The 118815-nt window shown below is 41.6% G+C and overlaps 2 protein-coding genes and 1 pseudogene across 3 annotated transcripts; 2 read left to right on the top strand and 1 right to left on the bottom strand.

Annotated features, from left to right (window-relative positions):
- The first annotated feature begins 15658 nt into the window (after positions 1-15658).
- On the top strand, positions 15659-118524 carry APBB1IP (amyloid beta precursor protein binding family B member 1 interacting protein). Its single transcript, XM_082648815.1, has 14 exons — positions 15659-15789; positions 58267-58338; positions 60572-60659; positions 64194-64486; positions 67119-67196; positions 74424-74583; positions 75751-75872; positions 88461-88547; positions 93521-93664; positions 97452-97562; positions 104865-104963; positions 105546-105660; positions 116143-116246; positions 117765-118524. Exons 2-14 carry the CDS (start codon positions 58267-58269, stop codon positions 118272-118274), a joined length of 1983 nt encoding a protein of 660 aa, XP_082504941.1. The 5' UTR covers positions 15659-15789; the 3' UTR covers positions 118275-118524.
- Positions 79349-79903, bottom strand: LOC309818889 (large ribosomal subunit protein uL22-like; the record flags this gene model as incomplete). The annotated part of the gene is made up of 1 exon (XM_082648855.1): positions 79349-79903. One exon carries the CDS (start codon positions 79901-79903, stop codon positions 79349-79351), a length of 555 nt encoding a protein of 184 aa, XP_082504981.1.
- On the top strand, positions 89490-91944 carry LOC309818511 (CBY1-interacting BAR domain-containing protein 1-like; annotated as a pseudogene). The gene is made up of 3 exons: positions 89490-89575; positions 90069-90314; positions 91515-91944. The product of its transcript is annotated as a CBY1-interacting BAR domain-containing protein 1-like (transcript).
- Positions 118525-118815: the final 291 nt, after the last annotated feature.

Here is a 118815-nt window from a genome sequence, read left to right as displayed (position 1 = left end):
CAATAGATGCCTCCCAGCAGTAAAAGCCTAGGAATACTGAAATGCATTCAGTCAAGAAATCTCTTTATAGCAAACTAGCTTTGACAGGATTAAATATATGAATAAGAAACACTGCATTCAAAGCACTAAGAAATATTTGAATGTAGGATTTACTTAAATTTATATAAAGATAATGATCATGTTTCTTGAATGAAAATTCCCTGAGGGTGGACTACCTCAGACACATCCTCTGTTCTTATCTTTGATATTTTAAAAAATGTATAGTTTTGGTGACTTTAATATTCCTGGCTTGAGGGACTTGGTGGTGGTCCAGTGGGTAAGACTCTGCGCTCCCAGTGCTGGGGGCCCGGGTTTGATTCCTGGTCTGGGAACTAGATCCCGCATGCATGCCGCAACTAAGAAGCCCGCATGCTGCAACTGGAAAAAAAAAAAAAGGGAGACCTGGTGCAGCCAAAATAAATAAATAATTTAAAAAAATATTCATGACTTGCGTCTGCTCCTACACTGCTGCTGATGTCAATGTGACTGGCGGGCACACTGCCACTTAATGTGGCTGAAAATAAGCCACGCACAGAGCCACGTGCATCACCTGTGGCAGGCTTAAGAATCACAGCCTCATAGATTGGAGACTTTTATTCATCAGCCCTTCAACTCCATCTCAAAGACTTGATTTCATAGCCCCATCAACAGCACAAGGTTCCCTCTTATATGTCCTGGTTATTCAGCCCGGGGTCACTGAATAGTCTTAAGATTTTTGTTATTCATGGCTGAAACAATAAAGAATTTTTAACTTGGCTTTGGAACTGAACGTTTCAGTCTGTCATATAAAGCTCCTTTGATTATCCTCTGGACATGAAGTCTGCCTTTCTGTGCTCATTAGCTGAGTTAGAGGCTAGAAAAGACACTTTGCTGATCTAAGTACTGATGCAACAGTAAACAAGTCAGATTCTGTAGGTGCCAACAGGAATGCTCCCTAACAACAGCAAAAGACATCAGTAATAAAGTCACGATGATCGATTGTTCAAATAATCTAAACCTAGACAGACACACACACACACACACACACACACACACACACCACCCCACACCACATTTTCTTTATCCATTCATCTATCAATGGACACTTAGGTTGTTTCCATATCTAGGCTATTGTAAATAATGCTGCAATGAACATGGGGGTGCATATTTCTTTTTAAGTTGGTGTTTTTGTTTTCTTTGGAAAAATACCCAGAAGTAGAATTGCTGGATCATACAGTAGTTCTATTTGTAAGTTTTTGAGGAACCTCCATACTGTTTTCTGTAGTGGCTGCATCAATTTACATTCCCACCAACAGTGCACGAAGGTACACTTGTTGTCCTCACATACTCTCCAATACTTGTTATCTCTCACCTTTTTGATAATAGCCATTCTAACAGCTGTGAAGTGATATCTCATTGTGGTTTGATTTGTATTTCCCCGATTATTAGTGAAGTTGAACACCTTTTCATGTACCTGTTGGGTATCTGTATGTCTTCTTTGGAAATGTCTATTTAGTTTCTCTACCCATTTTTAAATCAGACTGTTTGGTTTTCTGCTATTGAGTTATATGAGTTCTCTTTATATTTTGGATATTAACCCCTTTTCAAATATATGATTAGCAAATATTTTCTCTCATTTGGTAAGTGGCCTTTTAATTTTGTTAATGGTTTATTTTTCTGTGCAGAAATTTTTAGTTTGACGTAGTCTCACTTGTTTACTTTTGCTCTTGTTGCCTTTGCTTTTGGTGTCAAATCCAAAAAGTCATCGTAAGACTGATGTCAAGAAGCTTAGCCCCTATGTTTTCTTCTAGGAGTTTTATGGTTTCAGGTATTACATTCAAGTCTTTAATCCATTTTGAGTTGTGTATCATGTAAGACAGGGATCCAGTTTCATTCTTTTGCATGTTCAGTTTTCCCAAAACCATGTATTGAAAAGACAATCCATTCCTCATTGTATGTTCTCAGCTTCTTTGTCATAAATTAACTGACCGTGTATTTGTGGGTTTATTTCTAGGTTCCCTATTCTGATCCACTGATCTAAGTGTCTATTTTTATGCCAATATCATACTCTTCTGATTACTATACCTTTGTAATATAGTTTTAAATCAGGAAGTATGATGACTCCAGATTTGTTCTTCTTTCAAGATTGCTTGGCTATTGGGGGTCTTTTGTGGTTCCACACAAATTTTTGAATTATTTATTCTATTTCTGTGAAAAATGCCATTGGAATTTTGATAGGGACTGCAGTGAATCTGTAGATTACTTTGGGTAGTATTATCTTTTTAATAATATTCATTCTTCCTATTCATGAGCATAAAATATCTTTCCATTTATTTGTGTCTGTCAGTTTCTGTCCCTAATGTCTTATCATTTGCAGTGTATAGGTCTTTCACCTCCTTGGTTAAAATTTATTTCTAGGGATTTTATTCTTTTTGATGAAACTGTAAATGGGATGGTTTTCTTAATTGCTCTTTCTGATAGCTTGTTATTACTATATAAAAACACAACTGATTTTTGTGTATTGATTTTGTATCCTAAAACTTTACTGAATTTATTTACTAGTTTTAACAGTTCCTGGTGGCATCTTTAGGGGGTTTTAAATATATAATATCATGTCTTCTGCAAATAGGGATAGCTCTACTCCTTCTCTAATTCGGATGCCTTTTATGTCTTTTTCTTGCCTAATTGCCCTGATAAAGATTTCCAGTGGTCTTTTAACTTTTATACTAGAGCTGGAAGTGATTTACCCACTACCATTATGATATTAGGTTATTGTGAATTTAACTATATATTTACCTTTACCAGTGAGTTTTATACTTTTATGTGTTTTCATGTTACTAATTAGCGTCCTTTCATTTCAACTTGAAGAAATCCCTTTAAGATTTCTTGTTAGACTGGTCTAGTGGTGATGAACTCCTCCATCTTTTGTTTATTTGGAAACTGTCTCTCCTTCAATTCTGAAAGACAACTTTGCCAGATATTCTTAATTGCCAGTTTTATCCTTTCAGTACTTAGAATATATCTCCCCATGCCCTTCTGGCTTTCAAGGTTTCTGCTGAAAAGTCTGGTGATAGACTTATGGGGATATATTGTACATAACAGGTGGTTTTCTCTTACTGCTATTAAGATTCTCTTCTTGTCTTTAACTTTTGATAACTTAATTATAATATGTCTCAGTCTGGGTCTCTTTAGATTCATCTTCTTTGGTCCTCTTTGGGTTTCCTGGATCTAATATCTGTTTCTTTCCCCCGGTTAGGGAAGGTTTTAGTCATTATTTCTTCAAAAAAACTTTCTGCCTCTTTCTCTTGCATCCTTCTGAGATCAGTGTCCCTTCAGCTATCTTCACTCTTTTTCATTCTTTTGTTGTTGTTGCTATTTTTTAACCCAAAATTCTAAAGCTATTATCCAGTCTAAAAAAATTTACTAGCCCAAGGAGAGGAGAAAAAAAAAAAGCAAAATCAAAAACAAGAAACTTCTGAACCACAAATGCCAATTTTTTAATGCAATAGTTTGTTTGTAAACTAACCATACTGTAAATTCCAATCAGCTCTCCTAAATGTATTAAATTCAAACTAAATACAATTCCAAGTTCAGGAAGGACTCCAAAAATTGCAGACATGTCCCAAAGGACAATCTAACCTAATTGGGCAACAGACTTAAATGATAACAGCTGTCCTCTCCAAAAAGGACTTGCACGGTCAGGTAACTCCCAGGTTGTTTGTTGATAAATAGAAAAGTACCACAGGAAACTCAAGGCATCAATCAGTCTAGACTCACCTGTTCAGGCTTTTATCTTCAATCAACAACTTTTCCAATACATATCTCATTAAAAATTCTCAAAAACTTAAAGAGAGTAATCAAGTCTTCTATCAGCCTTCTCATCTCTAATCAAAATACACTCCTCCCTCCACATTTGCAGTTTTTCACCCTGAATCATCTCCTTTCTTCCTAGTAACTAATGATGGGGAGGAATGATGAAAAAGCAGAAGCCCTTGCTCTAGGCTCTGAAGTAAGAGGGGGAAGCAGAAGCTCCCTGTCTCTCTGCCCAGTGAGCTCATACCCACAAAGGGAGGTGCTGTGTACCACACTCTTTCATTCCTCTTTTCTACCACTGAGAAATGAACTCTGCCTCAGGGAGAAAATAAAATAGAATTTAACCGTGATAATGAATTCCTGCCATCAACCCTGAGGGAGTTTCTGCTTAATCAGAGAACTAGCTTTAACATTTTTTGAGCTGGGTCAGTTACCTGTATTAATTAAAGGAAGCATCCAGAAAATCCAATGAACCTAACAAGTCATTTTGGCTTTTAAATGCATTGTTTAATTCCTTTGCATCCAATTGACCTTCTAAATTACATTCTGCCTTGTAACTATTAAAATATCTTTGTGTTTCCTAAGAACTCACAGGCAGATGTTGAGGAATTCCCAAAAGAATACTGATGGGTAAAAGGAAGGCAAGGTTAGAGCTAGAATTTCCCCCCAAAAGTCCAGAAACTTACTAATCCATTTGCAGTTCAGCAAAGATTAAAGTCTGTGTGTTTTACAAAAATTAATTAAAGTAATACATGCTCATTGCAACAGAAGAAACTATCTGAGATTTGTAAAGTGAAAGACATACTATGTGCTAAAAAACTTGATTTTAATAAGCTGATGTTATTTCCTCAACAAATTTCCCCAAATTAATGTGAATAAATGCTAATATACAGGGAATGTATCTGATCTCACAACAATGAGAGCATATCATGGATATTTCTCAGCACGTTGCCTTTCTCATTTGATAACAATCATGGACATTCCCCAGCTCTGTCAATGCATATCACATCCATATCATATCTATATCTAATACCATATATATTGATATACCAAGATATAAAAATTATATATCTATACACATAAATATGTTGTAGAGATAAACCACACTCTGTTTAGCATGTACAAGGCCCCAGGATTATTTAGTTGTACATCTAGGCAATCCTCCCTCTATCGGAAAGAATTTCCAAACTCCACACCTAAGCAAAGCAGAACAGATAATGATGAACACAAATACCTAAACTTCACGTAGAGAAGCCTCCAAGATAAAAAGTCATTCTTGTAAAATATTGAAATCAAGGTCAAGGCACTTCCTCCCCTGGCACAGTTTTTGCTACAGGAACAAGGTCACAAGACATGGCTCCATGTCAGAATCTTCTCGTGAATGAATCTTTGGTTTTTTAACATCCTCCTAAATTAGTCATTTAGTAACTGCCAACATAATCATTTTCAGTTTTCCTGCCACTATAAACAAAGCTGTAACAAATATCCAGGAACATATGGCTTTACATACCACTATCTCCATAAGACAGATTTCCAAACTGGAATCCCTCTGCCAAAGAGAATGAGTTTTTTTATTTTGGTAGATGTGGTCAGATTACATTCAGAAAAGGCACAGCAATTCACTACTTCCAGAAGCAAAGTAAGAGAATATCTGCTTTCCTGCAACCCTGACAGCACACAGTGTGATCCCTCCCCTTTGTTTCTTTTTTTTCCCCTGCCAATTACATGATTTAAAAATATAAACTCCTGGGCTTCCCTGGTGGCGCAGTGGTTGAGAGTCCGCCCGCCAATGCAGGGGACACGGGTTCGTGCCCCGGTCCGGGAAGATCCCACGTGCCGCGGAGCGGCTGGGCCCGTGAGCCATGGCCGCTGAGCCTGCGCGTCCGGAGCCTGCGCTCTGCAGCGGGACAGGCCACAACAGTGAGAGGCCTGCGTACCGCAAAAATAAAATAAAATAAAATAAACTCCTTGTTTAACTTTCCCCAACCTGACTTCTAGCCAGTTTGAGTATCTCTTCATATATTTATTAGTTATTTAAATTTTATCTTCAATGAATCACCTTTGCCATTTCTTTCCTTATGTGTTTTCTATTTCTTACTAATTCAGAGAAATGAGCCGCCAATCTCTTTGCATAGCCCTGCAATAAACCTTTCTCTGCTCCAAACTCCAACGTTTCAGTTTGTTTGGCCTCACTAGGCATCAGGCACACGAACTTGTGCTAACATTTTCTAATATTAATTTCTTTACTCTTTCTGTATATAGTATGAAAGAGGGGGCTAGCTTTGTTTTCATGTATCTAATACGTGTGTATATGTTACATATATTTTAATGTCTATCAGGGAGAATGAAGTAACCAAGATGGCAGAGTATGGGGACTCTAGTCTCCATAGCCCAACAAAGATCAATAATTAGACAGCTATCGACAAACAAAAACAGCACTGGGAGAGCTCTGGAGTTCACTGACGAAATTTAACACAGTGGAACAAAAAAACTTGAGAATAACCACACAAAACGGGAAGGAAGACAGCCTCATTTTGCCTGCACCATCCCATCCCCCAGGACAGCATTGCTAAGCATCAAGAGAGAACTCCGTTAGAAACAGTTCCCCTCACAGGAAGAGGAAGAGCAGGGAGAGAAACCAGCTTCCCAGTCTTTCTGGGCCCCCAAAAAAGGTCCCACTTCAGTTTCACCCCAACCAGAGACCAGCAAAGCTGAGATATATACAAATGACTAGGAATGATAAAGAAAATCAGAGGCTACTGAGAGTAGCCATACAGCAGGAAGGATCATGGTTTCTCAGGGACCTGCTCTAGACACAGACCCAGCAGCCTTCACTACCGAAGAAACCAACATCCACCAGAGCCGCCAGAGACCCCTCGCAGATTTCACCGGCTTCCACTCCACAGGCACCTGCAGCTGGCCACCACAGCTAGGCATGTGCACACCACCAGTGCCAGTCCCTGCCGCTGCTTGCCCTAGTCCCTATCCACTGAACCTGGAGACACTGCTGAGGACCCCAATAGCTCTTGCAGCCTTTGCAGACCTTTCCCTGCTCCCCATGCAGTGCTCACCAAGGACCACACATGATGCTGTGGAACCCAACAGCCCGAGTCAGTGAGCCATCACGTTCCCCCAGACTGGGTGCCACCACGTGCCCCTGCACTTGGCAACCTGCACCACTAGACCTGGGGTCACAGCATGCACCAGTGTCTGCACCTCCACGGTGAAACTCTTCCCTTACCAGAGAGATTGTAATTATACCAAGTATCTTTTTTGACCACAATGGTATGAAACTAGAAATCAATAACAAGAGGAAAACTAGAAAATTCACAAATATGTGGAAATGAAACAACATGCTCCTGAAGAACTACTGGGTAAAAGAAGAAATCAAAAGGGAAACCAAAGTATATCCTGAGAAAAGGAAAATGGAAACACAACATACCAAAACTTATGGTATGCAGCAAAAACAGTTCTAAAAGGGAATTTTATAGCAGTAAATGTCTATCTTAAGAAAAAAGACCTCAAATAAAAACCTAACTTTACACCTCTAGTAACTTGAAAAACAAGACAAACTAAGTCCAAAGTTAGCATCAGCAGAAAGGAGATAACAAACATTGGAGCAGAAATACATTAAACAGACAAGAGAAAAATAATAAAAAGATCAATGAAACTAAAGAGTTGGTTGGTTTTTTTGAAAACATAAACAAAATTGACAAATTTTAGCTAGACTTACCAAAAAAAGAGAGAGGACTCAAATAATTAAAATTATAAATGAAAAAGGATACATGTAAATGATACTACATAAATACACAGGATCATAAGAGACTACAATGAACAATTATATGCCAAATAATCGGACGACTTAGAAGAAATGGGTAAATTCCTGGAAATATACAATCTATCAAGACTAAATCATGAAGACATAGAAAATCTGAACAGACCAATAACAAATAAGGTGAATCAATCAGTAATCAAAAATCTCCCAAAAAAGGAAAGCCCAGGACCAAATGGATTCATGGATGAATTCTACCAAACATTTAAAGAGAGATTGATGCTAATTCTACTCAAACTCTTCAAAAAAATTGAAAATGAGGCAACACTCCCAAACTCATTTTATGAGGCCAGCATTACCCTCATACCAAAACCAAATAAGGACACTACAAGAAAAGAAATTTACAGGTTTATATTCCTGATGAACATAGATGTAAAAATCCTCAACAAAATATTAGCAAACTGAATCCAACAGCACATTAAAAGAATCATACACCATGATCAACTGGGTTTTATTCCTGGGATGCAAGTATGGTTTAACATATGCAAATCAATCAGTGTGATACACCACACTAGTAGAATGAAGACAAAAATCATATGATCATCTCAATAGACGCAGAAAAAGCATTTAACAAAATTCAACATCCTTTCATGATAAACTCAACAAATTGGGTAAAGAAGGTACAAACCTCAACATAATAAAGTCCGTATAAAACAAGCCTGCAACTAACATTATACTCAATAGTGAAAGGTTGAAAGCTTTTCCTTTAATATCAAGAACAAGACAAAGGTGCCCACTTTCACCACGTCTATTCAACATAGTACTGGAATTCCTAGCTAGAAAAATTAGACAAGCAAAGAAATAAAAGGCATCCAACTCAGAAAGGAACAGGTAAAATTGTCTCTCTTTGCTGATGACATGATGTATATAGAAAACCCTAACGATGCCACTAAGAACTGTTAGATATAAACAAAGAATTCAGTAAAGTTTCAGAACAAAAAATCAACATGCAAAAATCAGCTGCATTTCTACACACTAACAATGAACTACCTGAAAAAGAAATAAAGAAAACATCCCCATTTACAATAGTATCAAAACTACTCAGGAAAAATTTTAACCAAAAAAGTTAAAGATCTATACACCAAAATCTATAAGACGTTGAGGAAAGAAGTTGAAGAAGACACAAATAAATGGAAAGATATTCCATGCTCATGGATTGGAAGAATTAATGTTGTAAAAATGTCCCTACTATCCAAAACAATCTATGGATTCAATGAAATCCCTTTCAAAAATCCCACAGCAAACATCATCCTCAGTGGTGAAAGTCTCAAAGCTTTTCTTCTAAGATCAAGGACAAGACAAGGATGTGTACTCTCACCACTTTTACTCAACATCGTACTAGAAGTTCTAGCCGGAACAATTAGGCAAGAAAAAGAAATAAAAGACATTCAAATTGGAAAAGAAGAAGTGAAATTATCTGTTTGCAGATGACATGATCTTATATGTAGAAATCCTAAATGATCTTTAGGATGTACATGATCTACATTATACTATTAGAAAATCCTAAAGATTTTCTAATAGTATGTAGAAAATCCTAAAGATTACACACACACACACACATACACTCACACTGTTAGAACTAATAAATGAATTCAGCAAAGTAGCAGGATACAAAGTCAACATGAAAAAACCAGCTGCATTTCTATACACTAAAAATGAACAATCTGAAAAGGAAATTATGAAAACAATTTAATTTACAATAACATCAAAAAGAATAAAGTACTTAGGAATTAATTTAACCAGGGAGGTGAAAGACTTGTACAAGGAAAACTACAAGGAAAACATTGTTGAAAGAAATTAAAGAAATAAATAAAGGGAAATGCAACTCATGTTCATGAATTGGAAGACTTAGTATTGTTAAGATGTCAACACTACCCAATATAATCTACAGATTCAATGTAAACTCTATCAAAATCCTAATGACATTTTCCCATAAATATAAAACCCCATCCTAAAGCCCATATGGAATCCCAAGGGGCTCTGGATAGCCAAAACAATCTTGAAAAAAGAAGAAAAAATCTGGAGGACCCACACTTCCTGGTTTCAAAACTTTCTACAAAGCTATAGTAATTAAAACAGTGTGGTACTGGCATAAAGATAAACATATAGACAAATGGAATAGAAGAGAAAGCCCAGAAACAAACCCTCACATATATGGCCAAATGATTCTGGACAAGGGTGTCAAGACCATACAATGGGGAAAAAGACAGTCTTTTAAAAAAAATAGTGTTGGGAAAACTGGATATCCACATACAAAAGAATGAAGCTGGACCCTTACCTAACAACATACACAAAAGCCAACTCCAAATGGATCAAAGACTTAAATATAAGATGTAAAACTATGAAACTTTAGAAGAAAACATAGGGCAAAAATCATGACATTGGATTTGGTAGTGATTTCTTAGCTATGACACCAAAGGCACAGGCAACCAAAGGAAAAATAGACATATTTAACTTCATGAAAATTGAAAACTTTTGTTCATCAAAAAACAAGTCACAGAGTAAAAGACAACCCATAGAATGGGAGAAAATATTTGCAATTCACATATATAATAAGAGATTAATATCCAGAATATATAGAGAACTCCTAAAATTCAACAACAAAAACAAACCAATTCAAAAATGGGCAAAGGACTTGAATAGACATTTCTTCAAAGAAGATATACAAATGGTCAACAAGCACATGAAATAATATTCAATGTCACTAATCATTAGAGAAATGCAAATTAAAACTACTATGAGATACCACCTCACACCTATTAACATAGCTACTAGAAACAAACAGGATGTGGAGAAATCAGAACACTTGTGCACTGTTGGTGGGAACATAAAATTGTACAGTCACTGTGGATAACGGCATGACAGCTCCTCAAAAATTAAAAATAGAATTACCATATGATCCAGCAATTCCACTTCTGGATATATACTCAAAATGATTAAAAGCAAGGATTCAAAGAGATATTTGCATACCCATGTTCATGGCAGCTTTATTCACAAAAGCTAAAACGTGTAAGTAAAACAAGTGTCCACGGATGAAAGAATGGATAAGCAAAATGTGTATACACAAGAAGTGGAATATTATTCGGCCTTAAAAAGGAAGGACATTCTGATTTATGCTACAACATGGATGAAGTTTAAGGACAACATGTAAGTGAAACAAGCTAGTTTCAAAAAGACAAACACTGTATGATTCTATTTATATGAGACACTTAGTCAAACTCATAGAGACAGAAAGCAGAAAGGTGGTTACCAGGGGCTGGAGGAGGGGAGACTGGGGAATTAGGGTTCAGTAAGTACAGAGTTTTGGTTTTGCAAGATGAAAAGAGCTATGGAGAGGGATGGTGGTGATGGTCGCACAACAGTATGAATGTATTTAATACCACTGAACTGTACACTTAAAATGGTTAAGATGATAAATTTTACGTATATATTTTTACCACAATTTTTTAAATTGAAAAAAAAAAAAACAAGAAAAGAAAACAAGAGATGGAGAGAATTCCTAGTGATCCTCTGGTTTTTAGCATAGTCTCTCAAGAGACCCAGATATACTTCCTGAGTTCAATGAGCTGTCAGAGTTTTTCTCCAAGAACTTCTCCTTTGTGCCTGAGCCACTTTGAATGGATTTGGTTCCTTATAAATCAATCCCTATCTGTTTCATACTTTCAGCCAATGATACTAGGTAGCAATGATAACTGCTTTAGAGACACAAGTTCTGGGGAGACAGTGTATGCATATGTATCTCAATATGTCACAGATGTTAATGCTTATTAAGTAACCTAACACTGGGCTTCCACGGGCATAGCCTCTGTGCAGTGTCAGTGCAAAAAAACTAACAGCCACATTTAATTTTAAACCAAGCCCACCATTCTTAAAACCCCCTTCTACCCCTTCTTCTCACTCTCTGCCTCTCTCATACCCTGAAGTGTCTCCAAACATCTTTCTCCTTGCTTTGCTCTCAGCTCCCCACCAAAAATTCTCTCCCAAGCCTTCTCGGGCTCTCTCTTCTTCCCCAGCCTTCTCCTCCTGGGGCTATTCTTCCATCCTTTCCTTTCTGTTCTCCTCCCACTGACTGTCACTGGGGTGGAGCAGGAAGGGGTTGGCTGAGGGAGATGAACAAAGGCCAGAGGACTGAGTGGGTCAGGCAGAGGGAGAGTCTGGTTAACAGGCAAGAGGAAAAACATATACTATATGGAAAACATATAATTAGTAATATACTAATTACATATGCATGTTATGGTTAAAATAGAAATCATGAGCAGAGTTGTTTTTTATTACCAATTTATATTTTATAAAGTAAAGCACAGGAGCTTTACCAGGACAGAAAAATGAGAAGCAGAGGTACCGAAGATGGCATCTTGAGTATCTCCAGCTGTGAACAAGCCAAAACCTAGAGGTTCACACAGCTATTTATCATAATCTCTCAGGGATCTGTGGGTTGATTGGACTCAGCTGGGTGGTTCTTCCCCCTGGTCTCTCATGCAGCTGCATTTAGATAAGAGTTGGGGCGGGAGTCCCGGACAGGGGCTGGGTGCCCAAGACGGCGCCTTCACCTCACATCTGATGCTTCAATGTTGCCCCATGTGGCCTCTCTCACCTCAGGGCGGAAAGAGCCAGTTAAGTGCAAAGTCCACCACCATTTCTGCTGCCTTCTTTTGGTCAAAGCAGTCACAGAGCCTGCTTGGATTCAAGGGGGATGGAAAGAAACAGATTCCAGCTCTTGATGGGGAAGGGAGAGATGGTCCTGGCCATCTTTGGAAAATACAGTCTGCTGCAGACAGCATAAAAGTTAGATATTTATATCAGAAACAAACATTCCTTACTATTAAGAGCAAGCCGAATAAAATAAATGGGCAAAACTTTACAAAGTGCTCAACCAAAGGAAAAAAAAATCCCTCTCCACTCCAAAAAAAAAAGTAGCAGGATTCTTACTTCACGTCAACCCAGGTCCCTGCAAAAAGGTGAAAGCGCTCTTTAGCCTGGAGGAAATGGGCAAAAATACATGTTGGACTTGGTAGACATGCCAAAAGAGTGAGGCTGTAAGAAACACAGTAAAAATCCAGTTCAATTAAGTAAACTGAGTTCCCCTGCATTCTCTAGCCACTAGCCACCCTCTGCAGAGATATTCCAGAGAGTCCCTACCCAAAGAGGGTGCCACCTGGAGAATTTTCTCCCACATCATCATTCCAGGATATTCGGTTCTTCCTTGCCTGTGATTCAATCAGCCATCTCCCAAACTCGTTCACTGCCACTCCTGTGTCTTGAAGCTCTTTCTGGAGCGTTCCTCTACCTGGGGCTTTAACTTTGCCCTTGCAGACTTTCCACTACAACTTTCTTAAGGGAAAGTAGTTTATTCTCTCACACTCCGTGCACCTTAAGTTCAGAAGGTGGGTTTGCTGTTCCCTGTGCTCCCCATTGCTACCTGCAGACATTTTAGTGGCTCGGCTTTTTTTTCAAAACAAAACAAAGACCAAACACATTTTTCTCGAGGCTCACGCCATTTGAGTAAACTATTCTGTTCACCTCTTCAGACTGTCATCTTCCCAAATCCCAGCCACTCCTGCTCTCTCACTTCAAATCCCTGACACCTGACTCCCAATCTTCCTTTAAGATGGGCTTAAATCTTATCATTCTGTTTGCCTGGAAGAGTCATGCATTACACCTGTTTCCTGATTTCTCATCCAGTTAGCACTTTGGTACCCTCAAAAGTGTCCCAGCCTCAACAATTTTATGTGGCCACCCTAATCCTGGGTGACTTAACAGTTAGCTACCCTTTGGCCTCATTTCCTTGATCAACTCAGACACCCGGGCCCTTGGTCACACCCTGGACATTGTCAACTAATCTCACTGCCTCCAGGAGCAAAATTCAATCTGCTTACCTTCTGACCACAATGACCCATCCTTCCAGCTGGCTTGTTTTTGGCCACTCCCATTACAACTAAACTTTCTCCAAACCCAGGTAACCTAGCCCTGCAGGAGAGCCACACGACTAAGCAGACTGCTTCCACCACCATCACCAATTTCAGGCTTTCAGGTTGCCTGGAAATCCCATTATATTTTTCTGAGCAACACACTCTCGGATTCTCTGCAATGACCTCGTTAAACTTTCTTGGGACTTCCCTGGTGGTCCAGTGGTTAAGCCTCCGCATTCCCAATGCAGGGGGCCCGGGTTCCATCCCTGGTCAGGGAATTAGATCTCACATGCCGCAACTAAGAGTCCACATGCCACAACTAAAGATCCTGTATGCCACTAAGAACCAGCGCTGCCAAATAAGGAAATAAACATTAACAAAAAAACAACTTTCTCCAGCTCCCTAAATCTGTGACCCGCTAACCTCCTATCTCACCCCCAGCTGATGACCCTGCTTCTTTTCTTACTTTACAAAGAAAATAGAGGCTTGAGATATTATTTTACACAATCTCATTGCTTTTAGGATGAAAAAACAATCCTGGACGTGGTCCACGTGGTCCTATACAGTTTGTCCCTACTGACCTTTCTCCATCTAGCCGTGCCTCACACCAGAGCTCCCAGGACACCAGTCCCACTGGTTTGCATTCGATTTCTAATCCCTTCTGCCACTCTCCCACTCCCACCCCAGCCCATCAGCAAATGTTGTTGGTTCTGGTTTCATAATGTGTCTTGGATCCAAACTCTTCTCACCATCCCCGCAGTAGAATCCTCACCAAAGCTACCATCACCTTTCATCTGGACTGTTACCACAGCCTCCTGAGTGCTCTCTTACTGCTTTTCCTCTTGCCCCGTACGACTGATTTTCCAATCACAAGCCAGTAGGATGGCACACAGAAGAAATCAAATCACTTGCTAAACGCCTTCCCATAGCTCCCCGTTGCAATTAGAATAAAACCCAAAGTCCTCAAGGCTGAGCCCCAGGCCCTGCTTGGTCTGGCGCCTGCCTACCTCTTGGTCCCCATCCTCTACCACTGTCCTACTCTTTCATCACCCCCTTCCCCACATATAAGTCCTTGACAACCCAGCTGTAGAGAGGAAGGACAGGTGAATTCAACCACATTTCCAAATCTAACTGACTTTAACTGCTATGTTTTCAGATCTCACCCACTTTCTCTCTGGACACGCCACTTTCAAAAGTCACGGCGTTATTTCCACTTAGTCCTTTGCGATGACAAATTGTGCGGCCAAGAGTGGCCTGGTGCGTACGCATTATTTCATTTGCATCACTGTATCTCTGAAATACATTCTTAGAAGTGTGATCGCTGGGTCAAAGGGTCACTGCAGATGTAGATTAAGTCGCTGTTGCCCAATCCCTGTCTACAGGATTCAGACCATTTTGGACTTCCACCAGCGTTATGGGAGAAGCCACAGCCTCGCCGGCCAACTGAGTGCCGCTAAGCTTTGGGGGGCGGTTGCCAACCGGAGAGCTGAGAAACCGCCGCTGCGAAGCGCGCCCTTCCCCGCCCCGGCTCCAGCGGAGACCGCCTAACCCCGGTCCCGCGCCTCCCCTGCGGCCAGGCGCGGGGGGTGGGGGTGGGGGGAACCGCTTCTCTCCGGCTCCCGCGTGCGCTGCGGGCGGGCTGCGCGCGGCAGGGAAGCCGGGCCTTGCACATCTGGCCCGAAAGAGGAAGCTCAGAAAGGGCTGAAGTCAACACTTCGGAAGACCGTTGCAAAAGAAATCGGCTTCTTGGGCCTTTGTGGAACCGCCATCCGGCCCCCAATCCCTTAGCCACTGATATATCGAGGCGACAACCCAGGGGGTCGCTCCCGAGAGAGGAGGGCCCGCGGCGCAGGTAGGGGAGGGCTGAGAGGAAGGCGCAACTTTCCCCAGAATTAAAACCAAGTTGTTTTCTTCGGGGGTGGGGCAGGGGGAGGGGTAAGACGAAAGGAGGCACAAACCCGTGGAGTCGAAAAAAGCAGCCCCCGAGCTTTAGGCGTCTTTATCCACATCTGTGGGTGTGTCTCCAGACAGGCGCCCTCCTCGCACCTCGATGCGGAGCCGCGCGCCGAGCGCTCCACGTCTGCGCGCTGCGTGGGAAGGGGCGGGCTGACACCACTTCCTCCAGAGGCTGCCGACGTGAACCGGAGCGCAGCCCAGAGCGCCGCGTCGCCCTCCCGGCCCAGCCCCGCGCGCTCGAGGCCCCGCGCAGCCGTCGAGGTAAGCGGCGCCGCCGGCCCGCCCAGGGGCCCTGGGAGCTGCACCGGGACCCGCCGGGCGGTCACCCGACCAGGAGTCTGGCCTGTAGGGTCCGAGGCCCGACCCAGCTCGCGGCGCCGGCCGGGTGAACGCGCGGCCCCCGCTGGGCCCTCCAGGGCAGCGGGTCCCCGGAGTCCCCTCCGCCGACCCCTGCACTTGACCCAGCTCCGCGGGGGGTTGGGGCTGGGGCTTGTCTTCCCCGCGTTCGGATTTGTCATATTTGACTGATTTCCTGCCCAGAAAATTTCTCCAAGGTCAGACGGGGAACCGGTACACCCTCGCCTGTCCAGCGGGTCCGGGAGCCCCGGGCTGACCGACGCTGAAGGAATCCCGGGGGGTATCTCACGGGGGGGCGCATTTCAGGGGGTATTTCAGGGCGCTATGCATTGAGTGCAAGTAGTGTGAGAATTTGAATGACGATCGCAGTCTGATGCGTCTTAGAGTGTCTCCTCTTTGAAAACTTTCAGACGGCTGTTTCTTCTTTTTAAAAATAACTTTTCCTCCGAATTATTGTCCTTTTCGTTTTAAAATAAGGTAGAGGAAGGATGTGGACACCAGGCAGAAGCTTTGTAATTTGGCTCGGAATGAGTATCCAGAGCATCCTTTTAGAGCACGAAGCAAACTAACCAGGAGATCGTTATACCCAGGAGGACCTCGGGGCAGGGGTCCCCCTGAAGACCTTGCCCAGTGCACCTCTTATTTTCCTTCTGAGAAGGCATTTCTTATCGTTCAGACCATTGTGGAACGCTAAACGTGTTTTTTCCTAGTGCCACTCATGGCAAAGCGGTTCAAAAATAACTTTTAATGTGATCGTTATAGAAAGAAATGGAGTATCGGAGGAAGTAACATAAAGAAAAAGCTCATGAGTTTATTACTCCTCAGGTATAATGTGATTTAAATAAAGGCCAAGGTACCAGCTACTACTAATTTTAAAGTCTAGGGCCTCTGAATGGGTGTTTGGGAGCCTTTGTCCCTTTGAATAAACCTCCAGTGGCAGTTTTCCCTCTGGCCTCACTGAAATACTGGGACGGCACATGGGCGGTCTTACAGGAACGCGGGCTAGCAAAATTAACAGAGGATCTGCTACGAAACTTCTGTAATGTCTTCCGGGTGGTATTTCCTGTCTGCTCAATGTGTTGTGAAAGGTCTAAGAAATTTAATATCATCTTCAGACTTTTAGCATTTAGTAATGTTCACATTATTACTAATATCTGTGTCTTTTCTGGGTATTTGGAAGACTTGGGTTCTGTTCCATATCTGCCTTTAACTAGAAAAGAGTGACGTTGATTAAGTTGCTTTGATCTCTCTAGACCTGAGATAACTTACCCATAATGATTATTGGCCTACCAAATGTCTGTCATGAAAATAGCAATTGAGGAATTGCCATAATTCTTTGAATTTGTCCTATCTGGAATGCTGACAGAGTTAAAATTGCTGATCACTAACAAGAAAGAATGGAGAAAATAATGATAACAGGTGTTGTTAGATTCTGAAATATTTCGAGGCCTTTGTTCCTTAGAAGTTCCTCTAAAAACAGTCAATTTTTGGCCTATAGGTAAGACGGCAAATTTCCATTCTTTTGAAAAACTTCAGTAGGGAGTTGATATGCCCAACCTTGGGCAGGTCCATATTAGATTTCAAAATTCTTCACGTGTTACTTCTCAAGAAATATAACTTTGTAGTATGGATTACTTTATGACTTAGTTACTTTAAATCGTAAGCGCAATACTTACTGGGTTATGTAGTGTCCATTAAATCTTTTGCATTTTCATGTCCTGAGAATGTATACCAATCACCCACTATTTTTTTGCCTTTTTTCAATAACAAATTAAAAGTTCTAGATATTTTCATATTACTGTTAGAATGAACTACCTATAGAATGCATTACCATGAGTGTCTGCATTTGATATGCCACTTTGAATTTCTTCAAACCATCCCACTTTCAAAAAGCGTGACTATTTTCACTTACTTCGAATCCTCTTCAATTCTATTTTAGTTATTTTTATACCCCATACCTTTCCGTGAGTGCAGAATCTTATAATAAATTAAGTTTGTGTTTCATAGTCTGTCACACCAAGATATTTACAATTGCACCGCATCGCCATCCCCTAGCCAAGTTCCTGGCACCATAGTTGGGACTCAAATAACATTTACTAAACGTGCAGTTATATGAGTTCCACTTCTGGATTGTACCGTCAATATGTCATAAGACCCTGAGACCCAGCAGGCCCAACGCTTAGGCACGGGCCACACCCTTAGGCTTACCAACCCTTAGGCTTGTGCAGGCAGAAATGTAGCACCACTCCAAGGCACCACGCCTTCTCAGCACATACTCTAGAGCCTGAATTCATGACTCCATTTCCAGACATTTCCTGAACATCATCTATGCTCTTGAATCACTAAGAATCATATTATAAGAGCTATTGTCTTTCTTCTCTGTCAATTCAGTTTCCCCTTTATCACCAAATGGTAGTAGTAAATAATAATTATATTTATTCAGCTTATATTTTGTACCACACCCTGTGTAACTAATTTAGACGTGTTGTTTCGTTAAGCCTCACATCCTGGGCTTATACTATTATCAGCTTTTATGGTTGAGGAAATGATAGCACAGAGAGGTTAAGAAGCTTACCTAAGGAGTGAGAAGCAGAGCTGACCTTTGAACTGAGCCAGTATGACACCAGCACTTGAAGTGCTGTACCAAGGACAAGGGCCTAAACGGTGAAAAAACAATGAGGCCTTTTCTCAGTGAAGTTCTGGTTTAATAGGGGAGATATAAATGGGCAGTTACAGTTCCACACGTGACCAAGATCGTGTGCTGTGGGAGCACCCATCAGATTCCTACACCACCCTGGGGTCAGGGAAGATGAAATGAAGGTAGGCAAGCAAAGAACGTGCCTTGTTAATAGTGGGAAGACAAGCTATAATCACTTGTGAAGTTATTATCTTTATATATGTCTTTTGAAAAAATAATCTGTTTTAGCAGCAATCGTGATTTCATTTTTATCTTCATTATATTCCAGTCCCTCTTGATAGCTGGCTACGTTGATTAAATCAATGAAGTAGTGAGTAGCTTTTTTTCTGTTTCTGCTGGGGATCCTTCTGGTTTGATCTCATATCACAGACTCATCAGTGAGATGACTGTGGGCTGGGGGAGGGGATAAATGCTAAATCACACAGCAGCTGTGATTTACCTCACAGACTGGCTGGAAGATTTACATCCATAGATAACTATCATATCAAACTGGAGGGAAAATAAAGAGTGGTAGGAGAACAAGCAAACACTAGATTTTATTAATTATTTCATACATACAAGAGAAGGTGTAAGATATATATGTAAATTACAGCAAATAATCATAAAGCCAACATCTGGATACCTATCACCCAGCTTAAGAAGTAAGATATTATCAATACGTCTTCTGACTTCCTCCCAATAGAATTACCCTTTTTTCTTGATAGAGGTAATCATTATGCTGAATGTGCTGATTTTTTAAAAAGCATTTAGAAAGCACGTACATGCATTTGCAGAAGTGTCAAACTGAGAATTAGAGTATATCGGCACTTGGGAAACAAATTAGAATCTCCACTGACTGGAAGCATGGTCATAAATAGGGTGTCCTATTAAGTAAAGACAACTTAACTTAAATAGCATTAAAACATAGTGGATTACAAATGGTTAAGAGTAAGTACCGTGGAAGGAGTGGTATCTTAGTCATTAATGAAGTGACCAAGATTCATCAGGGGATAACTATAACTTTTAAGTGCAATAAAGCATATGTAACTTGCGAACTGCTAATTTCCATATTATTTAGATTTCTGCTTTAAATACAATCCAGTCATTCAAAAAAAAATACTTACCAAGCACTCTTCTAGGTGAACAGAAGAGGCAAAGGTCTCTGCATTTGTGGAGTTTCTATTCCAATGGGGAGATGTAGACAATCATCAGTAAGCATAATAAATAAGTAAATAATGTAGGTATTCGTGAGTGAAAAGTCCTATTAAAAAGGGCAAAGTTGAACGTAGTAAAATTGCAGTATTAAATAAGGTGGTCAGGCTTGGCCTCGTTGAGAAGGTAAGATCTGAGCAGAGGTTTGCAGGAGTTAACTATCTGAGGGAGCAGTGTTCCAGGCAGAGGGAACGGCCAGTGCCAAGGCTGTAAGGAAGGGGTCAGCCTGGTGTGTTTGAGGAACAAGACGCCCATGTGGCCTAGAGGTAAGTGAGCAGGGAGAGAGTAATAGGAGATGTAGTTGGAGATGGAAGAGTGGGGGTGAAGGGTCTTGTAAGCCATCGTGAAAACGTGGGCTCTTACACTGAGTTAAATTGAGGGGCCATTACAGGATTCTGAGAAGAGGAGTAATGTGATCTGACTTACATGTGAAAGGCCCACTCTGATTGCTTGAGAAAAGGCTGGACAGAGTAAGGAGCCTATTAGGAAGCTCTGGGAATCGGCATATATTTTAAGGGTAGAGCCAATAGGGTTTCCTTGCAAAGTGGATATGGGCTGTGAGAGAAAGAGGAACCAAAGATGACTCCAACGTTTTTGACGCAAACAATAGGAAGGATGGAATATCATCAACCAACACGGAGAGGTTAGAGGGGAGACCATCGGAAGTTGAGTTTTGGACGTGGATATGAAGTGTCAACTGGTAATGACTATGTGCTTATTATGTAAAAGACTACAGTCATTCAGCCTAAGTAACTACCTGGAAAGATACAGTTATTAATTCTCATTGTACAAATTAGAAATGACAATTTAGAGAGTTTTAAGAATTTTACCTGAGATTACAGTTTAAGAAATAGGACATAAAACCAGATCTTTGGGATCCCAATGCTTTAACTCTTCTTTCAAAACTTGCTGAAAGTGGGACTTCCCCGGCAGTCCAGTAGTTAAGACTGTGCCTTCCAGTGCAGAGGGTGTGGGTTTGATCCCTGGTCGGGGGGAATCCCTGGTCAGGAACTAAGATCCCACATGCCGTGGGGTGTGGCCAAAAGCTAAAACAAACAAACAAACTTGCTGAAAGGATTGACCAGCAATCTTTTTTTTTTTAATTTATTTATTTTATTCTTGGCTGCGTTGGGTCTTCGCTGCTGCGCACAGGCTTTCTCTAGTTGTGGCAAGCGGGGGCTACTCTTCATTGTGGTGCGTGGGCTTCTCATTGCAGTGGCTTCTCTTGTTCCAGAGCATGGGCTCTAGACTCACAGCCTTTAGTAGTTGTGGCGCACGGGCTCAGTAGTTGTGGCTCACGGGCTCTAGAGCGCAGGCTCCGTAGTTGTGGTGCACGGGCTTAGTTGCTCCACAGCATGTGGGATCTTCCCGGACCAGGGCTTGAACCCATGTCCCCTGCATTGGCAGGCGGATTCTTAACCACTGCGCCACCAGGGAAGCCCTGAGCAGCAATCTTTATCAAATAAATAAAATAAGAGTAGAGTCAGCTAATCAGTAATATTTCATGCCCATGAGACTCAAGACAGTGAATATTCTTTCTAATAAATGGGAGAGGGAGAGATGAATACTAAAAAGCCCCATATTTATACATAAATTCATAACCAGTTACGTGCATTATGCAATACCAGGTTTCTATGATTGTGAGTTTAACAGCAGGATTCTGAGGGAGGGAAGACAATGGCCTTTTCCACAAAGGAGCTTTTCGTGCCCTGAGGCTAAGATATTTATATTTTCAAAATCTAAGACCAGATTCGGAAGAGAAGGAAGCTTCCTGTTGCACAGCTGGATTCAAATGGACGCGAGCGTTAGAGCAGGTCTAAAGGGTCACTAGTAGCTCTTGAAGAATGATAGATGATGCTGTTATGACATTTGGAAAGCTGAAAGTGAATTTTAGGAAGTAGCTACTGAGATGGAGGTAACTGACATTTTATTTGTTTTGGTTATAATAGGTGTCAGGGCAGTGTCATTATGAAATAGTAGCGCTTAGTAGAATGTTACTTATATCATTATCTACACCATAGTCCATGAAATAGACTGTTAAAAAGAAAAGAACGAACAAATTAGTTACGTGGCAGAAAAAATACCACAAAATCTTTTTCAGGTGATTTACAGAATGATCTCAATTCAGTGACATTAAATGAATTTGTCTAAGGCTGCTGTGTTTATAGTATTAATGAACTTTTTCATCTCTGCTGCTGACATAAAACTCACAGCTGGGTCAGTGAACTGATGAGGTTTGGGATGTAGCATTTGTTTATTTGTTTTGTTTTGTTTTGTTTTGTTTTTGCGGTACGCGGGCCTCTCACTGTTGTGGCCCCTCCCGTTGTGTAGCACAGGCTCCGGACGCACAGGCTCCGTGGCCATGGCTCGCGGGCCCAGCCGCTCCGCGGCATGTGGGATCTTCCCGGACCGGGGCACGAACCCATGTCCCCTGCATCAGCAGGCGGACTCTCAACCACCAGGGAAGCCCTGTTTTGTTTTTTTAAGGGGAATGACTTCCTTCTAGTTAAATTCCGTAAATGATATAACTTAGCAAATCAAGACTATTTCTTAGCAATTCAAGACTGTTGACTAACGCGGTGCATTAAATTTCCCCCATTGTACGCGGCAAACAGAGATGAAGTGGCTTGGGCCAGGAACGTGGGTCAATGCAGCGTGATGCTGTGAGCAGATCTCTTAAGACCAGTGTAGAAGAGAAAAGCTGAAACGCCCAGGGAGCTCACTGCACTGACCCTCAGAGCGGAGGAGCATCCTCGAGACTCACAGAGGGGGCTTCTGTGCTTACACAAACACTTGAGTTGAAGGAAACTCTGCTCAACGTGCTGTCATTGGAACTTTTTTTCAGTTTCATCACATACCTGTTGAGGGCCAACCACATGCCAGAGTAGAAGGTGTAAAACAGAATAAGATATGGTGCTGAACCTCAAGAAGCTTCTGGTCCAGTGGGAGACACAGGCCTGCAAATAAACACATTCCAGGGTGTGATGTGCATAAGATGGTGACGGGAGTGATTCTAGAGAAAACATTGTAGAGGGGTGACCAAGAGGCACTTTCAAGCCTAAAGTTATTTCCAGGAGGCCCAGTGGAGTTTCCTCCAGGCACCACGTGTATGAAATTGTTCAGCAGGGCTGGAGCATACAGTACAGTGGGAAAGGAAATGGGGAGATTCTGATTTAACTCTTAGTGAGTAATATTCAGATTACATTCATATGGTGCAGTCACCACAACCTACCATCTTCGAGTCAAACGTTTAGGCACTTGTAATAACGGAACTGTTCTACTTTAGACCTACCCTGTCCGGTCCAAACAGAATGCAAGCCATGTTGGTAACTTTATTTTTTTAAATTTTACTTATTTTTTGGCCGTGCTGCACGGCATGCAGAATCTTAGTTCCCCAACCAGGGATCAAATGCACGCCCCCTGCAGTGGAAGCATGGAGTCTTAACCATTGGACCACCTGGGAAGTCCCCACATAGATAACTTTACATTTTCAGGAAACCACACTAGGAACAGTAAAAGAGAAACGAGGGATGTTAATTTTAGTAATCTGTTTTATTTAATATATTTATCCAAAATGACTATTTAATTAATATTAATTATACTAAATGGCATTAAAGTCGTATTAAAATGGTGGATGAACTCTTTTACTCTTTCTTTTTTCATCCTAAGTTTTCCAAAGCCAGCATATTTTACACTTACGGTACATCTCATTTCGGACTAGCCACAATTCAAGGGCTCAACGGCCACCTGTGGCTAGTGGCTACTGAATTGGACAGTGCAGCTCTAGGTAATTGCATAAACACTGTATCCTAACTCCGTGTTAACCCTTCAGCTGCATGGAGGATATTAGGTGTACTATGAAGTAAGCTAAAGGAAAAAAGACAGGAAAAGCATTTTCTCTTACTCTGGGGTCTCTCCCTGGAACCAGGTTCTAATGCATAATTAAACCTATACCCAGAATGCTTTGTGAGCCCTCTAGCAACAAAAACAAACAGCATCAAATTGCCATTGCCTACTTTTCTTTTTATTCTTTCTCTTCCCTCTGCTGCCCCCCCACCCACACTGCCCTTATTTTTTGGATTCTTCCTAAAAGTAACAGGAGCTGAAAAAGAGTGGAAGTAAAAGGTAGAGCAGGATGCCCTAAACCCACATCCGGCAAAATGTGATCGGTTGCCCTAGGCAACGGTGGTTGTCAACTCTTTTTTTTTTCTCTTTAGCTTCCACCTGCTAGCTCACGGGCGTAACGTACCCTCATCAACAGCAGCTCTCTTTGTGGGGGCCCTCAACTCCAGAAGTACACCTCCCTTTCAGGGCAGGAGGTAATGATAAGATTTGGATTGTGGAGTTGGAGGTGTCATGGGTACAGTTTGAAAAAGTCTCAGGGAGATTCTGATACAGTTCCTGTCTTGTTCAGAATGGTTAAGAAGCTCTGTCCTAGGGACTTCCCTGGCTGTCCAGTGGTTAAGACTCTGCGCTTCCACTGCAGGGGGCACGGGTTCGATCACTGGTTGGGGAACTAAGATCCCAAATGTCACATGGCACGGCCAAAAAAACGAAAACCTCTGTCCTAGAAACACTACTTACAGATGTCCTTCCCAGTAGCTTAGTCTTTTAAAAATGTCCCTGGCCTATGGAAAAATGGCAGTCCAGGTACACAGAAATGCAACAGGCAGAAGTAACCATCAGTTAGTACTTGGGACTTGGGAACATGTATGTGGTGTGTGAATAAGTGACTGACATTTATTTCCACTGGTGGTTTTAGAGGGAGATATAGTAACAAAAATGATTATGATAATGGTGATAATAATAATAGCTATATTAGTATCACTAATATCACTTTATATGCATCAGATGCTATGCTATGCCCTTTATAGGCGTCATCTCATCCCTACGACGTAGGGACTGTTTTCATTGCTATTTTACAAATGAGGGAACTAAACCAACAGAGAGGTTAAATTGCTTGTTCAAGATCACCCAGCAGCTGAGTGTATTTAGTGAGTGGTGTGTGTCACATGCTTGGATGAAAATACAAGATTCCCTGCCTAACCTCAGTGTGGTGTGAAAGACAGACACGAAGTCAGTTGTATTCGAACTGGACGTATAGATACTGTAACAGCAGCGTTAGCAGAGTGGCTGCCACATTCTACCTCTTAATCAGCCTGTGTCTTCAGAAGGCCACGTGGCTTGACTGTGAACGTGAGTTTTGAGTTAGACTTAGACACGGTCCAGTCCTCCACTCACATGAGCTTGCACAAATTATTATTTCTCCAGGCAGGAAATTATTATTTCTCTGAGTTTTATAATCTATAAAATTAGAATAATGTCACTACCTCATAAGATTGCTTTGAGAATTAAGTCAGGCACTGTAGGTGCCTGATCTGTAGTAATTTTTCCATATTTATAATTCCTACTATTCTTATTTTAAAGTAGGTGCTAATACATATTAATGTGAGCTTACATTGAGGTCTGAGTATTGGGTTGGCCAAAAAGTTCGTCTGGGTTTTTCTGTAAGACGTTTTTGGCCACCCTAATGCCAACCGTGGCGCTGTGCCGGCTACTAGGAGAGTTGAGGTGTAAATTCTGCCCCTTCAGCATAGTTGAGAAAATTTTTTAAATGCACATAAAGAGACAGATAAGCCATAAGGCACCTTGTGAACTGTCAAATTAGTGATCCTAACTCTGCTGCCACAGGATTTAGAGGAGGGTAGATCACCAGGATGCAGGAGGGAGCCTTGAGCTGGCCTTGGGTGGTGGGTAGGACTAATGTGAGTGGAGAAAATGGGATGCAGAGGTATTACAGACGGCCTGCACAGGGGAAGAGAAATCACCTACTTTCACTGTAAGCAAAGGTTTAGTAAGAGAAAGATGCTGATGGATTTGGAGAGGTATGTGGCATGCATCATGGATAAACTCATCCCAGGAGATGTGTGCCCTGAAAACTCTTCCAGCAAGCTGGGGAGATGCCAGGATGACCTGTGCCCACTGGGACAGTGAGGGCCCTGGTTTGGTCATCAAGCCTCTGCTCCTTGACTAGACGCACTGGCCTCCCTGCCACCCACTCCTTCACCTTCTGCCTGCCTTTGATTGACATGGACTTTCCACATTTGGTGTTTGTGCCCTTTGGAAAGCCTGCTGACCTGGCCCTGGAGACTGCCAACCTTCCTCTGGGCTGCAGGACAGACCCTGATCACTCCTGAAAAAGGCCTCGGGGGGCCGTTGCCCCTGGTGAATATTGACAGGAGGGACCTTGAATGACCGCCCCCCCCCAATTTGACACTACATTATGAAGCAATGAGAGAATAATTGCATTTTTAAAAAATATTTATTTATTTATTTTTGGCTGCGTTGGGTCTTCATTGCTGCGCGCGGGCTTTCTCTAGTTGCTGCGAGCGGGGACTACTCTTCGTTGTGGTGAGCGGGCTTCTCATTGCGGTGGCTTCTCTTGTTGCAGAGCACAGGCTCTAAGTGCGCAGGCTCAGTAGTTGTGGCGCACAGGCTTAGTTGCTCCGCGTCATGTGGGACCTTCCCGGACCAGGGCTGGAACCAGTGTCCCCTGCATTGGCAGGCAGATTCTAAACCACTGCGCCACCAGGGAAGCCCAATAATTGCATTTTTGACTGGTTGTCTCTGCTGCAGAACTGCTGGGAGGATAAGGCAAATGGTGGAGGGGTTCAGATTCTTCACCAAGAGGCAAATAAATGAAAGATGCTGAGAAAAACAATATATTGCTTAGCTGATTGAAATATAAATGCAAGCCATGAATTAAGTACTGTGAATATGTTATCATTTTTAAAAAGCGTTTGGGGATTTTCAGCTTAACTTTGTCAAGTTACGTGGAAACTGTTATGTGAAATACATATAAAATACGTGCAGTTCTAGAAGTTGAATTCCCTCTATGTCTGCCGATTCAGCTGTTTGGGGTTCTTGAGATTGGGGGGGGATTTGTTTGTTTTGTTGGTGTCTGTGTGTTTTAAGTCAAGAATTAATTTTCATGCCCGGTTAATCAGTGATCTTTCTATGGATGGACTTGATTTAAATTAGTTTTGCTGGAATCCAGTTCTTTGCAGGAGCAATCATAAATTTACCCTAAATCCATTTGGGTTGGTCCTGGATTATAGTAGTATAGTACTTACTGCTGCTGGTTTTTTTCTTTTTATTCTTTTAGCATATAGTGTTTGGTTCATTGCTACATACATTTGCAAAAATGACTCCATGAGTATGTTTTGATTGAATGTGCAGAGAATTGTAAAAGTTATCACATCACAGAAAGAGAAAGAGCTTTTTTTGTTTGTCTGTTTGGTCCTTTAGGTATAAAAAAACCCTCTGCTCTCAATAACATCTATTAAAAAATAAAGACTCACACACTATACACAAAAACTAACTCAAAGTGGATCACAAAACTAAATGTTAGAGCTAAAATTATAAAATTCCATATAAGAAAATATAAGGGCAAATTGTTGCCACCTTTGCTTCAGAAAGTAAAGCTGCATCTTTATTCATATTTATGAAATCTGGATATTTTGAGTGTCTGACTAATACCTTTGTCAAGATAGCCCCCTGGGACAATAGGAAAGTGAATGGGGTGGAAGTGCAGGAAGCTAACGGATGGATTCTTGGAAGTTTTACTGAGACCTTGTCTGGAAAGGTCCACAAACACCTACCAAAGAAGTTAACCAAGCACGGTATCCCATTTTCTCTCAGTGTCCATATCAAAACGAACCTAAGTTGTATCTTAATTTATCATCTGTCTTTTATACCAGGGCATCATCAGGCAGTTGCATTGATCTGAAATAAGTTATTAGGGGTAAAGTAGGTACAAAACAAAGAGTCTGTCATATGCCCGCCAAAAATTTATTCATATATATTTCATTTGATAGTTTAGATTCTGGTAAGATTATGAAGCGCCAAATTCTCTGATGTTCTTAAATATATTTCTGTGTTGTTATATGACAGTAATATCTATTTTATTCCTACACCATTACTGTTCTGCTTTAATTATTGTCATTGTGGAAGTCTTTTATTATTTTTTTTTTCTCCAAAATTTCCTTTGAACTTGACTCTGGTTAAATTGTGTATGTGTGTGTAGATTTTACTATGGTTGTTTTCTAGATAGTTTGAGATTGTCCTTCTCAGATTTTCTTCTCTGATCCCTAAGTTGTTAGGAAAATACATTTTTCTTCAGGGTTTTTAAGTGTATTTAAATCTTGTGTTATTAACTTCTATTTTTATTACATTTTGGTCAGAAAATATAGCCTGTACAATTTCTTGTTTGGGGAATTTAGATTTTCTAGCATGTGACTAGTTTTCAGTAAATGTCTTATAAGCTAACCATACTTTTTACTCAAGTCTCTGTATCTTTTTTTCCCCATTAATCAATCAAATATAGAGAAGAAATTTGTTACAATTTCTAAGGTCATAATTTTGTAAGTCAACTCTTGAGTATTATTTTCTGTGAAACGTTGATTTAGTCCTCGAAATCATTTGTATCAATAAAAGAATATATTCTTGGCTGGGAAGTTTAATGATGACTCAGTTCTGAATCAAGACAAATAATGCTAAATTCTTAAGTCTAGTTGTTGCCTTTAGAGAAATAAAGAAAATAATTAATTAATGACAAGAAAAACACTCCCTGGAAAGTTACTAAGCTTAGTTACAAAAAATAAACAAATAAAATACCCTTTAAAAAAAAGGTCATCATAAAATTTGTCTATCAGAAACAACACATGAAGGATACATTTTAGTTTTAATTTAAGCTAAATTAAAGAATTTAAACTAAATTCTTTTCACTAAGAATTTTTAGAATCTAGGCAAGAAAGACAAGGAACTGTTGCAGTGTACTTTCCACCTGAGATCATCCTCCTTGAATTGATCCCAGCAATGTTTAGGAGAAGAAAGTCACAATTGGGTGGGGTGGAGAAGAGTCCCTTTTCTCCTTTTTGTGAGCAACCTTCAAAATGGAATGTAATAAAAAGGCAACCTATGGAATGGGAGAAAATATTTGCAAACCATATATTGGATAAAGGGTTAATATCCAAAATATATGAAGAACCCATGCAACTCAATAACAAAAAACCAGCAATCCTGTTAAAAAATGGGCAGAGGGTCTGAATAGGCATTTTTCCAAAGAAGACATACTGAAGGCTATCTGATACGTGAAAAGATGCTCAACATCCCTAAGCATCAGGAAAATACAAATCAAAACCACAGTGAGATATCACCTCACACCTATTGGAACAGCTATCAAGAAGACAAGAGATAAAAAATCTTGGCAAAGATGTGGAGAAAAGGGAACCCTAGTTCACTGTTGGCGGGAATGTAAATTGATGCAGCCACTGTGGAAAACAGTTTGGAAGTTCCTCAAAAAATTAAAGGTAGAACTACCATATAATCCAGGAATTCTACTTCTGGGTATATATCCAAAGGAAGTGGAAATAGGATACCAAAGAGTTATCTGCACTCCCATGTTCATTGCAGCAGTATTAACAATAGTCAAGATATGGAAACAACCTAAGGGCCCATTAATGGATGAATGGATAAATATGATGGATATATATATATAATTATATACATAATTTATATAATATATATTATTAACTGATATATAATATATATATTATGTATATAATTATATATATTTAGAGAGAGAGAGAGAGAGGGGAGAGAGAGAATGGAATATTATTCAGCCATGAGAAAGAAGGAAATTCTGCTGTTTGTGACAACAAGGATAAACTTTAAGAGCATTATGCTAAGTGAGATAAGTCAGACAGCTAAAGACAAATACTTTATGGTCTCACTCATATGTGGAATCTAAAAAAGCCAAACTCATAAAAAACAGTGTAGAATGGTGGTTACCTGGGGGTGGGGGAATTGGGGAGATGTTGTTTAAGGGTACAAACTGCAACTCATAGATAAATAAGTCCTTCAGATCTAATTATAGCATAGAGATATAGTCAACAATATAATGCATTATAAACTTCAAAGTTGCTAACAGACGAGATCTTATTTGTTCTCACTACAAAAGGGAAATGATGATTACAGGACATGATAGAAGTATTATCTAATATGATTATAGTGGAACTCATTTGCAATATATAAGTATATCAAACCAACACATTGTACACCTTAAACTCACACAATGTTATATGCCAATTATATATCAATTAAAAAATTACATATTAACCTCTGGTTTTGCTGATATGCCCTTTAAGTCCACTTCTGTGGACTTAAAACCAATTGTGATTCTTAACTCTATTTTAAGTTATGAAATTAATACATTATAGAAAATGTGCAAAATAGAGAAAAATAGACCAGCATCCTGATAGAAGTGCTTTTTCACATGTTGATTTATTATCTTGTAGTATTTTTTTCCCTGTGTTCTTGGTTTTCTTACATTATTGTAATTTTAGAATATAAATTATTTTGTATCCTATTTATTTTACTTAAATATGTTGTTATAGTCTTCATAGCCGTTTTTCATGGTAACAACAACAAAAACCCACTGAGTGCAGTACAGTAATTAACTCTTCTCATATTTGTCGGATAAATATCCAACAAATATTGTTTGTTGTTTTTAATTTCCAGTGATGCTGCCATTTCATCTCCAGGCATGTAGAGTTCTTTCAAAGTTTATAAGATTTCCTTGAATTAAATTCCCAGAGGCTGAATTAACAAACCAAAGACAACGAACATTTCCATGATATCTAGATATTTAATAGACATCTGTTGATGAATGAATGAATATAAAGAAAGAGCTTCTTTAAAGCTCCTGGACTTTAGGTCATGCTTGGAAAATACTTCACTACTTGTAATGATCAGGAAATAGAATTCATTCTAGATTAGACAGAAAAGAGTTTATTACAAGGTATACGGCTGCGTACAAAACTGGGAGTGTCAGGAAGGTAGTTTGATGTTAACAAACAGGAGATGTTAACAAACAGGAGAAATGCCCAACTCTACCTTCAGGACTGTTCTGGCAAAACCTCACTGCAGCCAAGACCCACTGCTCCACCTAAGGTGATAGGGACAGAACAACTACCCCCAGGAGATTCTGTTTTACCATCTGTCACTTTCACTTCACGTTGCTCAGTGCCATCTAGCAGGCCTCGCATCACTGTGTCTGCTTGACTGGATTATAAGTAGAACCCTAGCTGCAAGGGAGCATGGAAATGTTATTTTCAGATTTCCAGCTTCAGTATAATGGAAACACATGCTGCAAGGCACCTGGAGAGGATGTTCAAAGGGCCAGTCAGTAGTATCTGTCACAAAATTATAAAGAAGCAAGGAAAGGAGGAAAGAAGGAAAGAAAAACTTTTCTCTTCTATGACTTATAGTTTTACCGTTACACTTAGATTCTTAATCCAACTTGAATTTATTTTGTTTATGGTGATGGGTAGGGATCTGACTTTATTTTTTGCAAATGGGTAGCCAATTGTTTCTATACCATTTATTAAATAATATATTATTTTCTGCTGATTATTAACTGCCAACTTTTTCATATATTAAATTTGAATTCTGCAGTCTTTGTTCTTTTACACTGGTTTATTTGTGTAAATCCTGAAGTACCAAGAATTCTTTTCTTTAAAATACATTTTTTGTTACAATTTAAGAATAACCTTTTTTCTCAGATGGAATTTAGAATCAGCTTGTCAGCTTTTATTTTGTTTCGATTTTAAATCCATTTGGAGGTTTAATTGGAATTCCCAAAATTTTGTATTCTTTAGGAAGAAATGACATCTTTACCACATTGAACGTTCCCTTCTGGTAACCTGGTATTTCTCTCCATTTGTTCGTCTTCTCTTATGCTGTATGGCTTTCTCTATGTAGGATTGACAAATTCCTTTTATTTATTTCTATATTTTTCATAGCTTTTGTTGCTATTGTAAATTTGATCCTTTTGCCACATCACTTTCTAATATTTATTGCTGGATATATAGAAATCTCATTGTTTTGTATATATTTACCTCGCATCAGCCATCTTATTAAGGCTGCTTGCACCTAATTCTCTTGAATTTTCTATGTAAGCAATCCTATCACCTACTTATGCTAATGTTGTCTTTTCCCTGTTGCCTGTGTCCTATATCCACTGCAGTGCTTTTGTAAATAAAGTTGTATTGATACTAGTCATGCTTGTTTACTGTCATCTACAACAACTTTTTCCCTACAACAGCAGACTTGAGTAGTTGTGACAGAGGCCATATGACTTGCAAAACCTGAAATATTTACTAGCTGGCTCTTTATAACAAAAGTTTGCTGAATCCTACCACAGAGTATCTATAAATTTTAGATATTTTTTCTGAACTTTTATTGTCTAAGATCACCCAAACAAACTGAAATAGTAGCAATAATGATGAGACTCTTTGACTTGTGTCTGACTTTAATAAGAAGACTTTCTGTGTTTTACCATTAGAATGATGGTTGCCATTGGTTTCTGGTAGATACCCTTTATCGAGTTAAGGAAAGCACTGACCATTTCAGCCTTACTAAGAGGTTTTTATCAGGAATGGGTATTGAATTTTACCAACTGTCTTTTCACCATGCATTGAGATGATCATGTGGCCTATCATTTAATATTTTAATTTAGTGAATTACTCTAATATATTTCCTACTGTTGGGCTGTTCTTGCATTCCTGGTTATTACATATTTTAATATACTTCTGGAATCAATTTTCTAAAATTTTTTTTACAATTTTTGTATCCATATTTGTAAGTAATATTGATTTGTTATTTTCTTATTAGTTTTTAAACAAATTTATTTATTTATTTTTGGCTGCGTTGGGTCTTCGTTGCTGTGCACGGGCTTTCTCTATTTGCGGCGAGTGGGGACTACTCTTCGTTGTGGTGTGTGGTCTTCTCGTTGCGGTGGCTTCTCTTGTTGCGGTGGCTTCTCTTGTTGTGGAGCATGGGCTCTAGATGTACGGGCTTCAGTAGTTGTGGCTCATGGGCTCTAGAGTGCAGGCTCGGTAGTTGTGGCTCATGGGCTTAGTTGCTCCATGGCATGTGGGATCTTCCCGGACCAGGGATTGAACCCATGCCCCCTGCATTGGCAGGCAGATTCTTAACCACTGCACCACCAGGGAAGTCCTCTGACTGCTTTTTAAATATCAATTATTCTTATTACTGTGTCATCATAAATCTCTCTGAAGACATCAACTGGAATTTTTTTTTATTCTCTCTTCTATTTCTTTCATCAATTCTTTTTCCTCAGGGGTCAGTATTTTGGTTTTTAGTCTTGATGCTCCCATGTTTGTGTTTTTCCTCAAATATTTCATGGGCCTTGATTGTTGATTCATAATTTTAATTGAAGGGCTAGAATAACATAAGAAGGTGGTATGATTTACCTGTAGCCGAACAAGCCTCTTTCTTGACTGGGAGGCTGACTGTAGGGTTCTATAGATGGAAGTGGGGATTGACAGGTAGCTTTCCTGTTTGGTTTGGGTAACAGTCAGGCATGTAAGTTTCAGCTCTCCTTGAATGCTGTTTGCTGAGGCTAGCAAAGCCTTGTGCTAGAGGTGGAGCTCCTAGAGAGTTCTTAGTGCCTTTCACTGAACGTGGATGTTTCTCCTCCCACCCCCTTTGGATGCATGGATGGATGGATGGATGGATGGATGGATGGACGGATGGATGGAGGAAAGGATGGAACGATGGATGGAGAGTTGGCGATTGGACTGGGATCTGCGTATCTGTTACAGGAACCCAAACTTTCTGAGTCCCAAATTGCTCTACTTGGGTTTTTTTTGGCTCAAGTCCCACCTTAAGAACCAGTAAGACAGTTCTCCCACATTATATAAGACAACGGTTCTTGCTGATTTTAGACCCAGGGCAATTGCGGTTTCCCTTGTGACAGAGAAATCGAATGGCCCATAGCGTCAGTCCTTTAATTACTCCAGGTTGTCCCTGGATTTCCATCTTTGCTGACCCTGAGTGTAGATGTTTTCCTTGGCTCTATGTTTGACAGCCCTCCTCCAGACCCATATTGAACTGCTGTCTCCCTAGCTCTAGAGGTTCTCTGTACAATCCCTTCTCCTTAACATCTTCCAGAAATTCCTCAAAGGTTTTGGTCTAGCAATGCCATCTTTCCTGGCTTTCCGGACTGTTACGGAGTCCTTTCATTGGAATTTTAGGAGAGGTTGTGTATTCACTGCCCACTAACCAGAAGTTATCAATGCATTTTAAATATTCCTACCTATATGCAAACATCACTGTGTGCCAGTTACTGTGCAAGGGTCTGACTGTGTTAATTTAGTCCTCCCAACAATTTTATGAATTATATTTCTTATCCCCGTTTTACAGATGAAAATACTGAAGCTCAACAAGGTTAAGTAAGTTGCTCAGGGTCATGCATTTAGCATTGAACCCAGGTGTGAAGCATCCAGTTATCACATTCACATGTAGTGATACAGCCCGGGTGATACAGCAGGGCTCCAACATGGACCATTTGAATGATGATCAAGGGTAATTCCAAGTTCCTTATTCACTGTTTTTATTTCCTTGATATGTGAATTAAATAGAGAATTGACTTAGTGGTCTAAATAAAACTGACAGGAAACTCTGGAGCACTCTGTTTTCAAATACATTATTTCCATACTATCCTTGTTCCTTCTCACAGCTGTAAGAGAGAAATTTAAAATGCAGTAGCTCTAGAATGGGTCTGATCCCATGTAGACTGTGTGGAGGAAAAATGTAATTAAATTAAAAGGCTCTCATTTGTCACATATAAAAATAATACCCATAGGAACTCGTATGTAAATATCCTTCCCCAAAAAAGTGAAGAAACTCATCAAGAGTCAGCTGTCCACTGAACCAATAGGCGCCCTTCTTTGCTTCGTAAATGTGCTCAGATCTCAACTAGTTTGCTGTTAGTGATGCTCTGTAGACACGTTAATTTCTATCTAGTTGGTTTATTCAGGGACATAAATTTCTGTATCTTTCATGACAAACATCTCATAATTGTGGCAAAATTAATTAAATCAAATGATTAATGCTGATATTAGATGTTATATATTGTAATGATATAATAATTACTAATTGTAATTAATAATAATGATTTTGGACCTCCTGATGAGTAGATAAAATGCTTAAATTCTCCACAGAAAAAAAATTAACCTTTAAAAAAAATTTTTTAAACACTGTAACTGTGTCATCGCTAACTTTTACTGTTTCCCATTTTCTTTTCATAGCCACAAAGTTCATTTAGTACTTAGTGTGTGCTGGGAACTATGCTAAGTGATTTCCATGGACATTTTTCCCTTTAATCTTATGAAATACATAACATCTCTCCTATTTTGCAAATGAGGAAACTGAAGCGTATGTTTCTTTTTTTAATATTTATTTATTTATTATTTATTTATTTTGCCTGTGCCGGGTCTTAGTTGCGGCATGCGGACTTCTTAGTTGCGGCATGAGGACTCTTAGTTGTGGCATGCATGTGGGATCTAGTTCCCTGACCAGGGATCGAACCCCGGTCCCCTGCATTGGGAATGCGGAGTCTTACCCACTGGACCACCAGGGAAGTCCCTATATTTCTTTTTTCCAGTTAATATGGGCCAGTTTCAGAATAGCTAGTGTCATTTATCTCTTATCCTTAAAAACCCTTTTTTTCCCCATTATAAACCGTGAACATATAATTTGTTAATGTATTTGTTTAATTGTCCTAATATTATTTATTAATTAACTCAACTTTTTGTTGTATTTGAAAGGTTGTTTCCTTAATCTTTATTTCTTATCTCTTTACTTTGGACCATTCTAGACTTCTATTTCATTGGTCAGTGAATCCTGGACCAGTAACATATTATTTTAATTATTGTATTTACTTCACTGGTGTTACTGTATTACTAATATATATATATGGGTGTGTATATATATATATATATTTACCATATGAAATTATATATTTTTTTCTTTCAGTTTTATTGAAATATAATTGATGTACAGCACTGTATAAGTTTAAAGTGTATAACACAATCATTTGAACTACATATATCATGAAATGACCACAATAAATTTAGTGAATATCTATCAGCTCATACAGACATAAAATTAAAATAATAGAAAAAACTTTTCCTTGTGATGAGAACTGGTAGGATTTACTTTCTTAACAGCTTTCATAGATACCACACAGTGTTCATTATATTCATCATGTTGTACATTACATTCCTAGTACTTATTTATCTTATAACTGGAAGGTTGTACCTTTTGATCATCTTTATCCAGTCCCCACCCTACCCCATGCCACAGTAACCACAAATCTTATCTCTTTTTCTATGAGTGTTTTTGTTTGTTTTTGAAGTATAGTTGACCTACAACCACTGTTAGTTCCTGGTGCACAACATAGTGATTGGATATTTCTGTTCTGTTACGAAATGACCATCACAATGTTTGCCATTTTCTCATTATCGTTTCTAGATAGCTAACGACTGACATTCTGGTATTTTTTTACGCACTGAAGTTTGACGTAAATAGTCGTTTACCACATGTGCCTTTGCACGATACTTATTTTCTCAGAGCCTCCATTTCTTCACTTGCAAATGGGACTAATATATTTTGCAGAGCGGGCGCAAAGAGGAGGGGTATAGCAGAAGAGCATAGTATCATGCTGGACACGTAGAAGGTACCATGGAATGGTAGCTACTATGATCATTTGTTCCACTCTCAACAGCTGCATAACAAGTCACCCCAAACTTACTGCTGTCGAACAGACAATTTTATTATGGTTACAGATTCTGTGCATCAGGAGTTTGGACAGGCCACGGCAGGGCTAGCTGGCCTCAGCTCCATAATGTCCGTGACCTCAGCTGAGGAGACTTGAACAGCTGGGGGTGATGCAAACAGCTGGAGACTGAGCTTACCTGGACGGTTTTTTACTCACCGGCCTGGCCCCTGGACTGGGTGGGACTGGTGACCACAGTGTCTCCTGTGGCCCCTCCAGGTGGCTTGAGCTTCTCACAGGGTGACAGCTGGGCTTCTACAAGGAGTGTCTGGAGGGAGTTCTCAGAGGCCAGGGGATGGCCTGCCCTGCACACAGAGCGTCACTTCCTTAACACTGCACCCATCATAGCAGTCACAAGCGTGCTCAGAGTCACGGGCGGGGACAGAGACCCCACATCTTGAGGGGAGAAGCATCAAAGAACGGGAAGCCACTTTAAAACCATCATCATCATTATACTGTGAATATGCTTCTTTCATATGAATAAGGAAAGGAAGTGCTTCCAAATTCCACAGGAATTGAGTGACTGTTTTCTTCAAGAGGTTATATGTTACCCAGGACAGGAACATCAGTGGTAAAAACTGAGCTGTATTCTCCGACACCTAAGATTAAACGCCTGGTTCTTTTTCATTCCGTACCTTTAAACAATAAATAGATGCGACAATTTCTTACGCATTTTCAACACTGAGATAATAATACAGGGCATGGGAGTGTCTTCTTCCCTTGTGTTTGACATAAAACACAAGCCGCTTTTGACTTGGCTAAAACTTTTGGTTCTCATAATCTTTGTACATCCTGTACTTGCCTGTGACTTTTTTTTTTAACTTTACCATCTATATGTAGAGCAGTGGTTCTCAAACTTTAGTGTACAGTCAAATCACATGGAAATCTTGTTAAAACACAGATTATTGGGACTTCCCTGGTGGCTTAGTGGTTGAGAATTCACCTGCCAATGCAGGGGACACAGGTTTGATCCCTGGTCCGGGAAGATCGCACATGCCGTGGAGTTACTAAGCCTGTGCACTACAACTACGGAAGCCCACGTTCCCTAGAGCCCGAGCGCCACAGTTACTGAGCTCACACGCTGCAACTACTGAAGCCCAAGCACCTAGAGCCTGTGCTCTGCAATAAGAGAAGCTACTGCAATGAGAAGCCCATACTCCTCAACGAAGAGTAGCCCCTGCTCGCCGCAACTAGAGAAAGCCCACATGCCGCAACTAGAGAAAGCCTGCACGCAGCAACGAAGACCCAACGCAGACCAAGAAACCAAAAAACAAAAAAAAAACACAGATTATTGGTCCTCGCCCCAGAGTTTCTGATTCAGTAATTTTGGAGTGGGGCCGAAGAATTTTCATTCCCACGTGTCTGGGAGATGCTGTGGGGCAGGTCTGAGGACCCACACTTTGAGAACCACCGTTGCAGAGAAGGCGCAGAACCACATCGGCCTCACTGGATTACTCAGCTCTATCAACCCGCCACGTGCTTTCAGAGTTTGGCAATCTTCTCATAGGATATACCTACTAACTGAACAAGGGCAATGGTGATACGACCAGTCTTACCAGTTTCTGAGCATCCCATGTGTATGAGACATTTGTAAACACTTTGTATACGTTATCTTATCTTATTTAATTCTTTACAAAAACCCAGTGAAATATCCCCGTTTTATAGATTGAGAAACCGACACTATTAAGGCTAAGTTTCCCAGCATCACACCACAGTGAGGGCAGAGCTGAATCCAGGTCTTAACCCTCTCCCTTTTCTTTCAATTCATGACCTCCCCACCCTCACCGGTTACAACCAAGAATGCCCTTGGGGCCAGTTGGTGGGAAAGGGATGGGCTGAGCGGGAAGATCCTGGTCAGGAGACCATTGGCTCGAACAGCGTGATGTGTGCTGGTCACCATCACCCTCCTCTCCACAGCCGTGATCGGAATATGCAGTCAGCCTGTATCCTTGATCACTGGAGCATCCAGTGTGATGTGGCGGAGATCTTGAAGGGGCCTGCTTTTCTTTGAGAAGGTGACATTTAAGCTGAGATCTCAAGCACCATTTTTAAGCTGCTGCATTCACCTAAAATCTCTCTCCTCAAAGCCTAAGATGCTAAGACCCTAAGGCAGTGATTCAAAGTGGCACTTACTTTAAGTAAAATAATTGGTGGTTCCATACTATTGCAACTAATTGATTTTGTGATCTAGGATAAGTTACTTAAACTTTGTAAAATAGGAAAAGTAATGCTAACTTTAAAGGATTATTATGAGGATGCCATCAGCCTTCCAGGCCTTCTGGAAGCTAAAAGAAGGCTTCAGTTCCAACTGCTTAGTGGTATATTAAGGCTTACATTTACTGAGCACTTAGAGCTGAGCCCGGCCTGTTCTATGGACTTTACATGCATTCATTTATGGGAGTCACTTTGACCCCACAAGGTAGCTGATTATCACACCTTTCAAAGATGAGAAAACTAAAACCCTGAGCGGTTAAGTAACTTGCCCAAGTACCCAGCCAGTAAGCAGCAGTGCTGGGTTTTGAACCCCGGCCTCCTGGTTCTAGGTTCTGTCCTTGTCCCTGGGGAGGGACTCAGTGGTCCCCCAGTCTCAGGCCTAGGTGAGCCCACATGTCACAAGGGAAATGTAAGCAAAATAGAAGCCTCCCCCCAACACCGCACCCCAGCTACTTATGGAAGGTTGGGAGAAAAATATTAGATGTTTTTGTTTTAAGGGATGAATCATCTTGAATGTGGGGGAGTAAAAATTCAGTTCCTTTCTTGCTTCAAAACAGGAGAGTAGAAAGTATTGTCAGTGCATCTTTGAGGAAGAAGAGAGAACATTTACTAAGAGACTCAGGAAAAGAATTAGAACTGGGTTGCCGCTGGAAACTCTTAAACGTACCTCAGATTTTTCTGATATAAACTTTTTCCATGGCACATATATTTTGGACACAAGCGGTCACAGGAATGGCCATAAATCCTTGCAAATAGAGAGAAAGCAGGGGCATCATGGGACACACACTGCTTGAGCTCATTAGTGCAGAGTTTACCACCCTTGACTGTTATTTTTACCAACAGCCCCAATCCTTTGGGGGTTTTGGAGCCAGGTGCAGAATATTGACCAAGACGAAAAAACAGAAATTTCCTCACCCCACAGAAAGGCAACAAGAATTGGTTGATATTTCCAGTTTTATCCTTAGGCCATGCTGCATATAATTTTTCAGCAAATGAAAATATCAGGCTCATGACATTATTTCTTGAAAGAAAGGCAAACGGTCAGTTTCCAGCAATAGAGAACTGGTTAAATGATGGTACAGCACGTCCACATCAAAGATGCTTGGAGCCATGAAATTGGAAGAACTGTGAGTGCCAGAGAGGAACGCATGTTACAATTGCTACATACCGAATGGACTCACCTTCTCAGATAAGTTGGCTGTGTCATTATCTCTCTTCCCCACTCACTTCTGAAGGGGCTCCGTTTGGTTTCCACCCTCAACGCTTCTCCAGAGATAACCAGTGACTTCTGTGTGGTTAAAGCCAGAGGGCATTTTTCAGTTCTTATCTTGAGAACATTCAACATTGTTATACCATTGCATTGATCAGTTCATTACCATTTTCTTTCTGGAGGTGGGAGGTGCTGCACTGAATGTTCAGGGACATTTTAGGACATAAAAGTATACAGTTGTCATAGAGTTACATATCATTTCTTCTTCGTATTACAAGTATTATAAAATGTGAGTCTTCACTTCTTCACATTGAGAGTCTAAAGATTCTAAGACAGGCTGAGCGTGCCAGGACAATTAGCCAAGCGTGCTGTTTATAACCCAAGTCTGTTCCTTTCGACCTTTAGAGTTCGCAATATAATTTTTAGGCTTATCAGAGAAAGTCATGAATATTTTTTAATGTTTCTTGTTGGGTTCAATACAAAGATTTATTTTTCTTTATTGTCTTAAATATTGTTGGAATTGAAACAACTTTTCTGGAATTCCAATTACAAGTGTTTGATAGGTAGGCGTTTGGTACCTAAAGGATAATCCTTCATGATACATCAATCTGCCGCATCCATCAGTCTCTTTTGAGTTTGAAAATTATAATCTGAGCGCTCTGGCAATTTCTGCTGCCATGAATTGTGTGTCCTGGTCTGTGAATGTCAGTCTTCGCCAGACATTAACTTTACATGTCAGTGCTGCATTGTGAAATCTTTTGAAAGCTTTTTAAATGAAGATTTGGGATCCAAATGTAACAGTTGAACTGTGTGTTCTACTACCAATGCAGATAACTTAACTAAACTGACAATTAAATAAAAAGACACCTTTTCTGTTCCACTCGGAACATATATAGTTAAGGAAAACGACGTCATAGCTGATTCCTGTTGGTGGTAGTCAGATTTCATATCTGACTGTATAAATCATAACTTTAGAAGTATTAGAATGTCAAAATATGCTTTTGAATCGAGGAGATATGCTGCCTTTAGTTTTCCTTTTGGTTTCAGTGTTTTTGAAGTTCTGCAGCAACCTGTGGATTTATTTTGCAATATGAAACAACTCACAAAGCTGGCCATCAGTCTTAGAGTGCTGTTGTGGTAGATTCAGCCCCAGGGTGGCTGTTTCCTGCTTTCTAAGCAAAGCCTGGAATGTGTGCTCTGCCTCGGGCTGTTTCCCACACCTCAGTGGACATGTCTGGTTCTCTTTACTCCAGTGATGGCCAAGATCATGACTCTTCATTCTTAGGAAGCTTTAGCAGATATCGCCTCTGCAGTCCTGGAAATTAAAAAGCCATCTGACACTAATATTTTCATGCTTGAGTATTTGAGAATTTTAGCAATCGCTCAGGGAAATCTTCCTTGGGCTAGTCAACATTGGTCTTCACTCCAAAGCAAAATGAAAAATTGAAGCCAAAGTGTTTTGACCTCTTCCCCTTCATCCTTTTCCACTTTCAGCTTGCAGTTGGAAGAAGAGATTAATGTTTTAAAATCATCCATCAGAATCTTGTGATTACCAGCTCGTTTCTGCTTCAGACTGTTCGTTAAGCATGGCTTCTAGACCCAGGTGGCCCCTCCTTTTCTGCCTATCCTAGGGGTAGATGTCAAGGTCATGGCCAGATATGAACCCTAGCTTAGTGTTAGCTGTTCTAGAGCTGGGAGGAGTATGACGTAGTACCCACCATCACGTCTTTGAAGACACAACCCAGTTCTGGAGTCTAGAAGCAGTGATGTGAAAGATCCTCCCTCACGTGGGATGTGACCACGTGAAAGCCTGTTTCTGTTTGACTTTCTTTGTTGTGTGTGCCTTTTTCTCCTTTACTTTTCCTCTGTGTTGAACGTGTGTCATCTCTAGGCAGATGTGCTATGAGTGTCTAAGTGTATTTTCCACCTGTGTTTTTCTTTCACACACCTCTCCTGCTATGACTTCCATCTACGTGGCTTATTTTCTGTGTAAGGCAAGAGGAAGCAGTACAGTGAAAGAGACTGGACTTCAGTTTGAGTCTTGTCTTTTGTGATCTTGGGCCCATCACTCAAACTCCGGACCACAAGATCCTCATCTACGAAGATGGGAGTAGTATGATCTACCCCCAAATGGTTTTTATGAGAATTAGATGAAATAATGTATCAACCCTGCCCAGGATAGATTTCTTTTTTCTTTTTTTTTTTTTTCTGTACGCGGGCCTCTCACTGTTGTGGCCTCTCCCGTTGCGGAGCACAGGCTCCGGACACGCAGGCTCAGCGACCATAGCTCACAGGCGCAACCGCTCCGTGGCACGTGGGATCTTCCCGGACCGGGGCACGAACCCGTGTCCCCTGCATCGGCAGGCGGACTCTCAACCACTGCGCCACCAGGGAAGCCCTCTTTTTTCTTTTACATTGTCTTTGCCTTCATCTAACATTTCATTCTCCCCTGTTCCTCTTTCTTTCTTTCTTTTTTTGTGTTTTGTTTCACTTTGCCTTTTTTTCCCCCCTGATTTATTTGGCTGCTCTGGCTCTTAGTTGTGGCACACACGTTTGTTGTCGCATGTGAGATCTTTGTCGCGGCCTGCAGGGTCTTTTTTTAGTTGCGACAAGCAGGATCTTTAGTTGCGGCATGCGGGATCTAGTTCCCTGACTAGGGATCGAACCCGGGCCCCCTGCATTGGGAGCGTGGAGTCTTAACCACTGGACTGCCAGGGAAGTCCCTGCTTTGCTTTTTTAAAACTCGGGTCTCTCTGACTTAAAAGATTGGTTCTTTTTTCCCCCAACTTTTTCTTTTGAAAAGTTTCAACACTTCAACAACAACAAAAAAGTAAGAATAGTGCAAGAGACACCCATGTTCCCTTCACTCCGATTCACTCATTGTCTGCATTTTACTGCATGTGCTTTATTTTCTTCACCATTTATCTCTTAAGAACAAAGACCTTCTCTTACACGACCACAGTAGTGTTATCACACTCAGAAAATTTAATTGATTTAATACATTTTCTGATATGTAGTTCATATTCACATTTTCCAAATTATCCCGATAATGTCTTTTTTTTATTCGAAGAATCCAGACCAGTCATTTTGTTTATTTTGCCGAATGTCCCTCGGTTGAGATTTGTCAGATCCCTCCTGACTAGACTCAAGCGAAGCACTTTGGTGGCAGTATTGCAAAGGTGACGCCACATCCCGGGGGCATCACATCAGGGGCAGCAGTGTCAGATTGTCCCATCAATGACGAGCCTAAGTTTGATTATTTGGTTAAAAGTGTGTCCACCAGATTTTTCCATTGAAAGGTATTCCCTTTGAAAGCGTTAAGGAATACCCTGTGTCACTTACTGTTTTATTTCTGAGTTCTGTTGAACGTTTTCATCTCACCTCTCACCTACCTGGAGCTTGACTTAGCAGAGAATCATCTTTCACCCACCAGTGTCAACATCCACTCTTCATTCTTTATCTCAAGTTTTGGTTTTTTTTCTTTTCTCTTTTTTATTTTGGCTGTGCCACAAGGCTTGCGAGATCTTAGTTCCCCGAACCCGGGCCCTTGGCAGTGAAATCGCAGAGTCCTAATCACTGGACTGCCGGGAAATTCCCTGCTGTTCATTCTTGCCACCCACTATGGTGGCTGTAGAATCATTTCCCTTTTCTTTTTTTTTGTTTTTAATTTTTTGGCTGCGCCGCGCGGCATGCAGGATCTTAGTTCCTGGGCCAGGGATCGAATCTGTGCCCTCCGCAGTGCAAGCAAGGAGTCTTAATCACTGGACCACCAGCGAAGTCCCCATTTCCCCTTCCTTATCTGTCTCCCCCCTCTACATTGCTCTTCCACTGCTCTCCCTTGAAGTCATTCATCCATTTAGCAAATACTTTTGTGGGTCTTCATGACCAGGGCAGGCACCATGCTTGGCACTAGGAAGGCATAAGTAACCCCTGTCCTCGTGAAACTTAAATGAATATATTGCATTTTAATTTTTTTTATTCATTCATTCATTTAACAAATATTCACTCAGTGTCTATTGTGTATCTACATTGCTCTGCTTCCTGAGCACCCAGCAAGAAACAAAAACAGTCAAATCCCTGCCCTCATGGGGCTTACTTCTAGTTGGTAAGTGGGGAGAGAATATAAACAGGGAGAGGTGGGCTTGTTGGGAAAGAGTTGGTTTTGAAATAGGTCAGGGAACACCTCAGGAATGAGGGAACAATTAAGCAAAGACCTAAAGGCAGTGGGGAGCAAGCCATTTAGGTCAGCGGGGAAACAGGTGTTCCAAAGAGAAAAGCATGTGCAAGTGCACGCTGGCAGGGTCCACGGAACAGCTGGGAGGCTGCCGGGAGCAGAGTTAAAGGAGATAAAATCAGACAGGCAAAAGATGGGGCGGGGCTAAGTATGCTTGAATATGTGAAATAAGAGAGAAGTTTGGGCTAGAGATACACACTGGGGGCTGGCAGCTTGGGTGTGGTATTTCAAGCCATGAGACAGCATGAGATCAGATAGGGAGTGAGTGTAGATAGAGGCCAGAAGGAAAACCAGGAGATCTAGGAGATGAGGAAGAACCAATCAAAGAGGCTAAGAGGAGAGACCAGTTGAGGTACCTGAACTTTGTACATTTGGGGGAGACTCCCTTTAAAAAAAAGAGTACAAAATGATGAATAAAAGTTAAAAAAGTAAATATTAGAGTGAGAAAGGAATCACAACAAATTACTAATTTTTTAAAACACATACCACAAATCTTAAAAAAATACAAATGAACTTATTTACAAAACAGAAATAGACTCACAGACATAGAAACCAGACTTACAGTTACCAGAGGGGAAATGGGTGAGGGGATGAATTAGGAATTTGGGATTAGCAGATACACATTACTACATATAAAACAGATAAACAACAGAGACCTACTTTCTAACATGGGGAACTATATTCAATATCTTGTAATAACCTTTAATGGAAAAGAACTGAAAAAGACTATATAATATATAAACGGAATCATTTGCTGTATACCTGAAATACTGTAAATCAACTATATTTCAATTAAAAAAAATATCACAAAATCCAAAAGGTACATTTTTATTATTACTAACTGCCTGATATATGTTTTCCTACATTTTTGGCTGCATATTCTTTGATCACCTCTCCATATGAGGATAAATTTGAAATACAATTTTCTGTAGTGGAAATAGCTAATTTAGTCTTTTTTCCCACATGGTTACTCAAGATTAATTGTGTTATTGATAGTCTAGAAAAAGTTTTACTTCAGTCTTACAGCTCTCTATGGTAAGACTTTATCTGTAATTTCCTCTGTGGTTTCTACTGCTGGAGGTGCCTCTTGCCCAGGAGCAAGACCTCAGAGAACTAACTGAGTCATTTGCTCTCACTAGATATGACATGGCACCCATGGCTCCCAATGGCTCAAGAAGCAGCTGGTCCAGCTCAGCTAGGACCATGCATTTCCTGCCCCCTCCCAACTGCTAGGCTGGCCCTGGGGGTGGTGTAAGGTGGCTGTGGAAGCCTGGGTCAAGGTGATTCCGTGCAAGGAGCAGAGCAGAACAGCATTTCCTTTAGATATTCTTCTTGGAATAGAAGATGCAGTCCACAGTCCATGAGATTTACCTTGGGTCCAGCTCTTGCTGGAGTCCAGGTGAAGTGAAGGTAGTGCTGGCAGCCTATCAACCCCACTTTAAGCCCTTGGACCACTACCAAGGTGACCGCCCAGCAAGAAAACAGTGTTCCATGTTGTTGTGGGGTGCCAGAAGAGAACTGCAGGTCTTAGAAGGAGCCTGCAAGTGAGGATCCCTGAAACTTAAGCTTTATTGGCTTCAAGGTCAGTTGGTCTCTGTTAGGAGGAAAAGCAGGAAAGAAAGCCTTCATGGAAGCCAAGTGAAGAAAGTATTTCCAAGAAAAGGTGATCAGTGAATGGTGTTAAATGCTGTTTAAGCTGCTGAGAATGACATGAAGGTCATTGGTAATCTTGACACAATTTGGTGACGTGGTGGGAACAAAAGTCCAGTTGGGGTATGTCTTGGTCAGTTCGAGCTGCTCTAACAAAAATGCCATAGACTGGGCAGCTTAAACCACAAACCTTTATTTCTCACAGTTTTGGAAGCTGGGAAGTCCAAGACCAAGGCACCAGCCAATCCGGTGTCTAGTGAGGGCCCTCTTCCTGGTTTGCATTGTTCATCTTCTTGCTGCATCCTCACAGCAGAGAGAGAGAAGAAGCAAGCTCTCTCGTGTCTCTTTTTACAGGGGCACTAATCCCAACATGAGGGCTCCACCCTCATGACCTGATTACCTCCCAAAGGCTCCATCAACAAATACCATCACATTGGAGACTGGGGTTGCAACATATGAATTTGGGGGAAAGGGGGTGTGGGACACAAACATTCAGCCATAGCAGGGTAAATTCAAGAGGAAATGGAGACAAGTAGGAAACAGTGAATACAGATAACTATTCATAGTAATGTGTGTATGAGAATTAATGCCCATTCTTATTTACAAACGAGTGAATAATGTATTTTTCTATTTTTGTCTCTTCAAAAAACCATAAATTACGTTGTCACTTTTGTTTGCTGTCACAGTAGATCCTAAATATAAAAGCAGTTCCCCATGCTTTATGTAGATGCTCAAAATAGAATAAAAAGGGAACCTAAGAAAATCCCAAGATTTAAAAATTCTCTTTTCAGCCCAAGTATATCCAAGTGACACCAGTCTACATCTTGCCTCCTAACGATACAGAAAAGCCATCAGGACAGATGCAGGTGAGAATTGTGTTCATATGAGCTGACCTTCCCCTGTGTCACACATGGTTTACTTTTGAATCCTGTTGAACATTTTTGGGTCTCTTTCTGCCATCTCACTTTTCACCTCTCTGGAGTTTGACTTAGCAGAGTGCATTATTACTCTGCCCCGCTCCACCTTGCATTCACTCAAAAGCAAAGCAATTTGGAAATAAGTCCATTTTAAAATCATACTTTTAAAAAATATGGTAGTCCAGCTCATGTTCTGTATGTGTGTGTCTACACTGACAAATTCTAAGGTTTTTCAAACTGCTCCCTTAGGGTTTTTTAATTATTGAAAAAAATATGTCATTTCATGATTACTCTTTCATTTGCAAATGTTTTTTCCATCAAACTTTTGCCATCACGGTACCGCCTACCAAAGAATCCTATTGTCTTGGCTGTTCCTTTTGCGTGACCGTACATATACACATCTATGCTGTCCATGTGAATTTCCTTTGAGATTGATTGTTGTGTTGGTTTTGTATTGTTCGTATGACCATAGTGATTATCCTGTTAACCTAATAACTGTTAGCCTAGTTCTTAAAATTTTCACTGATCTCAAGTATACTGTGCAAAGCCAGTTAAGTTGGCCCAAGAGATTTCTTCTAGTTCTTTTTTGAGTATTATTTGATACTGTGTGTAATTTTAGAGATGTTTCTGTTTCCTGTTTTATGTTACACAGAAATTTTAGCTCCCCCCTCCCCCAAACATTGCAAGAACCTTTAACCACGTGCTGTGTTGTTCCGTGAACCACTTCCTCTTGAGGAGTGCTTTCATTGCATTTTGAAAAAAACTACATTGAAGGAATCAGGCAAAATGCAATATTGTCCGCTATTTTCCAATCATACTGTACGCTAGCTACTTCATAGTTTCCGCCAGCATTTGTGATCACCTGGATTCTGCACTACATATTCCATACCAAGTGTGGTTCCTATCATCAACAGATCTTTTAAAAATTATCTCCTCTTTTGTATCTGTAGTTGCAATGTGTGGGCTGATTTTTTTTTCCTAGGAAAAAAAAACACAGCCAGCCATTTTTTTAATTTAAAAGTAATAAAAAATACCTAAGCACATTGATACTGACAGAGCCTCAGATTTTTCAACCTTCTTTCTCATGAATTCTAGTTATGTTTTAACTCTGGCAATCTAGCTATAGACTCAAAACACCACTCCACTTGCCCTGATACACGATAGTGCTACAACATGGATGAATCTTGAGGACAAATATTTCATTCCACTTACGTGAGATGACAAGAGTAGCCAGATTCATTAAAAAAAAGAAAGTAGGATGACAGATACCAGGGTCCGAGGCTGGGGGAGGGCGGAGATGGGGAGTTATTATTTAATGGATATGAAGTTACGGTTAAGGAAGATGAAAAAGTTCTGGAAATGAATGGTCCTGGTTGCACAACAATATGAATGTGCTTAATGTGACTGAACTGTGCACTTAAAAATTATTAAAATGGTAAATTTCATGTTATGGATATTTTACTTCAATTTTCTAAAATTTACCCAAAAAATGATGGAATGGAGGGTAAAAAAGAAGTCTCAATGCAAGGATGCAAACATTTTTCTTTGCCTTCAACATGGAAAGACATACAGTATGTAGGTGAAGTCTAGATATTTAATCCATAATACATTGATGAAGAGAAACACAGTTGGAGAAGACCCACTGAGGAAAATCTTTTTTTATTATTATTTTTATTTATTTATTTATTTTTTAGGAAAATCTTTCAGAGATTTGTTTGAGCCTAGAACAGTGTCTGGGAAGAGTAAATTTTTTTGTTTGTTTTTGTCAGAAACACTGGGAATGGGACCGAGCAATCTGGTTTTTTTGTTGTTTTTTGTTGTTTTGTTTTGTTTTATTTTTGGCTGCATTGGGTCTTTGTTGCTGCCCGTGGGCTTTCTCTAGTTGTGGTGAGTGGGGCTACTCTTCCTTGCAGTGCGCCGGCTTCTCATCATGGTGGGTTCTCTCGTTGCGGAGCACGGGCTCTAGGTGCGCGGGCTTCAGTAGTTGTGGCACAAAGGCTCAGTAGTTGTGGCACATGGGCTTAGTTGCTCCACGGCATGTGGGATCTTCCTGGACCGGGGCTCAAACCCGTGTCCCCTGCATTGGCAGGCAGATTCTTAACCACTGTGCCACCAGGGAAGTCCCAGTAAGTATTTGTTGACTGACTTAAATTGTGTAACCTCAGGCAAGTTAATTAACCTCTGGGTGCCGTAGTTTCCTCGTCTGTTAAATGGGGAAAATAAGTGGCCTATCTAGGTTGATTGTGGGGATAGATTTAATCAGTCAGTACCTGTAAAGCTCAAGAACAGTGCCTGGCACAGAGTGAGAACACCTAATAGTTATTAGATATTGTTTTTATTATCATCAGGCAGGTAGAGAGACTGAGTAGATTCCTCTCTCTCAACCGACAGCCACGCACAGGAGCAACAGAGCAGGGGACTTTCTTCTGGGTATATAGATGGCTGTTCTGGTGGAATTTTGAAGACCAGTTCTAACCTGTCTGAACTTAATTGGCCAACTCATTTTAATGATCAAAAAGTCAATTTTACACATCCTTTGTTGTTGCATTAAAATTTTTTTACTAACAACTATTCTATCTTTTCTTTTAATTCTTATTGCTCTAAATTTTCATTCTGTTCTTGGTACCAGGACCTCAATGCAAGTAAAGATGATGCATGACTAAAAGCACGGCTGAAAAGAAGAGCTTTACAACCATCAAATTAGACCATCCACAAATTCATAATCTCTTAATCTGGTGCGATAGGAAAGCAGGCTTTTGACAAATAAGCGCCTTATAAAAATGTAAATAACACAGGGTTCTTCATTGTGTTGTTGCTGGCTGCCACTGAATACATCTTTTAGTAAAGCCAAGCATTGATCATCAAAAAGGAAAAATCTTAACCTTTTTATTTTTATGCAGAAGTTATTAGGACCACTTTTTAATTTATTTATTTATTTATTTGGCCGTGCTGGGTCTTAGTTGCGGCACACGGGATCTTTGTTGTGGCATGCGGGATCTTTTAGTTGAGGTATGTGGGATCTAGTTCCCTGACCAGGAATCGAACCTGGGCCCCCTGCATTGGGAACGCGGAGTCTTAGCCACTGGACCACCAGGGAAGTCCCAGAACCACTTTTTAAAAACCTGTATGAACAGTAGTCGTTTTGTTTTCTAGTTTATGAAAAATTCTTATGTTTATTAACTATTTTATTTAATATACAAAATTGGGTTTTTATGAATATATCTTTTCTTTTTAAATGTGTCAAATAACCCCCCCTTTTTTCTTTCCTAAGAGTCATCTCTTAAGGTATTGCAGTGATGTACCAAATTAAATAGGCAAGAGGTTAAAGGAAACTACTGGAATAGAAGAGAGGTCAGGGAGAGGATAGCAAAGAACATAGCAAAGTCCAGCTATACAGACAAAGCTTGTATGACCCCTTATTTTAATACTATTATGCTCAAAATTCAGTTCCAAACAAGAAAGTATAACATATGTGTCATGAGAAGAATATTTGAATGTGTTCATATGTGTATTCATTTTTGTTCTCACAGATTCGCAGATTTACACATAAACACGTAAAAAACCAAAATGTGACATTGGCAAATGCAAACAGGCACATATAATTTATCTCAGTTTTGAAGCCCAGTGCAAGCCTGAGGCATACAGCTAATTCTGTATAAATAGCAAAACACATATAATATAGATTATGTGTTAAAGTGATATAGGTAACCTGATTTATTACTGTGTAATTAAGCTATTCCATTTCTGTTCTAAAGTGAGGTATGAATCTCTGTTTATGGGGCTAAAATGAATTAGATATATGATGTGAATAAAGGAATACTTAAAATAGAAGATATAATTTGTTTTTTATTTATTAAATAATGGCAAATTAACCTACTCCTTGAAATGTTAAGTGACTTCAGGTTGAATTAGATAAGAAGGAAAGCCATGGATAACGTCACTTGAGTTGCATGGTGACTATTAGATTTTTCTCAAAGCAACAAACACTGATTCAGGCCTAAATAGATGTGAATTCCAGTGAACCTCTGTGTTTGCCAACAAAATTTATCTGTATAAATACCAGTATTTACTCACTTGGAAAGCACTAAAAAAAAGTGAAATATTGCTATAGTGAGTGATGTTCCAGAGACCTGTAGCTGTGATTACAGCTTGGAAACAGACTCTCTGTTTATTTGCCCTGGTAGTTAAAGGAAACGTGGGATTTGGTGACCTCCAAGGACTGTCCAGCCCCGGAATGTCACGTCTTTGCGTGCAGGGCAACAGACTCCACGTCTAGGGCACAGGAGGTGGAATGACAGTGACTAATGACTTCTTCCCACTAGTCTGGGAGGTTACCTACGCTCTCTGTGTTTTCAACAAAGCACTTTTAAACCTAAAGATGAGCAAGAGCTAATCCTTCCTTAATAAGAGCTCCCAGTTGGGAAGGAAGTTCTAACACAGTAACAAAAAGAGCGTGATCCAGTATGATAGATGCCATTATTGAGTGCTTACACTAAGTACTGTATGCTATTTTATTTAAATGTCCCAACAATCCTATGAATTACGTATTAATCTCTTCATTTTGCAGATGAGGAAACAAACCCAGGGAGGTTAAATGCCTTATCAAGGTTGTTGTTTCTGGGGGACTGGATTTACTGATAGGGTTACCAAGTACAATGGACAGCACATCTCTCTACCAGGTATGAAGACATCCATGCAAGCTGGATTCCAAATGATCAGTAGGGTTTTATGAAGGATAAGTGCACTGAGGAGGATGTTACTGAAAGGGAATAGCATATACGAAGACAAAGAGAGTGTTTAAAAGCCTGTTCGGACAATGTCAAGGGCCCTGATGGGTAAGAGTTGAATCCTGAAAAGTAGGTTGGGGCAAATTACGAAGGACTTAGAAAGACATACTGAGACTTGAACTCTCCCCACTTCATCTTGATCTGTCACGGAGGATTTTCAAACAGGAGACTGGCGCATTCAAATTTCTATTTCAAATTCGAAGTGATGGTGATGGGGCTTGATGGGGGATCCAGGAGCCTGCAGGCTGGATGAGCTGATGAGGGTCTCAACAGTAAGGATGGAGGAAAGGAAGCTCTCTGCAGTGGAAACCAGCAGGATTTTTTTTGACTGATTGGGTGGAAGAATGGGAAGAGTCAGGGACTATGCCAGGGTTTGTAAATTAGACTAATAAATGAATAATGACCAAGAGCCAAGTTAGGGCATGTAGAAGGAGAATGCACCAGAGCGGGGAGAATGATGGGAAGGACTGTGGACTATTGAACGGGCTGTTTTAGGCGAGCTACTCAGATAAAATGAGGTCTGCCCTGGCTCAGGTCCAAAGTCATGGCTGGAATTGCTCGTGCAAATGGCAATGAAACCTGCATCCAAACTGAGTTAAATAGTTGAGGTTAACTTGGCCATAGATAGAAACAGGTGTCCTGTTAAGCATATATATATCAGAGTACTTAGAGTAGACCTTTTTCCTGCTCTCTGGGGATATAACTGACATATTAAGTTTAAGGCGTACAACATAATGTTGTGATATATGTATATATTGTGAAACAATCACCACAACAAGTTGAATTGACATATCCATCACCTGGCATAGTCACAGTGTTTTCTCTTATGGACAGATTTTTAAAATATGTGTATTTAAAGTTTATATATGAAATTTACGTATGTGGAGAAGAAAAACTATCTGAAGATAAAAGCTGAGGCTTAGAAGCTTGAGCCTTGTGGAAAGACTGAGAATTCAGGAAAATTGCCCCGTCATTCAAGGAATCTGAGGCAGAATTTCAGCCTGGATGTGCAGCTTCAGCCACCCACCCCTCTTCTATCCACTCTCCACACCCTCCAAAAAAACCCAGTGAAATCTGTCTGATAAAGAACTATTCCAAATTATTTATTTAAAAAAATTTTTTTAATTTTTATTTATTTTCTTTCATTTTTTTTGGCTGCATCAGGTCTTAGTGGCGGCCTGTGGGGTCTTCGTTGAGGCGTGCGGACCTTTCGTTGCAGCGCGAGCTTCTCTCTAGTTGTGGCATGCAGGTTTTCTCTCTCTAATTGTGGCACCCCGGGTCCAGAGTGCGTGGGCTCTGTAGTTTGCAGCATGCAGGCTCAGTAGTTGTGGCGAGCGAGCTTTAGTTGCCCTGTGGCAGGTGGGATCTTCGTTCCCCAACCAGGGATTGAACACACATCCCCTGCACTGGAAGGCAGATTCTTTACCACTGGACCACCAGGGAACTCCCTCCAAATTTTTTAAATCTACGGTTTGTTGTTCTTCCCAAGACACAAAAGGAATTCAGAAATGACATACTTACAAAAAGATGTTAATTCCACCCAGTTGCGATGTGCACATTGCTGTTTTGCAATCCGTTGCTTCACTAAGGCTCCTCCACCCCTGCTCTTGGGGCTGTTAACCCATACAACACTTTGAGCGCTCAGGGCTGGGTGTTTTCTTGCTCGGTTTCTCTCTTTTTAATCCTGATTTTGACCTTCAGGAAATACTGAACATACAAATAGACACAGCCCTATTTTCTTGTGCATGTGTATGTGTACAGGTACTATATATATCCGCGGGACTCTTATTCTGTCCATAAGGTTTTCTTGGGGAATATAAATATGTAAGATGATTTGAATGTACACATTTATGTTAATAGCCCTTAACTAAATGTTTTATTATTTTCACCAAGGATACAACTCTTTTAAACTGTGATCCATTCAGTAACATATTTACTTATGACAGGATTTACAGAATAATTTTGATATTGACTCCTTTAAATAATTCAATATCAACACACTCTGGGGAAAAGGAATGAAAGGGCGGGGGAAAGATTTTTACCAGATGAACGCAGGGAGGGTCAGCAGAGGTCACAAGAAGATGCTGCTATTTCAAGTTATTTCCGTGTTAGGTGTATGATTCACTCTGGCAAGTCCTCAATCTGTTCTGTTTTTTTTTAATTTAATTTTTGTTTTATACTGGAGTATAGTTGGTTTACAATATTGTGTTAGTTTCAGGTGTACAGCAAAGTGATTCAGTTATACATATCTCCATTTCTTTTCCCATTTAGGTTACTACAGAGTACTGAGTAGAGTTTCCTGTGCTATACAGTAGGTCCTTGTTGATTATCTGTTTTACATATAGTGATGTTTATACACCTCACCCCATTCTGTATCAGTGGTGTATACAGGCTGAGAAGCTAAGGTCATTGGGCTCAGTGGATATTTCTGACCCATCAATGCCACATTTCCTTTCAAGACTTCATTCTTCATCATTTAGCGCTTTTCCAAATGTAATGGTTTCAGAGAAAGCATCAAGGATAAGATTCTTATTTACTAGCATCATCTTTCGTTCCTTTGAGTTTATTTTAACACTGACTGGCAGTTTTGAGGTCAGCAAATAAATCTGTTTTTTTCCACTCTGAAAGGATTACTTTTCTCTCCTGGAAAACTTCGAAATATGTTAACACTAGTACTTACTCTTAACTTGCCCTGTTAGTAATAATTCATCTGAAGGATTCCTTTATTTTGTCACATTATTGTACTGCATGATATTCTAAAGAAAATAACTTCACATGGGCAGTTCTGGAATTTTATAGTTTTTTTCTGCTAATTTCCTCTTATTAAAGTAATGAGTGAATCATCCATTATAAGATTTTGAAACCAGATTAATTGTTTGAAGGGACACTTTTTTTTTTTTGCGGTATGCGAGCCTCTCACTGTTGTGGCCTCTCCCGTTGCGGAGCACAGACTCCGGACGCGCAGGCTCAGCGGCCATGGCTCACGGGCCTAGCTGCTCCACGGCATGTGGGATCTTCCCAGACCGGGGCACGAACCCATGTCCCCCTGCATCGGCAGGCGGACTCTCAACCACTGCGCCACCAGGGAAGCCCGAAGGGACACTTTTTGAAACCATGAGTACTTTGTTGACTTAAATATTTTCTTTCCTCTATTTTGTAGGTAATTTGAAGAAGGGAGAGTATGATTCAGCTACATTATAAGCTACTGGGAGGGAATTAAAACCATATGTGAGTGGATCCTAGCATTGACTTCCCTCCCCAACCAGAGGCAGGGCCCACCTGCATCTCTTTTTCCTTCTCTGATTATGATAAACACTAAACTCAACAATCCATAGAATGGAATGAACTTCTTCCATCCTTTCTTCACTGATGCTGTTTGAATCCTTCCTACCTCTTAGACCTATACACATAGACCCACACCTGCAGTGTCTGCCTTACCTGTCACTTCTGTACCTGAGGGCTCATCTGCCTACCTTGTGTGGTTTGACCCTGAGCACTCACTGAATGGCTTCATCAGACTCAAACACGTGCCTCCCTGTCCCATGTGTATGTTCACCTGATTCTTTCAGGTGTGTCTGCTACTTAGGAGTGGGCTTGTCCCATCGTATCATAGACTTCTTTTGTTTGAATGAAGTCCCCTTCCTGGCCCTTCCTGGTCAACCCAGTTTTGTAGCTTCCCCATGCTCCTGCAAGATACCTCCTCCAGTGGAAGCCAGATAGGAGGTTCTGGAAAATTAACAATCATAGCAATTCAAATATTCTCCCTCCAATATTAAACATGCACAACTGAAAACTTGAAATGACTGTTGAATGTACTCAGGAACTATATAGCACAGAGAGGCTTTTATGTTTCACTGGAGAGAGAGCCTAGAAGGAGAGCAAAGAGTTATTGTGGGGAGCAGGAAATTCAGATGGAAAATACTCTCAATCCTCATCTCATCTTCAGCGAAGGTGGTAAAGTTGTACATGGAAAAAAGAGTTGTTCCTTCTTAAAATGGGGAGAGGGGAAAACATATGATGGGGAAATTAAGCCAGAAGATTTCCTAAGTGATGTAGAGTGAAGATAACTATTGAAGATAATATGGGAAGATTGAACACTAGCTTTGCAGGGTGGATATTTGGAGGATATGCACTAATTCACTCTAGATGGTTTTTACAGCCCTCATTCCTTCTGATTTCCCAGTGTCAGTGCCATTCTGGGTGTTTACTGTTAATGTCAACCCAGCTTGTAGATCAGTCCTTGGAACATGGTTAAGTGCTAGATAAATGTGTTCATCATCGTCATCATTATCATCACCACATCTCTGTACTTTCAAGAATTGGGTTTTTAAAAAATTATTCAGGTCAGTTTTAAGTAAGCAGAGTCAGTATGAGAAAGGTCTTTTATATACACATTTTATAAAGAGAGAACCCCTGATTAGCTAAAGCTATTAAATATGAAAAAGTATTATTGCTCGAGTATTAGTGTGAAGTTATGGTAAAGGGAGAACTGTAAGTTTTCAAGATGATTTATTCAAGGAAAGATAGATCTGACTTTGCCTATTTTAGCCAAATAATTTTTTTATTGAAGTATGTTTGCTGTACAATATTATGTAAGTTACAGGTGTACAATATAGTTATTGACAATTTTTAAAGGTTATACTCCATTTGTAGTTATTATAAAATATTAGCTATATTCCCTGTGTTGTACAATTTATCCTTGTAGCTTATTTTATACCTAATGGTTTGTATTTCTTAATCCCCTACCCCTATATTGCCCCTCCCCGCTTCCCTCTCCCCACTGGTAACCACTAGTTTGTTCTCTATATCTGTGAGTCTGCTTTTTTGTTTTATTCACTAGTTTCTTGTATTTTTCAGATTACACATATAAGTGATATCATATACTATTTGTCTTTCTCCGTTAGACTTATTTCAGTTAACATAATGCCCTCCAAGTCCATCCATGTTGCTGCAAAGGTCAAAATTGCATTCTTTTTTATGACTGAGTAGTATTCCATTGTATATATGTACCACATCTTCTTTATCCATTCATCTGTTGATGGACACATAGGTTGCTTCCAAATCTTGGCAATTCAAATAATTTTATTTATTTGTTTATTTATTTTGGCTGTGTTGGGTCTTCGTTGCTGCACGTGGGCTTTCTCTAGTTGCGGCGAGCAGAGGCTGCTCCTCATTGTGGTGTGCGGGCTTCTCATTGTGGTGTGCGGGCTTCTCATTGTGGTGGCTTCTCTCGTTGTGGAGCATGGGCTCTACGCTCGTGGGCTTCAGTAGTTGTGGCGCACGCGCTTAGTTGCTCTGCAGCATGTGGGATCTTCTCGGACCAGGGATCAAACCCATGTCCCCTGCATTGGCAGGTGGATTCTTAACCACTGTGTCACGAAGGAAGTCCCAAATAATTTATTTTAAATGCAGACACACACGTGTGTGTGCAGAGATGATAGTATTATGGTTATGGTTAAAAAACAACAACAACAATCTTTTAGTGCTACATATGTATCTACATAAAAAAGATTAGTCATGAGTTGATCATTGTTAAAGCTGGACACTGGGTACATAAAAATCATTATATTATTCTCTTTACTTTTGTATATATTTAAAAGTTTCCATATAAAATAATTAAAACACAAACACACACGTACATACATATAAATATTGTTTGGCTTAAATAATACATGCTGCACTCACCAGACTTCTTAACTTGAGCTGTAATTGGTACTAATCTTCTAGTGTTTTAGAGCATTTGGGACCCTAAGAAATTATCTGCGGCAAACTCCTCGTCTTACAGATGAAGCAGTTGAGTCCCTTTGCTAAACAACACATTACTCATTAAGCCTCATAATCATGTCTCCTAATGTCCTAATCCAGCTTTGCCAGTGATGTCAGGAGGAGAGCGACTAGTTACACCTCCCAGGGTGTCCCCACCCGACTTTATGGAAACACTTTTCCTCTCTTGGACAGTTCTTTCACTCAGCTTAAGTAGGGAAAGATTATAATGTAAAACTTGCTTTATTTCCATCTCTCATCACTTGATTGTGTGGCCATTTCAGTTCTAAGTGTTTGTCACCCTAAAATTTCCAAATAAATGTGCCAGAAGCTGCTGTTTCAGAGACAACTTTGTAAAGCAAGGAATCGTTTGGTAAATAATCTTACCGCTGACATATCATTTTTGGGTAGGTTTTTAAATGAAAATGAAGTTCTACATGACTCTGATGCCATCACCTGTGGCCTGAGGCTTTCTCCTTTTCCAATCAGGGTGTCCTATGGTGATGTGAATTCCTGAATGTTGTCCACTTGGCCCCAAAGAGACTAGTTCCATCTGGAAAAAGAGTCCAATTGTTGGTCTGAGACAGTTACTAGGGTTCCGTTCAATCTTGGACCAAGCAAATTGCAGAGAGGTCAGGCATGGAATTTCAGGGTGAAATGCACCTCCCTCTCTACAACCTTCTCTTCTTGACTTACTTGCCTGTCTATGGGGCTTTTGGGGGAAAGAGAGAGATGGGACAGTTATCCGGGGATCAGACTTTTTTTTTTTTTTTTTTGCGGTACAGGCCTCTCACTGTTGTGGCCTCTCCCGTTGCGGAGCACAGCCTCTGGGCGCGCAGGCTCAGTGGCCATGGCTCACGGGCCCAGCCGCTCCGCGGCATGCGGGATCTTCCCGGACCGGGGCACGAACCCGTGTCCCCTGCATCGGCAGGCAGACTCTCAACCACTGCGCCACCAGGGAAGCCCCAGACTTTTATTAGATTGTTTATAACTGGATTTCTTCCTTTTTCAGATGGGTGAGTCAAACGAAGATATAGACCAAATGTTCAGCAATTTGCTGGGAGAGATGGATCTCCTGACCCAGGTAAATTCCCTTCCTTAACTTTCAAATGAGAAAAAAAATGGGGTTAAATGGGTGTAGGCGAAGGGTATATAGTTGTCCATTGTACTATTTTTTCACCTTCTTGTTTGACATTTTTCAAAGTAAAAAACATTAAAAGAAAAAAATGGGGTTACAGAATTTGATTTGTCAGAATATGACAAGAGCTATCTTTTTAAAAAGACTGGAAATTGACAATATTATATATTCCTGATGTAACAGTGGTGGGGGAGAAAATAAACCTTTTTTCCTGTTTATACCCTTCTGAGTTCAGTTAATTGAATGCCTGGGTCACACATACATTCTATTATGGCAATTTTCATGCTCATCGTGTTCAAATATTTAGCCAGTGGAGGAATTTTCCCCAAGCAAACCTTCCACAACCACTACCACTAAACAATTTCCCCTGCAGTTACCTTTATATAAAGACTAGTCAGCTCATCGCTTTCTGCATAAAGCACTAAAATAAGAATCATCCAGTATTCCTCAATATGATAGGGATCTTAAAGTTTTCTACAAAGTAAATGAAGAATAATCTACGTTTTTTTTAAGTATTTATTTTAGGAAAAATAAATCAATGTTAGTTAGCATCTACTTTATATTCCGTATAAAATTCAAGAAGGTTTAGATTCTATGAAAGAAGAGACAAAATGTGAGACGACAGGCTTAGAGAAAAGGGTGCTGACTAATAACCAGGGAGTGTTAGGATGGAAGCCACATTTCTATAAATCAGAGGACCGTTTTCCTCCCATGAATGGGGAGGGTTTAATGAACATCTGTGGTCTCTTTGTCCATTCACTCACTTCTGCTCCATAGAGGAATGATTATTCTGATTGGTCAGAGTCTGGGATTTTCATAGTTGAGTGTTGTTACTCTAATTCAAGAGTAAGAAGAGGGCCCCTTAGAGTGTCTTGGACCTGCTTTCACTGAAGGCCTTTCTGGGTTTTGATCTTTCTTTATTGCACTCAGGTGAGTGGGGTCACAGGGTTTGCTTGGCTAAAGCTGTGATTGAAGGAGTTCCTTCCTAAAACCGGTTTCCTCTCTCTCCTTTCCCTCTCTCTGTATTTTACTCAAAGCCTGTTATGTTACACATTCATGCATTCATGTTTTGTTAGAGAACTACTTCTAATTCCTGTAAGTAGCCCAGTAAATTATATTCCTGAGAAAAAAATGAGTTGGCAACCCTAATTGTGATGTTATACTTCCCAGTTATAGCATTTAAAAACCAACTAGTTAATGAATTTTTTTGTACTTTCTTTCACTAAATTTTTTTTTCTGGTATTTGCCCTGTAGTTTTTCCATCAACCTCCCTCTTTCTTGGCAATTTTTGCAAGTTCATTCCGGTTTTTAGAATGAATTCTGGAGTTGCAGTCACTTTTCCCTACATTTTATCCTTGATTCTAACTTGATTGGGTTCATTTTTTTTTTAACAACTTCTTGATTAATGGCCTTTTTTTTCCTACGTATAACTGATGAAATCATTAATTTATTCTCAAACCTATAATGATTGGTTTCCTTCAGAAATTTAAGACATGAACAAGGATATTACTTACCAAGTCAAATTAATATCAAAGAATGTACTCATTGTCATGAAAACATTCACGTTTAAGAACAGGTGAAATCACTTCTCAAACTATGGATGTAAAAATATGTTTAAATATTAGCTTTTAAATCATACAAGCAGTCACTTTATCAATTAGAAAATAATGTTATTTACAAAATTAGTAACTTACTGTGGCTTAATTTCTTTTTAACAAGTTTTATTAAATAAGAGTAACAGCATTAACATTTTACTGTGTAATAACAGATTGCATCCTGAAACAGCTCTTATCTTCAAGTGACTAAACAATTCCTTTCTTTGATGTCATAACTTAAATCCTTATGTAGTGTATGTGTCACCATGCTTCATTCCCGGAAAGTTTTTGTTGTCTCTAAAAATGAACAACCTCATTCTCATCATTTGATCTGTTTTGTTTCAAGATGTACCTTCTAGAATAATTTTTAACTTGTCATTTTTAACTTGTCATAATTTAACTTGTCATTTTCTGTAGGAAAAAAAAATCACCTAAAGCATGTTCAAGTAAGAATACAGTTTTTAGAGAACATATTTAAAGAGAATATGTATAAGCAGCAAATGATTCTTTACTTAATGATTAAAGTGCACTGCAAAAATACTGGTATCATGAATAACTTTGGGGGTTGGGATCCGTTTTCACAGAGTTTAGGAGTCGACACTGTCCCTCCTCCAGAACCTAAACCGTCCAGAGCTGAGTTTAACTACAGTGTGGGGTTTAAGGATTTAAATGGTGAGTATCCTTTCTTTTCTTAAGTAATTTGAAATGATAACAATGACTAAAATCTGTACACAACTGTAATCTGAAAACAAAGTTTAAGGAACTTGGACATCATGACAAGTATAATTTTTAAAGTCCTGGATTTCATTCAGATTGAGTGCTGCCGTTTGGATTGAATTGAGAGGCCAAGAAGATATTTTTGCCTGTAATGAAAAGGAACACTATCCTGTATTTGCTGAAAGTCTCAAAGCTTTCTAATTTTTTTTTTTTAAAAAACAGAGTTTCTTCTTACTCCTAAGCCATTACAGTAATAAGATACAGTAGTATAAGAAAATATTAATAAGGAAATGTCCCTTCAAGGATATTAATGAACTGGCCATTTCATAATGATTGAGAATATATGAATAGATGCTTCAAAATATATTTTAATTAATATATATTTAATATATAATATAGTATATTTGGTCTATTTGACATTTTAGTCCCCTGAAGTTTGTCATATTTTATTAACAAAAATCTCTCTTCCTACTTAGTGCATTGACAATCTTTAGCCCAGGTGCTACTCAAATTACAATGAATCTTGAAGTGATTGCTTCCAAATTAATGAGAATTCACTGCAACTCTTGGAAAAGATTTTCCAAAGACTTGCAGTGCCAACCAAAAGAATAAAGAACAAAATAATAGAGAAGCCTAGTTACAGAAATCCAGAGTTCCAAGTTTTATTTCCATCACTCACTGGGTTCCTTTGTTTCTGTCATTTTCAGTAAGTTTTAGATTAAACCTTAAGGTTCGAATAACTGTATCTTGATAAATTATAGTACATCTCTTCTGATTTCCTCTTTTTCCCACCCTCTTTTCTATCTTCCATATAAACTTATTATTTCTGTCAGTCGTTTCCACTGCAACATGGAATGATGGTAACATTCATGAAGTTTCAGAAAACCAACACACTTTTGTCAAATTATGACGTTAATAGAGAACATATACTTGCATATATGAACAGTGCAGATTTGCCTGACACACTCATAACAGCTGAATAATCAGTTCCATTAAAATTTAATCAGTAATTTAGTTGTAGTAAGCTCAACTAATGCTTTCGAAGCACTTATTACCTTGTATCAAAAAATTACTGAAAATGTCAGAATGCAAGAAACCCAGCAATACATAAACATAGTCATGTTAAAAGACACTAACAAGAAACTCGTGCCATTAAGGAGACAAGACCATTAAAAAAGTACTGATATGTACTGAAAATTAAATTTGTTGGGAATTACAATAGGAATAGATTTTTTTTTTCTACTGTCTTCCCTTAAAACATTGCTTAAAATGAGTCAAAAAATACTTCACCCAAAGTTATTTGGAGAGTTAACGATAAACTTCTGAACAGAATCCCCAATTCTTTATCACTCAATCCCATACCAATATGTTGAGGATTATAATTTGCTTTGGAAATTGTTACTATATGTGTTACTGTGGGAATTTTGTCCCTAAAATTTTTATAAAGGATTAAAATCATTTGCTGTGTGTCTACAGTCACAATGTAATTGATGACACTAGAAAATTAGGAATATGCTTCATTAGGTCTACACATATTTTCTCTGAGATTTTTAAAATTTCACTTAATTTTATGAAAAGCTATATGCAAAACAGCGGTGGCTTAGAAGGAAAATGCTTTTTACCTGGTTAAGAGATCCAAACTCAGTCCCAGTGCTGTACATAGAACTATTGGCATTAACGTAATATGCTATATGGTGTTTATGCTGATGATGTTTGGCAGTAAATGATTTCACCATGCTTTCTGCTCATTTGTTTCTGAGAGGGCTTCATTTCCCCTGCCCGCATTTCCTCAATCCAGTTCACGCTGCACACAGCAGCTAGAATTCTCCCCCTCATGATCACTTCCACCTTGCCCATACTTTGTTCATCACACTCACCATCCGGTGACTGCCTGATGGACAAAGTGCTGTAGCAACGCGACTCACGGCCACGGCTCCCCGTATGCCACGTGGTCTAATCAGCTTTCAGGATCCCGGGTCTTATCTCCACAGTAATCTCTCACGTGGAAGAAATTCCAGTGAAAATCGTCCTCCCTCACCCTCACTCTGAAAATTTGGGTATGCCCTTTCCTTTAAGAGTTAACTCCCAGCTCACTGTCTTATGAAGTCTTTACCACTTAATCCCAATTAAAAAAAATTTTTTTTTCATTCCTTAACCCCCTTGGTGCTTTATTTCCTGCTATTAAATATTTATCATTAACTGCTCTTTCTGTGACGTGAGAGTTCCTATAGTTGGATGGTGTGCCCACAGAAACTCTGCCCTCACCCCAAGTCTCAAGGCGTATTAAATAAATCCCAGTTGGTGGAGACCTACTTTCTTCCAAGTATATTTATCAGTGGTGCTCTGTCTGCCCTCCCAAGACCTGGGGAGAATTTTCCAGCCTCTCCCCTCCCCTACTTTCTTTTTTTCTTTTTTTTTTTTTTTTTTTTGCGGTACGTGGGCCTCTCACTGTTGTGGTCTCTCCCATGGCGGAGCACAGGCTCCGGACGCGCGGGCTCAGCGGCCATGGCTCACGGGCCCAGCCGCTCTGCGGCATGTGGGATCTTCCCGGACCGGGGCACGAACCCGTGTCCCCAGCATCGGCAGGTGGACTCTCAACCACTGCGCCACCAGGGAAGCCCTCCCCTACTTTCTAAAACGCTAAGATCTTGCACGAGAATGTACAAGAATTCTCTACTTAGGCATCTAATCAGGTGCTTGGAGTTGACTTTATAGCTGGCCTGTGAGGTCCCAATGTAGGGAAGACATTCCCCCATTATTTTTCTTTTCTCTTCTTTCTTTCTCTTTTTTTTTTTTTTTGGAGGGAAGTGATTTTTTTTAGCTTTTTTTTTTAAGGTTTTTTTAAGTTAATTAATTATTTTTTTTGGCTGTGTTGGGTCTTCATTGCTGTGCACGGGCTTTCTTTAGTTGTGGTGAGCAGGGGCTTGTTGCGGAGCACGGGCTCTAGGTGCGCGGGCTTCAGTAGTTGTGGCGCATGGGCTTAGTTGCTTTGTGGCACGTGGGATCTTCCCGGACCAGGGATCAAACCCGTGTCCCCTGCATTGGCAGGTGGATTCTTAACCACTGCACCACCAGGGAAGTCCCAACTGAGGTTTAATTGACAAAATTGTAAGATATCTAAAGTGTACAGTGTGATGATTTGGTGTGCATATACATTGTGAAAGGATTTCCCCCATCAAGTTAGTTAACACATCTATCACCTCATCTATTCTTTTTTTTTTTTTAGTGAGAACATTTAAGTTCTACTCTTTCAGCAAATTTCAATTATACCATACAGTGTTATCAACTGTAGTCATCATGTTATACTTAGATCCTCAGACCTTACTCGCCTTATAACTGAAAGTTCATACCCTTTTACCAACCTCTTCCTATTTCCCCCACCCCAGCCCCTTGCAACCAGTACTCAAATGTACTCTTTAAAATGACCTTCGTTAAGTTTTTCTAGGTGCAAATTGTTGTCTTGACCACTAACGTGATTTTCCCTATCAGAGTCCTTAAATGCACTGGAAGACCAAGATTTAGATGCTCTCATGGCGGATCTGGTAGCAGACATAAGAGAAGCTGAGCAGAGGACAATCCAGGCCCAGAAAGAGTCCTCTCAGAGCCGACCTCATTCAGCATCTCTGGATATACCAAGTTTCAGTGGTGCAGCGTCTCTTGGTTACACAGCAAATGTTGCTGCACCGAGTATTAGCCAATATGAGGATGACTTACCTCCTCCACCAGCTGATCCCATGTTAGACCTTCCTTTGCCACCACCCGCTCCTGAACCTCTCTCTCAGGTAAGTCCATGGGGTCAGGACTCTTGATCTCTGCTACCCAAGATCTCTGACCTTCTTCAGAGTGGCGGTTACATTTAAGTTTGTACGCCCAGAGCTCTGAGACTCTAAGAAACAAGAATCCCAGATGTGTTCATTGCAAAGCCAGAGTCTCCGTTAAAGGACACATTGGTGTGTATCAAGGACATATTAGGGCCATATTCAGGAATCGTTATAGTTTGGCTAAAATCTGTATTTGTATGCAACTTTCCCTGGTAATACTCAACCTTTTGGGGTCATGTTTTATTAACTTGGTATGAACTGTGGAAGTGATGTATACATTTCTGTGTCCCTGGTCCTAGTCCAGTACATAAAGAATAGAAGGCATTCCTTACATATTTCAGAATTGAACTAAATGGAATTTTGCTGAATTCGGCAGCCGTATTCAGTAGGGCAAAGATATCTGTGTATCACGTGTAAGGTCATAGTTGGGAGGGGCGTTATGGGGCGGGTAGGTGATGAATGCTTGATATTAATAGATTTCCGGGAAGTTCATATTGTCATTACGTGGGACGTTAACTCATATCTCTCATCCATGCAAGAAGAGCGCTTTAAGGATTTTTCTTAGAGTAAGCCACTTTAAAAATATTTTACAGTAAGAACCTAGCTCTATTTCCTGTGGCTCCTGCATTCGTTGTACTGGGTGATGATCAGTATTCATAAATACGACCCTAGTAACCCTGAAAGTCCCTACAATGCCTTTTGAATGAACAAATATGAAATATAAATCAAATATTAAATCCTATTCATTGCTCTATTGTGTGATTATTGTATAAAAATTATTTGAAAATCGGTGATCCATATAGAGCAGAGGCTCTTTTCCCCCCAATTTTATTGAGATATAATTGACATATAGTATTGTACAGATTTAAGGCATACAACATGATGATCAGATACACATATACTGAGAAATGATTACCATAGCGAGGTTAGTTAACACCTTCATCACCTCATATAATTACCTTTTTGTTGTGCATATGGTGAGAACATATAAGATCTACTCTCTAAACAAGTTTATAATACAGTACTGTTAACTGTAGTCACCACGCTGTACTTTAGATCCCCAGAGCTTATTCATGTTATAACTGGAGGTTTGCACCCTTTGGCCAACATCGCCCTATTTCCTCTGTCCCCAGCCTCTGGCAACCACCATTCAACTCTCTGTTTCTATGAGTTCAGCTTTTTTAGATTCTCACATATAAGTGAGATCATACACTATCTGTCCTTCTCTGTCTGACTTATCTCATTTAGTGTAATGCCCTCAAGTTTCATCCATGTTGTCACAAACAGCATGATTTCCTTTTCTCGTGGATAAATAATATTCCATTGTATATCTGCACCACATCTTCTTTATCCATTCATCATCAACAGTTACTGAGGTTGCTTCCATGTCTTGGCTGCTGTGAATAGTGCTGCCACGGACATGGGAGTGTAGATCTCTTCAAGATATTGATTTCATTTCCTTTGGGTAGATACCCAGGAGTGGAATTGCTGGATCATATGGTAGTTCTATTTGTAAGTTTTTGAGGAACTGCCTTACTGTTTTCCGTAGCAGCTGCACCAATTTTACATTCCCACCAACAGTGCACAAAGGTTTCCATTTCTTCACTTCCTCACCAACACTTTTTTTTTTTTTTGCGGTACAAGGGCCTCTCACTGTCGTGGCCTCTCCCGTTGCAGAGCACAGGCTCAGGACGCGCAGGCTCAGCGGCCATGGCTCACGGGCCCAGCTGCTCCGTGGCATGTGGGATCTTCCCGGACCGGGGCACGAACCCGTGTCCCCTGCATCGGCAGGCGGACTCTCAACCACTGTGCCACAAGGGAAGCCCTCGCCAACACTTTTTATCTCTTGTCTTCGATAACAGCCATTCTAAAGAGCAGAAGCTCTTAATATAGGGTCCATGAAGAGGTCAAGGAGTCTGTGATTCCCAGCTGTCTGCAAAGTCAATGCATATGTGAAGCTTTATGGGCTTCATTGCTTTAAACATATTCCTAAAGGGGTTTGTGGCTCAAAAAATATATAAGAACTACTGGTATAAGAAGATATATGTCTGCTTTGGGCTCATAAAATATTTCACTCTCTTTTCTGCCTGCTCATGTGTTTGTCAGTAGTTTGTTGTGGTTTTTTGGGGTTTTTTTTGTGAATTATAAGTTTAAGTTTGATTGGGGAAGATAAGGACCCTTTAGGAATCTAATAAAAACTAAGAATCCCAGAAAACACATACTAATTCAAAAGAATGTGTATAATTTCAGGAAGTGCTCAAATCCCTTGAGATTCACCTATAGATTCCTCAGGTTAGACCCAATTTTGAACCAAACAGAGATTTTTGCAGACTAAATATGTGAAACTCTGAGTCATCATTTCATCTTTTAAGTTACTATTCCTAAGATATAAAGGGTGACTGTCTTCTGTATCTCCAGGTTGAAGATTTCTGTTACAGTTACTTAAAGTTTGAAAATCAATCATATGAAATTTGGTGCCCTGTATAACACAGCCTTCTGTCAATATAAAGTGACTAAGACACTAACGATGGCAAGGGTACTTACTCCCTGGTGTTATTTAATGGACTGTGTTGAATGTCTTGTCATTTTACAGGAAGAAGAAGAAGCCCAGGCCAAGGCTGATAAAATTAAGCTAGCGTTGGAAAAACTGAAGGAGGCCAAGGTCAAGAAGGTAAATTATGAATCACTTTTGCGTGGGGCAGTCAAATTAATGACTTTTTATTATGCTTAAGCCTAAAAAAGATTTTAACTTCAAGTGGTGCTTTCCAATGAGTTGTAGTTTTTTAAATTTAAGGACAAAGAGAAATGATTCTTTTAATGACCTCGCTTGACTCATTGGTGATTGATAAATAGGGGACCTGCGTTAGTGTAAATATGGAGGTTTCCAAGTCTCTACCCCCAGGGCTCCCTCCCCTAAGGATGCACTCTGGGTTCTGCTCACTCTTGGGTAATGGCAGGTGGCGCCCCCTTCTGGGGGCGAGTTGGCGAGTCAACTGGGTCAGAGTTCAGCTTCTAGTGGCATCACCTCATTTCCACGATGGCTGTTTTGCATTTTATATACCCCCTGAGGCAGCCCCCAGCCTGCCCTGGATGTCCAAGTTCTCTCCTGAAATACTAAATGTTCTTTTGGCTAGAGCTGTGTGTTCAAAGTTGGCGTAGGTTTTGAGTGACCTGCCTCGACCCTATTGTCCCAATAAGCCTGCAATTTATTGTGCTTTTTCTGTAGAGCATAGGTTTTTCTGGAGACACATATATTGTGTTATATCAGAGACACATGTATTTAAGCTCAGGAGAAGCATCTACCTAATAATAAAGTGTTAACAATAGTTAGGTAAATTAAGAGAAAGATAAACAGTCTCACTTCGACTCCTGAAGCATATACCGTGGCTGAGAGTCGTTAAGAACTTTTTGCTTACAGTTGGGTGAATTATTCTTTTCATACAGGGCATTAGATTTTATGTTCCTGCAGCACCTCTCATGGTTCCTTGAATGAAGGATTTCAGTACATGTTGATCGATATTTAATAAATATTCCTTGACTACTCCAGGATCCAGACTTCCAAGGTTCATCTATGAGAATTTTTTCAGGTCATTCTGGTTCCATTCATTTCAGGCATGCATGAACCTTTTTATCATTTTTCTTCCCCATTCTCTATGTATGATTGCATTCTATGGTCGGTATTGAACTGATACATCCTCGGCTGCCTTCTCCCCCCTTGTCCTCACTCTGTGAACCCCTGGTTAAATCCAGCCTGGGCCTTCAGTGCTGCCTGAGCTTCCAAGTCCAGTCTCTCTCCCACGAACCTAGAAAACTACTTCCACCTTGTCCTCTCTCTGAAAATCTCCAATACCTCCTTCCTCTCCCACATTTTCTCAGCCCATTGCACTGAGAAGTAGAAGCAATCCAAAGAAAGGTTCTACAAGCCCCCAACACATTTGCCTCCCTACCCGCCTGCACTTGTGGCAGGTGGCCCATGGTCTTTCCTGCTCCTGTGCATGGACTGCCATGTTTCTAAGACCAGTCCCCCTCGTGTGATTCTCTTCCCACCTCTTTTCTTGTCCCTCCTCTGCTCAAGGATGTCCCCCCCCACACACACAGTAAAGCCCAAATCCTCACAACGACATCAAGTCCCTGCATGATCTGGTTGCCAGCCCTCTCCCTCACCCTCTGTTCTAGCTTACTGGTCTCACTGCTGCTCCACAGATGTTCCAGGCATGCCTCTGCCTCGGGACCTTTGTGCCTTGCGGTCCCCCTGCCTGGAGAGCTCTTCCCCAGATTCCAGTGGGTTCTCTCTGTCCCTCACTAGGTCTGGTCACCTGTTCAGTGCCATGCACACACACACCCCTGACATCCCTTACCTTCCCCCTGCTTTCCTTCCTCCCCGTACAGCGTACTGTCCAGATTACTTGTTTATCCTGTTTAATGCCTACCTCCCCTCCCCACCCCCAGGGAAGCTCCTCCAGGGAGTTTTGTATTTTCTTTACCGATGCATCCTCATCTCATAGAACAGGTGCTAGGGGTACAGAGAGGTGAACCAGTCAGGTGAGGTCCCTGCCTGTGTAGACTTCACTTCTAGCTGGGGAGAGAAGTGCTATGAAGAAAATAAAGCTGGAAGGAGTGATACTGCCCAAGGGAATCTTTTTTTTTTTTAATTGAGGTAGCATTGGTTTATAACGTTATGTAAGTTTCATGTGTACATTCTTATATTTCTGCTTCTGTATACCCTAGAGTGTGCTCACCACCCAAAATTTAGCTTCCATCCGTCACCATACTGTTGATCCCTTTACCTCTTGAGCAGGAGGGAAAATGGGAGGAGCTGAGGGCAGAAAGGCAGGTGGGGTCACAGGGTCTCACAGGTCTGACGAAGAGTTTGGAACATATTGTCAGTGCAGTGGGAAAGCATTTGGCCGCACCATGCAGCATGCGGGATCTTAGCTTCCTGTCCAGGGATTGAGCCTGTGGCCCCTGCAGTGGAAGCGCAGAGTCCTAACCACTGGACCTCCAGGGAAGTCCTCATATGAGGGTTTTTAACAAGGGATAATATATGGTTTTTAAAGATCGTAGTGGCCATTGTGTGGAAAGTGGATTGTAGGGGAAGGGATGAGAGCAGGGTGACCTGTTTCATAGCCGTCTCTCTAGCACAAGACCTCACTGTAGATAAACATGTACTGAACCAAGTTACAAATGGATGGCAGGGGAAGATGGGCTGTCTTCGGTTGCCGACTTTCCCTTTGGAGATAAAAAGACAAGAGAAAATGAGTAAAAATACAATTCATAATTATTTCAACTATGTTAAACCACTGGGTGGTTTATAAAATGGGGGCCACGTTGGAGATACTCTCAGAGGATAAATGAAAAGAGAAGTTGGTTCTTAGATTAAAAGGTAGAACCCGGGACTTTCCTGGTGGCGCAGTGGTTAAGAATCCACCTGCCAAGGCAGGGGACATGGGTTTGATCCCTGGTCTGGGAAGATCCCACATGCCACAGAGCAACTAAGCCCATGTGCCACAGCTACTGAGCCCGCATGCTGCAACTACTGAAGCCCGTGGGCCTAGAGCCCGTGCTCCGCAACAGGAGAAGCCACCACAAGGAGAGCCCGTGCACCGCAACGAAGAGTAGCCCCCGCTCGCTGCAACTAGAGAAAGCCTGAGTGCAGCAACGAAGCCCCAACGCAGACAAAATAAATAAATGCATTTTTTAAAAATATAAAAAATAAGGTAGAACAACTAGCATATTTGGCCAGTTTGCTTAACTGGAGATGAAGAGAACAAGGAGGAGAAAGCAGTGTTTCCACAGAACTTTGCCATAATTTAGTTGAGGTGAATTGTAACAGTAGCAAAAAGCACCACCTGCCTCTAGTCAACAAAGCAGATGTGAAACAGAAGCAGTTCTGATCAGTGGGAGAGGAAAGAAAATTAAGAAGCTAAGGTGTATATTTTTTCTGACTTAGGACCCTCCAGAATTATTTCTAAAAACAAAAGGCTGTGTGGCACAGAACACCAAAAAAAAAAGCTGAGTCATACTCATCCATTAATAAAGTAACTAAGATGTACTAACACATAAGCTACAACATGTTTTATAAAGGATGGAATCAAGTTTATCTGAAGTACTTTGCCCTCAAGTATTCTGTGGGGTGTTGACATCACTTTGGATCACGAAGAACGATGTACACAGTTTGTGTTGCAAAGCTGTTGGAACTGGAAACAGAATCGGATTCACTCATTGATTTTGTTTCTTTGTTTTAAAGCTCTGTGACACAGGAGACCAATTCCACTTGTAAATTTTATCATAGAAGCAAAAATGTATTTATTGCAAATGATTTAGGGCTGGGATAATTTTGTATTTATTAGTTTGCAAAAGAAAAAGAAGAAATGATAAAAACCATTAACTCTTTACCATGATGGATTAGAAAGCGGAAGTCTTTTCATGCTTGAGTCATTTTACTCTATATCATATGGTGTTGGTATGAAAGGTACTCAGCTTGCTAGTCGCCTAACTGTGACTTAGGGTGTCACGTGTTGGTATATAGCTACCCTTCAGCTTGTAAATGTGAAGAAAGCTGTGAAGAAGACTGAATATGATTTCTTCTTGCTAAAAGTCATCAGCCTTCTCTTGTTTTTTTTCCCCCTAAGTTTTATAATTGTGGACATTGGTAACTACATATGGATTAAATTTAGTTTGCAATTTCTGCCCAAAAAACCCCCAACCCTTTCATAATTGCGTCATTGTCAAATTATGTGATTTAGTTTTTTTCTCTCTTTGAAAGCAAAACACCAAGCTATGTTTTATTTTCTCAAGAATTCCTAAGCAAGAATGAAATGTGGTCAGACATCACTGATTTTTTCATCAGGAAGATTGTCTTCTGAATCCTAACACTGGTAGTGTTTCTTAGGACGTATAACTACTTTATAGCAATATTCCTCAGCTGAGAGCAGCAGGTATGCCTTCCACAGAAAATAAGCCATGGTCATTCCACTATTTGAGGCATTTCTGTTTTCCACACAACCATCCACGTCTGATTTCTCTGGTCAGATGAATGGGTCTTTGACATTGTAGTAGTTGGGCCTATTGTTTCATTATTTTATTTTATTTTTTTAAATAAATTTATTTATTTTTGGCCGCATTGGATTTTCGTTGCTGCATGTGGGCTTTCTCTAGTTGCTGTGAGCCGGGGCTACCCTTCCTTGCGGTGCATGGGCTTCTCATTGCGGTGGCTTCTCCTGTTGCGGAGCATGGGCTCTAGGTGCACAGGCTTCAGTAGTTGTGGCACACAGGCTCAGTAGTTGTGGCTTATGGGCTCTAAAGTGCAGTCTCAGTAGTTGTGGCACGTGGGCTTAGTTGCTCTGTGGTATGTGGGAACTCCCAGACCAGAGGTTCCCCACTGAACCCCTGTCCCCTGCATTGGCAGGCGGATTCTTAACCACTGCGCCACCAGGGATGTCCTGGGCCTGTTGTTTTAAATACATCAAAAGATGTACATACAGGGACTTCCCTGGTGGCGCAGTGGTTAAGAATCCGCCTGCCAGTGCAGGGGACACGGGTTCGAGCCCTGGACCTGGAAGATCCCACATGCCCCGCGGAGCAACTAAGCCTGTGTGCCACAACTACTGAGCTTGTGCTCTAGAGCCCGTGAGCCACAACTATGGAGCCCGTGTGCCACAACTACTGAAGCCTGCATGCCTAGAGTCCATGCTCCGCAACAGGAGAAGCCACCGCAATGAGAAGCCCACGCACGGCAATGAAGACCCAACACAGCCAAAAATAAATAAATAAATTTATTTTTTTAAAAAAAGATGAACATACAACGAAAACAACTGTCCAACTAGACGTTTCTGGGCTACAGGTTTTCAAGGGAAAAAAAGTATTCTTTGGACAAGCCTGGAATAATGGTCTCATTTGAATGGTTCCAGGAGCAGGAAATGCACCTTTATTGCCCTGATGTCTGCATTTGAGTCTTAGGTGTGCAAGTGTGGGAAGAGCAGATACTAGGTGTGCTTCGACTTGTGGTCCTTGCCTGCTCTTCGTCCAGATTCTTATCACCATCCACACCCTTGGTTGCTCTCAGTAACTCTGCACAGAAATCCACAGGAATTGCATTCTTCACTGTTAACTACACACTGTCTTCAAGATCCAGTTGGGTGGGAGTGGGACCAGAGGGGCAGTTTCCCTGCTGCTCAGAATCTAACCCAAACTTTGAGGGAAGGAAGAAATGTTACCACTTGTATGACCTCTCTCTTCACTCCATCTAAACACTTTTTAAAAATAATGATGAGCCTCATATGTGAATAACCAGGACCAACCTTAGACAGACAGAATAGGCAGAACTTGTCCCTAACTATCTCATGCTTCTCTTTTCAAGTTAGAATAGAAGTTTAAGCAAGAGTGTCAGGGGGTTCTGGTTGACGATGTTGCTTCTGGGAATTCTCTGCTGGCAGCCTGTGGAGTAAGTGCAGGCACTGCAGGCTGGAGTTTGGGCAGGGATGGTCTGGAAAGGGAAAGGCAGCCCTTCCTTCCCGTGTGGCACTCAAAGATGGACTCTAACTAGAGCTAACTCCCACTTAATCAGGGAGGATCAGTGATCTTGGCAAAGAATAAAATAAGAACGTAGATCTTCCCAGAAGGAGTTATGGAAAATCTTCCCTTAAACATAAGTGTCTAATAGATGTGGGCTTCATGGGCACGTTTCCACTGTTCCTTTTGAAGACTGGATAGATAGCACCGTTATAACCTGTAGCACTCATAACTAACAACTGCTGGAACTAAAAATATGCTACAGGGCTTCCCTGGTGGTGCAGTGGTTGACAGCCCGCCTGCCGATGCAGGGGACGTGGGTTTGTGCCCCGGTCCGGGAGGATCCCACGTGCCGCGGAGCGGCTGGGCCCTTGAGCCATGGCCGCTGAGCCTGCGCGTCCGGAGCCTGTGCTCCCCAACGGGAGAGGCCACGGCAGTGAGAGGCCCGCGTACCAAAAAAAAAAAAAAAAAGCTACAAATACACAGGTATCAAAGAAAATCCAAACCCTAGCTGATTAGTTGTTGAATTAATTCTGTTATGTTACATCAGAATCATGGTCTCTCTTAGGGATCAGAAGTTTTAATAACCTTGACAAGTTGTCTGGGAAAAATCAGTGAAATCCTGTGCCCTTAGGAGTAAATTCTCACACCAAACCGTCCAGATTAGGAATAAGGTAGCTACCAATTTGACTGTGAACTCAATGCAGTAAATTTTTTTTTAATCAAATGAAAAGTGCATTAGGTCACTCATTGGCCTGCATGCCTCCATAATAGCGCTTTCTCAGTCTACATTGATCTGGCTTAGTCCGCCTCTAATCTCAAACGTGTCCTGCTGGGACACCACCTGCCTCTCGATAAGACCCCTCGGTGACGCTGTCACTCTGCAACTTCCGACCTTCAGAGAATTGTAGATTAACCAACTTGGTCTTAACCTGTGTCATAGAAGTCTCGGGTTGCATGAAATGGGACCCAACTCCAGCTAAGCAGGGCAGAAGAATTTATTACAAAGGTACCGGCACGGCTTTCAGCTAAGCAACGCTTCTGGGCTCTGAGGTGAACCGGAAGAAGTAACAGAAAGATGTCAGGGAGGCCGGCAGGCAGCACTTCTTGGGTTGTGTTCGTTTTCTCTCTCCCTCACCAGGATGCAGAGTCTCTGAAAGCTGGGCAGGGACTTCACTTATTGTGTATTTATTTCTGTTTTTGTGAACTGGTTTCTCTACGTTTATATTCCTGGCACCTTAAACAAGTGCTTGGCATATGAGTGAGTTTGTGGGACACCTTCTTACTTAAATTCGCAGAAGAGATAGGAACATTGAAACCTTAACCTCAGTGGGTGGCCTTCTACAGTTGCTTGAATTTACTGGCTGCCCTGTGGCTTTATCCTCAGCTCGTTGTCAAGGTGCACATGAATGATAACAGCACGAAGTCACTGATGGTGGATGAGCGGCAATTAGCCCGAGATGTTCTAGACAACCTTTTTGAGAAAACCCATTGTGACTGCAGTGTGGACTGGTGTCTTTATGAAATATATCCAGAACTACAAATCGGTAAGTCCCAGTTCCAGCAATTGGCTGTACTCCAAAAAACCTGTGAGTTTGCTTTATTATGGGTTTTGGTCTATTGCGAAGAAGAGTTTGGTTCAAGGCTATCAAGACTCCCCCTGCATCACTTCCCTTAGGTCAGGTTCAGTGCTTGCCTCTTCATTTATCTGTGGCAGAGACTCGGATTGGAGCAGGTGGCCAGACCTTGGGGAATGTAAGCATTATTGCTGCTACTTCTCTAGCAGATCCGAAAGGGAAAGAAAGTGACAGGAGGATACTTCTTACCGCATGATTAGCAAGCTGAGCAGATGGTCGGAGAGCCTGGGTGTCTGTCAGCCGATGGCTCTTTAAAGTTTACTTCTTTATACTCTAGGGTAACTCTGCTGCGGGCCTCACATCACTGCCCGCTCACTCAATGTCTGACACTTTGTCTAGTGGAAGAGGCTCAGCCCGGAAGAGCAAAGGACAGTGGATAGACGTTGATTGAGTTTTTTTTAAAAAGCTAAAAAGCAATTAAAGAAATACTCTGTTACTTCTCATTCTTAATACCACTCATAGAACAATTGTCTCCTGGGAGAGCCTGTTGGAATACAGAAATACATGTTTTAGAAGCTTTGGGTACACATCTTTCTGGAGGAAGTGGTCTGCACAGAAATAACCTCTTGAAGTTTTCTTCAACTCTGTGAGTCAAATAGAGAATTGAAAGCTCTCTAAAGGAAGGTTTAGGGTTGGTTCCGAAATATATTGTTTTTTTAGCATTTTAGGGAGTGATGTTTTATAGTACTCATCACTTATCTCACAATTTCTCACAATTTCATTCAAAGTTGTTTACCCAATTATTGCTTAATTGGCCTCCTTCCATATAGGATGTTGCCTCCACCTGGGGCTATTTAAAATAGTCAAAAATTCTAACATGAAATAAAGAGCAATGGCTGACCATTATCGCTACATTGTAGGTTCATCTGCCATGTTTTTAATGGAAAATAAGTTGAAGACCTGAGACTGAAGAATACACATAATAGAGATGTTACAGTGTGACATCATGTAAGAATTAGGAATTTCTAGAAACTGATGAGAAGTATGAAGCATCGTGTTAACTCAACACCAGCTTATTTCTCTGTTGGAAACCCTGATGTCTTGGGTCTGAAAGAATGCTTTTCCTTGTTTTATCAGAAAGGTTTTTTGAAGACCATGAAAATGTTGTTGAAGTCTTATCAGACTGGACAAGAGACACAGAAAATAAAGTGCTGTTTTTGGAGAAGGAGGAAAAATACGCTGTATTTAAAAACCCCCAGGTAAGATAACTTGTATATTGTTAAACCATATAAAATATCCAATTTTTAATGTCACCTGGGTACTCACCAGCTCATTCATCATCTCACAAAATATCATAAATGTATTCCTTTCAAAGAAACACAAACAACTCTTAGGCCATACGTAAACTAAGAGCCCCTTGAAGGATTCAGAGAGAAAATAATCCATTTTGTTTCTTTTGATTCAGCATCCAAAATATACCTCTTTGTTGACTTATCCTCCTCTTCTGTCCTTATAGCTCGTTGGCTACATTAATCCAATATATGTGACGCACTCTGAGCCATTAACACTTCATAGTTTAAAGATACCCTTTTCTTTGTTGTTCATATTTGGTGCTTATGGATGTCGGGATAAGTCAAGAGAGCGCCTGGAAAATGTACAACTCTACGTACAGTCTACAAAATAAAAAGTGTCCTTCTCCATATTTGAAAAAGCTTCCTCAAATCATGCGTACAAGGATGTCCTAGACTTGTCCCATGGAAATCTCCAGCCAACTGTCTGCGCATGGCGGGCAGGGAAGTTTCCTCACACAAAGTTGTGTTCAAGCGCTCACCTGCAAAATCTGTTGGAGTTAACCAGGTGAAGAGTAGAGTAGAAGCGAGCATCCTAGGCGGGGTGTGTGTGCAAAGTCCGAGAAGAAAGAGGGAAGTTCTTTTAGGTCATGGGAAATTGTACAGCTGGACCACGAGGAGGAGGTAGGGACAGGGGATGACAGTGCATTCAGATAAATTGTGGAAAAGAAACTGATAGAAATAGCATATTGGGGGCTTCCCTGGTGGCGCAGTGGTTAAGAATCCACCTGCCAACGTAGGGGACATGGGTTCGAGCCCTGGTCCAGGAAGATCCCACATGCTGCGGAGCAACTAAGCCCATGTGCCACAACTACTGAGCCTGCACTCTACAGCCTGCAAGCCACTACTATTGAGCCCGTGTACCACAACTACTGAAGCCCACGTGACTAGAGCCCGTGCTCCGCAACAAGAGAAGCCACTGTAATGAGAAGTCTGCGCACCGCAACGAAGAGTAGCCCCCGATCGCCGCAACTAGAGGAAAGCCTGCACACAGCAACAAAGACCCAATGCACCCAAAAAAATAAAAATAAATTAAAATAAAATAAAAGAAATAGCGTATTGGTTAAAATAAAAGCAGGTCAGTAATGAATGTTTCCAATCACCAGTTCATGCAATCATGATTGTAAGGGGTTCGTTTAAAATATATTTTCAGGCTGTTACTCAGTTTTTAACATTTTGGGGTTTTTGGCTGTGTTGGGTCTTCACTGCTGCACACGGGCTTTCTCTCTGGTTGTGGAAGCAGGGGCTACTCTTTGTTGCAGTGCGTGGGCCTCTCATTTTGCGGTGGCTTCTCTTGTTTTGCGGTGGCTTCTCTTGTTGCCTAGCACAGGCTCTAAGCTCACAGACTTCAGTAGCTGCAGCACGTGGGCTCAGTAGTTGTGGCGCACAGGCTTAGTTGCTCTGCGGCATGTGGGATCTTCCCGGACCAGGGATCAAACCCGTGTCCCCTGCGTTGGCAGGTGGATCCTTAACCACTGTGCCACCAGGGAAGTTCCAACATTTTGTTATTTTTATCTTCTCAAAGAACCAGTTTTTAGTTTCATTGATCTTTGCTATTGTTTTCTTCATCTCTATTTCATTTATTTCTGCTCTGATCTTTATGATTTCTTTCCTTCTACTAACTTTGGGTTTTGTTAGTTCTTCTTTCTCTAGTTGCTTTAGGTATAAGGTTAGGTTGTTTATTCGAGATTTTTCTTGTTTCAACATTTTGCTGTTTTTAAAAACCCAGCCTCAACCACTCATGCCTGCTTTGCCTGTTTAGCTGTATTCTATATTTCTTTTATATGAAGCTGCATTTTCTTGCCACTATGGGATTCATTCAACTTTGTGGTCATGATTGAGGGGCATGGAGCGTGCCCCACTCTCTGTGGGTGGAAGAGCTCAAGTCTAGGGTTCGTTCTTGCAGAAAAATGATTTATGGAAGTAGGGATAGTGAGTGAATTGTCATCTGCAGAAGCTTATTAGATGACAGAAGATTCTGAAGCCACTGGCAGTGTTCCAGGGTATTGTTCACTGCATTCAGCCTATAGTGTGTTGCGTTTATTCCCAGCATCCCAGTGCCAGTGAGAGCCGGTGGAGGTCCGACCCCGCTTAGGACTCACGGATGCTGGAACAGATCCTGGTCTTCCTGGCCGGCAGCCATGGCATCAGGCCATTGATTTACACTCACTTCACTCTCTAATACTTTGCCACAAGCCCCAAAACTTTAGGAATAGATGCCAAACAAGCATAATTGTCTAAGAATCAAATAGAGATAAAATTTAAAAACTTGAAAAAGTCTGAAAAATGGTCCCAAAGGCTTGAAGATGCATAAAAACTAAGCACTACTAAATACTTAGTGCATCCGAATCACTAAGACCTGAAAAACAAGTGGTGGGGGAGATTTTGAATCAACGTGTTGTTTCTGCTGTGATTTTGTTCTTGATCAAATTGTTTTTTAACAAAATCATGTGGTCCTAGCAAGACCTCCTTTGGACTGGAGAGCAGCAGGAACAAGATGATCAAGGGCTTTGTAGATCGTGTTAAAGACACTGGGCTTTGTCCTGAGGCTTGCAGGGAGCCGTTGAAGGGTGTTGAGTTGAGGGAAGATCAGTGTGATTGCACAGCAGAGAATGGATTTGGAGAAAGTACAAGTGGCAGCTGCCATGTGATGGAGAGGTGGTTACAGAAGCCCAGAAAGAACAGATAATGATGGACTGAAGGGCACTGGGAGAGACTCAGGAGGTAATGGAATTTTGCAGAATATGGTGACCGCTTGGATGCTGGTATAGTAAGGAGGCATAGCAGCAGACATGGATGACACTGATTCCCCGCTCGGGAATTAGATAGACCCTAATGCCCTTCCCTTCGGTAGGAAGCATGAGAAGAGAAATAGGTTGGGATATAAACATGATGAACTAGATTTTAAACATTGCTGAGTTTCTCCTTCTCCTTCAAAAAAAAGTCTCATTTCACCCTCCATAAATTCAGCATGAAATGTACACATTTTTACTTCCGTGTTTTCTATCAGATGGGCAATATTTTACCTATAAACGTTACTAGAGACATGCTTCTAAATTTTTCCTTGTGTTGGTTTTCTCTTCTCATGAGATGAGTAAAAATCTTTCTACCTTTGACATCCCCATCTCACCTGTTCTCCAACTCCAAGGTATTTATTTACAAGGAAAAACAGAATTGACTGGATTTTGGTCACTTTCCCAATATGCCCCCCAAACTTACCTTGCATTAAGGAACTTTCCTCTGTGATTGTAAAAAAACTTCTAGAGATGAAGATAGTGACAGGAACTGACTTCTATTAGGTAGTATTGGTTCTAAGTTCTTAAGATATCAAACCTAAGAACTTTTTTTTCTTTCTAACTTTTATTTGCGTTTATTTTTTGCGGCATTTATTCCCGGGCCAGAAGTTTCTGTTTCTTCAGTTTCTTCTGGGATATCTTTTTCTTCTGTGCAGCCTCCTCTTCTGGTTTAAGAACAATCTGTTCTTTTTCAGTAAGGCCCATCTCAGTGTGGCAGGGAGAGCTCGTGTATGGCTTGGTCTGACCACGAGCTCTGTAAGTCCTGCACTGCATTGTGCGGGCTTTGTTCACCTGGATTTGCTCAATGACCAGAGAATCTACATCTACGCCCTTAAGTTCAGCCTTACTCTCTGCATTTTTGAGCATGTGCAGTAAAAATTCAGCACTCTTTTTGGGCCACCGACCCTGCGTCCAGCCCCACTGTTTGGCCTGGGCACACCTACCAACTCCGCCATTGTAATGACAGAATGGCACACGTTGCTTCTTTATAGTGACCTCCTTCAGATACTTGGTGGCTTTTCGGATACGCACACACGTATTGGCCTGGGCAGTTTCACGAGTGTTCTTAAAGTGAGCACGAAGAGTTGAACCTCTTGATGTGCGTGATTTTGTGGGGTTTTCTGGATCAAGTGAATAACAAACCATTTTTAGAGGTCACCTCAGGCCGCTTGCTGGAAAAGCCTAAGAACTTATTTTCATGGCAGTTTATAACAAAAGCTACGTTTTATCAAATGCAGAGGGATAAACTGACGATCCAGGGAAGGAGGGAAATTGCTAGAAACTATTAATAGCTACTCTATGCTAGGCTAGAAGCTTTGCAAGTATTATCTCCAATCTTTACAACTATAAGAAGGATATATTGCTATTCCTCTTTACAGATGAGAAAACTGAGATCAAAGATAGAAAGGAAGCCTTTGTTTGATCTTAAGACTCATTGGGGACTTTGATGAGTGGTCTCCATAGGTTGAGTCTTCTGTTCAGAGCTCTCAAGACTATAGGAAACCTGGAATGAAATTGGTAGTGACTGAGGATGTCCTCAGACAAGGTAAATTGAATACGGCTAGCAGGATGATACCACAAATGGAAACAACTGATTCAGAAGTTACTACACTGACTCAGTTTCCCACAATGAGAAGAAACTGATTGCCAGAGGCCCGGATCAGAATAAGCCCCCATTTATTCTTTTGCTGTCTCTGTAATAGTGGATGAATAGGCCTGGCCTGGGCCACCATTCCTGAAGAACCGTGTGCTGACAGTCACATTGTTTTACATGGTAAATGACATCCTCTGCGCCCTTAGAGACAATGGTGCCTGCTCTCATAGGTCTGCAGGTGTAGATCCCTGGAGTGCTTGAGAGTTCAGATTCTGTCTTTCTCCTTGGAATCTGCATTCATGACTCCAAAGTCAGTCTGTTCTTGGCCTCCCCATAGCCTGTTTGTTATGTAAAATACGGATTAGTATTTGCAGCTTGACTGAGAAAGAGCTTCTGTGGCCCAGAGTATCAGTTCTCCTGGAAAATTACTAAACCATACAAAATTATGTAAAATTTCATGAAATTTTACAACACTGAAATCCTTAGTACTTAATAGGATTCTCTTACAAACTACTTACCTGCGGGGATAAGTCTAGGCAGGCGGCAGTAAAATGAATGCAAAGGGGGGTTTTGAGCTCAAATATTAGAAACAACCATCAATAAAGATTTGGGGACGTCAGTGGTGTGCTTTGCAGGCACACATGCAAAGCACCGCCTCCACCCATGACTTGAAAAGTGATGTTGTTCACCTGTGTCTCAAGTGTCACCTGCTGACTGTGTGGTCTTAGCAGGCTTTCTGATGACACCTGAATTCAGCGTTTCTATTTGTACAATGTGATACGGCTGTACTTCCCACCTCGCAAGGTTAAATCCAGCATGAAAACCGCTTGCAGCATCGCGACGTTATATATAAAAGTCAAGTCATTTGATGCCAACCGAAATTCAGCGGTCACCTATAAGAAAAGATGAACTGAAGCATATTAAAAAAATTTAAGAGTTTATTTGAACAAAATTCGATTCGAATCCGGCAGAACCAAATCAGAAGTCTTTAGGAGCACTCCTCAGCTAAGAACCAGGGGAGAGACTTACAGAGAGAAGGTACAGAAACCAAGAAAGGAAATTATTTGATTGTAGCCTAGGTAACTGTTTGTGATCGGATGCCCTTAGGTTTCGGTTTTTTGTAACCTTGAGGCTTAGATTTGGGTTTGCTTACGTAGGCTGCCCGGCATTGGAGTCCCCGCAGTCCAGTGGCCTCCTTGTCTAATTAATTTAACAAAAGTTATCTGTAATAAGGTGACGGAGAGAAACCAGATCCTGCAAATTTGTGGACCAAAAGATGCTTAATTAGGAAGGAATTTCCCCAGGATGACTGGTCTATACTTAGAGAGGTAATAGCAGATCACTTCATTTTTATTTTTTTTAATTTTTTAAATTAAAAAAAAATTTTAAACCTTTTAAAAAATTTTATTTATTTTATTCATTTATTTTTGGCTGTGTTGCATCTTCGTTGCTGTGTGAGGGCTTTCTCCAGTTGCGACAAGCGGGGGCCACTCCTTGTTGCGTGCACGGGCCTCTCATTGCAGTGGCTTCTCTCATTGCAGAGCACGGGCTCTAGGCGCGCGGACCTCAGCAGTTGTGGCACACAGACTCACACGGACTCAGTAGTTGTGGCACACATGCTCAGTAGTTGTGGCACACGCGCTTAGTTGCTGCACAGCATGTGGGATCTTCCCAGACCACGGCTTGAACCCGTGTCCCCTGCATTGGCAGGCGGATTCTTAAGCACTGGGCCACCAGGGAAGTCCCAGATCACCTCATTTTTAAAGGAGGAAAAGCAGAGTCATGAATTCTCCTGCTGGCTGCTGTTACACCCCACCCATTGAATAGCTACTTTGGGACATCACTGGTTTAGCTTCATGCCCAAGAGGAAGGAACCACATAGGAGTCTCACTCGTGAACCTTGAAGAGGATCCAAGACTATCAGTGGTTCTTCAGAGCTACTGCTGACTCCTGGGTGTGCAGACATTGCCATAACTGGCACTGGGGATCGCTTGGTCATGAGAAACTGCTCTACCTGGAACTTTTTAACATGATTCTTGAAAGGATACAGAGGCATCTCATGGAAGCATGACCAGGCCTCTCGGGCTGGCACTGGAAAGGAATATTGTGGGGACCACAGTCGAGAGCATCTTTGCTCCGGATCTCCCTCGGACCTCTAGCTCCTGTCCCTCTGTCCCTCCACAAGCTGTGTCCTCGCCCTCCTTCTCAGTGACCCCCTTACTCTCTTCCCACACAGCCCCTTATGGCTGACCTCTATGAAGCCTGCCTCTATGAATGAAGATCAAACTTTTGTGCTTGCAAACCCCCTAGAACAAGTTTGAGAAGTGATGTACCGCCTCACACATTTGTATGTTGACATGCAAAAAAATGTTTCAGAACTTTTCATCGCAAGTTTAAATAGATGCCGAGAATGCAGTGTCCAGCGTGTTATCAGTTCTGGCATTTTAATAAGCCAGCCAGTGGGACCGAAATGCAGTTCCACGCCATTTGATTCCCGGCAGCATCCGTTTACAAAGCACACGAGTAAGCTTTTTTTTTAATAGACTATTTTTTTAACATAAATTAACTAATTTATTTTTGGCTGCGTTGGGTCTTCGTTGCTGGGCGCAGGCTTTCTCTAGTTGCGGCGAGGGGGGCTACTCTTCATTGCGGTGCGCGGGCTTCTCACTGTGATGGCTTCTCCTGTTGCGGAGCACGGGCTCTAAGCATGCAGGCTTCAGTAGTTGTGGCGCATGGGTTCACTAGTTGTGGCTTGCGTGCTCTAGAGCGCAGGCTCAGTAGTTGGGGCGCGTGGGCTTAGTTGCTCCACAGCATGTGGGATCTTCCTGCACCAGGGCTTGAACCCGTGTCCCCTGCATTGGCAGGCGGATTCTTAACCACTGCGCCATGAGGGAAGTCCAGATAATAGACTATTTTCAAGAGCAGTTTTAGGTTCACAGTGTAGGAGAATAGAAATACCCTGAGGTTAGGGGCAGAGTAGGGACCCTCTAAAGCATGGAGTCAGGACAGGGACCCTTTTGCCCACGTGGTCCCGCCTCTTTGGGGTAAAGTAGGTTGGGGCAGTAGAACCTTACTGTCCTAATTAAAGCAACTTTGTTGACGAAGCAGCTGAGTTTCTCCTAGTTTCTCAGTCTGGTTGGCGTTAGGAAAGTTCCTCTTCCCAGTTGACTGTAATCACAGGGTGGTCTGCTCATCCTAAAAGAGTGCCAGATGTTCAGATGAACAAATGAAACTCAGCCGTAACCCAAAGAGTTTTGTTTTCCCAGCTGCGTTGACATACAGCTCTCACTGGCAAAGACCAGTGGGGGCCCGAAACCAAAAGAGATGCGTGAGGCCTGAGGTCTGTGTCTGGAGAGGGAGACAAACCCTGGTGTTAACATTAGCTGTTCTTGCTAGGAGCCCGAAGAATCTCATTTTCAGAGAAGGTATTGGGAAAACATATTAATGTAAGGTCGCCTGCTTGCTGTACAGCTGTTCATTTCTTTTAGTAACATCCTTTATGTTTCTGACTTCAAAATTAATATCAGTTTATTGGGAAAAAAACTGAAAAGTAGAAGAAAGGAAAGTTAAATCATCCACACATTCCGACAATCATCACTATTGATATTTCAGGCAATTTTCATTCCGTTTGTTGTTTCTTAACCAAAATTTGGTGGTGGTGATGGTTTATTTGGTTGCACGAGTGAGGAGCAGAGAGAGAACCACAATGTCACACTTCCCCTCGGGTGTAGAAGGGTACCAGCCACTGTGGGGGAAAATGACCTCATGGCGTCCCTCCTCTTTTCCAACCTCCCTGTCCTGCCAAGGTTCATCTCTGACCATCCGGGACCAGGCCCAGCTGGAAGGAAAATCATACAGGCGTCACATTTACGGCCTCCAGGAGAGGCTCCTATTTTAAAAGAAAGTCTGCTCTTGACTTCAGTGCCCCAGAGCCCCTGAGCAACCAGTGTGGGCATGTGTATCAGTCAGGGTTGGAGACATGAACACAACCTCAGAATCCCAGTGGCTTAGAGTAGCAGGTGTTTCCTCTGTCTGGGGCCTGCAGGTCGTCGGGTCCTCTGTCCACAGCTCCAGAATGTGCATCAGATCCAGGGAGTTCCACGTGCCTCTTGTCGTCCTCGGACCAGCAGCCACCTTGACACACTCTCCTGGTGAAAGGCGAGCGCGCCGGAGAATGAGTGGAAACACACAGCGCCGCCTCTCAGGTCCTCTGCTCAGATGGAGGCGCTGTCCCTTCCACCCACGTTCTGTTGGCCGAAGCAAGTCACGTGGCCAGACCCAACATAGGGGGGCAAGGAAATGAGCTCCGGCCATTCTCGGGGGAGGCACTGCACAGTCATCACTAGATGACGGGCATCGGTGAATTCTGACCCAGGGCGGAAGAGAAGAATTGGGAGTGATGGTCAGGTCTTCATCAGGTGTACCCCAGCTCTAGCCAGGCTGCTTGTTCACAGGTGCTCCAAAGGCACCCAGTATTTTTTTTAAATTGAAGTATAGTTCATTTATAGTGTTGTGTTAGTTTCAGGTGTACAGCAAAGTGATTCAGTTATACATACATAGGTACATATATTTTTTCAGATTATTTTCCATTACAGGTTATTATAAGATGTTGAGTAGAGTTCCCTGTGCTATACAGTAGGTCCTTGTTTACCTATTTTATATATAGTTCTGGGTGGATGTTAATCCCAGACTACTACTTTATCTGTCCCACTCAGCCCCCCATCCCCTTTAGTAACCATAAGTTTGTTTTCTATGTCTGTGAGTCTATTTCTGTTTTGTAAATAAGTTCATTTGTATCCTTTTCTTTAGATTCCACAAATGAGTGATACCACATGATACTTGCCTTTCTCTGTCTGACTTACTTCACTTAGTATGATAATCTCTAGGTCCATCCATGTTGTTGCAAATGGCATTATTTCATTCTTTTTTACAGCTGAGTAGTATTCCTTTGTATATGTATATATCACATCTTTATCCATTCATCTGTCGATGGACATTTAGGTTGCTTCAAAGAGCCCCAATATTTATCTAACTCTGGGCCTTTTTGCATGCTTTTCCTCCTGCCCTGCACGCTCTCTTTATTCCTTTTCCCCTAGCTGAATATGAACATCTCTCAAGGCAAAGTTCCAACTTTGACCTCCTCTGTAAGTCTTAATCATCTCGGTTCACAGTGAGTTCTTCCTCTCTGAAAACCTATAGAACTTAGCTCATTTTGCATTTATGCAGTGTCTTATATGGTTCCCCCATCTACAGATATATAGCCGTCTACTTATATTTATCTTTTCAGTGTGATAGAAAGATTCTTAAGAACAGTGATATTTTACATGCAAAGGGCACTCACAAATATTTACTCGTGGATTGATGTGTTTATTTGATTTACTCTTTATTCCAGAAAGGCGATATTAAAAATGAAACATATTTGCTGTTTCTGTCCTATCCTGCTGCTCTCAAATCTTGCATTTTCAGAAGCTGTGAGAAAAAGAGGCAGGCTGTCACTGAAAGTCTCATTTCCCATTTTAAAGTTCCCTTACTGTTCTGCTCAGATTGTCCCCAACAGATAATTAACTTTTGAATTCTGCTGCTTGCTACGGAGCACTCCAAATTCTTACCCAAGAGCAATCCATCCTTTCTAAGGACTGCCCTGCGTGATCTCCAACTTGGATTTTCTTTGTGTTTTTTGCATTTTCATTAAAACAAAAACACAATATAGCAATATCACTTGGAAGGGGAAAAAAAGGTATTCAGAAGCCGAAAAAGTGAGAGGGGTCTCAGAGAAGACACGGCTACGTCCTGACCCTCCACGATAACTTCATAAAATGAGACCCTTCATGTTTAGAAAGGCTCTTCCTTCATTTGTCCTGCAGAGGGCGACACGTGCCCTCCTTTTCCCAGATGGTGATGAAACACACATGCCCTGGAGTCTCCCTCACGGTCTCTGTCCATTCTTTCAACTCATACAGGCTCACACTTTTTCTAGGGCCCTAAAGCAAGTGTGCTTGCTAGGAGCACACTCTGCATTCACTCTCAACTAGGTCATCACTTTTTGTTTGTTTGTTTTTGGCAAAATACACATAAAATACACATAGAATTTACCATTTTAACCACTTTTAAGTGTGCAGTTCAGTGGTATTAAGCCCATCCACACTGTCATACTGGGTTCTCTCCTATGGTGTTTAGAGCATTTTAATGCTCAGAAAAGTCATGAAAAACTCAAAGCTCTGGCACTAATTGTCCTCGGGCAAATCACTTAATCCTTCTGTTTCCTTATCTGTGAAACAGCAATCGCACCTACACTGTGGAGTTCCTGTGAGGATGAAATGACAAGCATACCTGTAAGGCCTCAGTGTAGAGTTCTGGCAGGTGGCATACGTTACATATTACATTAGTCACCGTCCTCAAGCCAAACACGTAAAATTAGAATCGTTTCCAAGCCCTATAGAGTAATCACACTAATTCACACTATGCTGTCCTTTCAAATAACATGTAAAAGTTTCTTTAAAAACACATTAGGGCTTCCCTGGTGGCGCAGTGGTTGAGAGTCCGCCTGCCGATGCAGGGGATACGGGTTCGTGCCCCGGTCCGGGAAGATCCCACATGCCGCGGAGCGGCTGGGTGCGTGAGCCATGGCCGCTAAGCCTGCGCGTCCGGAGCCTGTGCTCCGCAACGGGAGAGGCCACAACAGTGAGAGGCCCACGTACAGCAAAAAAAAGAAAAAAAAAACATATTAAAAGATAATTCAATAAGAATTATGGAAGGAGTTGTACTTGATTTATTTCCTCTGTTTAAGTTAGCAAGTTGCCATTGTTATGCACTGTATTTCTAGGAGATCTCCTAATTCTGCAAATTTTATTTGCCTGCGGTTTGCTTCCTCTCTGTCCAATACACTCTGTTCTCAAACTTCAGTGGTCTGGGGATCACACTTGGAGAAACACCCCCATCGTGTCAATAAACATTTGTGTTTAGACTCAGGAGGGTCCTTAATTTAGTCACTATGCACCAGGAGTATACGTTCTAGTTTTAATACATTTTTTTCAGGCACTATCTTACAGACTCTACATTTCCACATAAAAGTGCTAAATACTTTGACTGTGGCAGTGGTCACGCCTGACACAATCCACAAACAGATGTTCCAAAGAGGTAATCACGGGAGAGGGCGAGGGTCCTGCTTCCCTGAGTCGGGAGCTGCTGGAATTAGAGTAGGTTTAGTCTCTCTGCCCTTGAACTTCACTGACCTTCAATTTCATGAGTAGTGTGGTGTGGTGGTAAGGGCACACACATCATACACACTCAGCCCCTGGTGTTCATTCAGGGTGCAGTGCCCTAGCTGTTTAACCTTGCTGAGCCTCGGTTTCCTAACCTGTAAAATGGGGGTACTGTCACTTACCTCACAGCCTTGCTGTTAGAATTGGGGGGGTGTTTGCAAAGCGTCTGGCTGAGGATCTGGCATGTAATAGGTACTCCCCCAAAATCGTGAGTGCTTCTAAACTGTGGTCTTTCTTTCTTTTGCTAAGCTGGTTCTCTTTCCAGAAATGCCCTTTCTGCTTCTCTCTGTCCTTAGAAGTTGCCAAGCAGCAAACTTTATGTTGTGATTGACCCATGTGGTTTTTAAAAATTAAAATTAGTTGCCAATGCTTATAAAAATCCAATTTCATGCTTCTCTAGATAAGCCAGAATCTCTAGTCCTCAAGGCCTTGGGATCCTACATGGTGATCAAAGGCCTGGGACATGGGACACGGGCTCTACCATCCTCCGGTTCTGGGCTCTTCCAAGGGCACTGGGGTCTCCCAGCTTCCAGCATTTGACTCATGTTCTAGACCATGGAATTTAACAATTAAATGACATTGTATCCTTTGCTAGTGGTCTCTCTCTTTGCTTGTTTCTTCATTGAATGTGCACTCTGGGAGGAAGGGAAGGTGTTACTTCTGACCAGCAGTGGTCAGCACTTAGCAAGTCCCTCCATAAGCACTTGATTAACAGAGACCATACACTGTGGTCGACAGTTTACTTCCTCCAGGTATGTCTCCTCTCTCCAGCAAGACTGCGAGTTCCGTGCAGTGGCTGCCATGGTAATGAACACTTACTGATCTGACCTTTTACTATTTTATTTAGAATTTTTACTTGGATAACAGAGGAAAAAAAGAAAGCAAGGAAACAAGCGAGAAAATGAATGCGAAGAACAAGGAGTCCTTGCTTGAGGTATGTTTAATTTCGTAGAGTCGAATAAAAGAGAGTTAACTGTATTTTTAAATGATTTGCTTCTCAGAACAATGGGCGATTCTGAGACACACTGAAATTTTAACTTGGGGTTTTAAAATCAAATCATTACTAAATTATAGCTATTTAGACAAACTGGTTCTTGGAGTCAGTTGTTAAAAAGTTTCGCTTTCGACAATATATTTTACTCTTCATGAAGTTGGATTCATAAATCTTGACTAAAAGACATGAATCCACATAAAACTCATCTCTGACCATATATTTCATTGCTTATGTGCTCCACAGTCAGGCGTGACTTCTTTGCAGTGAATGCTAAGGTGCCCTTCCAGCAGCCAGGTGTGGTAGAAAGTGTGAGACTGCAGTTAAGAGATCTGATCCGAGCTTGCCTCTGCCTGTTGAAGGTCATGTGTTATTGGGCAAGTCCAAGAACCTTGGTTTCCTGTATTGTATTGAATTATTACAAAGACTTAGGGAGGCAGTGGAAACACAGCATGTAAAGTAACGGTACACATGTCTGGATTATCACTTACAGGGCTGTGTTCCAGAAGTTCATTTGACGGTTGATTTTCTGAAACTTCTAATGAGTTTTCACATAGCAACTTTGCTCAAAATCGAGGCTCTGTTCCCCGACCCTAATGCAGATGCACGCCAGATCACAAATGGGCATAGGAGCCCCAGACAGATTTTTGTTGTCCCCGACAGCATGTTGACCTTTTCTTGAGTTAGGAGATTTGGGGCTTCTCTTGAAAACTCAGAAGACCTGTTGACACCTTGGCCCACATTCCCATCTGGAGCCAATTCACTGATGCTAAAGGGCACCCTCTCCCAGGTACCAAGGCCTGCCCAGACCCCTGCACAGGGTTCTAGCCCTGCCAGCGCTCCCAGCCCTGTTCCCGATGGAGCAGGCCCTACAACCTTGCTGCCATGCACTCCCAAGGTCCTGGAGACAGGCTACAAGTTTTGGTTCCTGGGACCAAGAACACAGTGGGTATTTCCCAGGGAGGCCAACGGTGGGAGTGGGGACATTCTTTCTGCAGAGAGTCTCTTTCAAAGAGTCTCCAGGTTGAGTTGAGGGAGATAAAGCACCAGGCATCCCCAGCAGCAGGGAGATTCAGGTCTGAGCATCCCCAGCAGTGATGGACACAGACAGACATGGAAGGGGAGTGAGCAATTTCCTGACACAGCCCTTGGCCGTTAATCAGTGCTTATTGCATCAGCAGCTGTCTGTAAATCAAGGACTGGTTATGCCTTGGTTTATACAATTGCCTGAATAGGTCTTGTTGGAAGACTTCAGCAGTTTTTCAAAAGCCGGATGGGAAAGAAAATACAAAGCATGTTATGCTGTGAAAAATCAGCATTATCCTGCTTTCGAACTTGGACCCCAAATCTGCTTGAATTTAAGAGATCATTGAAGGGCTCTCGCGTCCGCCGCGCATGCCTGGGCACCTCAGAGCCCCTGTAGTCGGGCCCCAGCCCGGGGTCTCCCACCACACGCGAGGCCAGATGTGGAGGCATAGCTTGGAAAACTGGGACGAGAAACGTTTTGTGCCAGATCGCTGCTGCTTATGTGCGGAGACAGAGCAGACCTCCTGGGGAACGACATCAACGCGTGAGCCTCTATGGAGACCCCAAATTTAAAGCAGGGCCTGAAAAACTTGGCTGATGAGTTTGCCAAACTTCAGGATTATCGACAAGCAGAGGCTGAAAGAGTTGAAGCCGAAGTAGTCGAACCTTTGCAAGCTTCTGGAAGTGGAAGGGAGCAGGACCCTGTGCCCCCCATGTCCTCAGCCTGCCTTTTGTCTGTGGAAAAACATTAACCAAAGAATAAGCTTAATCCGAGAAGTGAGAAATGCAGAAACAAAGGAAAACAGTCAAAGGAGACCAAATTATAATAGTTGAGTCATTAAGCAAAGTCAAGGACCTTTGGTTCCTCCTCAAGGGCCATAGATCACATTCTGCGCCATATCCTGTGAGCTGTCTTATAGGTACTGAAAACCCCACCAGGTGGAAGAAGTTAACTACATGATGACCAGACTGTAGTCATGACATAAGCTGCCACAATTCCGAGAATCGGCCTCAAAGAAATGGAAACAAACCAACCCTGGAACTAAAGATTAACTGTACCTAAAACAATCAAGATGACGCTGATCAGACCACCGATGATCAATGTCAAGATGACGGTCAGAGCTGACTGTGCTGCTTCTGCATGTAACCCCCTCCCTGCACCTATAAAAGCTCTTGCCCTCTGACTGTCAGTGGGGGGAGTCGGCCTTTGGATAGGCGTCCGTCCTCCCCACCGGTTGCCGGCATTCAAAATAAAGCAAAAGTTTCCTTTCCACCAGACTGGCCTCTTTATAATGACTTTTGAGCAGCAAGCAGCTGGACCCCACTTTCGGTTACAGAACCACTGTAAAAATGAAAGCAGATGACCTCAAAGCAACATTAACGGCAAAGAATTGAGGAGCTAAACAGTTAACTCAGAAAGAACACGTCAGAGAAACCCATCTGATTGACATGTTATTTCACAGGCAGAAACTGAATTACAGAGACTTCCCTGGTGGCACAGTGGTTAAGAATCCACCTGCCACTGCAGGGGACACGGGTTCAAGCCCTGGTCCGGGAAGATCCCACATGCTGCAGAGCAATGAAGCCCGTGCACCACAACTACTGAACCTGCGCTCTAGAGCCCACGAGCCACAACTGCTGAGCCCGCAAGCCACAACTACTGAAGCCCGTGTGCCACAACTACTGAAGCCCGTGTGCCACAACTACTGAAGCCCGCATGCCTAGAGCCTGTGCTCCGCAACAAGAGAAGCCACCGCAATGAGAAGCCCGCACACCGCAACAGAGAGTAGCCCCCCTTGCCGCAACTAGAGAAACCCCGCGCACAGCAATGAAGACCCAATGCAACCAAACATAAATTAATTAATTAATTAATTTTTTAAAAAGAAGCTGGATTACAAAGAGCTACAATGTATGCTACTAGAACAACTCGTCATCTGGAGGAAACTACTGACAATTTTGAAAAGCAGAAAACAAAGAATATAAAGACTATATTTTCAGAATTTATCACTATCGAAATGTTATTTCACGGCAAAGCTTTAGACGTCTCCACTACTACCTACCAAAATACACAAAAGATTGGTGAAGAAGATTTAGAGTTTTCTGAAATTCTCTGTATCCACCAGATTGTTCATCCCATTTAGATATCATAAGAGCAAATTCAAAGTCACGTCTTCAGAGATCAGTGTCAGCTAAGTGTGCATCTGGAACAGGACAGGTATCCACCTGTCGACTAAGAAAGGATCAACAAGCAGAAGATGATGATGAAGAGGATGAAGACTTAGATGTTACAAACGAAGAAAATGAAATTTCTTAAGTAAACTTTGCACTTCCATTTTCATCTTAAAGGACTCGGAATCCAGAATTACTAAAACTGTAAAACTTTATACTGGCTTGATACGTTAAACCTCAAAATGAAATCCTACTGGAAATGGAGGAATTATTAAAGGAAATTTATGCTGACCAAAAAAAAAAAAAAAAAGAGAGAGAGAGAGAGATTATTGACAAGGCAACTAATACCAGCTAAACTGGGGGAAACTGGGAAAGATATGAACAAAGATGTCACCCAGATCCACTACACATACATTTACTTGAAGGATGCAAAATTAAGTTTATTCTGCTTTTATGAGACTGAATGAAAGGACGTTGAGAGTTATAAAAAAGCAAAGCCAAAAATAAGTTTGAGTGTTTGAACTGAAAGATAGAATAATATGTAATTTTCTTGTACTGCTTTTAAAAGAAATTTGTTAAGAATTATATAATTCTATGCATGTTTTGATTTTTAAACATCTGCACCTAGAAAATGTACTTTGTCACTATCCTTTTCTGATACTACAGTATTAATAATTGTCTTCTTTCTTCTTTGATAAGAAACTATCCCCCGAAAAGGAAATCTTGCCATTTTTGACAACATGGATGGAACTTGAGTGCTAAGTGAAATAAGTCAGACAGAGGAAGACAGATAGCTGTATGTCTCATCTATGTGTGGAATCAAAAAACAAAAAACATGAAATCACAGATACACAGAAGAGATTTGAGGTTGCCAGAGGCAGGGGTAGGGATGCATGAAATGGCTAAAGGGGGTCAAGAGGTACAAACTTCCAGTTATAAAATAAATAAGTCCTGGGGATGTAATGTACGGCATGGTGACTATAGCTAACAATACTGTATTGTATATTTGAAAGTTGCTAAAAGAGTAGATCTTAAAAGTTCTCATCATAAGAACAAAAGGATGTGTAACTGCGTGAGGTGATAGATGTTAACTACACTTACGATGGCGATCATTTTGCAATATATACATACATCAGATCATTAGGTTGTATACTGAAAACTAATACATATTCTATATCAATTGTATCTCAATGTAAAAGAAAAGAAAATTATGCCAAAAATAAAATATTAATGTACAAAATATTTTATGTATAGAATTGTATATTTAAATTTTTCCATTTACTAGCAGTGAAACAGTAATTTTTTCACTTACAGGTACAGGAATAAGTTTTCTATTTATCAACTTACAGTAACAGAAATAGACTTTATGTAATGCTTTCTTTTATAATATACCAAGACTGTACTCACAACCTTCCTTATGAAGTTGGGGCTATCGTTACTCTGATTTTGCAAGTAAAGGCACCGAGGTTGAGTCACTTGCTCAGGGTCACAGAGCTAAGTGGTCAAGAAGCCTGGAAGTCTAACTCAGGAGCTGAGACTCAACCACCATGTTCTTCCTGTCTTCTGGCAAATGGTATGCAGTGTCAATATATGCATTCAATCAAAGCTGTAGACAAAACGATTTTTAGCTTGAAGGCTAGTTGGCCACAGTTTGTTTAAATGTGAACAAAATATGTGTTTTATCTTTCATGGGTTTTATATCGTTGGAATCTCAATTTCAGGAGAGTTTTTGTGGAACATCCATCATTGTGCCAGAACTAGAGGGAGCTCTTTATTTGAAAGAAGATGGGAAGAAATCCTGGAAAAGGCGCTATTTTCTTTTACGAGCTTCTGGAATTTATTATGTCCCCAAAGGAAAGACTAAGGTCAGAAAAAAAAGATATGCTTTTGCAAAAAGGCATTTCATGAAAGTGAAAGTAAAGAAATCCTCAGGTGGTAATTTAAATACATTCTACTTTGCTGTGAGATTCATGTTACTACAATGTTTATACAGATACATATCCTATTAGGATAGAATTACAGAAATCCTGAATCTTTCCACTGCTCTCTCTTGAAGGTGAAGAGTTTTATCTACTTTAAAGTCAGGTTTCAGAAATTATGACTGAAGCACTTTTTTAGAAATTAATTTGTTTCTTCACATATCGATCTTTGAGGACTTTTTTCCCCCCTTTTTACTCTATTGTTCTGTAGTCATTACAGTAAAACTTCTTTTATCTGGAATCATAGTGGTATTAGAAGTCTTGATAGAGTTTAATTTAGATTTTAGCTTTTATAACTTGAATAGTTAAATTGTTCTCTGAATTATATTATATGCATTTCCCTGCCTAATTTAGCAGAGTATCTTAGATATCATTTCACTTCTACTTGGTAACTTAGGATTATTGCCTCAAATCTACAAGCACATAGTAAATTTGTCTTCCTTGAAATGTAGTTTTAACTCTCATTCTAACTCTTAGCTTTTTCTAAGACCTTTCTTAGAGGATGGCCATTTCCATCCTTTGCTCACCTTTGCAAGGTTGTAGTCTGTCTCTCTTTCTATATCTGGAGTAAGCCAAAGCGTCTTGCCTTCACTGCCAAATCCAGGGCACCCCCCAACGGCATATTTTCAAATTGCAAGCTGCTTCTAATAAGGCTTGACCCACATCCCTTGCAGGTGAAGTCATAGTGACTATCCAGGGCTATTCCCACTAGTTAGAAGACTGTCATCTCTGTGGAATGCAGGAGAGCATTATGGGAAATTCTTGGTCCAGAGCAGCTACCACTCCTATTTCGTTTCAGTCTTAGAATTCATACTTTTCCCATCTGTGCTATCTTCATTCCAGTCCCAAGCGTGGGGGGCATAACAGTTGACCCACAAATTATTTGTTTTATTTTAGAGATGTTATGTCTTTGGCATTTACATATAAGTGAGACATACAAGCCTATCAAAAACAACACACTTAGGGACGAAAATTAGAAGCATTCACATTGGAGTTGGACAGGCATCCTTTCTGTCTCTGCTGCCATTAACACTAATGGAGGAACTAGCCAGGAAGTCTAGAAAAAGAATAACAAGTATAATTACTGGAAAAGAAGAGGCAAAACTCTCTTTATTCACAGTCAACATGATTGTTACCAGACAATATAAGACACTCAACTGAAAAACTTAAGAGTTTGGTCCCAATGGACCAAATAAACTTACCAAATAAGAAATTGTTTTCCTTTATATAAACAATATGCAAATTAAATATGCTGCAAAAGATTCCATGCATTGCAAGAACAAAAAAATACAAAATACCTGACAATAAACTTAACAAGAAAGGTTCAAGATCTTATATGGCATAAAATAGAAAATTTAATAAAGGAAATGAGTTCGAACTGAATAAACAGAAATGTACAATGTTGCTAGATGAAAAGATATTAATTCTCCCCCCAATTTTTCTATATATTCAATTCCAATAAAAAAATTTCAATAAGATTCTTTTTACTTGAAGTTCAAAAACTGATTCTAAAATTCATCAGAAAGAGATGCGGTTCCAAAACAGACACACACAAAAATTTTAAAGAACATTATGGAAGAACCCCTCCTCCCAAATGTCAAAACATTAGACAAAAACAGTACAGGAAGAGAAAACAGATCAACAGAGAGCCATCTAAGAGAAATTCAAGTGAGCATTTTATAGCAGTGGGGAAAGAATGCGATACTCAACAAATAGCATTGAAATAATTGTATATCCATTAAAAAATATAGCTTCCTACCTCATACCATGTTCCAGATTAAATCTTACGTTGATTAAATGTATTTGGACAAAATTACAAAATAGGAGAAAATATATGGTCAATATTCTCATAATTTGGCAGTGGGGAAGCCTTCTTAAACAAGACTAAAAACTCAAAATTTTAACAAAGAAAATTGGCAGATTTGACTATATATAAAGTTGTGTTTAACTCCTTATGGCCAGAGATACCAAACAAGAAGTTAAAGACTAGCTCTAGAGTCAGAGAGTACATTTGCAGCGTGTATAACCTGGTATGAATATCCATAAAAAGACTTCAACAACTCATTAAGAAAAAGATAAACATACTCATAGAAAAACAGCAGTGCTTACTAAGTGAGAATTCACAGAAACAGAAATATCAGTAGCCAGTGAATAATTAAAAAGTTGCTCTATCTTATTAGTAATCGGGAAAATGTAAATAAGTGAAATTTCTCCTCCCGTGAGATTGATAACACTAACAATATTGATGATATGCAAATTTCATCAGGAGTGGGTAAGAAAAATGGGCACTCTTATGTACGGAAGTTTGTAATGTAAGCTGGTACAGCCAACTTGGGGGACAGTTTAGCAAAATTTTTGCAAATATAATAGGGAATACCCCTTCCAAGGATGGCTCCATGTTTGGCAACCTACCCCACAGAAACATTTGCTCATATGCACAATATATTTTATAATAGCAAAATATCGAAGTAACCACTAGTCATCTATAGTAGGATGGTGGAAGTAACCTCTAGTCATCTGTAATAGGATGGTGGAATAAATAGCTACATCTATACAGTGTAATGTTATGCAGCTATACAAAGAATGTGATATATCCTTTCATATGTCCTAACATAGAAAGACCCCAAGATATATTGTTAAGAAAAAGAACAAAGTCATGGAAAAATATTGAGAGTAAAATCTCATTTATATTTTAATAATTGTATATATGTATGTGGGTATGTCTACACATACATAGGTATATAAATGTATCCCCAAAAACATTTGGAAGAATGTCTTCTCTGGAGAAGAGAATGAAATTAGAAAAAAAAAGAGTAATGAAGGAAAATTTTTGTTTTACTATATATAAAATAACTTATTTTTAAAATTATGATGAATATGTTTTATTTTTCTAATAAAAAAACTAAAACTTTGAAAATCAGAAGAAAATATCTTACAAGAAAAAAGCATACTACCATATATAAAGGAATAATTGTGCATTGAGATGTAGCAATTCTACCCTTTCTTTTTTTATTAACTCAGTAAAGAATTATAGAACGTGAGGGGGAAAAAGTAACAGAACAAATTTGTAATTGAAGTGTAACCAAATATGTAGATTAGAGGTTGATGTCTTCTCAATGCATATTATATATGGAGGAGAGGGTTCTGTTTCCACAGCAACACCACCAGCCCTAAAGAGAAGGCATGAAAGGAATCTTTTCTCCTCAGGAAGAAGTGTATGAAGTGTGTGCGAATTTTCTGAGCATCAAATTTACCTCTCATTGTTCATCCTGAGGGGGACTTTTTTCTAAATGCTCAGTCATGAAATCCATCAATGACTTAGAATGGCAAAAGACAAAATGAAATATTTGACGAGGTGCTCGGTCACCTTGTCTGAACCCCATCAGTAATGATTCCAGTCATCTCTGGGAGTCCCCACGTAGGTGCTAGAACAGCAGTATAATCTTTTGCTCCACTTTTGGTCTGTGGCATGCTGTTTTGCCCGGATGTGCTCTTTCCTTCTTAAAATGTAGGCTTGGCTTTTAGAAAGCTATACGTGGTAGGTGCTTATATAAATTACCTGAAATTCTGTATTTTCCTACTAAAATGTAACGCCTCGTTGTGCCATGAAGAACGACCTTAGAAAAATATTACTTGTCAGCTAGGTTGAGGTTATTTTTTCCTTCTCTTTCAGACATCTCGAGATCTGGCATGTTTTATACAGTTTGAAAATGTCAACATTTACTATGGGATTCAGTGTAAAATGAAATACAAAGCACCCACTGACTACTGCTTTGTTTTAAAGGTAGGTTTAAGAAGTCCTTACTTTAGATCTGTAAGCAATTTAAGGTAATGTTTCCTTTTAAGAAGAAAAATGTTAAATGTTATACAGTTAACTACAAGTATAACATAATGAGCTTTTTATTGTAAACCAAAATAGGAAAGGGGGAAACATTTCTACCAACTCAGATCATTTCTCCAAAGCCTGTTATTTGAGTCTCAAACTTTCAAGTCAATCTGTCTGGATTTCTTCCTCACTTTATGAAAAAGAGAACTCTATATTTTGAACAAATTTTAGTTACGATTTTATTGACAAGACAATCAGTCTTTTAGTTCTTTATTTATCAGACTCTTATTCCATTGTAAGACATCTTTAGAAATTAGGAAGTTGACAAGATTTTCTAGAAAAATATAGAAAATACAAAAAATAGGAAAATATATCTTTTTCTAAAAATAGCATTACTGGGTCTTGAAACTTTTTAAGGTCCATATTATCAAAAGGCAATATGTAAAAAAAAAAAAAAAGGCAATATGTATTGTCAGGTGTCTGGTAAGGTTGACATTAGCACCATATTTTGGAAGGTTGGGCAAAAGTAACTTTTTTTTTTTTTTTTTGGTACGCGGGCCTCTCACCGCTGTGGCCCCTCCCGCCGCGGAGCACAGGCTCCGGACGCGCAGGCCCAGCGGCCACGGCTCGCGGGACCCTCCCGGACCAGGGCACGAACCCGCGTCCCCTGCATCGGTAGACGGACCCCCAACCACTGCGCCACCAGGGAAGCCCCAAAAGTAACTTTTATCTGCCAGCTGTAACGACTAACCCCTAGAAATGAACTCAGGGAATTTATGCAGCTGTTCTGGCCACGCCATTTTCTCCGACCTCACAGATTCCTTTCCCTTCACAGCCTCACACCAGAGAGCAGGGGTTAGCACATTCCACTTGGCCCCGGTGCAGGGCTGTGTACAGAATTTTTTTTCCCTACAAATATACTTCATTTTTTATTATTTTTTAACTGAAGTATAGTTGCTGTGCAATGGTATATAAGTTACAGGTGTACAATATAGCGATTCACAATTTTTAAAGGTTATGCTCCATTTATAGTTATTATAAAATATTGACTATATTCCCTGTGTTATACAGTATATCTTTGTAGCTTATTTTATACCTAATGGTTTTTACCTCTTAATCCCCAACCCCAATATTGCCCCTCCCTGAAATCCCCTAGAATTTCTCCTTTCTGAATCGGGGTTCCTCTGTTTCCTTCTGGGTTAGAAGTCTATGGAACAGGTGTTAACGAGACCAGGTTCCTGGTGAGGCACCTTTGTACGTCCGTCACCCATCCACCCCCAGGAAGACCCCATTACCATGTTTCTGGAAACGTCCAAAGCTGGACTCTGTGTGTGCATATGTGCTCCTGGCAAAGCTGTCACCTCTACCGAGGAAGTGGGCCAGTCTATACCATAGTTTTACATCATTTTCACAAATTAAGGACAGTGCTTACATTTACATTGGTAGCGAACGTATTCTTTATCAAGAACCCTGTCACTGGAGATGATCATGAACCCACTCCATCATTTCAGAGGTGCCCACACTCGTGTGCCACTGTCACACGCCTGTTACTCCAGGAGTTGGGTATCGCCTTGACCCAACCATTCTCAAAACCCTGATGGGGCACAGACAGCCTGGGCATCCCCTTCTACTGCTCCCATTTGTCTTTTAAAAATGCAGCAGTTTGGGGCTTCCCTGGTGGCGCAGTGGTTGAGAGTCCGCCTACCGATGCAGGGGACATGGGTTCGTGCCCCAGTCTGGGAAGATCCCACATGCCGCGGAGCGGCTGGGCCCGTAAGCCATGGCCGCTGAGCCTGTGTGTCTGGAGCCTGTGCTACGCAACGGGAGAGGCCACAGCAGTGAGAGGCCCGTGTAGAGCAAAAAATAAATAAATAAATAAAATGCAGCAGTTTGAAGGAAATGCCATTTCTTTTCTTTTTTAATTAAACTTTATTTTGAGAATTGTATATCCATATGCAATTGTAAGAAATACTACAGAGAGGTCCCATGTGCCATTTACCCAGTTTCTTCCAATGGTAACATCTGGCAAAACCGTGGTACCATGTCATAACCAGGATATTAACATTGGTCCAGTCAAGATTCAGAGCATTCCCATCACCACAAGGTACCCTCCTTTATAACTACACCCACTTCGCTCCTATTCCCATCCCCATCTTACCCACTGGCCACCACTAAGCTATTCTTCATTTCTATCCCTTTGTCAGAAAATGACATTTCTTAATGAACAAAAAGCACACGAGAAATGTTTCATGTGTAATGGAATGATTTAAGCACTTTCCATATATTAACTCACTTAATCCCTTTATCAGCCTTATGAGGAAGCCTTATCAGCCTTCTCCCTAGTTTGTAGATGTGGAACCTGGGCACAGAGACTCCCGATCAGGAAGTTGCTGAGCCAGGATGAGAAGCCGGGTGGTGGCCCAGAGGCCATTCTCTCGGACACTGTTTGCTAGGACACAGAATCTCTTCTCTGCCTCCCCCCAGCCCAAGCCGCCCTTGAACTTTGTCTTCATTGTGTTTCTGTCTGCCCCCATGGCCCTTGTTTGCAATCCTGAGACCCTGAGAAATTACCAAAATGGAGGCCCTCCTTTGCACATGGGCATGCACTGCACCTCTGCAGCACTGCCCACATCTCTTAGGTAGGGAGAAGGTTTTAGAGAGAGGTTCTGAAATGCTGGTCAATAAACTGGCTGAATCAGAGTCAGGGGAGGCTGGTTAGAAATACAGTTTCCAGGGCCGGGACCCACTGAATCAAACCATTGAAGGATGGGGCCCAGGAATCTTAGTTTTTCCTCAGCACAGTCAAGTTTTGCACTCAGAGGATCAGAATGTGTTCTAACTCTAAGCGTCAACAGTCAGGGCTTACCAGCTGGTGACGAAATCCACTTCAGAGCGGACAGATAGAATGAACGTTGTCAGAAGGGGGCAAGGGCCCAAAGCCATGGCCAGAGTCCAGAGGCTGGAGGAGGGATTTCCAGCAAGAGAAAGAAGAGCTCTCAGACCCAGAGGTTCCCAGGCTGAGGATTGAGACCCAGCGAGCAGGGTGGGAATGCGGTTTCTGGCGCTGACTCAGAAGCTTGGAACTAGGTCCCAGAATCATGGGCTGATCTGGGACACAGGTCACCCTGGGCTGCACTGAGCGTGGCAACGCTGAGACCGAGGGCAGGGCCTCCCAGATGGGAGAGAGGGCTCAGAGGTGAAAAAAAAGCAGGCCCGATGTTCCAAGAACAAACATGAATCAGGACAAACAACCCAAGGAGAACACACATTTCCCTTTCCTCAGAATGATCAGTTCTGTTCTCAAGCCAGTTTCCTTACGGGCAATCACCCTGCTTAATTTGCTCTTAGGCATGCTTCTCAGTTCCTTCCCGAAATATTAGGAATTTCTATTCATTTGCTGAGTAAAAGTGTCTGTCATCGTTTGGAGAACCTAATTTGTTTATGAACATTTTGGTCATTTATGTGCCTTTCTGTCCACCGTGGGGAAAAAAATTCTTGACATGCAAATATTTCATGAGGGTGAGCAGATTTAAAGAATTCAAAGAATGTGCACATACATTGCAAAAGGAGTTGGAGATTATGGCAAAGTATGTTAAGAGATCGTGTGATTCCACAGACATGCAAGGGCTGAGTAGTTCAGCCCGGGAGTTTCTTACTCAGGATAAACTCACGGACTGTCACAGTCCGTGGTGGGGCGCTGTCGGGAAGATGGGAATTTGAGTCCTGGCCTTGTCACCTGGCGCATTGTCGGGACTCTCTAAGCTTCATTGCCCTCTGCTACAAAGCGGAAATAAGAACACTTCCTGGGGACTTCCCTGGTGGTCCAGTGGTTAAGACTCCTTGCTTCCACTGCATGGAGCACGGGTTCGATCTCCCTGGTCGGGGAACTAAGATCCCACGTGCCGCGTGGCACGGCCAAAAAGATAAACAATTTTTTTTTAAGAAAGAACACTTCCCGTGCAGATGAAACAATATATGCCCATAAGACCATCAGTGCAATGTCGAGAGACACAGCCAGCAAGCAAGAACTGGGAGGCATTCTTACTGCACTCTAGAACCAATTAAATATTTCTATTGACCAGTGGTTGTCACACTTCAGAGTGCCTGGGACTCACCAGGAGAGCTGTTAAAACACAGGTGGCTGGGCCCCCAGAGTTTCTGATTCTGTGGGTCTGGGATCAGGCCCTGGAATTTGCACTTCCACCAAGTTCCCAGGTGATGTTGATGGCCCAGGGGCCACACTCTGAGAAGGCAGTAGAGACATCACCTGTCCTTTAAGAGGTTGAGCAGTATGGTCAGTAATACAGCAATAACTTTGTATGGTGACAGATGGTTACTAGACGTACCCTGGTGATCATTTCATAATGTAGGCAAGTGTCACATCACTAGGTAGTACACCTGAAACTAACGTAATATTGTACAGCAACTACATTTCAATTTTTAAAAATTAATAAGTAAATTAAGAAGTTTTTTAAGAGGCTGACCATACTCACAAAAAAAGATACCAGAGGCTGTCCATACTCACAAGAAAGGACTTGGTACTCCAGAATCATTTCTGCCCTTGTGCTTGCTCTTTGATGCACACTCCCCTTTCCTGTGAAGTTGCTCCTTTGTGAATTTGTTCTCACTGCATTCTGAGGTGAGGTATGATGGGGCAGTGGAAGTGACCATCCTCCAGGAGGAATTATGTCTCTATTGAGCTCCGTTGAGAGGTGGTGAGGGGTCATGGGAAGAGTTCTGGACTTCTGCTCCATCACTCACCTATTCCCTACCCTTACTCTGCTACATTTTCTTCACAGTCTGAAATTACATTACTTAGTGTTTTGTATTTTTATTGGCTTTCTCCCCTAGTAGAATATAAATGCCTAATCAAGTATGAGCTCACCTTAACCTGATTACATCTGCAACAATCCTGTTTTCAAATAAGGTCACATTCACACAGACACCTAAACAGAGGGTTAGGACTGCAACATGTCTTTGGAGGGGACACAATGAAACCCATAATACCCACCTACTTTTCCAAGCTAGAAATAGAGAAAGCATCCTTGAAGTCCCTCCTCTCCCCTCTGTTGTCCAGTCCCTCAAGTTCTGGTTTCTATGAGAGATGGCTCGCATGCAGCCCTCTCTGTCTGTCTTCCTCCTCACTCCACGGCCCCAGCCACCACTGCTGCCTGGATGCCCTGCTGTTCCAAAGGTCTGATGGCCCCACTGCCTAGAGGACAACGTCCAGATGCTATTTTGACACAAGGCCCTTGACTCCGCTTCCTCTCCAGCTTCTTTTCTGCCTCTTCTTTCCATGGCTCCCAGGTCCTGGCCACACAGAATTTCTGCATGTTCCTCAAATGTATTATAACATTCTGTCACTTTGTCCAAAGAGCCTTTCTCTGGTTTCCAACTTTTACTACAAACTTTACCATGTCATAGAGTGATCATACATTTGTTTACATATGTCTCCCCCAGGGACATCCCAGCCGCCACTTCCTAAGTACAGTGTGAGCCTTTCTTTCTCATCTCTGTCTACCTAGGGATTGGTATATTTCTGAGCACCCCAGAGGTATCTGTTGAATGCACAGGCCCTTGGTTCTTGTTATGCTTCTGCCACTCCCTTTGACCTTGGATAAATGGCTTAACTTCTCTGGTCTCCCACTGGTAAGTTTAGAGGATCTGTAAGATCCCTTTGAACAACCATCTGCAGTTGCCCTGACCTTTGTGTGCTGCCTGGCACATCCTGCAGGAGCTTCTCTTTCTGTGGTCAGGAGCAACCAATGGTGGAAGAGTCTAACCAGTGGCACGGAGCCAGCAGTTTTCCTTAAACGTCTTTGCAAATATTTTTTCAGCGAAAAGCTCAAGGGAGTAAACCCCTTGGCAAGGTCCTAAGACACGACAGAAGAATGAGCACAGGAACTTCCTGTATGATGTCCTGGGAGCCTAGAAGGTTCCTGCCTTCACGAGGGAGCCAGAAAGGAGCCCACTAGGCAGCTCATCTTAGAATCATAAAGCCTGAGGATCACGAGAGACCTTCAGGGTCATCTGATGCTTAATTCTTCTGTATACAGTCTTAGTACACATGTGACGTAAGGAAGTTGGTGAGACGCACCCCACTAATGTTGGAGAAAATGAACCAAAGTCTATACTTTGATCTCCTGATCATAGGAGGAGCCATAGTTAGAACTCAAGGTCAAGATTTCTTGCCTCTCTTTTGTGCTCAACAGCCATTATGCTTAAGGGAATGACTATATTTTAGTCTATTTAGATGAAGTATATACTTAAGAAATTGTTGATTGTGCTGTTTAAGTGGATCCCTCTACCTAGACAGTTGCTTTCATTGCCAGCACAATACAGTTTAAGTCTGCTCCTGGGAACCTGGCTTTCCCATGACATGACATGCACCAAAAAACAAACCAAAGAAATTTTAATATATCAAGCCAAAGGTAACAAGATCAACTTTTAAAATTCCTCCAGAAACAAAACAAAACAAAACAACAGCTGCTTTCTAAGAACTATAGGCATCAAATTGCTGGAGAGACCCATGTTTTGCCCCTCTTACAAGACAGTCAGAACAGGAATGCCATTGGAAGTTAGGGAGCTGTTTCTGGTGCTGAAAGACAAGGATGTTCTGTATGACCAAGGACCCGTGACTCTCCTTCCCCTTCGTGCCTGCCCATCACTGTTCTCTTTGATCAGGAGCTCCTGGAAGGCCTGGATGACCCCTAGTGCAGCACCTAGCTCGTTGCCACTTAAGATTAGACAGAAATATTCCTTCTCTGCGCCATCCATCTGGAGGCCAAAATGGCCCATTTGGGTAAGAGATGACAGAAGATGGGGTGAAACCCTGAATCCCTGGTAGCAGAAGTAACCCTAGGACTGATGGGGAGTCACAAAAGCATTAATCCCTTGACATAAGAATTACATCAGGTAAGTTCCTTTATCTGATAAATGGAGAAATGATTTGGACTTCTTGTAGGGTTAGAAACGTGATAAATGTGAAGGCTTTCAAGCATTCAAAAAGCAGGAATGAAAATGATTATTGATAATATAGTAAAAAATGCTTGTGATAAATCATGTCACTGCTTTCTGAAATTCTTTCCAAATTTAGCTTCTGTAAAAAAAATATACTCCTGTTCCTAATTCTAAAATTGCTACCGGTAATTTTGGCCACCTTCTCAGGAAATCTCATACACTGTGAGAATTTTTAAATGTTTTTGAAAGGTGCTAATAAGTGAAGAGCTTATAAACAGTCTTTGAAATGGCTTTTTCTAGCATCCCCAAATTCAGAAGGAGTCCCAGTATATCAAGTATCTCTGCTGTGATGACGCAAGAATGCTAAATCAGTGGGTTACGGGAATCAGGATCGCCAAGGTGAGAGAGCGTTCGGACTCACCCTATCTTTGCTGACCAGCCTCCTGACCTGGGTCCAGTCTTTGTGCTACTGAGAAACAGCTGATCCATTCTTACTGAGTCAATGCTATTAAGGGGTCAATGCCATAGATATTACCTTATTTGCCCATTGGTTTTTTTAAGTAAATGAGAGTGGTTGATACATGGACCTCTCCCATGACCTGGGAGTCAGGGATTTACTTTCACGTGAGACATCTCAGCTATTGATGTATGGAGAGCTTTGCAAGTGTCGTGTGTAATTAAGAAACACGAGATACAATCTGCAGTAGAATTACATAAAGATATATGTCATCACAGTGCGTGGCTAAAGCTCTCCTCTAATGGGGAGGTGAAGGAATTACCTGACTCTGCTAATCTGGAAAATTATTTAACATATGAAAACATGATTTGTGGATTTTTTTCACTGAAATACGTCGACTAAAAAAATCTCAGGAAAGGAATAAAAAGAGTAGTGATGAAGTCCTTTTTTCCCTGAATTTGCAGTTTGCAGTTGAGTGCAGAATTCGGGATTACTCTCTTGCTTCTTTTGTGTTCTCTCCCTAGTATGGAAAGACGCTCTATGATAGCTATCAACGTGCCATGGCCAGGGCAGGGCTTGCCTCTCGGTGGACCAACCTGGGCACTGTCAACGCAGCCCCACCAGCCCCGTCTTCTACAGGTACCTTGCAGAGGGGAGAGTCTGACACCTGTTCAAAGCTCAGAGGTCGTGTTCAAACTTACCTAATGTATTTCATAGAAACAGAACTTTGTAGACACTGTACAGAATACATTCCCTCCTGATGGTCAAATTTAAGATCCCGCCCCCCCTACACACACACACTTGTATCTATTTCTTTATAAGTGACCTTTAGCAAAGCTCTGACCCTTTTTTCATGATATGCCTGTGGACAAGATGGTGATCACCAGCTTAGGGTGAGCTTGTAGGGAGCTATGTCTCATCACAGTATAGATGTGATGTTTGTCCGAGGCTCCATTAGTGCCCAGCAGGCTGCTGGCACCAACAGTGAGATCATTCCTTGGTGTTTTGCCATGATGTTCATGGCTAGAGCCCCGTACCCAATTCTGGACATCACATTTTTGTTGTTGTTTTTTTTGGTTTTTTTGTTTTTTTTGCGGTATGCGGGCCTCTCACTGTTGTGGCCTCTCCCGTTGCGGAGCAACAGGCTCCGGACGCGCAGGCTCAGCGGCCATGGCTCACGGGCACAGCCGCTTCGCCGCATGTGGGATCTTCCCGGACCGGGGCACGAACCCGTGTCCCCTGCATTGGCAAGCGGACTCTCAACCACTGCACCACCAGGGAAGCCCTGGACATCACATTTTAATGGTAATATAACAGCTACTGGTTTATATTTTTAAGAAGGAGGGCAAGACATTGAGGGTTGGAGTAGGTACTATGCATTGCTTTATATACACATTATTTCTTGTCCTTACAACCACCCTGCAAGGTATACATTATTATCCTCACTCCACAGTTGAGAGAACTGAAGCTTGGAGAAGTTGGTATGTAGTACTTCTCAGTGGTTGAGCTGTGATTCAAACACATTGTCTTTATGATACATAATGGTTGGAAGAACTTGAACCATTGTGGCCAGTGATTTCATCAATTGTACCTCTTAATGAAACCCCAATAAAAACTCTAGACACCAAGGCTTGGGGGAGCTTCCTGGTTGGTGAACATTCAAGGAACCAGGTGGGTTACATGCCTTGACTCCACAGAGAAGGGGGTCCACGTCCAGGACCCACCCAGACCTCGCCCTGTGGGCGTCCGTTATAATAAAACTGTAATGGGTGAGTGTAGAGCTTTCCTGAGTTCTACAAGTCATTGTGTTGAATTATTGAACCTGAGGGGTCGTGGGAACCTCTCAGTTTATAAAGGGCTGGTCAGAAGTGGCAGTTAGCTGGCATTGAAGTGGAGGCAACCTTGTGAAGGTTGTACCTTACACCTGTAGAGTCTGGTGCCAACTCCAGGAGGTGTCAACTGAATTACAGTCTACCCACTTGGGTGGAAACAGAACCCACATCTTGCCAGGACCTTAGCTCTACCAGTTATGTGTGTGTGTCAGAGGTCATTGGGGATTTGGGGGTGCTGTGAGATGCTATTTTGATAGGGCACCACTGAGCCCACATTCAGACACAGGCATCCCTCCCATGAAGTTCCCAAGAGAAAGATATAGACACAGGAACCGTGGCAAATTAGAATTCCATGTTTGATCAGCTGGGCTAGTGTTCATAACTCCCAATTCAAGGCTACCTGTTAGAACAAGCTAGAGCATGTGGTTTAAACTCAAAGCTTGAAGTGGGCATCTCTCTCGCCTAAGTTTCAGCCCTAGCCAGAGGCAACTATAACACCAGGGATTTAAAGAAAAAGAGGAAGAAAAGAAGGGAGCGAGAGAAGAGGGAGGGGAAAAGGAAGGAAGGAAGGAAGCAGAATGACTGGGCTGGCTCTCAACCCACAGGACTCTGCCCACTGTTAACCTAGTATATAGGAAATCTGGAGGTTGAGAAAAGGAGAGAGGGAGTGAGGCTTCTCCAGCGTGGGGAGAGGGATTGGGACATCCTTTCTTCCTAGAGGGCTCGGCATACGGTAGACACTGAGTCCATCACAGATCTGTCGACATCAACCACAACCGGGCCCTTAATACTGCCTGTGGCTCTTACTGTGTTTCTCTAGACCAATGGTTCTCGACCGAGGGAGATTTGGACCCCCAGGGAAGACTTGGCAATGTCTGAAAACATGTTTGGTTGTCATGCTTTGGGGGGTGCTTGTGTCATCTAATGGGTAGAGGCTAGGGACGCTGCCTGTCCTGCAGTGCACAGGACAGTCCTGAACAACAAAGAGTTTGCCAGTCCCAGATGTCAGTAATGTTGAGAAGACCTATCCCAGTCAGTGTAATCTCCTAGCTTCTCTAATTGTTTCAGACATTCTTCACTCTCCTCAGATTTCCAATCTCCAGCCCCTTTACTCTCAGCAAAAAAAAAAAGAACCATCAACTTTCCACCACCAAACCCAGTGACTTACCTGCATCTACACCCATCCTAGCCCATGTCTATTGTGTTACCTCCTAACAAGGGCCGATTCTTCCATGCATGCTCTCGTCCCCTATTCTTGCCCCAACTGGAGTCCTGCAGCGCAACTCTGATGCTGCCCCTGGAGTTAGCTCAGACCCCACAAGGGCACAGTACTAATAAGGCTGCCCTTCCTTCAGATGCCAGCCACACTTCAGGGGTCCCCAGGCCACCCAAACTTTTGACCTACCGGCCACAAATCTGGGGGTTTCCCAGAACCCCCTTAGGTTCAACAGTTCAACTCACAAAACTTGGGAGAGTGCTATCCTTATTGTTACAATGTTATTATAAAGTATACACTGGGACTTCCCTGGTGGCGCAGTGGTTAAGAATCCGCCTGCCAATGCAGGGCACACGGGTTCGGTGGGGAACCTCTGGTACGGGAGCATCCCACATGCCGTGGAGCAGCTAAGGCCGTGTGCCACAACTACTGAGCCCGCCTACTGCAATTACTGAAACCCGCTCACCTAGAAGCCCATGCTCCACAACAAGAGAAGCCACCACAGTGAGAAGCCCATGCATCACAATGAAGAGTAGCCCCCGCTCACTGCAGCTAGACCACACGCAGCAATGAAGACCCAACACAACCAAACAATAAAGAAAGAAAGAAACATTTTTAAAAATTAAAAAAGTAAGTAAAGGATACACATCAGGACCAGCCAAACGAAAGACGAATAAGGTGAGGTCTAGGAGGGTCCCAGATGAAGAGCTGTGTCCTCTGGAATCAGGGTGCATCACCCTTCCAGCACATGGATGTATTCACCACCAGGAAAGCACCACTGTCCAGATTTTTTATTGGGATTTCACTTCATCGACATGATTGATCAAATCATTGACCACGTGACTGAGCTCAATTTCTAGCCCCCGTTCTCTACTCTGCCGATGTCAGGCTGGCCCAAAGCCTCAACCCTCTAATCAGTCGGTTGGTCTTCTGGTGACCAGCACCCATCCTGATCCACCTTGTTTGCATAAACTCAGATGTGTTCCTAGGGGCTGAATAACAGAGACACTCTGATAGCTTGGAAAATACCAAGTTCTGTGCCAGGAACCCAGGACAAAGACCAGAGAGATGCATGATTATGCCATTCTCTTCTACTTTCTCTTCTGCTCTATTGTTTTCTTCTCATCAATATTGCTCTCTTCTTCAAAGAAACAAAATCAAATTTAAAACCCTCCTACAACTCCAAATCCCCCTCCAGCTAGTGCCCCATCTGACAAGCAACTATTCTAAAAGGTGGACCATATTTGCTGTCTCCATTTTTCTACTTCCTTTTCACTCTTCAACCCATTTCAGTCAGGCTTCTTTCTGCCTCTACTACCTGGTGGAAAATGCTCTTGCTAATCTCACCAGCGGCCTCTGTGTTGCTAAATCAAACTACTGTAAACCCCTCTTTTTAGTCCACCTTTCAGCAACTCCAACAGAACGGACCACTCCTCCTTGAACCAATCTCCTGTCTCGGCTTTCCAGATATCACACACTCCAAGTCCCCCACCCCGCCCCCCAACTTCTCTGACCACTCTTTTTTAACCTCCTGTAGGAACTCTTCTTCTACCCCACCTTAAACTACCCAAGACCCATCAATCCTAACCCTATCCTCATTTTACACTATCTCCCTAAGTGATCTAATCCACCCCCAGCACTGTGTATGAGCTGACCACCTATAGCTATGTAAATCCAATCCAGGCTTCTCTGTTGACCTTCAAACCTATGTATCCAACTGTCTGCTCATTGGCTTCACGTGGATCCTTCCCAGACACCTCAAACTCAACATTTGCAAAACTGAGCTCATCCTCTTACCCTCCAGACTTGCCCCCCCATTGTTGTTCTCTGTTTCCATAAATAACATCATCATCTGCCCAATTGCTCCTGCAGAAAACATGCAAGAAAACTCACCTCTAAATCCAGTCACTTCTAAATCCTGCTGACTCTACCTTCTGAATATTGGGCAAATCTGTCCATGCCTGTTTGTCTCCACTGCCGTCAAATCCTAGCCACCATGTTCATTTGGCCCCGTGGGGTGGTGCTTCAGCCCTTCAGATGCTTTCCACTGCTCTCAGATTAAGTCCCCAGTCCTTAGCAAGGCCACCAAAACCTGCATGAAATGAGCCTCGCCCATCTCACCTGCCTCTTTCCCCACCCCTGTCTTCCTGTTCCTGCCACAGAGCCCATCTGCTTTTCCCACTTTTTCAAAGCCCCAAGCACCATCCTTTTTCAAGGACTTCTCAGATGCTCTTCCTCTGTTTATGATGCTCTTTGTTTGTTTTGTTTTTTTTTTTCTTTTCGGTACGCGGGCCTCTCACTGTTGTGGCCTCTCACTGTTATGGCCTCTTCCGTTGCGGAGCACAGGCTCCGGACACGCAGGCTCAGCGGCCATGGCTCACGGGCCCAGCCGCTCCACAGCATGTGGGATCTTCCCGGACCGGGGCACGAACCCGTTTCTCTTGCATCGGCAGGCGGACTCTCAACCACTGCGCCACCAGGGAAGCCCTATGATGCTCTTTGATTTCATGTGGCTAATTCCTGCCCAGCCTCAGCTCTCAAATGAATTGTCCTTGGTAGGCCAGTCATAATTAATAATCTGTGTGATTATTAGTTTAGTATCTGTTCCCTCCTCCAGGCACTGAAGGAAATCATAAGGTCAGGGACTGTTTCTGTCTGGTACATCATAGTTTTCCCAGCACGGACCGCAGTGCTGGGCAGATAACAGGCGCTCGGCTAGAATTCGAAGATGGTTGGGACGACAAATGGAAAAATGAATTAATACCTGGTAGGGTTTCTCTGAGGGTGAAGTAATGTGAACAGCCTTAATACTAAATGCAAAATGCATGTTCATTCCGTTTCTCCTAAATGAATTGCTTAAATCCAATTTTTGAAGAACACCATTGCAGCAGTCAGATGAGATGTCCATTGATCAAAAAGGAGGATCTTTCCCACGATGGAATATCTGTTAGTAGATAGTAAATTAACCCATCTTGGTTCTGCTGTAGAGTCTTATTTATCAAAATTAAGCCCTGCAGCCCTACAGAGGACAAATGTGCTGAGATCTTAAAATAAACCATACTGAGAGCATCCCTGCTTATTAGTAAATGCTTCCATTTGAGCATCTAAGGGGAAAAACGTCCTCAATTTAAACTTTCAGTTTATGCCTTAGAATGTATTGCCATGAGCACCTGCTGGGTGGGATTTTAAGCTCTAAAGTATATTAGTGACCAGCTCGGAAGGAACTGAAGATGATGAGCTTAGAAGGAAGGGAAGCCACTTTCAAATAGAACGTGAAGTTCATTCTTCTCAGTTACACACATACGTACACGATGACCGTGATCACATCTTAGCAACAAAGACCCGCTTGAAATGACGCCATCTTTTAAAATTCAGTTCTTCTCGTATATTATTATCCAAGCCTCTCTCTTCGCCTAAACTCATCACACAAAATCACTAGGGCTCCTTGGAAGGTGTTTAAGGGACCCATGTCCATCCAGGAGCCCGGGACAAATCAAACCATATGTTCCTTGCAACAGCCCTCTTCCCTCCGCCGCCAAAATTAAGGTAAATGTCAAGAATAGTGTTGAAAAAACAAATGTTCCTTGGGATCAGAGGAGTTACTGGCTAATGGGCTCACTTGAACCTCGGGCTCTTTGGGGCACTAGTCAGGGAGCCTCCTTCATCACCCCAACAACTGTTTTCTGAGTCATTGGCTTGCAGAGTGGGGGTCACCCACAGAGGACAGATTTCCTGGACCTTGGACCCACGAGAGACAGATCAGAACAAGAACTGCAGCCGGGGAGACCTTGCACGGGCACTAACTCTCCCTGGGCAGGACCTGCTATAAAACCATATGATAGAGCCTGGAGACAGTCAACCCCAAGCCCCGTCAGTCTGATGCCTCCTCCGCTTCAACTTTTCACCTGGAATCCCTTTCCTCTCCTGCCCTCTCCCTCTTCACGTGGTTGGCCCAGAGTCCTGGAGAGGCAGGGCCAAGTGGTGCAGGGTCACTGGCTGGGAGTCAAACCGCAGACGATTTGTGTGCCTCTGCTGTGATTACCCAATTGAAAATCCCGAGGCATCGTTCTACATCCAGAGTGTTTAGCAACAAGTAATGTATTCTCGATAAATGGCAGGGTTTTTTCTTTTATATTAGGAAACAGCCGTGGAGGCTTTTTTTTAGTACTTATTAAATGATTTTATGACTTTAGCCACTATTTTTCATCAGGACTCTTTCGTGGCAATTGGCAGAAATCCAACTCAATCTAGTTTAAGCAACAAAAACCAAGGGGGAGAGATTTATTATGGCACAAAACTAGGAAATCCAGAGGTAGGCTGCTTTCAGGCACAGCGGGATCCAGGGGGTTAAGCGAAGTCATCAAGATACTGTTTCTTTCTTGGGCAGTGTCCCCATGAGGTGGCAAGGACTGCCACTGGCTCTCTAGGCTAACATTTTTCACACAGCTGGAAATCTTAGTACAAAGAGAAGGCCCCGCTTCTGAAAACACCCTGGAAGGGCTCCATTGCATGCTTATACCTAAATCACGTAGCCGCACTGAAGAGGATGCCAGTACAAGTGGTAGGATCGGCCCTTTACAAACCACATGGGTGAAGAAGGGGATGAGGGGTCTGTCCCCTCCTGGGAATGCACTTGAGTTCTGTAAAACATATGTTTAATAAACGTCCCACCCCTAATTCCTTTGAGGTCTGCCAGAGAGACGTGGCAGCAGGAGGAGTGGTGTTGCCGCTTGACAGCTGGGACGTTAATACTGTGACCCCAGGACAACCTAGATCTGAAATCGGTGGCACCTACAGGATATACGAGTTATGTGGGTACCCATGGGTTGTCTCAGGATGGGGCAGAGAACCCACAGAAAAGATTAGACTTCTTGGTAAAGGGAGGACAGCAGCTTGGAGCATCTGAGAGATTGCTATAGACGTGACTTCTTTTGTTCCCACAGACTGGCAAAGACCTAGACATCCTGGTTACATAGCAATGTGCACTATGTTGTTGAGAAATCAGACTGTGTGTGTTTGGGCAAAAGAAGCAAAATATATATATATATTGATAATTTGTGCCCTTTAAAGGAATTTCCCCTAACTGTCTTCAGTATTCAGCTTTGGTTTCTGTTTATACAAAGGTGTTTCCATTACCTGTAAAGAAAGATTTTGAATATGCATACAAAGAGGGAAGAGGGGAAAGAGAAGAGACCAAAGGAAATGAGGAGATTAAGCACTTTGGAATCTAAGGGGTTTAAATCTCTCAGGGGTGGCATGGGATGGGACACAAGGCCTTATGAAAAACTCTTAAATTTAAACATCCTAAGACCTTAAGAAGTTTAAACCTGTTACTTTCCGCCCTCCAGAGCAAAGATGTGGCTAATCAGAGAGAGACATTAAATAGTCATAGAGATAATCTTGTGTTTACGTGGCACAGGGTGTTAAGTTCTGACAGCACCGAGCAGATGTGCCGAGGAGGGCAGCTCTGAACAAGGACATGGCTGCTCTTGCTGAATGAGGAGCGTGCATTTTACAGCAACAAACCTTACAGCAGAACAAGTTGGTATAGCCTGTTCCAGCCTTTTGATTGTATAAATGGACATGAACATATTTTTATTCTGAAATAATTTCAAACTGACAGAAAAGTTGCAAGAATAATGCAAAGAATTTCCATAGACTCTTGACCCAGAGCACCGATACTGAGTATTTGTCACATTTGCTGTATCATCCCCCTCTCCCTATCCCACCCCCCATATGTTGTCCCTAGACCTTTTTTTTTTGGAGCCTCTTGAGAGTAGATTGACTATATTGTGTCCCTTTGTCCCTTAAATCTTCCCTTTGTATTTCCTAAAACCACAAAAAAAGGCTATTCCCTTACTAACCACAGTACAGTTATCAAATTCAGGAAATTTAACATTTCATGTTGATAGAGTATATTTATGTAAACTGCAGCCCATATCCCAGTTTTGCCAGTCGTCGCAATGATGCCTTTACAGCAATGCTCTTTCCTGGCACTGGTGCCGTCCAGATTTGGAGTTTGCATTTAGGCATCATCCCCTTTCCTCTGGAACATTTCCTCAGCCTTTCTTTGTCTATCAAGACATTAACATTTTTTAAAGAATACAGGCCATTTATTTTATAGAATGTCCCTCAGTTTGGATGTGTCTGATATTTCCTCGTAATTCATCTCAGGTAATGTGTTTGGGGCAGGACTAAGCTGCCGTGTCCTTCTCGGCGTATCCTAGTCGGAGGCGTATGGTGTCTGTTGCCCCTCATTGGAAACATTCATTCTGACCACTTGGCTAACGTGCTGTCAGATTTCTCTCCTGTGCAGTTATTTCATATTGTACTTAATAATTCGTACAGAGATACTTTGAGATAGTGAAAGTATCTGATTCCTCATCAGACCTTCCCTTCTTCCCTGTCTCCTGAAGTACTTAATGACCTTCTCTGAGTTGTTGCATAGAGTTTTGGGTTTTTCAAAATATTTGGAAAATATTTAGAGAAGCAAGCACACAGTCATTTCATAAATATTTGGCAGAACAGCTGGTACTGAGCAGAGCTGAGGCAACCTCGGAATCCCTCAGGGAGGAGACCTCAGGTCGGGGTCTGGGAGGCAGTTCAGTCATGGGAGGAGCAGGCTCAGGGTGTGGAGAGCTGGCTGTCCTCCCCCCGGGATGCCCTCTCCGGAGCCAGAGACATCAACACACAGCTGCTTCTCTGACTTTCAAAACTGTGAAACCTCAGCTAGGCACACTTTTGTGCAAAAGGACAAATAAAAAGGCAGGAGGGCTTCCCTGGTGGCGCAGTGGTTGAGAGTCCGCCTGCCGATGCAGGGGACACGGGTTCGTGCCCTGGTCCGGGAAGATCCCACACGCCGCGGAGCGGCTGGGCCCGTGCGCCATGGCTGCTGAGCCTGCGCGTCCGGAGCCTGTGCTCCGCAACGGGAGAGGCCACAACAGTGAGAGGCCTGCGCACCGCAAAAAAAAAAAAAAAAAAAAAAAGCAGGAAAAGAAGCACATATCAGGACTGCCTGGGGAAAAAAAAATCTAATTTCAGGATATAGTGGGGGTTTGTATATTTTGCCCAATCCCCTCTGTCCACCTTTTTTTTAAAAAAATAAATTTATTTATTTTTGGCTGCATTGGGTCTTCGTTGCTGCACGTGGGCTTTCTCCAGTTGCGGCGAGTGGGGGCTACTCTTCGTTGCAGTGCGCAGGCTTCTCATTGCGGTGGCTTCTCTTGTTGCGGAGCACGGGCTCTAGGCGCACGGCCTTCAGTAGTTGTGGCTCTCAGGCTCTAGAGCGCAGGCTCAGTAGTTGTGGCACATGGGCTTAGTTGCTCCGCGGCATGTAGGATCTTCCCGGACCAGGGCTCAAACTCTTGTCCCCTGCATTGGCAGGTGGATTCCTGACCACTGCGCCACTGGGGAAGTCCTGGCTACTGTTCTTGTACTCAAAGTATTTTTTGTTGAGGATAACGTTCAAAAGTTGTTCCTGTACTTGGCATGGTATGAACCCAGATACATCCATTTCAGAAAAATCTTCAACAATTCTTTTAAAAAGGAGGTTTTCAAGGTTCATTTTCCAGTCACGAAAAAGTTTTTAAAAGCAGAACATACTGTTCTCTAGAACCCCAGTTAATCCAGATTTTGTTGCTTGTATAAAGTATTCATTTCCCTGAATGTTTTGCTGAATTTCATGAAGTATTGTCGTAGAACCTCAGGTTTTTTCAAAAGCCCTGTGTACCTGTGAATCCTTTTGCTTTGGAGACATAAAACTGCTTTGTCTTTTCAGGTTAACTCTGAAGGATGTTGAAAATACTTTGCCCACTCTTTTTTTATTGAAGTATAGTTGATTTACAATATTGTATTAGTTTCAGGTGTACAGCAAAGGGATTCAGGGTGAGTTTTTTTTTGGATTATTTTCCAGTATACGTTATTACAAGACATTGAGTATAGTTCCCTGTGTTACACAGTAACTCCTTGTTGCTCACCTGTTTTATATACAGTAGTTTGTACCTGTTAATCCCATACTCCTAATTTTCCCTCCCACCTTTGCCCACTCTTCTTGTCTCTCTTCCTCCCCTTTAGGAGTTAAAACAGGCACCACCCAGGCCAATGGTCAGATCCCCCAGGCAGCACATTCTATGAGTACTGTTCTCGGAGAAGCCCAGAGACATGTTGAAACAACTAAGGTAAGACCCACTTCTATCAGACTGTCACCTGTAAGCCCATATTCTAAACCATTAGCAGTATTCTAATTGTTCTTTTAAAAAGAGAGAATAGAGTTCCAACAATTCAAAAGTCACTGTAATTTCATTTAGATAATTGCTTCTTTTATATATATATATATATATATATATATATTTATCTTAAAGTTACATAGGCTAGGATGGAAAATTAAAACCAACTATCACAGCTTCGGGAAAATGTAAGAATTTTCTTTAATGCTGAGGATTGGTAACTATTTTTAGTTTAGCTACATTTATTTTGACTGAAGCAATTTTGTTTGTTTGTTTGTTTAGTCAAGTGGTTTTAGCACTCTCTGAAAGTGGCATCTGCATTTTAAGCCCTTGGGATTTTTACTTATTTTTTCTGAATAAATTAGAGCAACATGTTAGTCAGAAGCCCTTTGTTAAATGCTATCTGGACCCCAAACCAGATTAGAAGAGTACTGACAGGGTCCCACTATAAAATATTCATTATTGTATTTTTCTGTTAACGTTCTACATATGTCCTCAGGGTGACAGAGAAGAAAACGCATTTTAAAATAATTTCCAAATTGGTGTAACATTCTCCGTAACTTTTTTTTTTTAGTAGAGGAGATTAATGAAGATTCATTTAAATCTATCTAAAAATTATAGCCAAAAGTTATAATTTAGTTATTAGTCCAATTGGTAACGACTTAATTGACTATACAAGTTCCACTGAATATTTCCCACGTATGATTCAAACCAGTCTTAAATGTGTTTCAGTAGTTTTCCACCTCATTCTCCCCTTTCATTTTGTCCATCAGCCAGTGGTGGGAACAGTTAAATCCTGTATTTATCGAGCTTCTTATAATTTTTGAAAACCACAATAGACCATTAAAAGGTGTGTTTCTCTAATATTCTTGTTAGCTTCTCAAATCTGACAATCTCATCTTGCAGTGTACTTTCAGCGATTATTATTTTCATGGTTTTTGTAATGCCAACTGAAGAAAAACATTTTTAAATGCTGAAAGCAATAAAAGGATCCCATAATAGAAATCACTTAACTATGCGTGAACACTAATTCCCAAACTGCCTGTTCAGAATTTAAAAAAAAATACATCACCGGTTAATTTCTTATCATGCTAAGCAGTTGAACTAAATAAAATAAACTCAATCATAAGGGCACTTTGTTAGGGGGAAAAAAATTTCTAATCTCCAGTGGCAAGAGGTTATTAAGCAAAGAAAGAAATAAAATGAAAGCCTGATAAAATGTAAATTGCAATGATAATTATCACTAAAACAGAGGGATTCAGTTCAGCTGCCTGAAACTCCTGGGGGAAGTTGCATTATATAAATATGAGGTGAGCTAGCTCAGGAACAACCTGGAGTCTCAGGACTGAGGGACTGAGCCTCCCCCTCGGGGGCAGACGCTTCCTAAATCCGGAGACTCACGTGTCCGGGAACTGTCATGTCCACGTGGCCATGTGGTCAAGAATAAATGCTGTTGTCGCTTTGTTGAAGGACAAGAAGTCCGGCCTCGGCAGCCACGACGCCGGAGCGCCCAGGGCCCAGACCCTTCCCATGTCCAGCCTGCCTCCGCCCCCTCCCGTGCGACGGTCCTCGGAAGTCGGCTGCAGCAGCCCAGGGACGCCGCCCAAGGTCAAGGGCACGGCCGCCGGCTTCCCAGCGCCGCCCCACGACCTCCTGCCGCCGCCTCCGCCGCCGCCACCCCTGGAGGACGACGAGCTCCCTCCGCCGCCCCCCGACTTTAGCGACGCGCCCCCGGACTTCGTGCCTCCTCCACCGCCGCCGTCGTTTGCGGGCGACGCGGGGTCCTCGCTGCCGCCGCCCCCGCCCCCGCCCGCCCTCGTCCCCGAAGCCGCGAAGCCAACCCCCGTGGTGGCCAAAAGGCCGCCAGCTCCCCCCAAGAGGCAGGCGAACCCGGGACCACCGGGCGGAGGAGGCGGGGAGCAGGATTTCATGTCGGATCTCATGAAAGCTTTGCAAAAGAAGAGAAGCAACATGTCCTAAGGGAAGCCTAGAAGTATCTTTGGGTGATGGGTGTAATCATTGCTAACCTCAATTGCATTTTTGCTACTTTGTTTCCGTGACATCTTGTTCATTTTAGATACAATATTGAAGTATTCAGACTAGAAATGCAAATAGGAAACGTCTCCCTGTTTCTCAAGTACATTCATAATCCTTAACCTAACACAGAATTTAGAATATCTGCCTGAATGTACATATCTTTCCTGTGTATTTCCACTTCAATGGATTTTATCTTCCCTTCCAAGTTAAGTAAAATGATGTTTTATGTTCATTTATTTTATTATGTTATGAAGCATCAAATTAATAAAAGTTTAAATTTTTTTCCTTAAGATGGTATTTCTAGAAATATCAGTATAAATCTAGTGCAATATCAATTCTATTTTATAATATACTTGACCTTTTAAAAATCCTAGGCCTTCTAAAGTCTTGTTGATCTTCGACATATTTTCCATCTCCATCTCAGTGACCTCCAGAACTTTCAGGAAAATCGAAAGAAGAAAAAGAAAAAACCAGGAGAGGTAGA

The sequence above is a fragment of the Grampus griseus genome (assembly GCF_964374135.1).
Source record: "Grampus griseus genome assembly, chromosome: 2".
Lineage (NCBI taxonomy): Eukaryota > Metazoa > Chordata > Mammalia > Artiodactyla > Delphinidae > Grampus > Grampus griseus.
The sequence above is the reverse complement of the archived record's forward strand: the minus strand, read 5'-3'. Positions and strand labels throughout refer to the sequence as shown.

Bases quoted from the DNA above. Each gene is read 5' to 3' on its own strand.
- APBB1IP (XM_082648815.1), top strand. From the start codon at position 58,267: ATGGGTGAGTCAAACGAAGATATAGACCAAATGTTCAGCAATTTGCTG. The intron at 97,563-104,864 runs GTAGGTTTAAGA...GGCTTTTTCTAG, and splicing joins ACTACTGCTTTGTTTTAAAG to CATCCCCAAATTCAGAAGGA. The intron at 104,964-105,545 runs GTGAGAGAGCGT...TTCTCTCCCTAG, and splicing joins CGGGAATCAGGATCGCCAAG to TATGGAAAGACGCTCTATGA.